The sequence below is a fragment of the Rhinatrema bivittatum genome, chromosome 17, assembly GCF_901001135.1.
Source record: "Rhinatrema bivittatum chromosome 17, aRhiBiv1.1, whole genome shotgun sequence".
Taxonomy (NCBI): domain Eukaryota; kingdom Metazoa; phylum Chordata; class Amphibia; order Gymnophiona; family Rhinatrematidae; genus Rhinatrema; species Rhinatrema bivittatum.
Window position 1 is genome coordinate 11,614,844 of NC_042631.1, and position 123,897 is coordinate 11,738,740.

At 44.0% G+C, this 123,897-nt stretch overlaps 1 protein-coding gene and 1 pseudogene across 12 annotated transcripts; both read left to right on the forward strand.

Annotated features, from left to right (window-relative positions):
• Positions 1-18,830: 18,830 nt before the first annotated feature.
• On the forward strand, positions 18,831-88,678 carry ANO5 (anoctamin 5). Of its 12 annotated transcripts, none has more exons than XM_029582492.1 (20): positions 18,831-19,088; positions 39,592-39,748; positions 42,911-42,981; positions 47,086-47,133; positions 50,122-50,163; positions 59,285-59,398; positions 68,117-68,185; positions 72,423-72,707; positions 74,562-74,675; positions 77,474-77,589; positions 78,746-78,880; positions 79,620-79,725; positions 79,818-79,878; positions 80,148-80,299; positions 81,288-81,368; positions 82,551-82,773; positions 84,854-85,023; positions 86,821-86,918; positions 87,008-88,079; positions 88,492-88,678. In XM_029582492.1, exons 2-19 carry the CDS (start codon positions 39,631-39,633, stop codon positions 87,156-87,158), a joined length of 2,154 nt encoding a protein of 717 aa, XP_029438352.1. In that variant the 5' UTR covers positions 18,831-19,088; positions 39,592-39,630; the 3' UTR covers positions 87,159-88,079; positions 88,492-88,678. The 12 variants fall into 12 exon arrangements, with proteins under 12 accessions (XP_029438352.1, XP_029438356.1, XP_029438355.1 ...); XM_029582495.1 differs by lacking the exon at positions 39,592-39,748 and adding an exon at positions 39,493-39,537 and having other exon boundaries at positions 18,832-19,088; XM_029582493.1 differs by lacking the exon at positions 81,288-81,368 and adding an exon at positions 81,787-81,861 and having other exon boundaries at positions 18,833-19,088.
• A 19,279-nt stretch (positions 88,679-107,957) lies between these two features.
• On the forward strand, positions 107,958-108,997 carry LOC115079466 (annotated as a pseudogene).
• The last annotated feature ends 14,900 nt before the right edge of the window (positions 108,998-123,897 follow it).

Sequence of the window (123,897 nt, forward strand, 5' to 3'; positions counted from 1 at the left end):
GCCACTGCTGGATGCCATTTTTGCAATTACATCACTCCAATTTTAAAAGACATTCACTGGCTACCACTGATTTGATGCAATCAATTTAAAACAGCGACATTAGTCTGCCAAGCCTTGACGTGCAATGTTTCTCATTTTATTGGGTCTGTGTTGAACAATCTGTTCTTAATCGAACACTCTGCATTGTCTGGCGATTACTTCATTCGCGACATGGGCCCAAATTTTCACTGTAGCCGGCCCTCTGCTCTGGAATGAACTCTTAATATCACTACAACTGGAAGGCATTCAGGGAAAAAAAATGGAAAACTTTTTCATTAGTTTTTGATTCAGGGTAACTCATCTATTTGATAATGATATATTCTGCTAGTTTATTTTAATTTTTGCCTATTTTTAATATTGATATACTTTTTGTTTTATAGGATAAAATATCGATATAGTTTTTGTTTTGTTTAGAAAAATAAATCAAATACTGATGAAAAGCAACCTCCCACCATGCCACAAAAAAAAGGTGGATGTAAGGAGTTGGGTTTTAAACAACCATGGGGGGAAAGGGGGAAGAGGAATTGGATTCAAACAACAACCGAGGACCCCCCCCCCCCCCCTACTTCTGCGGTCTGCACAGTTAGTGATACACACACCTAAGGGAAAAAAGCCACAGGGCGGCTTCCTCGGCCAAGTCCATAAGCAAAGCAAGTTCAAGCGACACTATGAATTTTAAAGAAGGCTCCTCGCCCAGTAAAAATGTGTATGGGTTATCATAAGGCTTGGGGATAACTGCACGGAATAGCAGTTACAGCCCTTAAGAAAACCCTGGGAGTGGCTTGTTCAGAGTGGCAGTGGTTGCCTTAAACTTGCTGGGCAGCCCGGATGGACCATTTGGTCCTTTTCTGCCATCATTCCTATGTTACGATATATATAACACATATATATATGTTATTATATCATTAGGCGTCAAAAAACTGTGCCTGAATATTATTTATTTATTTATTTATATTACCCCCTAAAAGCCTCTACCCTGGGTTACTTTCACATTTTGAAACTCACCTGCGCCAGAGGGCCTCTTCAACCATTCCCAATCTTCAACAGAAGAGGCAGAAAATGCTAATATTATATACATAACAGAGCTGCAGGAATAACTGAGCCACGGGCCTGTTGCAAGAAGGATGCTCAGCAGTGCTTATGATGTTGATCTGCCAGGCACAGTTCTGACACAAAATATGAGGGGGAAAACAGAAATAATTACCGGCAGTTTAATCCGTTATTTAAATGGAACATTCATGCATCAGCAAGAGCACAGGGACCATCATAACATTCACCAATTGCCACCCACAGAGAACAGGAGCGTATCCCATATACCAAGACTCCTGGGAGGTTCCCTCTCCATATGAAAAAAAAATATTAAAATGCTGTTTTGTTTTTTTAATAGGGCAAAAATCCATGAATTCAACTTCAGCTCAAAAGATTTCAATCAGTCCTCACTATAGGGATCAGAGGCACTGGAATAATAAATTATTGTGTCGTTCCTTGGAGCACTAAAATCTTATTGATTATTATTTCCCTTTAGTGCTTCGGTGATTACTGTTGTGCACTGGTCAACTCATTAGGACAAGCCAATTGTATTAAATAAGCTGGACATGCCAGTAATGAAAGGAAAACGCCACAGTGCCAGGAGGTCTCGTGTGTACGGGTTCAGTTTGTGGCAGAAGATTTTGCTCTTTTTTTCCATTTGTGACATCATAAAATGTTCTTTTCTCATGAAAGGCAGGCTTCAGCTGTGGGAAGCGAGGCAGTTCCTAATGCCAGTACATGGCCAAAAGGAGAACCAGTAATGCAGAGCGGAGCAGCCAGCACGGGTAGGCAGGTCAACCTGCAAAACACCCACGGAGTGAGAAAGATCATTTTCATGGCTATCTTCAGTTGAACCCAACTAGGAAGGTTTCAGGCTGAAAGTTTCCCAAGCTAGATTTAGGTCAGATATGTGCTGCTTGGCTAGCACTAAAAATCTGAGCTAAAACTGGAAATCTGCTCCAGCACCACTCCCCTTTTTTTTTTTTTTGGCCTGTCTAAATTTGGCCATGTTACAATTTTACAGGTGAATTTTAAAAGCCCGGCGTGCGCCAAAACCGGGAGATACGTGCACAGGTTGGACCGATGCACACTGGCACATCTCCCCACTACGGGCAGTAATGGAAAGTTCTGGAAAAGGGGCGGGGATGGGCGGGGTCTGGGCGGGGCGTAGGCCTTCCTGGATTTCACCTTGAAATCTGTGCGTAAATACACGCACAGGCACGTGCCTGCGTCCCCTGCCGCGTACCTTTACTTCTGCTATGAATGGCGTGGAAGCCATAAAGCTAAACACATCAGTGGGGGTTTTAAGGGTCAGGGCTACAGGAGAGAAGGGAGGCTGAGGGGGGGGGGGGGGGGGGAGGGGGGTTTGGAAGTCCTATTCCTTACCTGGGCGAACTGGGAAAACTGGTAATGGCATAGGTGCACTTGTCTTTTAAAATCCCCCCGCTTATAAAGTAGAAGCATCATTTGCATGCGTCCACTTAAAATTGTGCATACATGTCTGCGTGTTCAAGCTATTTTACAACATGCGCTTACATATGATTTTTTACTGCATTGTACAATGAAATCAGCTCCTTTTCATCACTTATAAGGTCTAAAAATTCATTAATGATGTAAATTTTACAATGGATACCTCTGTAACACCATCCCCCAACCCACCTCCCGAAAAGTCACCCCGAATCAAAGTGCCCCCTTACACACCTGCCCTGCCCTTTTCCACCCACCTCTTCAGGGTGCACATACACTGATGTGTGCGCACCCTTCCCAGCTATGTACCCCATCTATGCGCATATCCGGCTGATTTTTTACGTATGCAAGGCTTTTAAAATCTGCCTTTAAGTGCCCCTGATGTCAAAATTTAGCTGGCTAGAGGGGAAATATTTATCCAGTTAGGTTTAATTGGTTAATGTCCAAAGTTAGTGGGATTAACTTTTTGACAAATTGACCCCTTAGGAGATCTAGAGATCTGAGCATGAACATAGCATATAACAACATGGAATTAAGAACATAAGAAGAAGAAAATGCCATACTGGGTCAGACCAAGGGTCCATCAAGCCCAGCATCCTATTTCCAACAGTGGCCAATCCAGGCCATAAGAACCTGGCAAGTACCCAAAAACTAAGTCTATTCCATGTTACCATTGCTAATGGCAGTGGCTATTCTCTAAGTGAACTTAATAGCAGGTAATGGACTTATCCAATCCTTTTTTAAACACAGCTATACTAACTGCACTAACCACATCCTCTGGCAACAATTACAATCTTTTTCCTTACAACCAATAAGCAATTGGGAAAAAAAATATTTATTTTGCACAATAACTTTCTATTATATACTAAAATTGGAAGAACTGAGGGCATTTTCTGATTGGCTGAGAGCAATTCCTGGCCAGTCACCTAAATCTGTGACCACAGAGAGCTCAGCATCGTCCCTCTTCTCGTGCACCTTATTGGTCAAATCAGTTGTCAATCAAAATGATGACATTGTTCCGTCCCAGAATTCTGAGCTCTGTCTTGGAAAGGTGGTACCTGAGAAAGGAGTGACAAGGCACCTCTTATTTTATCCATAATTCTCCCTCTGCGGTTTCATATCTTTCTGGCAGTATCAGGTTACCTGAGAGGCTGCTGCAAACTCCTTGGCATTTGTGATCTCTTATCGGTATATCTCAGGAACCTGTTGCCATGCAAACCAACCATTTCTATCTTGGGAAAGTTGAAATACAGAACATTAAAAGAATCACGACGTTGATTTGTCAAACAAAAGAGCCCTCGAGAAATCATCATGTAAAAGAAATCCTGACAGGAGCGGAAATCCTGGGGTGACTGGAACAAAAGGCCCGAACTGTCGGGGCTCTTCACAGCTGCCAGGGTCCTTGTAGTTGCCTGTCAACCATGAAAGACGCTCTCGGCCTCAGCCTCAGCGACCACTGTGAGATTCAAAACCTAACTTTGTCGCTGGTTTATTGAAATAAATCAATTATTTAATTGATTATAGTGCTTTTTTTAGTACCTATTTTATTTTATTATTTTGGCTGGGTAGTTCCTTCTTTTTTTCCTCCAGTTCCTTTGGATCCGCCCCTGGCATGCTGGCACCACTATGAGCCTTCCTTCGCATCCTCCCAGGGACTTTTGACCTGCCTCCAACTCTTCTTAGTCAGGCCATTGCAGTAACTACCCCCAAGAGCTTCTTCCGTAAGCCTGTATCATTTCTTTATTTATTAATTAGAACAAATTTAGAAACCAATGCGTTGGCAATTGCTTACTGAGGGCCCTAAACACATCCACTAGGTGGCGCCGTTAGCAATGACAATGAATCTCTTCCACCCTCTCTCCCCTGCAGCAGCCCCAGTCCTGGGTATAAACCATGGGTATAAAGGTGGATGAGGGGAAGAGGAGATCCATCACAGATTGAGTGGGTGGGATGAGAGGAGAAAACCCTTCTTTCTTTGAAATTTTTTTTTTATGGACAATTATTTTCAGAATGAAATTGTGTTTGTTGTTGTTCCATTACATTTTGAAAATAAAAGAATGTCCCCTTCTATTTCAAAGGGAAGCACATCCTTACGAGCTAACCTGGGGTGCAGAAGACCCTAGGAAATGATTGAACTGGGGATCTTCTGCATGGTGGTGCATAGCACAGCCTTTTAAGCCATTAACCTTTGTGGTCTCAGTATCATCGTGCATATGCGATACATCTGTTTCTTGTCGGTTCAAGAAAAGATGTCACAGCTTCCAAATCAACCAAATGATTCCTGGGATTAACATGTTGATGAACACGTTATACATTAGCAAAGATAAAAGATGCAGCGTCTGCTCTTCTCCTTCCTTTTTTGTCAACTTTCAGCCTGGTGTTGTCATTCTGCTCCCTCTAGTGTGCTAAGTGAGAAAGAAAAGGCGTGCGAGGGACATAGCCACAGAATTAGGAACTGCTTCTTGGAAAAATCAAGCCAACAAAATTTCTGGATTCTCCGATTTCTTCCTCTAACCTGTCCTTTGGTGGCGAAAGCCATTGTGTGAAAATGCGGCCCTAGCTTCCAGTTCATGCTTGCTCAGCGAGCTGCTCAAAACCAGCCTCCTTTTGTGCACTTCTGTTCCTGCATTAAAGATATGTAATTTGGATCTTGGGTTGTGCTCTTCCTATGGCTGATTTCATCAGATAATGCGATGGTCGTTGCCTAATGCTGTCACCTAATTGTCTTGTGACATCAACTGTGGAAACAAGACCTCGGGAGCTTAATATTCCATCCTCTCTGTGACATGAATGCACAGAAAAAGTGATTCTAAGCAGTAACCCAAGCAGGTTATTTGCAGTGGCATTAATTTGTGATGTCGATCATCAGAGAGATACTCCAAGGGCATTCTCCTTTATAACCATTTTCTAGTCTAATGCAACCTAAAATATTTTATTTCATCGTTTTTGTAAAACTTATTGAGTTATTGGACTTTTGTTGAAGATGGAACGATCATGACAGCTTTCTAAAAAAGGTGGAAAATCATCTGGGTATTGGGTTGTTTTTTTTGGGGGGGGGGGGGGGGAGGAAAGGTGGTGGGCCTTGATGTTTTTTGGTTTGAGAACCATAATGGAATTTTAGCATTCCAATAAAACTGAAGTAAAAATAATGCCATGACCCCATGAGGGCATGAAAACCTGATACTAGCCAAATGCAGCTGCTGGATTTTGGGACTTGTCGCCCAGAAATCATCTCATTTCCAGATTATGCGCGCTTTATCTTTCCCGTCCTAACTTCCATCGACTCATGCGATGACGGAGAAACACTGAGGTCTTTGATTTTTGAGGGATGCGCACAGATTTACTTTGTGGAATGCTGGAGGCCACCTTGATCATCACCTGGAAAGGCAGAGAACAAATCCAAAATTATGAAATTATTCTTTTATTCGCTTGAGTGTTTGGTACATATTAATTTGCTATATGAAATAAACCAGCCACCAAAAATGTAGAGAATTTGAAAAATAACGAACATCCATAAAGGAATGGGTTAACTGTGATATAATCAAGGACTTTGTGCTATCATTGGTTGAGTTTTTGCATCTTGGCAAGTTTTTGATTTTGATTGGTTGCTGTGGCACATAAGCCTTTTACAGCTGCAATTCTGACATCAATCGATGTCAGAAACCACTGGAACAGAAAAAGAAAATGGACACCACAATATTAAAAGACCACTTTTTAGCTCCTGATGCAGATTTTGGTTGAAACATTGGTTCTCCAATGTAGTATCGTTCTTTCTTCTGCACTGGAGTTTTTAGAGGGATATTGTAACTTTATGTAAATGTTTTTCATTGTATTACACGATGATGGTAACTTTTAAACAGCCGTGCGGGTGCACATGTACGCACCTATGCCGGCTCGCACCAATGTACATGGACATGATTTTATACCATACACATATACATGTGTGTGTGTGTGCTCTAAAATTGGTATTACACACATACATGCAAAGCAATTTTATATGAATGCGTGCTTATGTACGCAAATGCCGCCTCTACTGTGTAAATGGGGGATTTTGCTAGGCACGTGCGCCGATGCAAAAACCCTTTGCCCCAGTTCATTCCCAGTCTGCCCCAGTAAAGGATAGGACTTCTTAACCCCCTTAGCTAGATAGCCTCCCTTTTGCCCTATTAGCCCCGACCCTTCAAACCCCACTGACTAGCCACGATGTTTTTTTTATTTTAAAACTTACACACCAACCATAGCAGAAGTAAAGTTGCACTGCAGGAGACCCTGGCATGCACTTGTGCACATAAATACTTATGAGCAGACTTCATGTTGCAGGCCTGGTCAGTGCAAATGTGCACATGTTATAAAATAGCCTTGCTGCGGCCACGTATGTGCCAAGTTTTGAGTGGATGGATGCATATGTGTGCAAATCCCACTTCAACCATGTAAATCAGGGGTTTTAAAAGGGGCATGCGCTGACACCATTCCCAGTTTTACCAGTTTGTCCCCAGTTCTCCCCCCGCTGGTTTGATAGCCTTCCCTCCCCTCAGTTAGGCCAGACCCTTTAAACCCCTCAGATCTGCCTAGTTTTCTTTCTTTTTTTTTTTTTAACTTACATGGCATCCCTAGCAGAAGTAAAGTTACGCAGCAGGGGACCTCGGCAAGCGCCGGGGCGCGTATTTATGCACACACCTCAGGCTCCCTTCCCGAAATGCCCCTGCCCAAACCACACCCTGCCCCTTTGTGAAAACTCTCATGATGTCCGCGCTGCAGGAGATACGCGTGTATCTCGGCGGCTTTTGAAAGCCGCTCGGTGTGAAGGAGGCTTGATTTATTCTCGCATCCCCCAACTGATGCACCCACCATAATGTGTTTCAAACTCCTATGAACTATCTGTGCATGCAGTTTAACTGAGACACTCTAGACTACACCAGACGTTATAAGCACATATATGTGGATTTTATTTTCATTAAATAAACTAAAAGATATTGCAGAGGGGTTTATGGAGAGGAATATTTGGATTGAGATATTCTGCAGTGGATACAAAAACTACAATATCTGGCACCAATGATTAAAACTGGGGATAATTTTCAAAGGGATGGTTGTGCGTAGGACATTGCTTTATGTGCAAGAAGTGGCCTTTTATACAACTGCCTGCCCGATACATAAGAAAATGTATTTATTTATTTATTTATTTAAAAAATTTTGTATACCGACATTCGTTAAGCAAACATCACATCGGTTTCCATGTAACATAAAACTGGCCAACAGGGCTTTACAATGAAACTGATAAGGGAACTGGGAGGGGAAACAAAATGGAAAAAACTGTACAAATATATAAGCGTAATAACATGGTTAGATATAAGCAATAAGAATTATATACAAGTAAATTGTTTACAATGAAAAAGTTCTGGGTTTGGGGGGAGAGGAGAGGGGCGGGGGAGGGGTTTGGAGAGGATGAGTAACAAGCAGGGGGATTCATGTGTAGGCTCGTGCGAAAAGCCGAGTCTTGAGATTTTGTCTAAGTTTTTTTGGGGCAGGTTTCATGGCGTAGATGGGTGGGGATAGAGTTCCATAGGGAGGGTCCAGCTAGGGAAAGCGCACGTTGTTTGGTGGTTGTAAGGTGGTCGAGTTTGGGAGAAGGCGTTTGAATATTTGCTGTGTAGGGTGTTCTGGTAGGGTCTGGAGGGGAAACGGATGTGTAGACTGTCTGAGAACCAGAGCATGTCAGGATTGTGGACGGCTTTATGTATGAGGGTGAGGGTTTTAAACTGGATTCTGGCAGTGATGGGAAGCCAATGTAGTTGTTTGAGGACAGGTGTGATGTGTTCTTTTCTGCAGGAGCCGGTTAATACACGTGCAGCTGCATTTTGCAGTAGTTGAAAGGGGGCAAGGCTGTTTTTCGGGAGACCTAGGAGCAAAGCGTTTGAGTAGTCTATTTTGGATAAAATAAGGGCTTGTAGGGCGGTTCTGAAGTCGTTAAAGTGCAAGAGGGGTTTAAGTTTTTTGAGGGTGTGTAGTTTGTGTAGCAGTCTTTGATGGTGGATGAGATAAATTTCTGTAGGCTGAATTGGGGGTCAAGTGTGACACCTAAGTCTCTAACACTGTCTGCATGTAAGCCACATTCTAAAATGTCTGCATGTATGCCAAATTCGCACATAGGGGTAGATTTTAAAACATGTGCGCGGGTGTACATGTGCGCACGCTACCCGACGTGCACACATGTACGCCTGATTTTATAACATGCGCGCGCAGGCCACTCCAAAATAGAAGGAAAGAGATAAAGAAGGAAGAGAAGTATTAAAGAAAGCACTGCAGAAGGAAAGAGATAAAGCAGGAAGAGAAAGTATTAAAGAAAGCACTGCAGAAGGAAAGAGATAAAGAAGGAAGAGAAAGTATTAAAGAAAGCACTGCAGAAGGAAAGAGATAAAGAAGGAAGAGAAAGTATTAAAGAAAGCACTGCAGAAGGAAAGAGATAAAGCAGGAAGAGAAAGTATTAAAGAAAGCACTGCAGAAGGAAAGAGATAAAGCAGGAAGAGAAAGTATTAAAGAAAGCACTGCAGAAGGAAAGAGATAAAGAAGGAAGAGAAAGTATTAAATAAAGCACTGCAGAAGGAAAGAGATAAAGAAGGAAGAGAAAGTATTAAAGAAAGCACTGCAGAAGGAAAGAGATAAAGCAGGAAGAGAAAGTATTAAAGAAAGCACTGCAGAAGGAAAGAGATAAAGAAGGAAGAGAAAGTATTAAAGAAAGCACTGCAGAAGGAAAGAGATAAAGCAGGAAGAGAAAGTATTAAAGAAAGCACTGCAGAAGGAAAGAGATAAAGAAGGAAGAGAAAGTATTAAATAAAGCACTGCAGAAGGAAAGAGATAAAGAAGGAAGAGAAAGTATTAAAGAAAGCACTGCAGAAGGAAAGAGATAAAGCAGGAAGAGAAAGTATTAAAGAAAGCACTGCAGAAGGAAAGAGATAAAGAAGGAAGAGAAAGTATTAAAGAAAGCACTGCAGAAGGAAAGAGATAAAGAAGGAAGAGAAAGTATTAAAGAAAGCACTGCAGAAGGAAAGAGATAAAGAAGGAAGAGAAAGTATTAAAGAAAGCACTGCAGAAGGAAAGAGATAAAGAAGGAAGAGAAAGTATTAAAGAAAGCACTGCAGAAGGAAAGAGATAAAGAAGGAAGAGAAGTATTAAAGAAAGCACTGCAGAAGGAAAGAGATAAAGAAGGAAGAGAAAGTATTAAAGAAAGCACTGCAGAAGGAAAGAGATAAAGCAGGAAGAGAAAGTATTAAAGAAAGCACTGCAGAAGGAAAGAGATAAAGAAGGAAGAGAACGTATTAATAAAGCACTGCAGAAGGAAAGAGATAAAGAAGGAAGAGAAAGTATTAAAGAAAGCACTGCAGAGGAAAGAGATAAAGAAGGAAGAGAAAGTATTAAAGAAAGCACTGCAGAAGGAAAGAGATAAAGAAGGAAGAGAAAGTATTAAAGAAAGCACTGCAGAGGAAAGAGATAAAGAAGGAAGAGAAAGTATTAAAGAAAGCACTGCAGAAGGAAAGAGATAAAGAAGGAAGCGACTGAGATGAAACAGAGAAGGAGGGAGGACCCCAGAGAGCCAGGAAAAAAAAAAGAAGAGATGAGGCAGAAGCACCAGAGGTTTGAAATTATTTTATTATAGGAATTAAGGGGAGGGAGGGAGAGGGAGAAGGAGGAGAGAAAATCTATGCACCCCTCCCCCTACCATTGAGCCACGTGCCTGTGTCGCTGGTTACTTCATTTTATTTTAAATAAATAGAGATGGTAGCACATTGTTTTAATTCGAAGCCTTTACAAACATGCGGTGTTCAGAAAGCAAGAAATATCTGTGGAATGCCTGACCCGGAGTGCAGGAAGAGAGAGGGAGTGAGAGAAAAGAGAGAGGGAGAGGGAGGGAGGGAGAGAGAGAAAAGCGAAAGAGAGGGAGAGAGAGAAAAGCGAGAGAGAAAAGAGAGAGAGAGAGAGAATGAATGAATATCTCAGCTATTTTATATATCTATATATCTCAATCTATGCACAGTCCTTTGGGATTAGCTGATCCTGGAACTCAGGGAATTTCTCTGTAAGAACCTGCACAGATGAACTAATCCTAGAAGCATACAGAGAGACAAAAGCCCTTAGCGTAGATGTGAATCTCTCTCTCCCTCACTCCCCCCCCCCCCCCCCCCCCCAGTACACACAGTAAAGGACCCTACAAAATCCAGCAGTCAGGATGCAGAGTCAGGATTAGAACTCAGGTGCAAGCTTTTTTTTTTTTTTTAAAAACAACCCCTCAGGCAGTGCAGTTTGCTCTTTAAAACTTTCTAAATAGACTGACAATCGGTCCATCCATCCTGAGCTCCCGCCAGAGGGTAGATCCATTTCTCTGTGGTGTCATTGTACAGTAACACACACACACACACACTCTCTCTCTCTCTCTCTCTCAGTATCCCACTGCTAATGCTAGTCATAGTATCCACCCCCATCCGTACGTCTGGCATCAGGGCATGGTAGGGTCATGTTTTATTGACTGTGTTACCATGGTTACATCGCCATGAAGATGCGTTACCATATGTTCTGGGATTTTTTTTTATCAGAGGAGCGTGTGAGCGTAGGGCAGTGTCATGAACAAGAACGCAGCAGCTCCCTAACGCACGTCTGGAAATCGCGGGATGAAGAGAGCCCTCGCTATAAGCTCCAGGTTTCATCAGCTCCGGTTCCCCTGCCCTCTGCTCACTGCCGCAGACCTCACCAGGTTTGCTTTCCCTCGAAAGCAGGCAGGCAGTGGAGTAAATTCATTCATTATATTAAGCATTATATTGCTGCTCCATGCAGGTTACCCCCAAGCGTTATGTTAAGGGTAGTAACTGCCGCTCCGTGCAGGTTACCCCCAAGCGTTATGTTAAGGGTAGTAACTGCCGCTCCGTGCAGGTTACCCCCAAGCAGTATGTTAAGGGTAGTAACTGCCCCTCTGTGCGGGTTACCCCCAAGCATTATGTTAAGGGTAGTAACTGCCCCTCTGTGCGGGTTACCCCCAAGCGTTATGTTAAGGGTAGTAACTGCCCCTCTGTGCGGGTTACCCCCAAGCATTATGTTAAGGGTAGTAACTGCCCCTCTGTGCGGGTTACCCCCAAGCGTTATGTTAAGGGTAGTAACTGCCCCTCTGTGCGGGTTACCCCCAAGCATTATGTTAAGGGTAGTAACTGCCGCTCCGTGCAGGTTACCCCCAAGCCTTATGTTAAGGGCAGTAACTGTCGCTCTGTGCAGGTTACCCTCAAGTGCTATGTTAAGGGTAACTGCTGCTCCATGCAGGCTACCCGCAAGCCTTATGTTATGGGTAATAACGTCAGACCCCTTGTAGTGCTATAGAAATATTTAATACTAATAGTAGAAGCAGTATTGTTGTTGCAGTATCAGCCCCCTTAGGTAGACTAGTTATTTATTTATATTCCACCTTTTGGCGCCAGAAAGAAAGAAGCAAGTTACAGGTGATACCATTTTTGTCTGCATGTAGATGTATAACTTTTGAAAACCTTTTCAACGTCCATTCACCCCGGTAAACACCCTCTGCAAACCTGCGTGAAGGGTATTCTGAGAGAACCTATAGCGGTGGAAAGCCAGGGGCTCCGCTCTCGCATCCGCGTTCACATCCTGCCCTCACGCCTCGCCCACACTTGGCAGCAGCCCGCGAACCAGCCGGTCAGGCTGACCAAACCGGCACTCCCTGGAGACCATTGTGCAGCTGTGCTGCTGATCTTCATGGCAGGCAGGTAGCACTACCTGTCCCGGCACACGCAGTGCAGGGTAAAGAAAGTGGGTCCGACCCATCTGCAACACACCCCCCCCCCCCTTCACTGGGGGTCACCTGCCGCAGCCTGCATTCCTCCACAAGAAAGCTACGTGGCCTGAGGGAAGCCACGCACGCAACAACAACAAATAAACAAAAACCCAGTCCAAGTGTTCTTCCAAAAGAAAACCGAATTTATTTAATGGTCCAAAAATCAAAATCCAGTCAGAGCAGAATAGAATGGCAGGAAACTTCAGGAGCATAAGTCCAGAATTCAAATCCAAAATTGAATAGCTTCTCGTTTCCAGTCACCAAAGCCTTATACAGATGCACTCACGCTTCTCATTACGTCAATGCTGACCACTTTTCAGGGGGCTTTCCCAGTCAAACCCCATCCAAGGCCCCTTAAGACCCCCAAATACTGCACCAGAAACTCCTCTCCCCCTGCAAAAGTCTCTCCCCCCAGCTGTGGGCTTCCCAGGACAGACCAACAATATCCCTGTCGACTGAGGGATTCCTTATCTCCTTGTAAACCTCCCTGGGCATCTTCACCACTTCCAGTCTCTCAGATCTTCTCAAAAAATAGGACCCAATCTAGCTCCCCGACCAAGGCTGCAAACCTCAGCTTCTCGACTCATGAGAACCTCAGCCCACTCTCCTTCCACTGCCCAAAAGCTCTCCCCATCACCTTCCACGCATCACCTTCTCCGCGCACTTCCTAATTCTCAGGTGCACATCAGATCAGGAGAATAAAGGAAACGTTATGGACTTCTCGTAATATTTTCAAACCAGTCTCCTCCTGTGCTGAAGGCCTAATTTCAGGACCCCTATTGTTGTCAGAGGTCGCAGAGTGGCGCAGACCTTATAATGCTGTTGGGTTCAGACCCTTGGACTTGCAGCTGGTAACATTCTCTTCGGGATATTTGGACACTCATAATCCAGGGTGGAATCCACTAGCAGGGCCCCAAAACTGAACTTGATCTTGCTGAAATCACTTTCAATAGAAATTTACATTATTTTGCAAAAAAAAATGGGTTTGGACTCTTGCAAAGCTACCTTCAAAAGCCTCAATACACAGCAAGCGAGCAATGTGTAACTTCCCCCTACAATGCATTTTACGGGTATGAGCCCTTCCAGGGCATGGACAAATGCAAAGGAAATGGTATCAGGAGCACCAGAGCAGGCAGGTGAGCAGTAAGTGATAAACGTTTTGACGGTGCATTTTGAAATCTTGCTCCCTCCAAGGTCACTTTGTAATCTGGGGTGAGATTTTATAGAGGCCACTTAATAGTGCCTGCCTATCTTGCATACACATTAGATTCCCATCGCTGATACGTTCAGAGCTGTCTTCCCTGGTTATTATTGTGCTGCTGAGGTCAGTCGGAGAGAAAGTCCCCTAACACCATTGCATCTTTCCCTTCCTCTGAACAGGCAGCTCCTGCTGGCTGAAGGATGACATTACCAGCAGCTGAGGCAGCGCTGAGAGAATCCCCTGCACCTCTCTCTTGGGAGCAGCTGAGAGGATGCTTTAACTTGGCTAGCATTAGGTCCCGGAGCTTGTGCTGTTTGCATTTCAGTCTGCAAAGACCCCAAATGAATTTCTGTTTATGCACTACTTTATTGTATTACTCTCTCTCTCTGCTACTGGCAGTTAGTTTAGCACCCTCACCGTACAGAAAGAGATCAGGAGATGCAAAAGGATAGGACTTGGAGAAAACAAGGTTAATGATCTTAGCAGTCACTGAGGAAAAACTCTAACTGAGGGAATCTGGATTTAGCCTCTTACATTGCAGACACAGCCGTGATTCACAGGGGACCATTAGTGCAGGGATATTTTGGTCCACTCATTCTGTTCAGAGTGCACATCTCAGAAGAAGTCTCTTGAGATACAAAAAAAATGTCTCTTGGAGCTGCCATGTTCCCCACTATCACACAACAATATAGGAAATGACCACCTGGCCCAACCCATCGGCCCAGCTCTTCTTGTGCACCCTGCAAGGATGTAGCCCAGCTGCCAGCCAGAGATACCTACCCTTATCCAGGAGAGGGTTTGTCAACGTCATCATCTTTACTCTAACATCTTAGACAGATGGGCCTGGAAAATCGGACTATGTGAGTACCCGCATTTCAGCTAGAAGTGCTAATTATTACTGTCCTGGCAGCCTGCCAGGCAGACCTGCTAATCACTTAGCGGGATTTAGGCACCTCGGCCTGTTGCACGGTGCTGAAAGTCAATGTCAGTGACTAAATCCCCCCCCCCCAATAATTCCGCCCCAATAACCCCAATAGGATGCTAAATTTAGGTGCTCAGTCCTACTCATCTATAAAAGGAGCAAATTTAGTTGCCTAACACTCATTTAGGCACCTAAACCTTGGAAAAAAAATGATTCCATATGTTCTTATACCTTTTATTTAAATAGCACTATTTGCCTGTTAACATCTGCTTCACATTATACAGAATATCTTCCAGGCTTTGTTTCAGATTTTCCTTAATTTCATTTTATTTCAAAATCCTGTGTATGTAAAAAAAAAATGCAAAAAATAATACCTTGGTTAAGATTTATTGCAGAAAATGCAAATGCTGTATCAGAGACAATTTCTGTCAATATCCACAGGAAAGTTGTCGGAACAGAATGCTAGACAACTGCAGAGGAATATTTACACCTCCATAACCGTTGAAAATATCCTTTATTCCCCCAGCAGATGGTGCTAAATCCTGCCCTTCATAACTGTTAGTATGGACTGGGCTGTGTTCAGGACTGTAGGCACCAGGTGGCGCTACACAACACCGAATCACCAAACTCTCACGCTGTGCCATAGGAGAAAATCCCTTTGTATACAAAATATGGCTTTCTTGGAACAAATATGTGTGCTTCAAGTCAGTGCAGAGAGGGTTCTATCATGCACATCCCACATTTCCCTTTCTAGGCACAATTTAAGGAAAATAACCCCCCCCCCAAGTGCTTTCAAACAGTCAGTAGGGTGAACCGAGAGGTTGCCAACTGGCTCCAGATTCACCCGGCAGGTTTTCAACCAGCCCCGGGTTTGCCCCATTGCATGCAGGGACTTGTAGTCTAACTTTTTTTTTTTTTTGTAAAGGAATAGGAAATCAGAATTACAAGACCCTGCATGCGATTGGGGCAATCCACAACTGGATGAAACCTGTCAGGTGAATCCAGAGCCAGCTGGCAACCCTAGTGGAGTGAGAAACTGCAGGGAGCCAGCCTGGGGAGGGTTGGGTTCACATTAGCAAGAGAAAATGTAGCCTGGTGCCTACAGTCCTGAACACAGCCCAGTCCATACTAAGAGTTATGAAGGGCAGGATTTAGCACCACCTGCTGGGGGGAATAAAGGTTATTTTCCACGGTTATGGAGGTGTAAATAATTCCTCTGCAGTTGTCTAGCATTCTGTTCTGACAACTTTCCTGTGGATATTGACAGAAATTGTCTCTGATACAGCATTTGCATTTTCTGCAATAAATCTTAACCAAGGTATTATTTTTTGCATTTTTTTTACATACACAGGATTTTGAAATAAATGATTGAAATTAATGATTTCCAACCGATTTCCTTAAGAGAATCAGAACTACAAGTCCCTGCATGCAATGGGGCAAAGCCAGGCCTGGCTTGGCCTGCCCCTGATGACCTAGAGCCATCCTTTCACAAATGCAGCACTTGTATGAAAACAGAGCACATGGAACGCTCTCACTGCACAGGGCAAGCAACTTCTATTTTTCATATCCTGACTGTGCTAAGATCGCACTAAAATCGTAACACTCTGGTTTTTTGTATTTCTGCAAAATGTATCAATAAACCACAGGCCACATGACTGAGAAGTGTTCTGAGAAATCTGCTAATTTTGGAACCACTTGCCTGGGCCCGGCGGTTTCCTTCCGCACATGCTGCTGGGTGGAGCAGGGAAGGCGCAGCTCTGATAAACCCACATGGGCTAATTCTGGCCCCTTTGGATCTGACAGTGAAAGCCGTACATCTAAATTACAGACTGCAGTGAAGGCTGGCACAGCAGGGAACACAAATAGAAGATGCTGATCCACCACTGCTTCCAGAGCAGCAGTGCCAGTTCTCCAAAATGCCCAGCAGGCTCCCTTTGTGAGTCTAATTCCCACTTCTCCTTTTGCTGGCCTGAAGAGATTTTTTTTTTAATTTTACTTCTTTTCTTGAATAGATGTGCACCTTGTATTACGACTATGTGCTCATTTTAATTTATTTAAAAATATTTATCTTCTGCTCAGCCACTTTTCCAGATGGGTTATAAAGTACATTCCACCTGAGTGTGGGTTTTAGTTGTATTCCAGCTGACTGCATTGCTTTTGTATTGCTGGAGGTGTCTTAGTGGTAGCAGGCATTTGACTTTAGATGGGGATTAGCATATTCCTGCCTCTAGTGCTACAGCATATTAAGGAGTGGCAGGATCGGAGAGGTCTTTAAACTCAAAAGTCACCATCTCCTCAGTAATAGAATTAGAACGTATATTGCCTCAGGTACAAACTTAGTGGGGGGGGGGGGGGGGGGGGTCATTTAAACTAAGTTGTGATAGGCATTTACCTCATGAAAAAGGCTGTTTATCCAGGGATAATGTCTATTGTGGCAATAATGCACAATATTCTTGGCTAAAATGACCTGTTTTGCCTGCAAAGTAGATGCATGCAAAGCAGCTCATTAATAAATAATTTTATGGAAATAAAATAACATGGCTTGATTAAAAAAAAAATGCAAGCCTTGCTATTTTGCAAAGTTAGCCACTATGTGGGTGTTGCAGCTACAAACATGCATCCTGATGCCTCCGGGATGCTTCTTAAGTCCCCTGTCCCCCACCTCCCAAGTAGTCAAAAAAGAGATTTCAAAGTCATGTGGCACTTCCCTAGCATGTACCCAAACACTTGTCCCCTTTCCAAGAAAGACCCATGCCAGTAGACGCCAGCCATCCTTCCACGCCCCAAACCCACCCAGGTCTAGGCACCGGAGTGGCACTTGGGCACAGAGCGAGGCTCCTGCTTTAGGTGTCAGCCTACTCCCTAGCTGAGGCCCTGGCTTCGGGCTTAGGCCTAGACCAGACCAGCAACTTTTCTTTTTTTTTAAATAGGTTTTCAAAACAAAATGAGATTCCACCAATTTGTCAGAATTTAACTCATTCCGTTTTAAAAACGACCCGAAACGAAATAGGAAATTTCATGCCATTTCCGATTTTGTTTTTCCCAGATGCCTATCCCTATTAATAACTATTATTATTCTCATCATATAAAATGTAAACGCTGCGTCTTGGTCCGTTTGTGACCAGCTGTTGAGAGCTCACTCCGGTTTTCTGGTCAGTACAAGGAGCTCCTCTTCCATATTTCAAGCAGTCTGAATGGTGGAGGCTGTGGAGGTCCGTGTGAGGATGAATGAATATCCTTTATTTACTAACGGGCCGATACAGTAAAATCGCGGGAGAGCGGGCGAGCGACTGGCGCACTCACAGGCCACTCTCCTGTGTGCGTGATACAGTATTTTAATTTATTTAAATTAGGCCCGGCGTAAAAAGAGGCACTAGGGACACTAACGCGTCCCAAGTGCCTCTTTTTTGATAGGAGCGGCGGCTGTCAGCGGGTTTGACAGCCAACGCTCAATTTTGCCGACATCGGTTTTCGAGCCCGCTGACAGCCACGGGTTCGGAAACCGGACACCGGCAAAATTGAGCGTCCGGTTTTCGACCCGATGGCCGCGGGCCTATTTCAAATTTTTTTTTCTATTTTTTTTACTTTTTTTAACTTTCGGGACCTCGGACTTAATATCGCCATGATATTAAGTCAGAGGGTGCACAGAAAAGCAGTTTTTACTGCTTTTCTGTGCACTTTCCCGGTGCCCGGAGAAATTAGCGCCTACCTTTGGGTAGGCGCTAATTTCTGAAAGTTAAATGTGCAGCTTGGCTGCACATTTTACTTTCTGTATCGCGCGGGAATAACTAATAGGGCCATCAACGTGCATTTGCGGGCGCTATTAGGTTCGGGGGGGGGGGGGGGTTGGATGCGCTATTACCCCTTACCGAATAAGGGGTAAAGCTAGCGCGTCCAAAACGTCCTGTAAAAGGGAAATCAGCAGCAGAGAAATTCACATTCTGCCACATTAGTGCACAGAATGATTACAAGAAAGGGTGAGAAAACAAAGCAAGAATTACAAAAGGAAGTCAAGCAAAGGCGGCGCCGTCAGGCAGCCTTGAAGAGGGAGCAGTGCTGAGCTGCCATGGTGTCTGCAGGAGGGAGGGGCCCAGCAGGGCTCCTTGCCACTCCATAGGGGAGGGGGCGGCAGGATAGGGGGGGGGGGGAGATTGCATAGGGCCGCTCACCTCCTCCAACCCTGCCTCCCGTTCCCTCCTGGGCTCGGTGCCACGGAAGAGCAGCAAGTGGGTGAGAGGCAGCCCCCTCCTCCCCACCCATCTCTCCTCCCTCCCTCCTCCTTCCCCTCCCCTTTCTCTCTCTCTGCTCCCTCCTCCTTCTCCCCATTTCTCCTTCTCCTCCTCCCTCTCTGCTCCGCCGCCCGCCCTCCCGATCTCTCCCAGTCTCTCCTCCCTTCCTCTTTCTCCCTCCCCCTCTCCCCCTCCCTTTAAGGCTCTGCCTTTCTCCTCCGACTCGAAGCGAGCGGCTGGGGCTGCGGCAGCCCCGGAGAGCCCGGTGACAGCCGAGCGGGGAGCGGCGGCCCTGGGGCCCCCCCTCCGGCACCATGATCCGCGCCGGGCGGAAGGAGAGCGAGACCCTGATCGAGATGACGGCGGCCGGGGACGGTGAGAGCCGGGGACTGGCCTGGGAGGCACCCGATTCGGATTATTGCCCCCCAGAGGGATCGGGGGGGACGGGGACCTGCCTGCCACCTTCTGCCCCCTTCGGGGGTACTTAGTGCGGGGGGGGGGGAGCAGGCTGTAGCCCTATTCTCCGGGGGACACCGGAGCCGGGTCCGAGGGGATCTCCCCCCAAAGCAGATGTTGGGGTGCCGCCTCTCCCCGCCCCCGCCACATCTGGGACGTGGTATTTCTGCTTTGGGGATCCGAGGGAGGGGAGATCCCCCCCCCCCCCCCCAGACCGCTGCCCGGCCGGCAGGAGACACGTGGGAAGCGCTAACTCCCAGCCCGGGGCTTCCCTGCTCCAGTTTGTGTTTTACTTCTTCTTATACTTCTCTGTGACTATTTTATTTTTTTTCCAAAATTGCCAGTTGAAGTTCTTGTGAGCATTGCCCGTGTAAGGAAGGAGGCATCCAGTGCTGACCAGGGGTGGGGGGTAGGATTGTCACTGTCAGCTGGAAGCACTAGATCAGGGTGGCCAGAGTACAGGGGAGGGAGCCTGAGTCTAGGCCCAAATGTGTTCAGATCTCCCGGACATAAAGCCAGGCTGCTGCCTCTGCCTCTCAAGGGCTGCATGCAGCCACATCGCCCCTTCACCCCAGAGGCTGCAAACCCAGTTTCCCTTGCCAGTCCTACCCTGATCACCTGTAAATCTCTCCCTTCTTAAAGGTCGGTAGTCCCACCTTTCCTATCTTGGAAAGACAGCGTGTCCTGTTCTGAAGCAAGCCCGAGTGACTCATTCTTTGGCAGGGTAAACCCTGCTGACCCAGTCCGTTCCATGACAAGGATGATGCATTTCCAGTAATGCTTAATATGTGCACTGCCCACATCTTTACACACATTAGTAATGCAGCAGGAGCAAAGTGAAAATATGTGCTTGGTGCCCGAGTATCCTGGGCAGTGATTCATGTTGGGTGCGATGGGGCAGATCATGGGGTGATGGACTCTGCTCTGCAGAATTCCCGAGCCTTGCCTGGATGCCTCCTTGTCTAACTCATGTCAGCAAGCTGCTTAAAATATGTGTAATGTGTGTGTGTGTGTGCGCGTATGTGTATAGAAGTGTAAGCTGCTGTAGGGTGGGTATGCGTCCATTCAAAAGACAAAATCATGGCGGTTTACAGTTAAATAAACCACCAAGCACAACAAAGCACTCTAAATATAATTCCACACCCAGGTGAGTGCTAAGAACCGGTTGTACAGTCCCAATAAGCTTAAAAACGATTGTAAGTCCAAAGGTAATATTTATTCAAAACGGCAACTCCACTGTATATACAAGATCATGCTTTTAGCAAAAGGGTCCCCCGACACGGACCCGTGTTTCGCCAGGGGCTGCATCGGGGGGGACGCACAAGGAGATTCAAAACAATCTGTAAATAAGATAAAGAATACAGGACTGTCACTAAATGATGCTGTCAGTGCCATATATACAAACAAACAGAGTGTTCACTTACCAAGTTGAAGAGTATACACACGTAACAGGGAGCGCATTTAATTGTCATTCAACATGGAGTTTTAAACACGTAAAAGGCGCCAAAACCTTCACAGACCAATCAGCTGACCAATCAACCTCTCTCAGCGTCTGATGCTTATGTTTCAGCATGCTCCTTTAATCGGTGCATTCATTGCCTTCATGGCTTTGTTTGTTTTTGTAGCGTTTAAATAAACATTTAGTGCATTATGAGATGGAAAGTGAAGGTTTGCAGCTTGGAACTCATCCCAGCCTCTGAAAAAATGGCCTCTGGTTACATTTGTGTGACTTGCAGCTCGGTCTTAGCTTACGGGTTAAATTCACTTTTTTTTTTTTTTTTTTATCCACGGTCACTTACTGCAGAGTGAGGAAGGAAGAGGAAGCGTGGATTGTGTTTGTTGCCAGACAGTTCTTTCACAGCCCTAAATAAAGATCTTCCTGCTCGGATGATACCAGAGCCTTAGGGCATGCCGTATCCTATCACCCTTGTGGGAGGAGGTACTCTAGGGAAGGGCGAGATTCAACCAGTCAACCAAGCAGCTAAGAGCAGGAATCCTCGAGAGCAACCCTGGCAGTCTAAAGTCATTTTTCTCCCTTGAGGAAGAGTGTGAACCTCCGCCTCGGTGGATATGAGGCACAGATAAGCAGGTTAGGTACACACTCGTAAAGCTAAGGCTTGCTTTATAGACTTGGATTGTAAACACAATAAGTTATTTTACAGGGTTAATGTAAAGGTTGGGTTAGCTTTGTGCAGCCGCTAGCAGATGATCCCGTCTTAAAAGAGGAGGAGAACCACCACAGACTAGAACCAGAAGTTGGTCACTGCCTTTCTGCAGTCACCCTTAATCTAGCGCTAACGTATATTACTATGGGTCTAACTTATTAATTCTCCTCGTGCTTACGATATGGTTTTGTGTGTGCGTCTCCCTAATAACTTTTGTGTTTGCTGTAGCCACCAGATTTTTAAGACACGGGGGCAGGGCCATGAGACCTGGCAGGAGGTGGTTTTTAGTTCAGATTCGTATGTGCCATAGAAGCACTGGTCGCAGAGAGTCAACTGCTTCTTGTTATTTGAGAGAATAGGAGGAATGTGCACCAGACTGAGGCATTCAGGGTGGCAGGAATAGTGACTGCAGGCTCAGGGTTGCCTCCTTTTTTTTTCTTTTGTTTGGGCTAAGCAGGTTCTGGCTGAATAAGAATTGGATCTGGGCGTGGTTCCTGTTTGCTGTCTTGCGTTGGCGATGCAGCACGCCCAGCAGTCGGAGCCGCACAGGCCCTGCCCGTGCTGGCAGTGGGGATGGCACGCCCTGGTCTGCAGTGGGGTAAACCTGCAGCAAACTCACCTTTTATCTTCCCTCCCAGCCAGTCCAGTATTTCTGTCTTTGCTGAAAGCAAACGCCACCATTCCCACTCTTCAGGCCGCTGGGCAGGCTGATGATTGTGTGTTCCCATAAAAAAGTCATGAGGCCCGGCCAGGAGGAAACAGGAGAAGCCCCCGCCCACAGCTTAACCCACCCTCCCGGGCTGAATTCATTCATTAGCCAGTGCTTGGTTTTTAACTTTTCCCTACTTTTCCTTTCTTGGTATTTATTTGATTTATATTCTGCTTTTCAGGTATTTCAGAATGGATCACCTTCAGGTTCTGTAGGTGTTTTCCTGTCACCGGAGAGCTCTCGGTCTCAGTGCCTGACTTGCTATTCTCCCATTCTGTATCTATGGGAAAAAAATGCTTTGGAAACGCGGCCCTAAGGCAGTGGAAGGTTAAGTGACTTGCCGAAGGTGGCAAGGAGCATTAGTGAGATTTCAAGCCTGGCTTCGCTGGTTCTCATCCTGCTGCTGTAACCACTAGGCTAGTCCTTCAGTGCCCAATGTATTACAGTATTGCGATTCCCGGGGTGGATGATTTTTGGAAGGTTTTTATGCTGGTAAACCACCTGTACCTGCAAAAAAATTTGTTAGACGAACTGAGGCATCTTGCTGTGGGTTAAAGTGCGCACGCGCTGTTTCACAAGCCACGGGGGAAAGTGTTGTGAGGTTGGGGGGACACTGCAGGTGCAAAGTCCCAGAGCACTTGTCGCCTGCCTGCACACTTTCAGAGGGACACTCTGCCAGGTATTTCCCTTTGAAATTAAGTTTCTGTACCCTCAGGACAGTAAACTGCTCCCTAAATACTCAAATCTCTGCAAAACAAAAAAACAAAAAAAAAAACCCCCAAATAAAACAGCTGTCAAAAACAGAAGAATAAAACCCTAGAACGGGAAGACAAGGAATGTCCCTGAATTATCCAGTTCTTAACAATGGATCAGGAAGGACAAGTTCATTTCCATTCCCGCGGTGGGCGTCTGCTTCTGAAAACCATAGCTCTGTGCAAGAGCAGAGGTCCTTACGGGAGCAGCCGCAGGAGATCGAAAGTATCCATTTCTGATCGACAAAGACTTCTAGATCCTTTCTGAGACATTGGAGGCTGATTCACCTGATGGGTGAGAAGGTGGCAGCAACTCTGTCCTCATCTGAGCAAGAGCTGGGAGTGGAGGACGAGCTTAGTGGTTTAGAGCAGCGGGCGGTGAACAAGGGAAGCAAGGATTCAAGTCCCACTGCCACTCCTTGTGACCGTGGGCAAGTCACATTATCTCAGGTACAAGCAGGGAAATATCTACAGTTCCTGAATGTAATCCACTTTGAGGTGGCTGACAGGCAGAATGTAGATCAAATAAAATATAAACAACAGGCACACAAGACCTAATTAAAATAATCAAAGACCTACACAGGAAACTCCATGCTGGTTTATTTTAGTAATTCATTTGTCACAAAGTCAAGTACCACAATTCCCCTGCCCCAGTGCAGAGAGGTGAGCTGGCTTAACTCACGTTTTCTTAGTGCCAGAAACTTAACCTGCCAGGTGGAGTGATGTTGATGTACAGGCGGAAACCGATGGGACCTGTAGTCAGGATTTTCTGGGCACAAGTCATGTTTGTATGCATGCTAAGCGTTTTCTTTGCCCACATTATTGGATTTGGGTGTCTTTTTTTAAACTTCCAGCCCATTAGCTTATTGCGTTGGAAGTTAATATTTTTTAGCGTGTGCATTAAGAAACTATCCGCTGAATTGCAGCGCACGGATCCAGTGCTCAGCTTATTACATTGGCCCCAGAATGTGGTATTGGACCATCAAACAGGAAGCAGAATTTTGGAGCAATAGACTGCAGATCATAAAAAGACTAGGGATGGGATGAGATTCAGGGTGTACAAATTAAGCTCTGCAAATGTTTTGTGCGATTCAGTGGAGAGAGAGCGGTGCAAGCAACATGTGGGAGGGTGAGGTGTGGTCCGAGAGAAGCAACGCTGGCTAGATTGCTGAGAAAAATGCCCTCTGTTCCATTCTCAACCTTGTTTTGCTTAGATTAGTTGCCACTGGATTTTTCCCAAACTCCTTTGCTGATTGCTCACTGCCAGGACTTGGGTTATTCCTTATTGCAGAAAGACGGAGAGGCAGGCAGGGATCAGGACTCCTGGGATCAGTTCTCCCAAATGGCTGCGTTTTTATAAACCGATGCAGTGATTCGCTTTCTCTTCATCAACCCAAAGTGATTTATAACCATAGTCCTTGTAACAAAAAACATAAAATAGTAAACAGTTGCAACAAAATATCATAGTCTTATCTTCATAATATTACATCCACACTATAACAGTTTATATATGAAATAAAATCCCAGTCAAAACCCCATATCTTCAATAACCTGTTAACTGGAGTTCATGCACTTAAACTAGGGAGCAGGGGTGGCAGGAGGTGGCCAGTGAATTTGGCAGGTCGCCAACAAGCTAAACAGGAAGAGTAAAGGGGAAGTAAAATCAATCAGTTCAAAACAGCAGAAAAGGTGAATGTGAAAAGCAGCTGGAAAGCTAGGACTACAAGTGCTTGAAGTCTGGGCAACGAAATCCCAGACCTGCAGACCCTAATACTGGAGGCGGACTTGGACATTGTTGCTGTTACAGTAACTTGGTTCACTGATTCTCATGATTGGGATATGGACATTCCAGGCTATAACTTGCTAAGAGAGGACAGAAAAGGGGGAGGAATAGCTCTTTATGTCAAAAACAATATCCAAGCAACTGAATTGCAAGAGAAGAAGCATTGTGGGCTGACCTAAAAAAAAGAAGATGGTGCTTCCAATTTTTCTGGTGTGTGAGTTACAGGCCACCAACTCAAATAGAAGAACTAGATAGTGAACTCGTTGAAGATATCCAAAAGGTGGGAAAGAGAAGTGGAGTGTTGCTCATTGGCAATAGTGGATGCCCTTCAAGGGACTCTGCTCAAACAAATGGTAATGGAACCCATGAGAGAGGGTGAAATACTTGATCTGGTGCTCACTAATGGCGGTAAGCTCTCTAAAATTTGGATAGGGGTTCACCTGAGCACCAGTGATCATCAGATGGTGTGGATCAATTTTGCGAATAGGACACAGAGAAGTCACACAAAGACCCAAGTTTCAAAAATACTGAGGTTGTCAAAATGGGGACATACCTGGAGGATGAACTGGAAGACTGGGAGAAAATGGGTGAGGTGGAACAGTGGGCCAAACTGAAAGGAACTATTGCAAAAGCAACAAATCTATATATTAGAAAAGTAAACAAAAGTAAGAGGAAAAAGAAACCAATCTCTAAGGAGGTGACTGAAAAAATAAAGTAAAAAAGAACAGCATTAAAGAAGTATAAAGGATCCCAAAAAAAGATACAGGGAAGAATATCTGTCAAAACTGATGGAGATGAAGAAATAAATAAGGAAAGCAAAAGTTCAAGTTGAAAAAAGGATTGCCAAAGAAGTAAAGCGAGGAGAGAAAACATTTTTCAGATATATCAAAGAAGGAAGGTCCGTAGTGGTAAGGTGAAATTGAAAGGTGACAAGAAACAATGTGTGGATAGAGATGAAGAAATGGCAGAAATATTAAACAAATACTTCAGTTCAATGTTACCTAAAGAAAATCCTAGAGAAGGATTGTTGCTAGTTAATAAGACTGTAGATGGGCATTGAGTATATGATACTCCGTTTACAGAAGATAATGTATGGGAGAAGCTAGACAAACTGAAAATGGACAAGGCCATGGGGCCGGATGAGGTACATCCTCAGGATACTGAGGGAGCTCAGAGATGTGCTGGCGGGTACATTGAAGGACCTTTTCAATAGGTCCCTGGAAACAGGAGTGGTGCCGAGTGGCTGGAGAAGAGTGGTGGTGGCCCGCTTCACAAGAGTGGTAGCAGAGAGGAGCTGTAAACTATATGCCAGTTAGCTTCACATAGGTGGTGGGAAAATTCATGGAGACGCTGCTGAAGGAAAGGATAGTGAACTATCTACAAACTGATGGATTGCTGAACCCAAGGCAGCATGGATTCACCAGGGGAAGATCCTGTCAGACAAATCTGATTGATTTTTTTTGATTGGGTGACTAGAGAGTTGGATCGAGGAAGAGCATTTGATGTGATCTAGTTGGATTTCAGCAAAGCTTTTGATATGGTCCCACACAGGAGGCTCGTGAATAAAATGAGAAGCTTGGGAGTGAACGCCGAAGTGGTGGCATAGATTACAAACTGGTTGACTGATAGGAGACAGATTATAATGGTAAATGGAACCTACTCTGAAGAGAAAACTGTGTTAAATGGAGTGCCACAGGGTTTGGTTTTGGGACCGGTTCTGTTCAATATGTTTGTGAGCGATATTGCAGAAGGGATAGTAGGTAAATGTCTATTTGTGGATGATACTAAGATCTGCAATAGAGTGGACATGCCTGAAGGAATAGAGAGAATGAAAAGGGATTTAAGAAAGTTGGAAGAGTGGTTGAAGATTTGGTAGCTGGGATTCAGGTCCAGGAAGTGCAGATTCATGCATCTGGGTAGTGATAATCCAAAACAGCTGTATGTGATAGGGGGTGAAAATCTGATGTGCAGGGACCAAGAGAGAAATCTTGGGGTACTAGTGTTTGAAGATGTGAAGATGGCGAAGCAATGTACCAAAGTGATAACTAAAGCCAGAAGAATGCTTTGCTGCATAGAAAGAGGAATAACCAGTAAGAAAAGGGAGGTGATAATGCCCTTGTTCAGGTCCTTGGAGAGGTCTCACTTGGAGTATTGTGTTCAATTCTGGAATCCATATCTCAAGAGGGCAAAGTAAGGATGGAGGTGGTGCAGAGAAGAGTGACTAAAATGGTGTGGAGGCTGTATGAAAACACCTATGAGGAGAGGCTGAAAGATCTGAATATGTGTACCCTGGAAGACAGGAGGTGCAGGGGAGATATGATACAGACCTTCAGATACCTGAAAGGTTTTAGTGATGCACAATCAACAAACCTTTTCTGTTGGAAAGAAATCAGTAGAACTAGGGGGTCATAAAATGAAACTCCGGGGAGGAAGACTCAGAACCAGCATCAGGAAATATTTCTTCACGGAGAGGGTGGTGGATGCCTGGAATGCCCTTCTGGAGGACGTGGTGAAGATGAAAACAGTGAAAGAATTCAAAGGGGCATGGGATAAACACTGTGGATCCCTAAAGGCTAGAGAACGGAAATGAAGAAAAGAGTGCATGGGGGTAGCTTGTTGGTGTGGCGCCGGTTACTACCCTTAACCAATAAGCATGGGAAACTGATAAGCATGGGGCAACCTACACGGCACAGCACAAACTACCATAAACTTGCTGGGCAGACTGGATGGACTATTTGGTCCTTTTTCTGATGTCATTTCTATGTTTCTATGCACACAAGATAAAACAATTTGAAAACTGCCGTATAGCTGTCAAATCTCATAACTACTCCCTCAACAACAAATCAGGACCAAACCACCTAAAACCAAGTTAAAACTTAATAACCATAAAGAGATGGAAAAACTAGTCAGTGCGTCACCCCTAACTCATGTGCCTCGCCCATGAGCACCCTGGACCTCTTCTTCGATTGAGCCCAGTGGGGGACTGAGGGTTTAGTAAAATGGGATGATGGGGGCTTAATGGCAGTACAGATTCATCGCTAAAACTAACAAAATAGATATGAGCTAAAAGATTCCAGTGCAGCAGATGTTTTCCAGTGGCTGTGATGTATCAGGTTGCGACAGTGTGATCCAGAACATGCTCAGTTCATGTCATGTACGGAAATCTTGGGAATGGAGAATAAGCCCGTCCTTGTGCAGTGCGGTGGACAGCGTGTCCCTCTCGCGGGGGCTTCTCCTCGTGGGATCTTCCTCTTTTGATTGGAAATCTGTGACAGAAGATTTCACTTGAAAAATAATCTGCACAGATTGTGAGAAAAGAAAACAGAGCCGGAAAGTACCAAATGCAATGCACCCCTCTCTTAAGAGGGGGCCCTCCTTGCAAAGGACATGCTGGATGAGGGGGAGAGAGGCGGGGTCTGTGAAGAAGGGAAGCATGTGGAAAGAGGAGGGATGCGTTTCCTGAATGTCATTCTTGTTGCATTGTAACATCTGTTACACAATGGAGAAGCTCAGCTGTCAGCCACGGATACTGCAGCAGCGCTGTCACCATGTCGCAGGAGCAGGCACATTTGTCTGTGAGCTGGAGGTGACCGCCTGCAGTCAGATGGTTGACTTCCCTAGAGTTGGGAGAAGCGCTCTTTCTTGCTAAGAAACATGGCCATGTAGTGAGCTTCCTGCAGGGCTTATTGACACGCCGGGAGCTTTATTAAACTGCAGATGTAGTTCATGATGTTAGCCCATCACAATGTTATCTCTGCCATGCAGAAGCTCCCTCTCTCTCTCTCTCTCTGCATTAGGTTGGTTCTGTTGGGGATGTGGGCGTGTACATTGTCATGCCACTAGAAGGTTTTGTATTTTAAGCCTTAAACAAGCATCTCAAAGCCTGCCTAGCTATTCCAATTTGTATTCACTTAAGGAAAAATGTTGCTAATTAAATTCTTTTTAAAACTTCAGCTAGTAATTAATAACAACAAACATGGCAAATACTCAAGCCAGAATTAATGCCTGAGAGCGGAGAGGGGTGACCTCATGGGATAACAGTTGTGTGGCCATAATATTCACTAAGAATGGGAAGGTGAGCTCCATGGAGAATGGAACATTTCCAAAGGTATTCTTTGTCATTAACATTTTGTGTGGGTGTGTATGTTGGGGAGGGGGAGTGTGTATAGGGAGGCATGAGAGTGTATAGGGTGTGTATAGGGAGGCATGAGAGTGTATAGGGAGGCATGAGTGTGCATTACCTTGATCCACCATTGGGTGTGCTTGTACTCTGGTCACTGGGAGATGTATATGACTATTGGGAGGGGTAGGTGGGGTTTTATGTGCATGCCCATGTTTCCGGCTTGTCCGTTTTGTTTTGTTTTTTTCCCAGACAATGGAATTTACGTGCGTGCTTTCTCTCAGTTAGAAGTTTACGTGCATAACATGCCCACGCATAAGGGGATGAAAAATGATACGGGCATAATTTCTAGGCATCCTGTATAGGACGTGCTGGAGGACGCCTATTGACTGCAGTTTTCCATCCATGTCCTTTTCAGCTTAAGTGTGTAGCTTTCAAAATTGTGTGTGGCATTGGAAGAATAGATTTGTATATCAACCATAATGGATACAAGAAGATGGTATCCAAGTCCACTTAAAGAGTATTTTTCCTGTGCTGCAAAACTTACCAGCATAAATAGACCAGCGATGGAAAGTTATGTGTGTAAGTTGAAAAACGGATAGAAACAGAAGTCAACAAGGACATACACATGCACGCACACACACACACTCACCCAATCGATTTATGTACTGCCTCCCATCACATGTAAACACACTTCTTTCTGAGCCTCACATTGACACATACACATTCTCTATTTCACACACACATATCAATACAAATTTTGTTTTCAAATGCACAAAGCCTCTGTTTCTCTACACAGACATATACACACACAAAGCTTCCCTCTTCTACCATGAGCCCGTTCAACTCTTCCTTTATCGCCTTCTCTCCTTTATAGTTTTATATATACATTCACACACACATTTGACTTTTCTCAAACACAAGAAAAATCCCACTCTCGCTCAGACACACAAGTGCACAAGCACGTTTTGAAATGTGCACGCTCAATAAAGAATGCTCTCGGAGTTTCATGAGACAGGAATGCAGTGCATACAGTATGAAGGAGTGTTATGAGGCTTATAATGAACGCTCTCGGAGTTTGATGTGACGTGGATTGATTGTACAGGAATGCAGTGCATACTCGGTTTGATGGAGGAATGTTTGCAGTGCATACTCTTGAGTTTGATGAAAGAATGTTTGCAGTGCATACTTGGAGGAATGTTTGCAGTGCATACTCGGAGTTTGATGGAGGAATGTTTGCAGTGCATACTCGGAGTCTGATGCAGGAATGTTTGCAGTGCATACTCGGAGTCTGATGCAGGAATGTTTGCAGTGCATACAGTATGAAGGAGTCTTATGGAGTCTTCCTTTTTTTTGCTGGATGGTTGGGGGAGTGCCCATCCATCTACTGAAGCATGCGTAAAGAAGCAGAACCTCCCCCCTTTTCCCAGCAGTGCAGAAGGTTATAATAGTTGCTTGATAAGTCAAAGGGTTTTGCCCATTTTGCGTCTCTGTCTATGGAAAAGTGTTTGGTGCATCTGGAAGGCCCATGATGCAAGCACATATTAAGGAACCAAGCATGGTTTGTGCTCTTCTTGTCTCTCTGAGCTGCAGCAGCTTGTTTTTTTTTTTTTTAATTTTCCAGTGTGGCTCTGCCAGTGGGCGGTGATAATTCCTTGCTGTAGGCTAAGATGAAACCTTTCCTAGTAAAATCGGCTTTGCTATTCCACGTTGGCTCTGATGCAGTGTTCTTTCTTTTCCTGACCTTGTGTCCCTAGCAGCGTCTGTTCTCTTGTCTGCTCTTTGTTGGACGGCGGTGTGATGCCAGGGTCTGAAGATGTTCCCTCCCTTTACGTTGTGGTGGAGTTTTTCCAGCTGAAATTCCCAAGGCTGCGAAACGTCTGTATTATCGGGCCGGGGGGGGGGGGGGGGGTGTCAGCAGAAAAAAAAGATCAAGAGCTCTCGTTCAGTAGCTAGGGTGTTCCTTCGATCCAGATATAACACACACAGGCCTTTAATTTTTTCAGCAGCCTGCCTACAAATTACCAGTGGTTTGTGGTTTGTTGCTCCAAAGAGGCTTCTCCTAGCTATGAATTAGGGAAGCTGGAATGCAGCGCTCTGTTGGAGGTCCACACTGCCGAATCCTCCGTGGTGGTGCAGGCACCGGGAGGACGGTAACAGTAAACCCCCCCCCGTCCCAGCTGCTTCCTAATGCAGGGACCCTTTTGCTCCGGTGTTAGGTAGTGGAGCTGGAAGTGGGCGATGGGCGTATCGTAAGGGCTTGCTTTGGGCCGTAATGCTAGAAAGGTGGCCCAGGTTGCCTCTAGGTGTACGGCTGAGTCCTTTATTTCAAACACAAGTGCAATGAAATTATTTTACATCACCTTTTCAGTCTCTGTATGCCGCCCTCCTCCACAAAGAAGCCAGAGGAGCTTGCATCGCAGAAATAGCAATGTGATTTCCACTATTAAGAGAGAAAAATGGGAGGAATGCAACCTCCGATTTTCACCCACGGGTATCTTTTGGTTTTGATCTGCGGCCCGCCTCTCTCTTTTTATATGCCTAGGTACGCCCTCAGCCCTAGTGATTTAAAACTGTGGTTCGCCTCACTCCCAGATGGCAGCGTTTAGAGTTTCTCCACTGTACTTTTTAAAATGTCATCGTGGCACCATGCGGCAAGCTGGGGGAGCTGGCATGGGGGACTCGGAGCCTTTCGCCACTGCCTTGGGGCAGCGATGCATACTCAGGCAAGGCTGTCAGTCCGTAGTCATGAACCGGGACACCGTGGAATCGGGGAAAGGTTTCACGAGATTTCTCTGCCGGGGCCATGGTCCTTCCACAATGCTTCTACTTTAGGGTCTGGCCCAGATTTAGACACAGTCAGAGGTAGCCAGCACCGGCTTTCAAGAGCTGCAGTCAGGCCTGGTTTTCAGGATAGCCACAATGAATTATGCAAGAGCTTTGCATGCACTGCCTGCCTTATATGCAGATCCATCTCATGCATATTCATTCTGGCTGTCCTGAAAACCAAATCCGTTTGCGGCCCTCGAGGATCAGAGTTGGCTACCGCTGGCTTATGGTATGGGGGGGGGGTGGAGAATGCAGGCAGCTGGAGTGCAGATCCATCGTAATATTCTTTCATGGGTGGTTAATATTCTGTGGAAACGCAGAGGGAAAACCAGAAACCTGCAAAAAAAAAAAAAAAAGGCGGCAAAACAAAACAAAACAAAACCAGAAATTCCTTAAGAAATGAGGAACCTCAGAAAAAAATCTTCGAAGAATTTCTTTTGAAAGCAGCTTGTCAGACATTAGTGCAGGATTTGTGCTGGTTTCTGATGCTGTATGTGGGCTGTATTTTTGTGTGTTTATTCCTGCTGGTGATTGCCACAGACGGCAGTAAGTGCATTTATACAAATCTTTACCTAGGGTGACTAAGGACTTGCCTAGGCCAAGAGGCCAGCGCCGACATCTGCTTTGCTATTAACGTAACCCTGTGGGCTACAGATCTTAGCACTGCTGACTCAGCATGTCGTCTTGTTGCGTGGTCGAGGACTGGGAATCCTTGTACAGTTATAAGCAGGCTGCTGTTTTTGTTACAGTGGCCAAGGCATTCACTAAAGGTTTTAGGCCTGGATTCATCATTCTTTCGCAGAATGATGAATCCTGCGAAAACGGGGGGGGGGGGGGGCGGGCCTGCAAAAGCCCGCAGCCTTCGCATGCGATACGGTGGTATCACGTGCGATAAGCCTTTAGAAAATAACCCCGTTAGTTTGGTGTTTATGCAATTTGTTATCCTTATCATCATCTTAATTACCCAATGCTGTAGCAGTGCACATGTAAACTGCATGTGTATTGCTAGGATGAGGCCACATTTATTGCAGTTAACGTTCGTTCGTGCTGGTATTGTAACAGATCGGCCTTTAAACTGGGGAAGAGCGTGATAAGCTGTATCTGGATGACACTGGCACATTATGGCTTAACATTTGGAAAGCTTCACGCTAGCGACTTGCTTGCATAAAATGGATTGCACTGGATTTCTCTGTTTTTCTGCAGCTCCTTGTTTCCATTTTGACGCTTTGTGTAAAGTGCGTTGTGCCGTGTGGCTGTATTTTTATGACTTATAGATTATCGCCAGGCATAGGGGTAGATTTTAAAAGAAGCGCGATCAGCCTACTTTTGCTTGCGCATCAGACTGAAGCAAAAGTACGCTGGATTTTAGTGGATACGCGCGGAGCCGCGCGTATCCACTAAAATCCTGGATCGGCGCGCGCAAGGCTGTCGATTTTGTATAGCCTGCGCGCGCCGAGCCGCGCTGCCTCCCCCCGTTCCCTCCAAGGCCGCTCCGAAATCGGAGCGGCCTCGGAGGGAACTTTCCTTTGCCCTCCCCTCACCTTACCCTCCCTTCCCCTACCTAACCCACCCACCCGGCCCTGTCTACACCCCCCCCTTACCTTTGTCGGGGGATTTACGCCTCCTGGAGGGAGACGTAAATCCCCGCGCGCCAGCGGGCCTGCTGCGCGCTGGGCCGCAACCTGGGGGCGGGTACGGAGGCGCGGCCACGCCCCCGTACCCGCCCCCCAAAACGCTGCCGACACGCCCCCGGAACGCCGCGACGACCGGGCCCGCCCCCGACACGCCCCCGTCCGAGAACCCCGGGACTTACGTGAGTCCCGGGGCTCTGCGCGCGCCGGGAGGCCTATGTAAATAGGCTTCCCGGCGCGCAGGGCCCTGCTCGCGTAAATCCGCCCGGTTTGGGCGGATTTACGCGAGCAGGGCTCTGAAAATCCGCCCCATAATATCTGTGATATCCATATTCAGACACTGCCTGGATAGAAATGCTAGCTGGATAAACGTATCTGTCTAACCTTGGAGCCGTATTCAGTAGTGCAGCCACACTATTAAAGATAGTCAGCTAACTTTAGGAAGCTCTTTCGTCCGACCAGACTTAGCCACCTAACTCATCTGGCTAGCTCTGAATATCAGAGTTAGCTGGCTAATTCAGCTCCTCTTAGTAACAGAACGTTCCTAACTTAGCTGGCTAAATTCTAGCCACCTAACTTATTAGCCAGCTAGAATTTAGCTGGATATGTACCCACGTATTCATGTAACTGGCTAACTTCCGAGTTAGGCAGCTCAATGCTTTTGAATATGGACCTCTGTATTGCTGTATATGCAGATATGAGCTGTGTGCTCTTAAAACCACATAGTATACACTACACGCTTTTTATGCTGGTGCAAACGGCTTACTAAGATCCCCAAGTTGAAACTGGTTTCTTCCTTATATGGGTTTGGTGCGTGTTGTTTATAAATCCCTTCTCAGTGGGATCCATTTCTTGGTGCTATGGGTTTGGCTTGCCTTGCCTGCATATGCTGGGCCTGCTGGTTCCGAACGCAGTGGCTGTTAGCTGCTTTCCGACTGTGCAGGACTGCGTGTAACGATGGCCGGTTCACCGAATCACATTGCAAGCCCTGCCTGACCGGCAAAGGAAGCCATCCAAGCTTTGGCAGTTAAGTGGGAGCCTTTGTGTTTCTGGCAGAGGGATTTTTAAGCATTCAATTTTTGTCAGAATCCAGATCTTTTTGTTCTCTTTCTTGCTTTTGAAGGCCTGCCAGCTCTTCCTGTCCCGTTGCATCGTGAGGCATGAACCTATGACAGGGCAGATGTGTTACTAGTGCATGACGAGCACGCACATACATATTGTTTGGTCTGACATGAACTGAAAGTTTGTGTACCTGTAAAAGCTGAATGGTTTTATTGTCTCTCAGCAGAGTTATGCGTTATGTGACCTTGTTTGCAAGCTAAGTGGTGGGCGGCTACGCTCCAGGGATTAGGTGACGTTAAGTCTGAGGGTTCCCGTTTATGCTTTTCACTCTGTACTTAACACATTTCTAATGCTTTACACCACCTTATCACCAATTTGCACCCTTTATTCTCCCCAATAACCTTCCACAAAGTGACTCTGAGGCAATCCAGTACGTTGGATTTGAGGGCCTGGCTGGGAGTGGTCCAGGGTTTGGCAGGAACGTAATCCAATACTCTGCCTGGCTTCTTTGGTCTTTTGGCTAAGATCAGCTTGGCCTTTTGGTAGTCGGTCATGGGGTGCGAGCTATGAGCCTTTCAATTGAGATAAAAAACCTGTTCTGTATTGGGGGAGGGTGGCTCTCAGCCCACTGGCTTCACTGGGAACATGAAGACGTGGCGACGATCGCTGAAAAAAAAGTAAAAGTCCCCATCAGCCCTCTCTCTGGAGCACAGCCTGGTCTCTGGCGTTGAAGGTGGTAAAAGCACCGTGCACAACAGATTGACCGGGAGCGTGCGGAAGCAATTCAGATTGCTCCCTCCGTTCCTAGGCTGCGTGACACTCCAAGCCTTTGGAAAAATCATTAAAGTTTTAATGGAAACCTGGGAAGCTTTGCGTGGACTTAATGGAGGGATCATCCATGCCGAGAAGTCTGATAGTTTACAGCAAGGCTTCTACTGCTTCGTGCCTTATCCCCCAAGAACAGAGAACCCAAGACTGAGACCCAGGCTCTGGAGAAGAAAAAGAGCTGTACTCAGACAGTGGGAGGTGTTTGGCCACAAAGGGATCCGTGGCACTGAAGTTAAAACTTGGGAAGCAATCCTTCAGCTCAGTCTCGCCTGCTCTAGTAACGTAATGTGGCGCATGGCATGAGCAAGGCTCTTGTGCATTTCAGCACTGCTGGTTGTAAAGTTAATTCTCTTCCCAAAATAGTTTTTGGACAGCTTCCGGGTACGTGCTGGAGAAGACCAGCAGCTGCTGGAGTGCAAGCGGGCCTTGAAGACCGTTCTAAGCTAAAATGCAGTGACATAAATAACTTAGGAGAAAGTACATCTCACTGGGATTATTTCTATCCCGCAGCCTGATAAAATAATATGAGCAGGGGAGCTAAGATCTCTACATGTGATGGAAAAGAGGTCAGAGGGTTTCAGGTGCAGAACCTTGCATATTATCGCTTATTCCGTAGCTCAAAGTGGCCTTTTCTGGTTTCTTTTTTTTATGTCCTCCATTCTTCTGTGTCTCTTCAGCAATGAGGAAATTTCACTGAGTCTTGCATGCACTGTGGAATTGATACTTCGAGCCAAGTTTCTGGTCTTTGCTTCACTGTTTAAGACAAGAGGTTAAGGCAGAGCTTCCTAAATGTGTCCTGGTGAGCCCCTCAAGCAGTTTGGCTTTCAGAATATCCACAAGGAATAAGCATGAGGTGCCAAGGTCTGCTATGTAAGCCACTATGTAGGGAATTCTCATTAATCTGCATCTAATGTGGCGGCAGTCACCCCGCTGTAGAAAATGCCACACATCTCTGCCTGCGGCTTTGTCAGTACATGCACACTTTTTTAATACAGGGATCCATAAACGTTCTATGTCTATTTTGTAAAAGTATTCACACGTTTTTATGCAGGAAATAATTGCACCTTCTGCATGTAATAGTTTATGCATTATTTATTTAGTTATTTATTACGCAATCTTATATTCCGCGTGCTTCCAAAAATATGTTTTATCCAGGATGGTATAAAAAAAATACATACACAGCCAACAACTTCACATAAAAAAAAGTTAAAATTACATAAAATAAAATCATTCATTCATATAACAATAAAAATGAACACATTAAATAATATTGCCTTCAGCTGTCACCTGAATTCCATAACTTCTTTCCTCAAGTGTTTTAGAAGCATATTCCATAATATGTACAGGGGGACAGGCATTTTATAACGTATGCATATACTCCCCTTATGAAAATGCTTTCCTCAGTGCAGACTTTAATCACCAGGTCACCCAGACCTTCCACCCAAAAGCTGCAGGTGCACTTTCCTTCTGCACCTCGAGTAGCAGCTGCAAAAGCATTGTGTAAGTTGCATGCACACCACTTCTAAAATACTTACTTGGGTGTGCACTTCTGAACCCACCTGGGAACGCCCTTTTCTTACTCACATAGAAGTGCGAGTGAGGTGGTAAATACCCGTGTAAGTCACACCTTCAGAAAATTCACTTACCATGCACAAGGGCTATGTATGCGCATGTATCTTGATTTTATATGCACAAAGCCCGCAAAACTCTTTTAAAATTGACTCCCTATATGTGCAGATTTTCTCTTGTGTGTATTTATTGTGGGTATCATGAAAACCCAGCTCACAGGTTCGAGAAGGAATCTCTGGGTTAAGGATTCACAAGTGTCCAGTGTCACAGCGTGGGATTTAATATTTATCTCCCCAAAATGGTAGAGAAATGGTAAAGAAAACTGATTACATGTGGAGAGAAATCCTGCATGCCGTCAACCTTCTACAGCTGGGATATATCCTTAGCAGTGTGGACAGAATAGCTGAGTAGACTGGCAGGACCAATTGTCTTTTTCTGCCATCAACTACTCTGTGCAGCACTCAAAATGTCTCATTCTCGTCTTGAAGAGAATTTAATCTTGCACTGTCATCCATTTTATTTGGTTAAGTGCCCAGTGGATGGGCATTGATCGGGAATTGATTGATGAACGCTCACCCTTCAGATACGCATTTTGCTTTAAATTCGAAGAGGATTTGAAACTCCCTGCCCCCTCGAATCTCTGACTTGTTTCAGCGTGTACAAGTACCAGAGTTATTTTGGTAGAAGCGTATTTTGCGCCGTTTCACGTCGGCCCAGCGAGCGCTTCTTCTGCAGCGTCCTTCTGTCCATGTCAAGCTTTCAGGAGTGGCCTGGTGAGATGTGCTTGAAGTGATAATGTGTTCCTGGGTCAGGTCACAACACCTGAGCCCAGAGAGAGCATTTTTTTTATTATTTTTTTTTAGCACACAAGTTTAATGGTCAAAGGTTTCTAATGCCTTATCTTGGTTTATTTCTATCTGGCTGAGCTCTTATTACATGCCCCAGAGTCCCATGCTAGGCTCTTCTCTTTAATGCTTGTCTGCTCTCTGCTCCAGCTGGGTGTGTCTTACTTTACCTGGTTCTGATCTCTGCCCAGACATTTGCCACCCCCCCTGGTTCCAGGCTCCCCTCTGATGCAAAGTGTTTGTTTTAGTCTTTTCTGTTCAGGCGGCCCAGTTTCCTTACGTCCTGGATTTAGATGCTGTGGGTTCTGGAAGGACCTCCATTACCGCACTGCTCTCAGCTCCTCAGCTTTAATTTAACCTTGCCGAGAGCGTGAAATGCAGCTGAGTGCTGAGGCCTGCTGCTCTGGTAACTGTCCTGAGAGAGGCAGGCCTTCGGTTCTGCCTGTGTGCATGTCGACAGTCGTCCTGCCACCCGCCCAATGCACGAAGGCGGTGGCTGGGATTTTTTATCTTTCCTATAGTAATCAATCAAGTTAGCACTGGCAGGGCTGCTGTACATTGTCACGGTGTCTAGACCGGGTCTGATTTTGCATTGGACGGGGCAGGCCAGAGACTAGCGCGCAGCTTGGAAAGGTGGACGCTGTGTGCAATGCTTTTAACCAATGCTCTTTTAACCAAGTCTGATTTAGATTTTCTTTATTAATTATTTTATTTTCTTTATTTATATTCCGCTTTTCGCACTTTTTTCAACGCTTCAAAGTCGATTACATTCAGGTACTGTAGGTATTTCCCTATCCCCAGAGGGCTCACAATCTTAAGTTTGTACCTGAGGCAATGGAGAGTAAAGTGGCTTACACAAGGTCACAAGGAGCGACAGCAGGACTCGATTGTAAACTCTATTGAGCAGGGACTGTCTTTCTGTGTGCTTGCACAGCATTGCGTACGTCATGTAGCGCTATAGAAATGTTAAGTGCTGTAGTAGTACAAGGCTGCAGACACCCAAGCATGGATGTGTCTAAGGATGCGTTGAAATGATGCAGGTCACCTTCTCCCCAGACCTGGAGAAAGTCTGCCTCTATCCATTGTCCAGGCTGGCTACCTACACCACTGGCATTTTGCTGGGAAGGAACTAGCAGTGTTATGGTTAGGGATCTTCGTTTTCAAATCTTTTATTTTTCTCTGGAATTTATCAGTGTTTAACGAACAAAAAATGGAAGCCCTTCAGTGGAAAGAAATGGTTTACTTCGTTATAATAAAACACTAAAATTCCTGGGGAAAAATAAAATAAAAAACTGAAAAAGAATGCCCCTAATTCTGGTGTAAGAGATAATAGAAGCATCAGCATTAGAAGCTGGCTGCAGTATAACAGCAGGGCTGCGGTTTCCAGTTAGCAGGTCACTTCAGGTCTTCCTGGACAGGGGATTTTGCACCTACAGAGCCAATGGGGCAGAAGCGGGACTAAGCTTGACCCTGATAACCTGGAACCCTCCTGGAAACTGTTGTCTGCCTTGATTGCTTTCGTTCCAGAGCATTTGAAATCCACATATTTTAGATGCTTAGTAATTAGGGGGGTGTGTGTGTCTTTGTAGCCTGTCTGTGCTTTACATGCAGTACCATGTCACTTCTTCCATGGTTAGGATGCCAGGCAGTGTGCCGAGATGGAGACACCAAAAACCTAAAATAGTCTGAATTCTGTAGCAAATCATCTTTTATCTAGAAGTGTACATGTGTAGGCGCCTGATATGCAAACCTTTGTCTCTTTTTATACCTATGGCAAAAATGATTTGAAAACACCCTTTTGATTTTTCTTGGTATTTTATATCTCACTGAAAAAAATAAGAAAATGTTACTGTTCCTTCTAGAAGGACCCTTTTAAGACTAATATCTTAGCGATGTTTTCCTGTGTGTAACTTCTTGGCTCTTATTTGCCATCACAGACACTAACACAGGGGGAGGAGAGGCCTAGGATAAAAATTGCAAACGCCAGGTACCGTTTTCTGGCTCTTAATTTCCTGTCTTTTCCCCTAAAGATGATCTCGCAGTCCTCACCGACTTCAAGCGTTCCAGGTCTGCAGGTACCTTGCTAACCCCTCCTCCTCTCTTCCATGTCCCGTGTCTGTGTGTCACAGGGTGTGCGGTGCTGTCTCGTCTCCGATCCAGTCTTGACGATGATCGGGCCACGTGCTCATGCTAGAGATGCTGCACTTTTAACGTGGACCGCTCGATGTGGTCTTGGAAAAGCAACAGGGCCTGTTACCCATGGGGGAAAATGTGCACTTCCTGCGGGTGAGAGCTGGCTTGGGATGCAGTCTGTTTACATGCCATGGCCCTGCGGTAGAAAGCAACGTTGCTTCCGGCGGGTCTCTCCTTATCGCTGCTTTTCACCATTACCCGGACCACCCATTGGGGCTCCTGAACTGGTCCCAGACGATGGTCCAGGACATGAAGAACAAGAAGGAGATCGTGGACTTCACCTAGCATGTTCTCCGCTCCTGGTTGGCTTGATATTTTTTATTTTTTATTCCCCCCTCCCCCCGAAGTAGGGCTGTTTTGGAAAGAAATTTCCCCGGGGTTCTGCCTCCTTACTCTACTCAAGCTGTTCTTCTGTTCAGGCAGATTTGAAGTTTGCACTGAACGGGGACTTTCCGTTGGGTAGGGCCTCTGGTGCATTTTCCCCCGTTTCCTGCCATCTGTCATTGGTTAAAGTGGCTCTCCAGTGAGAGAGAACAATGGTGAGAAGCAGCGCTCGGGAGTGGACACGTTCGGAGGAATCTCGTAGTGATGTCAGCTCCTTAAAGACTCATTCTGGATTCTGTTGCATTTTTCCCTGTACTTAAAAATGTAGAAAAACCAGATTTCCTGCCATAAATTGAGGAGATCCGAGCTATGAGTCATGCTGCAGCCGTGAGCATTTCAGGCTTGCGCAGTGGCTTTAGCACTGGAGGTCCTCTTCGAGGATGTTTTCAGAGGCGTGATGAGTAATTCTGACCCTCTGTGCCCAAGTATATACACAGGATCCAGACGTATCGCAGAAAGCTGAAAGTAATAACACCCTTCCTTCTAGACTGCAGATGTGGAGACAGAAGCTGCTCTGTACCTGCTTCTGAACACAAATAGCAATATTTTTTCCCATTGACTTTCCATGGAAAGATCCAAAAATACGACAGCAACCATTTTGCACTCTGAGCAGTTACTTGTCCAATGTATTTTTTTTTTTCGCTGTTACAAGATGACGTTTCACTGTCCACTGCAAATCTTTTACTACTCCTGTGGGAGTTAAGAATGTTGTTCATGCATTGAATAAGGTAAATAAACACAATATAAGCTCAAAGACTGCTAAACCAAGAGACTGGGCTGCAGGAGTGAGAGAGTGCATGCATCCTAATGACTTGATCTCCTGAGGAGCCATCAAGTGAGTCAGCACCAAGACTGCAGCATCTCTAGCATGGGGGGTGCAGCCTGTTTTCTGTTGGTTATTAATCTTGGGACAAAATAAATGCTTAATCATTGCAGTAGTTTTTCTGCTCTTTTACTTTGCAAATCAAGTGTGCAAACTCCAGGACTGCCGTATCTTGGGTTTTACGAGCTGTTACGAGATTGTGGTGGAGCTAGCATTGTGCCTCTTCCAACGTGAGACCTGACTGATGGAAGGAAATGTTCCTTTAGCTTCCTGTTTCTTTCATATAAATTATTATTATTATTCTCATTAATTTCTGTGGGTACACAGGAAATCCCACATCCCCAGGTTTGGTAATGAAACAGGAGGGGATTGCACTAGAGAGGGAAGGATTTGGCCTTGGTTCTCTGCTGGAGAGAAGGGGAATAGTTTTCTAGTCCCAGATATTGTCCAGTATATTAGGTTTTGGTACTTACGAGCTGTCACTAAAAGACAAAAAAAAAATAAAATTCAACAATCACCACACTGGATTTGTAATGGCTTGAGGGCAGAAGGAAGAGTCTGTGACCTGTTCGGTTTGTGTTGTCTTTGTGTTAGGAAGAGTCTGTGACCTGTTCGGTTTGTGTTGTTCTTATGTAGTTACATGTCTCTCTCTCTCTGTAAGCACACTGTTTAATCTGCTATAATTTGTGGTGTGTGCCAGTTCTGAACCAGTTCCTGTGGGCGGATCGAGTGATCCTCTGGTTTCCCAGGGCAACACATTTTCTTTTTACAGATGCTTAAAAAGCCTTTTTTTTTTTTTTTTTTAATGACGTTATCTGACCGCTTGACTCTTGCAGAAAGAATGCTGTGAGTTAGCATAAGTTCATCCCACGAAAGATAGCTTTTTTTTTTTCCCTGCCCTTGCGTTTCTGACTCTGCATGCCTTTACAGAAGAATACTCTGCTGTTATCCAAGCCCCAACAATGCAGTTCTTCTTCAGTACTGAAGGAAGGGCTCTGTAAACTGTGCTGTTCCAGTGCATACTCGGGGCAAAGGTTTCTCCTGTCTGATCAGCTGCTAATTCAGCTTTCCTCCATCTGCTGTGCAAACTGGTGGCTGCTGGTCAAACAAAGCCGGTCCTATCAAAACCATCCGGGGCCGTGATGGGGCCTGGTGAAAGGAGCCAGCAGGAGGCCCAGATTCTAGCAGAGATGCAGCATAACAGGGTGTTGTGTTTGTGAAACGTGCAGTCTCCTGTTTATGTCTGGGAATGCAAGGCGACTTAGACGGTACAGGAGGAATTGTGTCCTGTCTCGAAAGAGCAACTCCACTAATGGACCAAAGAAGTCCGAGCAGTGGAAAACATCTGCAGATCGTCCCCCTCAGTGCTACCTGGAGTTCTTCACAGGTGCTTGCTGGCAAAATAATTCTGTCCGTGTGCATTTCATGGATACTGGGCAAACATCTTCTCCACAGCCAGTCCCTTGCTATCTGACTTAACAGCACCCTGTACTGCTGATTTAGGATGTGTTTGTGAGTGTGATCCTGGATTCATGACCTGTGTATTCATTTTGAGGCCAATATTCCTAAAACGGATAACTTATCCAGCTAAAGTTAGCAGGATAAATTCTCCCACTGACTGTACATAAATAGTTTTCTAGTTTATATTTCCCAAATAACTTTAAATCTAACTGGCTATATTCGAATACAGCTGGTTAGGTTAGAAAGTTATCTGGATAGTGTTCCCGGATAACTTTTCCTTAACCGGCTTTCTTCAAATGCTATAGTTTGTTAAATGCTGAAAAAAAAAATAGAAATAATAAAAAATCGTTTACGGACCTGCAGGCCCAATCCCACTGCTTCCACTACAACAAAATATTTTGTAGGTTGGTGCCTGATTTTTATTCTCCCCACCATCACCACCATGCACCTCAACCAACCCACCAGATTTTTAAAAAGAGCAACTATACTGCCCTGATGCTGGCCCCTCCTTTTCCAGACGGATTATTCCTTTTTGGAGTCAGGTGCCTGCGTTTCAATATCTGACTCTGAGTATTTTGTTGTTCTAGGGGACGACAGCAATGGACCCCTGTTCGAAAACAATTCAAATGCTGATTCAGAGCTTCCAGGGAACTCGGAGGTAAGGCGCGATCTGCAAGGTGTGAAACGAGCTTGCCGCGTAATGTTAACCGGTAGTCTCTGTGATCCGCGCGTCGCGCCCAGCGTGCCTGACATGGAGGAGAGCTGATTGTTCGTGTGCCCTGTGAGGCTGGACGTGACGACTTCAGACCTATGCCGTCCGATCCAGTCCACGTTCAGTCCGTTTCTCCATCGAATAACACAAACTGGCTTTCTTGTTGGTGCAGCTGCTGGCCTGCCCTGTAGCTGTGCCATCTGGTTCAGGCAGACGGCTTTTCTGTACGCCCTGCATGCATGAGAGCCACCCATATTAGTGGGTGGAGCGGTTGTGTTTCCCTACTGTAGAGAGGCACTAAAATATCTGTTTAGATTTAGAGCCACATCCTCGCCGCTGGTGTTCCTGAGCATTATCTAGTAATAAGTATAGCTGAGCATGGCCTAGACTTTAGAAGGATATTTCACTGCACTTATTCAGGATTTGTCTATATACCGACCTAGCACTGGGAGGTTCTGTGTGATTTGCGTACATTTGTGTAACTGAAGCCCCCTAATCTAGATCTGATCTTTGAGCCATCTGTCCTGGTTACACAATCTGTTTACAGTTTTCACCAGACACCACATCCTCTGGTCGGCACAGCACTGTATACAGAGAACAAGGGATATTTAGTGTGTGTTAAAGGCTTAAACTAAACAAAAAAGTGAGAACAAGGAATTTTTAAAAATTGTATATATGCAACCTGTTTCTTTCTTGGTCAGCCGAACAGAGCATTAACAGCAGAAATATCCACTGTTATCAACCTTCTCTGGAGTTATAATTAAAATGGTAAATGTGCTCGTGAAACCAAAAATATGCGAGTACTTTTCATATTTATAAAACAGTATGTACAAGAGTACAATCTACTTTGCCTGTATATGAAAATTTACTCAATGGTTTTGGGATTTGGATTTTAGGTATAATTACTCACGTTTAGAAATCCAAGCTCAAGGTGAGATAAAAATTCAGGAACATTTGGTAGGTCCCTGCCCCAGAGGGCTTATAGTCTGTGCCTGGGAGGGAAGCAATGAAAGGTCACGAGGCGCATCAGTGAGAGAAGCAGGACTTGACCCCTGACATCCCCGTTTCTCGGCCTGGAGCTCTAAACACTAGGCCGCTCCTTTTAAAAATATAACACATGTGCTTAACTTCCAACTTCGGGCCCCTCCCCCGGAACATCTATCCCCCATGCTCGTAAATGTGCATGCAGAGTCGGGTTAGGTGCATGTTCTTACGCACACCGAGGCCCAGGCTATTCTTCATGACCGCTCTTTGCATGCATAAAACAGGGTATTATGTGCGTACATGGCCCCCGAACAAGCCTGGCGAGCAGCTCTTTACTTCAGGAAACCTGGAACAAAAACTACCCAGGGCCTTGCAGAGACAGTGGGAGCCCCGTAGCTGGAACACTGTCCCTTCAGCACCAGGATCCGATGTTCTCTCAGCACTTTCGGGCCGATACTGTACAGTGCGCTTCGACGGACAAGAAGAAAACAGAAGTGAACCTGCTATTGTTTAGCAGGCTTCATTGCTTGCAAAGGGGTTTTTTTTGTTGTTTTTCTTTTTCCAATTTATTTTTAAGTTCATTGCAAAGAATGTCCTATCCCTTGCTAGAGAGATTAAGAGACAGAAATCTATAGCACAAGGCGCAGATTACATTCCGCCTGCCCTTTCTGTGTATTTGCTTAAAATTCCTGGATGAGGAAATAAGAACAGGTGGTCAAACAACGCTGTGAGCTGTGACTCGTTGGGGATCACGTTCTATGCAAATAAGCTCGTTCATCAGGTTTGTTAAACAAAAAAAAATGGAAAGGCAAATATTAATTTATGGATTTCTGATTCCAGCTCATTCAAATAAAGTTGCCTCGATTTTTTTTTTTTTTTGTCTCTCCTGTAACCCAGCACACCGCGCCTTCGATGGCGGCTTTTTCTCTCCCCTCACCTGGGAGGTTTCCATGCACGTGGCATCGCCTCCCACGCCCTGGCACTTCCAGCTGCCTCCTGGCGGCTGAGAGGATAAAGCTGCCGCGCACCCTTCACGGCTGTCGCTCCGCTACTGCCCTTTGACCAGCCGGTATTGTAAGAACAGCGCCCGCCTTCCCGTCCCCCCCCCCCCTCCCCCCCGCTTCCGGAGGCTGTGAGTGCTGCTTCAGCAGCGCGCTCCACTTCAGCCAGCTCGGGGTGCAGGAGCCTCGGCCATAAAGGGAACTCAGGTCCTGACCTCGTCCACGCACCAGTGCCGGCTCTCGTGGCTTAGGTGATCATTTCAAGAGAGCAATTCCCTGTGCTACTACATGGTGCATGTACACAGTGTTAGATACCTCTGCAGTCCCTCAGTATCCTAAGAATACTTTTGTCTTTTATTTATTAGTAGCCTCAGCTGGCTGCAGACAAAGTCTCCCTTTTTTTTTAGTTGTTTGTCGTAAGCCCCCGATGACGGAGGGACTGCTCAGGATCTGTGTCTGACTATTATTCCCCAGGTTGAGGGGGAGCCCGGAGGCTACTGCAGCTTGTAGGACTGGATTCCTTTGCCCGTGTCCTGCGGGCTTAGGATAACCGAGATGCGTTCTCGTCTTACCTCTTTTTTTCTATTGTAGTTGTGTGGTTGGGGGAGGGTTTGCTCTGCGTTTCAGCTTCCCTGGCTCGTTAAGCACACAGGAGAGTAAAGCCAGGACTGAGGGAAGGGCCTCTGGGCTTCGAGGCACTTGTAGGTGTTTACAGCTGAAAGCTTGCCCCGCGAAGGGGCAGATGCTCAGAGTGGCCCCCTTTTGATACCGTTTGCCTGATTTTTAAAGTGAAGGTAGACAGGGGCTTGCACCTTCAGACCTGCCGTGGGTACAAAGCACGCCCGGTCACCGGTGGGTAGGTTTCCACTGGGAAAGCGGACACAAAGAGTTGAAAACACCTCTCTGCGTACCATCCCCTCCTGCCCTAAACACCGCGCCCTCCCTGCCACTAAAAGTGCGCCCCCCCCCCCCGTGGGAAAATGCTCCGGCTCGGCCTCGTCCAGGGAGGGGAAGCCTCAGGCGGATGATTAACAGGGGTAAAGCGCATTTATCCACATAAATTGCTTTCACAATTGCCTCATCAAACTGCCGGTGCTGGTGCGCGTTGCACGGGTAATTTTGCTTTCGTTTATTGTCCCAGGAAAAGGGAAGCTGCGGAGATTTTGTGCCGGCTTTCTCTGCGGATACCTTTTCTGGCCCAAAACAGCACTCTTGGAGGTCCGAGTTCAAAAGCCATTTAGACGGACAGCTGAAAAGTTATCCGTCCAAATGGCAAACCTGGCTTAGTCAGCCACTTATCCGTCTAAGTTATAGCTGGACAAGCAGTTATGTGTCTAGAATTAGAGAGATAAAAAAAGGGGCGTATGAGGGCACTCCAGGGAGGGGTTGAGTTATCTGCTTCACAGCAGCCTAGAGTTATCCAGCCCCGTGTGGCCAGAAAACTCGCTGCTTACCTGGGTGTCTTCAGAAATATCCGGGTAAGTACCGCATCTTAGAAAAAAGACAAAACCCCCCCCCCCCCCCCAAAACTTAAGTCATGGGCCTCGCAGCCTGATACTTATCTACTCATGCGCCCGGGTAACTTCTCCTCGGAACGGCCTCTACTTAGCATTGCCCTCCTGGTGTTCGAAAATGCTAAACTGTGGGTTGGTGTTGCTTGCCCGACCTAACCCCGCCGGCGGGAACTCCCTCCGGGCAACGAGCGGGGAGGGTGGCTGGGGAGCTGGCCCTTTCCCCTGGTTAAGGGGACGTCGCCTTTCACCGAGAGCGCGGATTTACAGTCGGGATTAAACCCGTCAGCCGCGTTGCTCCGAGCCAGTGCCTCCCGACCTTTCCGTTTCGCCCGCCCCCCCCCCCCCCCCCCCCCCCCCCCCCCCGTCGGATGCTTCGTAAGGGCTCCAGCCATCGCTTCCCATTTCCATTTGCTGAAGTAACATATTTCATTAATTTCAGTTTTGTTCGCTGCCATACTAATGTTTTTTATTTTTTAAATTAAATGTCTGAACCTCCTGCTCCCCAGCACTAACCGCATTGTGTATCTTTCCCACCACCCCCCCGCTGGCAGGGCTTAAGCACCACCGAGAGCACCTTCCTCATTTCCAACGTCCAAAGGGTAAGCACTGAGAGCGTGAGAGGTATCCGGAGACCCGACCTGCATGAGTCCTGGTGTGGTCCTTGCATGCTGGCCGTTTCCAGCGAAGCCTGCCTTCTGACCCAGCACCTGTGGACGGCACAAATGATCTGCAAACACGTTTCGCCTGGGTTAAGTTTTTTTTTTTTTTCCTGTGAAACCTGCCTTGAATTAAACAAAATGGAATTAAACTCCACAGGGACTTGAAAATTACAGGAAACGCAATCCCTTCTGCCTAAATGGGGGGAAAAGGGAGGGGCCGCCTGTCACCGGAGATCCTCTGCTGCTAATCCACAAAACCTGACCCTCGCTTTTGAACGGTGCAGTGTAATATTACATTTTATTTTTCTAAATGCAGTGTTTGCAGATCGGCATTGCCCTTCCTGGGTGCTGGCTTCAGAGCCAAATTCATCATCTAGCTGCAAAAAAACCCCCCCAAAACTGTGTTGTTTTTTTAAATTTGCAGTTCCCCGGGTTCAGACTGGTAAGAATACATTTGGATGGCAAGGCAGAACTGGAAAGATGTTTTTGGTTCAGTGTGGTGCTTAACCTGTGATTGCTGTGGTACTTTGTGTCACTAACATGGGTATCGATGCCTATAGTTCTTGGGATGGAAAGCTGGCGTGGCGCTGAGGAAGGTTATCGGAACCGTCCACGCACGTGTGGGCAGGCAGCTGAATTGCTTTCTGTCCATTAATAAGCCCCAGACATGCCATACTCTGGGAGTATTCGGCAGGGGGGGGTGGGGGGTGGGGGGGATAACGCTTCCCATCTAGTCCATGGAAATTAAAGGCCTGATTCACGGAGCTTCGCCCTCTCCCCACAGACGCGGGACGGCAAACGTAGCTTCCTGAATCAGGCCTCAGGACCGCCCCTACAAACGAATATAGAATTAGTGCTGCATTATCCCAGCGTCTCTCTTTCCGCAGTGAGCCGTCGCAGGGGGTTGAAACTGCTTAATTTCCGTGTATATTTAGATGTCTGCTTGCGAATGTTTATACATTTTAACCTCCTGTACCTGAATATAAAATTCCGCCTTGCTAACAAGCTCAAGGAGGCTCCGTAGCAGAGTCTTGGAGAAGACGCCCGGCGTCCCCGTGTCTCGTACGCCTTTGACCAGGGCTACTAACAACTTTGCAGCTGCTACTGCGCACATGACCTGCGGCCCTCCTGACGCACTTTAGCCCTGTGCCGTGGCAGAGTATCGTTTCATAAATTTGCTAAAATAGTAATTTAAAACAAATAATTGAAAAGTAAATCTAAGATGGCAGTGACTTGAATTGAGCAGGGAATTGGATTTCTCCTACTCCTCTGCCACGTGGCTCGTGCAAGCTTGGCCCGTGCATTAACGCAGCCATTGCTGTCTACGGGAGGTCAATCCTGATGGTAAACGGCGGGAGAGCCCCGGAGCTCATGATTACAGTTTAAATAAGTGGGGGACTGGGAACATAACCAGCTGCCCTTCTCTGGCTTCCAGTCCACGAGCAGCCCGTCTCGGGGCGTTAAGGATAGGTGCCCCCACCTGTTCTGGAAGGGTCAATTTTTAACAAAGCAGGCCTTGCCCATTACCTCCCTCGCTGCGTAAGGGATGGTCCCTCCAGCTTTCGGCAGGCTCTGTGCGCGGCAGGCGTAGCTGCTGGAAGGGTGAGCTGAGGCGCCGGGTGAAATAATTAGAATTAACCATTTATATGCCGGAAAAATGGTGTAATATTTGCTGGCCATAAGGATGGTCAGCAGGCATTGTATAATTCAGTGGCAAGTAGCACATGTCGACTGTTTGCCTGGTGTATGGGTCAATAATTTATTAATTTTACTTGTGCTGTCACCAGTAAGACTAAGATGAAGTGGAATAAACTGTGTGTGTGTGTGTTCATTTCATGTTAACCCCGCTGGTGACTGCACAAGTGCACAATTTATAGATTATTTAATATTTATAGATAGATAGATAGATAGATATCGATATAGATAGATAGACGGTCGAAAAGTAAATCATTTTAGCCCATCTATCCCAGGTGCACCTCCGGAAACTGGATTAATGAGATGAGCTGCTCCTTGATTGCGTGCATGCAATGTGTGTGTGTGTGTGTCTGTATCTATCTGTAACGTGTATTTCTATGCATTATGGTACAAGTGCGTTTTAGTTTGGAGAAGGCAATTCTTGTGCACAGTAAAAGAGTCATGTTTAAACTGGTTTAATGAGATGAGCTGCTCCTTGATTGCATGCATGCAATGGTAGTGTGTGTCTGTATCTATCTGTAACGTGTATTTCTATGCATTATGGTTCAAGTGTGTTTTAGTTTGGATAAGGCAATTCCTGTGCTTTGTGTACAGTAACAGAGTCCTGTTTAGAGCTTTAGTTTAGTTTCTTTGGCCTACGGTAAAATAAGTGGAAGCTGCATCTATCAGCACAGACCCAGGCAGGACGGGCCCTTCTGCTGATTCGCCCCATTGCATGGCCTTCTGCAGCAGCCAAACACTTGTGCTTTTTATATTGCAGATAATGATATTATTATTGGCCTTTTGGAGGAGGGGCACTGATTATAAGAGAGAGCAAAGCTAACCACTGCTACCATCCTGCACCTCAGGTTAATATAGTAATTACTTGGACTGCAGCTTCCTCCCACATGAACGCTGCAAAGGCCATATCTGATCCGGTTGACGAGACCCTTCTCATTTTTCCCATTGCCGTGTCTCGCCACGTCCCCCTGTTTCAGTAGGAGAGTAGGACACGTCCTTCTGTTACGAGCTGTCGCGTGCAGACAGCTGTGGAGGCCTGGACTGGTATGGGCCTGCTTCCATGTGTTGTGTGTGCAAAGCATGGCGCCAGAGCAGCGTAGGCCCTAAAACACATCTGGCCTTGGCATGGGTCTCTCTTGGGGCGGGTCGCTTTTCACTCCGCGTTTGCGCATGGCGTGTTATGCTTCGGGATGGATGATACTGAGTTTTAATTCTTTCTCGGTTGCTTCACAGCCAGGGCGGAAATACGAACTGTTCCTGCAGCATCGCCTCAGGGTAAAGCGGAGCTGAGAGCCCTTACTAATGATTCTGAGTGGCTGAATTAACTCTCTGCTGCTCTTTCTGCTGCCTTCTGCTAATTAAAGGGCATGCCGCTTTTTTCAGATGAGAGCGTGCTGCATGCACATTCTTCATGTTTTCAGTGACTACAATCCTGCTGCCCTGAGGAATTACTGCAGCTCCTGTAATTTAGCATCGGTGTTCCCTCAACAAACATGGCTGCCTCGGCTTCAACAGAGGACTCAAAATGTTCTTTGCCTTCAAGTTTTTGGGTTTTTTTATCACACATCAGCAAAATAGTTCACCCTCATGACACCAGGGCTTGCTGTTAACAGCCAAGGGCACAGTTCCTTTCTGCCTCAAAAATAACTTTGAATCTGGCCCTGCAACTGTAACAAGAATTGTAAATGCATGCACCCACATGGCAATGGGGGAGAAAGAACAGTTCCCCTGCCCTTCAGCACCCCACCCAAATTCTTCCCTCTCTGTGTGTCTCTCCCCACCCCGCACCCCCACTGCTAAGTCGTGTCCAGGCTTCAGAGAGCAGCAGCAGCAACTGCAGATTAAAAAAAAAATTCAGCGTGAGGCCTCCTGCAGCCATCACATGCTGACCCTACCCCCTCCTTCAGCAGAGCTTCCTTGGACATGTGTGCAAGGAAAGGGGGCACCGCAGTACCCATCAGCCCATGAGGGCTATTGGAGGCCCCGCCACTGACCAAGCGTCTGGAGATCTGAAGGTGTCAAGGCAATGTGACAAGGTGGTGGCTAAAGCCAGAGGGAACAGTTCATAGAGACAGAGGATTAACCAACAGAGAAAAAGGAGGTGGTGATGCCCTTGTACAGGTCTTTGGTGAGGCCTCACCTGGAGTACTGTGTTTAGTTCTGGAGCTCGTATCTCATAAAGGATAGAGACAGGATGGAGGCGGTCCAGAGAAGGGTGACCAAAATGGTGTGGGGTCTGTATCAGAAGACTTATGAGGAGGGGCTGAAAGATCTGAATATGTATACCTGGGAAGAGAGGAGGTGCAGGGGAGGTGCAATACAGACCTTCAGACACCTGAAAGGTTTCAATGATGCACAAACTTCAAACCTTTTCCATTGGAAAGAAAACTGTAAACTAGTGGTCATGATATGAAACTCCAAGGGGGACAACCAAGAATATTTCTTCACAGAGATGCCTAGAATGGTGGATGCCTAGAATGACCTCCCAGAAGAGGTGGTGAAGAGGAGAACAATAATGGAATTCAAAAGGGCATGGGATAAGCACTGCAGATCCCTAAAGGCTAGAGAATGGCAATGAAGGAATAGGGTAACCTATATTAACTTTAGGTGCAACATTTAAGATTGGGGGTGAGCACCAGTGACTACCCTTAACATAAGGCTTGGGGTCACCAGCCCTCACAATTGAAGCCACAAATTCAGGGCTAGGTTATTGCATCGAGCAATTATTTATGAGACGCCTTTGAATTTGCAGCCCAATTGGCCTTCATGCTTTTGACGCAACTGCAAGATCACTCTCCGCTTTGACGGTTGGAGAATTGGATTCAGATGACAGCCAATGCTGGAATCTGACTTCTATGGTTTGAAGGCACTGTTACACAGATATTTGGGAAAAAGCATTATGTAGCACAGGACTGCATCTACAGCCATGTCCAACGAAAAGCACGTTCAAGCAGCATTGCTTGAATTATCAGGAAGGCAGATCACCCTGTAAAAATGTTGCTAACATTAACTTTGTTATAGGTTTGGCAGTTGCTTGGTTTTGATTGTAAAAATTACTACACTTAACATAAGCCTTGCGGGTAACCTGCATGCAGCGGCAGTTACTACCCTTAGCAGAAACATGGGGGTAATCTGCATGGAGCAGCAGTTACTACCCTTAACAAAAGTCTTGGGGATGATAGGCACAGTGCAGTAGTTGCTACCCTAACAGAATGGAGGCAACTTACATGAACTGGCACTTGCCACTATTTGGTTATCTTCTGCCAAGTGTTACTATGTTGCTTTCTGGAGTAGATTTGGTTATCTTCTGCCGAGTGTTACTATGTTGCTGTCTGGAGTTGCTTTGGTTATCTTCTGCCGAGTGTTACTATGTTGCTTTCTGGAGTAGATTTGGTTATCTTCTGCCGAGTGTTACTATGTTGCTTTCTGGAGTAGATTTGGTTATCTTCTGCCGAGTGTTACTATGTTGCTGTCTGGAGTTGCTTTGGTTATCTTCTGCCGAGTGTTACTATGTTGCTTTCTGGAGTAGATTTGGTTATCTTCTGCCAAGTGTTACTATGTTGCTGTCTGGAGATGCTTTGGTTATCTTCTGCCGAGTGTTACTATGTTGCTTTCTGGAGTAGATTTGGTTATCTTCTGCCGAGTGTTACTATGTTGCTGTCTGGAGATGCTTTGGTTATCTTCTGCCGAGTGTTACTATGTTGCTGTCTGGAGTTGCTTTGGTTATCTTCTGCCGAGTGTTACTATGTTGCTGTCTGGAGTTGCTGCTGTTGTTGCTGCCTGGAGCCTATGCCATGGGCGAAGAGAAGCAGGCTTAGATGAAGGCAAGATAGTGACTGCATTGCTTCATCTGTGCCCATATCTGGGCCTGTAAAATTGTTAATTGAGATGCCTTTACATTTTTAAAAAGGGACTTCAATTTTGCTGACTGGTTAAAAAAAAAATATCAAGGCAGTTGAGTTGCTCCACAAAGGACTGTAGCACTAGTAAGCAGTGCTATACAGCCTCAAATGGAGTAAATGCAAATTTAATTGCAAATTTCTTTCCTTCCATAATTTAGGGGCTTGCTTTTGAGTGACAGGCACCTTCTGTGGAGCTTACCGGGGACCTTTGTGAGAGGAGAGGGCTCTCTTATTAGTGCTAGTGGGACACTGAGCCGCAGTAAGGAGACATCAAACCTTCCCTTGCTGGGCCTGATCATTTCTCCAGGATCCAGGGCATAACTTTGAGCATAGGGGTCTCCCCCTCACCCCTCTGTTCATGGAAGCATGCATTTGCATTTTATTGCTATGCATATCAGGGGACAGTTCAGAGTGGCCAGCTTTGGGAATTGTGAAGGAGCAGCCACTCAGTGCTGTACTTACAAGGAAGCCAGCAATGATGTTTATCTTGGCATCAAAAGACTCGCAGTTTCTCCACAGTGTACACTCCAGTAAGTTTCTGCTCCTCCAGTACTTATACAATTACTAGAGAAATCTTGAAATCCATGCTTTCGGCTGTGTAGTTTGGAGGGAATTTCTTTTCAGAATTTGCAGTAAAGAAAGTAATTGCCCTTGACATCTTGAACTAATTTCAATAGTATTTCCAAGGTTAATCTTGTGAAGCAGTAGTGAATTCTTTGATGGCGAGGTCTAGCATTCGGGGAGTGATAGTGAGAGTAGGGAATGCTTTGCCATTTGCTCCCTAGAAAAGTGACTAGTGCCATAGTGCAGTGCTGTGACCCCTGGAGTGGGCATATTGTGTAGCATACAACTTGCTATGGTTTGTGTTAACTGAGTTTATAAATAGCTTTTGTGTTAAGAAGTTGATGTATCCCCTCGGGCCGCTTGGTTGCACTTAGAGGTCCCTTTTGTAGGGCAGCAGAGGGACCAACCTGTGGGGTGGCTTTTCCAGAAAGTGTGATTCCTCTGCTAATGCCGTCTGGCAGTAAACTAACTTGGCACGCATCCCAGATGTCAATGGCATCCAGCTTCACCGCATACCTAGCACCTCGAGAGGGAGGAGCACGTCAGCCCAGCAATTCTCCTGTTTTAATATTTAGCACCACTTATAACCTGCTCTGCATCCTTCCACAGCTGCCCAGTTTGTGGTTTAATGCAACACGTTATTCCTGCCAGCTTAGCAGTTCACAGCATATTGCTAGATAGTTAATAAAGTGTATTTTCCCTTAATGTCCTGACAAATAAAAGAAAAAGTAATAATCTTAGAGAGAAAAAAGGGATTGTAAGGTGGATGATTCCAGTTTTTATAGCGGGGGAGGTAAAAGTCATTGATGCCACCAGTCCAGCAGGCACACTGCACCCCTGGGCTCCAAGCCAAGAGACCCTGCTGCACCCCTAGCACCCATTATAATTCTGCTGAATTCAGAGGTGCATAAAAACTATGGATGGGAGAGAATGGGATACAGTCTGCGCATCAGTGTCTCCTGATAACCAGTCAGGAATGCAGCAGCATGGCGGCCAGTGCACGTTGGCTTGGTGGGTGCCTGTGTGGCTGCTGGCATACACAGTACGCGGGCTTACCTCTGCCCCCATGGCTCCTGCCAGTGACCATTCTGAGTTTGGTGACTGCTGCTTTTTTTTTTTTCCCCCTCCTTTTGCATCTAAAATCCCCTCTCCTCCCCTTTGCCGAATGTAGGTATCAGCACCACGGCCTTTTCCTCTGTGGAAATGCTGCCGTTACCAGCCCGGTTGTGTGAGAGGCTGCCTGCTTTAGGACACCGCTGGCCACCCTGCTCTGACTCGGCTCTTTCTCTGCGAGCTTGCTTCTGTCACATCCCTGCACTGCGAGCATCCTCTGCTGAATTATTCTGGTGTAAGGTGCCACGGCTCTGCCTCCTGCCTACCGACTTTGAAATAGTCATCGCATTACTTCCCGGATTCTGTTTCTAATGAAGATTGTCCAGGAATGAGCATGTGTTGTTGTTGGGGTATTTTGGGTTTGTACCTACCAGACTTGGATCCTGGGAGTTGGTTTCACAGCTTAGAAAGATAAGGTGCCTTATTGTCTCAGAACTACCATTTCTAGGCCGGTTCTGGATATCCTGATGTATTCTGGCACCCTGCAGTGCGGATTTTAAATGGTAGAGGCAGGGATTAAAAATGCCAGAAATCAGGACTGGTCTAAAACTCTCCCTGCTGGTAGGAGGAGACGTGGCAGCTCTGCAGTGGAGTAGCAGTGCAGTTCCTGGTTGTGGTGCTCCAGCTGTTGTCTGGAAGACGTTTCTGCAGCATTAATAGGCAGTCTTTAAGGGCTGTGTGTTTTTGGAAAGATCTCTATCTGCCAACGTTTGGGAAAGGAGGGCCCTTACAGAAGTGACATGAGTGCTCCATCAGCATCAGAGTGGCTCCGTTCATAAGCTAAATGGGTCTGGTCTGGAGAGAAGAACCACAGGGCTATGGGAGGAGGATTAAAAGCCAGGAGTGTGCCAGCGTCTTATGGTAATGTGCAGCTGTTGGATGTCATTCAGACTGGCTTTACCTGGAGGGTAGGGGGTATTCATTTGTAAACATTTGTTTCAATGTTGACTTTCACAGTCCAAGGTGATCTGAAACTTTTGTCATCTTATCTTTCAGAACGCAGATGTAAAGGTATAAATAAATAAATAAATAAATAAAAAGAACAAGAAAGTGAGACACTGAGAAACCAGGTTAGATAAAATCTCTTCCTGGTCAGACACCGGCTGTAAATGAGTCCAAGACGGGCTTGGTCTTTGATTTAAGAAGCAATAGGACGGTGGTTTTGCAGTCTCCAGGATAAACGTCTGCCCACTGGGTGATGCTCTTTGCCTGGATGGGATCAGATGATTATTATCCGTGCCCCTGTTTGCACCTGGGTGGGTTTGGAAAGGAAGTCCGGGTGCCCGCCAGCTTCCTGAATTGATGTTGGTTTCAATCTGAAACCACAGGTTTATGCAAGCCTGATCCCTACTGACTTTTGGAGAGAGATTGAGGTCAGCAAACGCGGCAGCATTTGTTAATGTAAATAATAATACATTTGCATGGGTAGAGGTCTTTTATTTCTAAATAAGACTATTACCCAAGCAATGCACATGCAGCCACCTCTGGGGTGCACAACTTGGCAGCATGTTTCCAGCAATGATGGAAGGGACATCCAAACCTCAAAGGAATATTGTCAGGGTTTGCAGAATGGGAATGGCCAATTTTGTTTATTTACAGTCATTCTATAGCTGGAAGCAGTAGTACAACTTTAATTTATGTGCCTATATGTAAACTGTTGTGATGGTATATAACTTAACAACGGTATAGAAAAGATTTTAAATAAATAAATACATAGCAAGACCCTATTTCTGAGAATGAGCTCACATTTTAATTAAATTAACAATTCAAATCTTTTACATTGGTGGGTTTTATGCTTTTTTATATGTTATTATTGTCCTTTTGTGCTGCAGCAGGATAGATATGCAAATTAAAACAAGAGGCTTGGCCCATCCTTCTGTGTTCCAGTAATGCTCTAAAATTGTCACCAGATGTCAGCCTTTGTTATAAAATAATATTATGCTGTAATTGTGTGGCAGTGTGTAATTGCATTCGAGGTTGCTAAACCACACGTGTGTAAGATCATACAAAATCCTTTTCCAGTGGTTTAGTAGCAACCCACCTTAAAGAAATATTAAATAGAGAATGAGCCTGGGGAACTAAATCCTTCTACTAAATTAATAGTCAGGAGATGTGTGATTTGCAGAGGTGGGATAAATAAAGTAGAATTTTACACTGTATGTGGGATGCAGGACACCACCCTTTGCTTCTCATCTCTTCTCTCTTAGGACACAGACAGTGTTGTGTGCTGTTACCTTTAAGGCCGCATGTAGGATCATAGAACATGAACAAAGCTGTGGCTTGCAAATGGTCACTAAGTGCAATATCCCAACGGGTGAGGTTTTCAAGGCAACCAAATTATATAACTTGCCTTGGTTCTTAGGACAGTTATAAGCCAATCTCTCATGATTGAAGAATATCCTGAAAATCAGATGCTTTGAAGGTTCTTGAAAAACAAATTTGGTAGCAGCTGACCTGTGTAAGTTTGGACCATCATTATGTTTCTTTAGTATCAGTCATTCCATAGGATGACATATGCTTTAAGAGGTCACTACAAGTAAAGACAATATTTCATATAGGGCTCCATAAGAAGTTGGTAGACATTCCAGATATCTCAGATGACTACATACAGCATGTCACCTTAAAGAGAACACTAGAACCTGGGTTGAAGAAGCCACAGTTGGCTTGGTGGCTGAGAAGGGTTTCTGCAACATCTGTTAGCTTCTGGAAAGCAGGCCAGAAAATGTCTCATCATTCCGGTGAACTCATGGGATCAATGATCCTTCTTCCATCCGTGGCCGGGCAGGTGGATCTTCATCTCACCAAGGTGCATCATAACTAGGGTTGAGACCTTCTGCATGTTGTATGGAGCAGTCAAGGGAAGGTAAACAGTCTCTTGTGTGCTTGCAAGCTGAACATCTGGGGATGGTCTGAAAGAAGACTTCATTTACAAAAGGAAAGTCATGTTTTCTGAATGGATTTAAGCTTAGGATTTGTTTAGGAAGAAGATACTTATCCGATTCCTTGTTTAGTAATGACATAAAAAAATGCCAGCTAAGAAATCATTGTATGACAAAGCTGCTTTTCAATCATTTCTCAAATCTATGACCTTTAAAGTTCACCTGTGACAGAATTTGTGACTACTTGGGAAGCAGGTATCTCAAATGCAACGTTTCTATTGTTTGAGTTGGTTTGTTTGCCAGGCGGCTGGGCTGTGGATGGGCGTGGTGACATTACCACTTCCTGAACGGAACCTTTTACTGACTGCAGAGGGGAACCTGCTACCTTCAGAAGCTTGCAGTAGATATTCACAGTGAAGGAGTTTCTTAAAAGGGTGCAGCTGGCTAACGGTGAGAGCTAGCAGGCTAGATGTGAGGCTTTGTAAATTTTAGCGCTGCTGGGAGGCTGATTGTAACTACTCTGTTCACTAACGGGTGCTCTCATTGGCATGACTGGGTCAGGGTGGGAGGTAAGGGGAGAAGGAACTCGGCCCGCTGTCGTGAATTTTCTGCACAAATGGGAGTCGTTTCACAGCTGCCTGTATTGGTACCAAGTCAGCAAGTACTTTCTACCCACAGAGTTTACACTAACTTTCAAAGGGAAAGTGGGTGCGTGATTTCCTTTTTGAAAATTATCTTAAAGAAATCTAGTCACACATATTTGCACCTGCTAATCTGTGTGGGTTGCTTTTTCTGGAAAAAAATGTGCTTATACTTTTGAAAACCCTGCCCTGGGAACACCTCCTCCTGCTAATAAAAGTGCACAGATTGAGGCTTTTACCATTGTTTTACCTGCAGCAACAGCTTTGAAAATGACCCTTAGCCTGGCTAATTTAGGCGGTTGTTCCTTTGCACGGGAATACTTGGCTGTGTTTGCCAGTGACAGCCTCTCTGGTTAGGTTGTGGCTGAAATTTAACCTAATGAAAGCTCACTATAACATAGCCGGCTATTGTGCCACTGAGCACTGCTCCAAAAATCTATCCCACTGATACTAAAAGGTCATAGTCAACTATAAAATACAAAATATAATGATTAAAACAAAATGCATGTTGAATCTGAGCTCCCCACTTTCCTACTGGTCATGAAGGAACATTTATTGTGTCAAAGTAGTGATTGCTGACTTGCGTGGGTTGGAATTACAATCTATTACATCTTGTCAGATGTTGTTTGTTAGGTATCCAGCCTATGCATGTAAGTACAGCCTGTGTAATTTTAACTTGGATCTAACTTGAAATTGCTCCATAAGCCATTCCGCTGCATCAAGCCCTAACATGTGAGCTGGCCTCACAAGTGTATTCTGGGCTTCTGCTTGGACAACCAAGCTGTAGAATCTATCACTGGGTTAAGTTCGTGGTTTTTTTAGGATTTCAGATGGACTCTGGTATTTGCTGAGCGTGCACTGCATGTGTCAGGTGTTTGTAAAGGTAGATCAGATGGTTACTGAACACCTAAAATTTACACTTTGCCAAAGAAAGCAAGACCCTGAATGACTTTCTCGAGGACACCAGGAAATACTAGCTGTAGGATTTAAGCGTAGATCTATCGGTTCCACAGCTATATACTGTAAGAATCAATTGTAAACCACTTAATTGATGTATATTTACTTACAACACCTTTCCTTATTTTGTTAACTTCCTCATTGTCTGAATAGTGAACTATATGAAGGTACCATTGTTGGGAGGTGGGGGAGAAGGGAGACTGAAGAGATACGTGTAAGGGGCCAGTGGTTGCTTGTCCTACTTTCCTTTCCCAAACCACAAGCCAGGGCTCTTGTTTCCTTCACCACAAAGAGCAGCCATCTTGGAATTGAAGTGTTATAATCCATGTTTTGTCTTTAGATCGACAAACACTACCAGAGCAAGGATTCCGTTTTCTTCAGAGATGGCACCCGACGGATTGACTTTGTTCTTTCTTATATTGATGATCCAAACAAAGAAATGGAGCGGAAGGTGGTAAGTGCTCTATGCAAGCACTCGCAGATTACCCATATGGAGCCAGAAATTTCTATAGTCGCTCCATCGCATTGACATGTATCAGAAACTGTAAATACTTCCACACTGGGGCCTGTTTATTTGCACATCTAGTTTTTTCATACCGGTGTTACATAACATAAGAACATAAGATATGCCAGTCTGGGTCAGTCCAAGGGTCCATCAAGCCTAGTATCCTGTTTCTAACAGTGGGCAATCCAAGTCACAAGTACCCAAACATGCTACTAATGCTGGCAACAAGCAGTGGCTATTCCCTATTGATTAATAGCAGTTTATGGACCTCTCCTCCAGGAACTTATCCAAACATTTTAAAACCCAGTACACTAACTTCATTAACCACATCCTCTGGCAATCAATTCCAGAGCTTAATTGTGTATTTGATTTGTTTAAAAAATAGTTACTAACTTCATGGAGTGCCCCTTACTGCTTGTATTATCCAAAAGAATAAATAACAGATTCACAACTTCCCGTTCAAGTCCTTTCATGATTTTATAGACCTCGATCATATCCCCTTAGCCGTGTCTTCTCCAAGCTGAACAGCCCTAACCTAATAACAAGTTTAGCTTCTAAGTTGTGTGATGCAGGAATGTGAGTTTCTGAAGTGGACAACAAGGATTCCAGTGTTGTAATTATTTTCAGTTTGCAGTTAAAAAAACAAAACAAAACTGTAGTGTGCACAGATGTGTCCATGGCCAGCAGCCTTCAGTCCAAATAAAGCCCTTCTAATGGACAATCAATAGATGCTCAGGTCACAGTTCTTATAATGGGAGAAGGGAGAGATAACTCATTACATAACATGTCCATGGAGTCTTTCTTGAGTTGATCATTTCACAGGAGATGGTGACAGCTCCTTTTATATTTTTGTTGCTGACCTTGTGCACTTTCAACTGTTGACATAAAAACAAGAGATCATTAATACAAGAATCAAACACAGTAGGTGATGGCAGAAAAAGACCAATGGATCCATCTAGTCTGCCCAGTTCATTTGGTCCACAGTGCTAAAGGAATATCCCAGCTGCTAGTCATAGAAGCTTAGCCACTTGTGCGATTTTGCTACAAATGTTCTTAATATTGACTACAACTGTTGTGGTGATTATAAAAAGCCATCATATAAAACTTTGGCTCACTGCTGCCATCTGCCTGGTTCAGAGTGTGATCACTGACCTGAATTTTTTCTGAAAAACGGGGTATCAAATAAGCAATATATAAGAAAAAACCCTTGACAGTTGTATTTTTGGCACAGATGTTGCTGCCTCAAGGGGATCATAATGTAGATGGAGCAACCATCTTGTCTGAATCGCAGGTTATCACTCTGGAGGCAGCATTATTAAAGGTCCCCAGGTTGAGGGAGATCCAATCATCGTGCAGTAGTGAACAGCTAATGGCCAAATGCCAGGTTCATGCTGCAGGCTTCCTGAAGGAGTCCTGGTGCATGGCTGATGCTCTGATGAAGGGACTATAATAAAACAGGAAGAAAATCCCTGACTAATTGTAAATGAAGATTTGTGGCACTGTATCCCGCTTGATGTGGCCAGTTCCACTTGAGCTGGAAGCCCGCAGGAGAAAACTGCCAGGCCCAACCCCCCTCCCCCCCCAAAATGAAAAGCAGATTCTGTCCACATTCTTTTGTTCTGTACTGAAACAGCTATGCCTGGGTTTCATCTTTGTTGCTAATGCCTCAGGGGCTTCTTAGGGACTTGCAACAATATTGTTAACTGCAGGCTGATGAGGTTCGGCAGTACAAGCTGTGACCCTTGTTACTGGAGTGCTCCTTCCTCTTGTCAAATTGAAATTGAAACGAGCAGGAAAATACCAAGTTAATCTAACTGCTAGACAATGAGGATCATCATAAATTGCTTTATACAACATATAAAGTTTAAATGGAGATCGTTGAGCAATGGACAGCCACTGCAATTCTCTCATAACTGGTTTAACATACTCTCCCCAGTGTAAGCCATGCTCTTCCCTCACCACTACGTTTTGTACTTTTTACAATACATGCAGTAAATAACTTGGTAATCCTAGATACTGTACGATGAATTACAACAATCCACTGTACTTAACACCATTGCTTGGACCATGAGTTGAAAATCTAAAGGAGATAGAGAATCCCGCAAAGGGCGCACTAACCGCAGCTTGTAAAACGCATTTTTATCACGTTTCCAGCGTGATTCTTTAAAGTTAACTTGGAATCAAACACAATGCCACAATTGTAGGCCTCATCCTACAATTGTGGATGCCTGGAATGGTGGATGCCTGGAATGCCCTTCCGGAGGAAGTGGTGAAGACCAGAACTGTGAAAGACTTCAAAGGGGCGTGGGATAAACACTGCGGATCCATAAAGTCAAGAGGCCGCCAATGAAGAGTGGGTGACTCGCCAGAATGATGGCTATTGACACAATACCCTTATTAAATAAACATACACATGCTTACTGTGACTCCTACATCGCTCTAAGCTTCAACAGCAAGAGGTAATGGAAAAAAGGATTTGCACTCACAAAGAGGGGAGTAGCTGGCTTGTTACGGCGGTTACTACCCCAAACCAAATATGCCTGATACTTCACTTTCAATGCATATACAGCATAGCTCTCTGCTTCAATGACAGGGGAGAAGAATAACTGATACTTCACACATCCAGCAGAGCTCTCTGCTACAACAGCAAGGGAGAAGAAAAAGGGTTCGCACTCAAAACGCGGGGAGTAGCTGGCTTGTTACGGCGGTTACTACCCCAAACCAAATGTGCCTGATACTTCACTTTCCATGCATATCCAGCATGGTTCTCTGCTGCATCGGCATGGGAGAAAGACTGATACATCACGCATTTCCAGCATAGCTCTCTGCTTCAACGGCAGGGGAAAAAAAATTAACAAACAAACAAACAACAAACAACGGCAGGGGGAAAAATAAAACAAAAACAAAAAAACTGATGCTTCACGCATATCCTGCATAGCTTCAACAACAGGGGTGAAGAAAAAAAGGATTCGCAATCACAAAGCGAGGAGTAGCTGGCTTGTTACGGCGGTTACTACCCCAAACCAAATGTGCCTGATACTTCACTTTCAATGCATATCCAGCATGGCTCTCTGCTTCTACAGCAGGGGAGAAGTAAAAAAAAAAAAAAAACCAACAAGAGCTGTACAACATAGTCTAGGTAAAACAAATAAGCATGGGTGTAGCTTGCTTATCGCGGCAGTTACTGCCCCTACTACCCCTAACTAATCAAGCTAGATATTTCACTTGCATGCAGCTCCATCACTGCTCTCTACATTAATGGTGGGGGTGGAAGGGGAATAGAACAAGGAGCTAAGAGTAACAGATAAGAATGAGAGAAAAAATGTGTGAGGCTTGCTGGGCAGACTGGATGGGCCATTCGGTCTTCTTCTGCCGTCATTTCTATGTTTCTATGTTTCATCCTTTAAACAAAATTGCATCAAACAGAAGCAATATCTTTGGCTGATCATCTCTTATGGGAATATATATTTTAACGGCTATTAATCAAATTTACTTAGGGAATAGCCACTGCTATTAATTGCATCAGTAGCATGGGATCTTCTTAGTGTTTGGGTACTTGCCAGGTTCTTGTGGCCTGGTTTGGCCTCTGTTGGAAACAGGATGCCGGGCTTGATGGACCCTTGGTCTGACCCAGCATGGCAATTTCTTATATTCTTAATCTCTGATTTCAGATAGCCTGGAGGTGTGGGAGGTGCGAAAGAAAACAAAACTTTAAGGCCACAATCACATCCTATTATTTATCTGCGATGATGATAGAACCGGCCAGCAGCAGTATCTGTCTGGCAGGTTGCAGGAACAGTAATAACTAGAAGTCCAGGCAGAAACGCAGGCACTCGCAAAGCCGGGTCTGTCTGCCAGGCTGCACCAGCCTCGTGTTGGTTAGGTTGGTGTTGCAGGTTGTTGGTGGCATGGTACTGTCCGGAAAGGCCACAGAGGCTAACAAACCAGTTGGCTAAACGCTGCTATCCGCCTTCATATGCCACAGCAAAGCCTAAGATCTGTAAATAAATGCTTATTAACCATCCCCTTGGTACAATCAGCACATTTGAGTCAGGTCAGGGCGAGAGCCATATCACTAGCAGGTCCAAAAATATGGAATTCTTTACCAATAGAATTACGCTTACAGCAAACCAAAAAATATTTAAGAGCTAAAGACATGGCTGTTCAGGCAAGCCTATCAGGTCCAAGAATAGCTTAAGACATAGCATTCCACTCTTATCTGTTTACTCCATTTTATCTGATTTACTTTTAAGTTTTATTATGTTGTCTTAGTTTATTTGCTGTATTTTATTAGTCATAATTTGTTTTTATGACTATTTTATATCTAACTCTTATTTGCATTACATTTGTATTTTATTGTATTTTGTTATTTCTGTAAACCTTTGTGATGGTTCCTCCAAATGACGGTATATAAAATCTATAAAGAAAGGAGGCTGGACGTACAAGTATTGAGAATATTGCAATCTTTGTGGTTAGACATGAGAAGGGAGGAGTGTTGGGTGTGAAATAAATAGAAGGATCTTGCAGGCTTCTCTACCCAAGAAAGTGGAATAGAAAGGAGGAAGCTGGCAAAATCTGTCTTAGATAAGGAGCAGTATCCTACAAAAGGCCACATGCTACGGCTAGCAGCTAGAACATATCCTTAGTAGTGTAGACAGCACTAACTGGGCAGGCAGTGAGTGGGCCAGTTGACTTTCTGCCATCATCTTCTAAATTTCTATTAGCCTGATTTCCAAAAGATCTAGACCCCCCTCACTTTAAGGGTTGGCTACCTAGATTTGGCCAACAGAAAACTTTCCCTTGTTAAGCACCTAACTGCAGGAGCCTTGAAAGTGGGCGGAGCCAAGGGAACAGGCAGGTAGGGGGAGTGAAATAAGGAAAATCAATGATTCTAAATTTAAGCTAATTACGTCATTTAGACATTGATATTCAGTCCAAATGTAAGGTGCCTAAAGTTGGCTGAATATAGACCCCTAAGGGATCTAAATTTTGGTGCTAAGTGTCTCTGACTCTTGGCCTCTAAATTGCCCTGTGTGTGATGGTGAAGAGATCGCAATCACTTAGAGCTGCCTTTTGGGCTCCGCCCGAGGCTCTGTTTACTGGGACAGTGAAAAAACACATTCTGAAGCAGACAATCCAATGCCCGCACTTGTTTTTGCTTTGACTATTGCTCTGTTAAAAGTACCTGCACCCACATTTCACCTGCTTTCTGTGTAGCTACTTTTGTAAGACAATCGTACTTGTCTCTCCCGCCTGCCACGGGAATATCTCTGAAGATGTGCGGGTAGAGGGGATTGATAAGAGAAAGTCCATTTATGTGGCTAAAGCAGCGTTTTACTTGGGAAAAAAATGACTTGTCTGCGTGCATGTTCCATGTTGCTGGATTTGGCAGCTGAAATATTTTATTTTGGTCCAGTGTTGCAACTTGGGGAGATTGGCAGGTACCATTAGTTTGTAGAAACATAAAAAAAAACCAAACAAACCCCCCCTCCTTATGGGATTAATATGAAAGTTGCTCCTTTGACCTACTGATTTTGGTAAGGTCGTGGCACTTTGTCAGTGGTGGCCCGCTTGTCTTTACCAGGTGACGTGTCTTGTCTGTTTCTTTCCTTTCCTCTTCTGCTCGTAGGCGGACTGAAGTGACGGATCCTGTTGACAAATGATTGTATTGTTGCCCCGTTGCTTACTGAGGGACACAGGGAGAGGCCACACTACAGACATTGGGGGCGCTCTGCTAGATGGCCCCCGGCTGCCAGTTGGTGTCTTTTTTCCAGTCTTGCTTTAACAGAAAAAGACAGTGAACCGTGCACCTACTGTCTGCCTGCAGGCGGGAGTGATTCGGCGCATGATTCTGAGACCCCAGCGTTACATAAACCAGCACGGACGAAAGCACAAATATTGAAGTCCAATGCAAAATTCTTGATTTTTAGAGCCACTTGCAAAATTAGCTGCAGATCGAGCCTTTGGATTTTCTGACTGCATTTCTGTGGCTTGGTGGAGCCGCTGGGACTATAAATAGAAAAAGGCGGTAGTTAGAGCTGGAAGCATCTGCGCTCCTGGGAGGGGGGAACGAGGGCTGGCAGAGCTCCGACTAGGACAAATAAGTCTAGAGATGGCCTGCATGGCAGCCAGATTGGGAGGGGGTGGAGGGACGGAGAGATAGAGGATGGAAGGAGGTATTTTTAAAGGATTTTTTTTTTAACTTCCTCTGGATGGTCCTGAAGCTACAATTTTGTTTCCTCCTTTCTGACAGCTTTACATGTTTTCCAGGCCTGATCGCAGGCAGCGGACTGCTAGTTCGGGTCGAGGGGTGGGGGGTGGGATCTACCACTGCTCGGAAGTGTGGCGAGGTCGCATGCGTGTTGGATTTTCCCAGCGTGCGCGCGCATGTGGCTTCTCCCGCAGATATAAGGACAGACGGACGCTTTGTGCCCTCCTGCCTTTAGGCGGGCGCTTTCTGCTTGAAAACCCAAAGAAAGTTAGCAGGGCACCTGCAATTTTTAAAATCGCTCCCCTACTTTATAGTAAATGTTCACAAATGTTCGTTCTCTCAGCAGGTTAGGATTCTTTAAAAAAATTTGTGCACACTGATTTTTAAGTAAATATTAATTTTCTTCAAAGTGGCTGATGCCATAAAATCTTTCTTTTATAGCATTTTTTTATAGCCCTTTCTTATCTTGCAACTTAGGGCTTTAAGCAAACAATGCAAAAAGCACAACGCACAATTTAACCCTCAGTGGTGCTCAGACTTTACTGCCAATGCAGCAAGGAGTTTAGCGCACCAAAAAAATATGCATCCCTCATTGTGCATTGAAGTTCATGCCCTCACATTGAAATCCTAGGCTAATGATGGCATGAGGTAGGATTCCCCAGTGCAGAGAGGTGTGCTGGATTACCTCCTGTTCCCTTAGCACTGGAAACTTCACTCCAAGTCCAAAGTGGAGTAAAGTTTCCAGACCTAATGTTAGTCTCTGGCAGAAGCTGGAGTTTCGTTGCTAGGACCTCTGGATGGGATTTTATGCATAAAAAATGAACTTTGCACACACATAAATATGTTTTCCATGTGATTTATGTGCACAAAAATGCTTTCTGCACTGAAACCATTTTTTGTGTACATAAATCATGTTTTATGCATGGAAAATGTGAATTGTGCATATAAACTGTGTTTTATGCCTACAAACTTGTTTTTCTGCACACTGAGCCACCTCTGTGCACACGTTTTTTAGTTGGGCACATTTTTAAGCTCTTGGGGCCAGATTTTCTAACCTACACGCGGGCGTAGATTTGTGCGCGCAACCCGGCGCGCACAAATGTACGCCCGATTTTATAACATGCGTGCGCAGCCGTGCGCATGTTATAAAATCCGGGGTCGGCGCGTGCAAGGGGGTGCACACTTGTGCACCTTGCGCACCCCGAGCCCTAGGGGATCCCCGATGGCTTTCCCCGTTCCCTTCGAGGCCGCTCCGAAATCGAAGCGGCCTCAGAGTGAACTTTCCTTTCACCCCCCACACCTTCCCCTCCCTACCTTTATTATTTAAGTTGCGTCTGCCTCTGGACAGGCGTAGGTCCCGCCCCTTTTTTCAAGCCCCAGGACATGCGCGCGTCACAGAGCCTATGCAAAATAGGCTCCGCGCGCGCAGGAGCGGGTTTTCAGGGTTACGCGCATAATATACGCGCGTAACTCTTTGAAAATCCACCCCTTGATGCATTAGCATATTAGCTTACTGCATCAGAAGTAAAACAAACAAAAAAAAAAAGCTTGTGCATTAGGAAAATGCGCTGAATTTCTGAGCACAGTTTTTAATTCTCTGCTTTGGGCATCAGCTTCACTGGATAGAGATTTTATATGTTTTATTTGAGAGACTGCTTGATCTACGTGGCATCTGCCATTTCTGTTTTTCAGTGTGGCTGTGACTGGGGCAATGTTTCTTGTAGTTGCTGCATGCCACCTGCTGGTCATTTTGAGCCCTTTAATAATAAAGATTGAAGGAAAGGGAAAATAGCTTGGATTGATTTTATATCTGTGCTTAATACAAGCCGTGAGAAATGATAATAGTGAATGGCTTGTAGGTAAATCAAGGTGGAGTGTGGCTACAAGTTTAATATTTCAGTATGTGTTTGTGTTCATTCCTAACAAGTTATAATCAACAAATAAATAAACAAATCAAACAAATAAATAAATAAATGAAGATTTTGTGTTGAAATGAGACGTGCTTGTGTGTGCACTGTTCTAGCGCATAGATTCCAGGTATCCACTGATAAAGAAATAAAGGGTCATCTTGATCTTTGCAATGCCCAAGTAAATGCCTGAATCTTACAATACTTTTCAATAAATGTATATTATTCTAGAACGGCAGTGTTCTTAGCACTGTACAATATACAAATTACATGGTCTTCTAAGGGCTTCCAGTCTGCATTTCAACACAGTGGAGGTTGAGTGATCTGAAGGTCACCCAGTGAATGGTGAGTGAGGGGGTTGCAGATTTGTGTTTCCACAACGTCTCCCAACTTCAAAGCCCGAACCAAATGGAAGCCAGGTGACAATGGATCAGAGCCAGTAGGGAGGGTGTCGTAGCAGATGTAAAATGCACACCTTAAGATTTGCTAATCTGAACAAGATCAGTTGAGAATGGTGTATTTAGCCCTGTTTGCATTGTTTCCCTTCAGGAAAGAAGAAGAGAATTTGAAAAAAATCTAGAATTGGCTGGCCTTGAACTGGAAACTGAAGACAAAAAGGTAAAAAGGAGTCATTAGTATTGTAGCTCACTTACCGCACTCTTGTCTTGAGAGCCAGGAAGGCTTTTGCTGTGTCTGATCTTCATGGGAAGCTTAAAATATCCATCTCGGAGAGGACTGCTGGGAGCTTTTGGTGCATCCTCCTGCCTCATGATGTCTCTCCTTTTCGCTTGCAGTTGAGTAACTTAAAGGACATTGCAGGGACTCTGCTCTGCCTTCTCTGACTTGTTATGGTGAAGGACTGCCTTTATTACATTTAATCCTTTAACATCCAGAGCAATCATGTATGCGAGCTGTTCCGTGGTGACCATTCAGAATGGGACTTGTAGCCATTGGTGAACATCCTTGTATGAGTTTTTCCATTCCTGCAGACAAGAGGGAACAGCTGAGAATGATGACATCAGGAAGGGACACCGGAGGCACCGTGCGCCAAGGTGCTTGCACGCATGAAATAGCATGACTCAGGGGCATGCTCCTTTGTGCACGGATGGGTACATAGTAATCCTTTGAGAGTGTTGCTATGATGCATTTGTTCTGGTTTATTGGGTTTTAGTTTTATTACGTCTTTTCATGCGGTTGATTGTGCTTTGTTCTTGCTGCTTTTTATTTTGTTGTAGGATGTATTTTATGCCACTTAAGTTTGGCTGCTATTTTTTGGAGTTATTTTTATCACTGTCCTGAAGCTGTCATCGTAGAGTCAGTGACATTCTTGTCGGGGGACGTTAGAGTACATATAAGAGGTGGGCCATGCAGGCAAGCATCCACTTGGAGAACCTAGCTTTAAGGTCCACCAATGGGGTCTTCCTTGTTGAACCCCCTAGTGAGACCTTGGATTTAATTTGTTCTTTGTTGGGACATTTTACCTGTGTTGTGAATATCTTGAATGAATAATGATATAATTAAAATGTGTATTTTTCCATGTATTAATCTTAAAGTAGCAATGGTGGTTTGGTTTCGATAAGTTTTCTTTTTTTTGTATTTGGTTTATATAATGTCCAACATTTTAACTATTGAGGGAAGGGGGAGGAATGCACATTTTAAATATCATTATATACACTTTGATGATCCAGTATGTCCTCATGAGAAAGAGTTTTTGAATGTGCCTGTTACCATGTCGTGTAAGCAATTAACTATGATGCTCTCCCATAGCGTGATCATAATTTATATTTAATAATTTGTCAGCAGCAATGGGCAGAGTTTGTTATAGATCTCATAGTGAAGGAGATCTTATGGTCTGACCATTAGCTTATGACCTTTAGGGTTTTATCTTCTAATATCTCAGGAAATGGCATAATTAGGAAGCAAATTGTTCATCCTAAAGTGGACCATAAGCAATATTTGGAATGTTGGTGTGAAACTATGGGACCCCAGAACTGGGAAATTTCCTCCACTGATGTTTTAGTGGAAAAGTGGAATTCTAGTGTGTCGCATGTTTATAATACCTTGGCACCTATATCTGAGAAATGGGTTAGTATTAGATCCAGGGCAGCAGCCTGGTTTTCAGATGCTATAAGGGTGGCACAAAAGGAGCAGCATAAGATGGAGAGGAATTGAAGGAAATCTCATTCTCATAACTCGAAGCAAGAATATTTAAATTTTATTATCAAAAGATAGAAAAACCTACTGTTTGGCCGAGTGAATTTATTTTACTCAATCACTAGCAAATTAATTGAATCGTCCCTTAGAATTGTTTTCGATTGTGAAGAGCTTAACTAAAAACCAAAAACACTGGAACAAGAAACTCCAGCTTGTGAGCAAATGACAGGTTATTTTAAGGAAAAGATAGCTAGCCTGCAGAAGCAGGTGCGAGCATCTACCTTAAGTAATTTAGATATTAATACAGGTGTGACCATCGTAAAATGGTCTTCCTTCTCTTTGTCATTGAAGGAAGTTACTTCTATAACAGTTATTGTAAAGAGTACATCACCATTCGATCCATGAACTTTTTATTTAATAAAAAAAACTTGCAAGATGCCTCTTTCAAAATAATACAAAAAACTAACTATTCATTGGAAGAGGGTGTTGTTCCAAGTGTCTTAAAACTTGCAACTGTTAATTGCCTCTACAGTCGGCCTACTTTGAATCTGCCCTCATTGCTGAAAATCCTTGGAAAAAGTGTTCTGTTAGAACTGAATGAATTTTTGGAGGTGCACAGATTTCTTAATGAGAACCAATTTGGATTTCGAGGAAGTTGTAATACAGAGATTTTAATGATTTCTCTTTTTGACTCCTTTTTGAATAGCTTAGAATAAGGACAGAAAGGAGTTTTGGTGCAATTGGACATCTCTGTATCTTATTAGCCCAGTTGCAGGCACGGTTTAAAGTGATTTGTGTCATATCTTGATAATAGGAAGCAGTGTGTTCAGGTTAAGAGTCGTAACCCTGCCTGGCGCAATTTGTCATTAGGGCAGAACCTTGTGAAACCCCAATCCATGGCTCTTTTTAATATGATTCTCGCCCCTTTATGTTCACATCTGCAATCGTTGGCAGTGTTATACTTCTTATGTGTGGTTGATATACAGCTATATATTCCCAGTGAAGTTCCTGTTATCCTTGAAGAAATGAAGTTAGGAAATGCTTATGTTTCAATGGACTGGTTCCAAATTCCTGCAAACGAGACTTCTTTGGTAGACAGACATCTCTGTGCAAATAGTCTAGCCTCTATAAAATCTGAAGGAGTCGACATTAATACTGTGCGGCTCAGCTAGTTAGCTGGATAAACATATCTGGCTAGTTAGCAGGGTATATTCAGTGGTGCAGTCACACTGCTGAACATACCCATCTATCTTAAAGTTAGACGGTTACGTCTAACTGGCTAACTTAAGGACAGCCCTATTGCCCGACCAGAGTTAGCCACATAAGTTAACTCTGGTCCTCCCGGAAACAGCTGCTGTCTGCCCCAGAACGCCCCCAACTCATGTGGCTAAATTCTAGTTTCATGCAGCTTGAATTTAGCCGCATACAGCTTTCAATATCACCAGGCTTTTGAATATCATCCTCAAAACGTTTAGGGGTGATTACAGATTCATTACTTAATATGAAACCTCATTTACGATATTTTGCAGAAATGGCATTTTATAAGTTAAAAATGCTTAGACCCATGAAGTACTTGCTACTAGGCAATATGTTTTGGCGTCTCCTTCAGTATCTCGTCCTCAGCCATCTTGACTATTCTAGCACACTTTATAATATTCTGCAGCACATCTAGTATGGGGTTTAAAGAAGTTTGACCATATTACTCAGCGATTTATTGCATTACATTGGTGGCCTGTAAAATACAGGGCGAGATTCCGATTACTTGTGATTATTTTCAGATTGTTGCATAAGAAATTCCTTGTGTTCTTCAAGGAAAATTAAATAGGTATGTGCCAGCACATACCTTGCGTTCTGTTGAACAGCATTTACTACATGTTCCCTCATATAGACTCCAACCAACAAAACTCCGAGCATTTTCATGTGTAGTCCCTGCTTGTTAGAACACATTGCCTTAAAGCTGGGTACAGAGACAGATATTCAAAGTTGCAGAAGGGTGTAAAGGCACTGGGGTAGATTTTCAAAGGGTTATGCGCTTAATCCCGAAAACCTACCCCTGCATGCGCCGAACCTATTTTGCTTAGGCTCGGTGATGCGTGCAAGGCCCGGGACGCACGTATGTCCTGGGGCTTTGAAAAAGGGATGGGAAGGGGGCGGGGCTGGGGCCAGGGCGGTGGTCCGGGGGCGCATGCAAGATACGCCTGCAAGAGGCAGGCATAAAAAATAAAATAAGGTGGGGGGATTTAGGTAGGACTGGGGGGGTGGGTTAGATAGGGGAAGGGAGGGGAAGGTGGGGGGGAAATGAAAGAGCGGTCTTGGAGGGAATGGGGCAAGCCATCGGGGCTCCCCTAGGGTTCAGCGCGTGCAAGTTGCATAAATGTGCACCCTCTTGCGTGTGCCGACCCCTAGATTTTATAACATGCACACGGGGTACATGGCCGGGTAGCGCGCACAAATATACCCCGCGCACGTAGGATTAAAAATCTGCCCCACTGTGTTTTAGGGAGGTCTTTGGATGAAGCATTATAAAACATTTTTTGTTTTGTTTTATTTTTTGTTATGATATTTGTATTATTATGGATGTATATTTGCTGAACTCAAATTTTGTTGGAAGTTTGCAGTATACAACGTTTAAAATAAATAAATACTTTGTAAGGGAAGATTGTTTAAAAGTATAATTTGTGAGCTTGTCACTTCTACACAGGAATCTGAAGATGGCAAAACCTATTTTGTGAAAATCCATGCAACCTGGGAAGTGCTGTCCACTTATGCGGAGGTGCTGAACATTAAAGTGCCCATCAAGGAGAACGATATTCCTCCTGCCATGGAGAATCCACTGGACTGTATGCTTGGGCCATTCAGGCTACCAGAGAAGGTGATGAATCCGGAGCCCGACTACTTCACGGCCCCCTTCAGCAAGCAGAAACAGGAGCTCTACCTCATTCACGACGAGAGCAGCTTCTTTCCTCCGTCAACACGAAATCGGATTGTACGTATCGAGCCATGCTTTGCTTCTCAGAGCATGCCCAAGCAGAGATGTGACAAGCCAACCATGAACTTTGCTCACGAGGTTTCTGTTGCACTCTGTTTGGGCAGAGCAGAAGCCCTGTAATGTATATTATTTTGTGCATTTATGGAACAATTGTATTTGATTCTCCAGCTTTCTATCATATGGCACAAAGCACATTACAAAAATCATAAATACAATATAAAATAAATAGAATAAAATTAATTCAAATACAAATCATACTGTGAACAGATGTAATGAGAATAATTTTCAAAGCAATGTGGGTGCTTATGGGTAATTTTCCCTTTGGACTTTTCACCAGTTCCCACATAAGCCTTTACTTGTCCTTTGAGACCTACCTAGTGAAAAAGTATTTATTTTTTATTGTGTATCTAGCTCAGGCCTTTTTCATTGGTAGGTCAAGATGAGTTACATTCAGGTACAGTATTTTTTCTGTCCCCAGAGGACTTACTGATTGAGGGCCTGATTTTCTAAGGCTTTTCTTCCATTCTATGTCTATGGAAAAATACTTAGTAAATAAAGGCCTAAGTTTGTGCCTGAGGAAATGGAGGGTGAAGTGACTTGCCCAAGATTACAAAGAGAATCAGTGGGATTTGAATCTTGGCTTCCTTTATTCTCAGCCCATTGCTCTAACCTCTATGTTACTTCTGCAGAGACTTGCATCTGCTTTTTCCCTGGATATTTTCACCTTCAGAACAATGCACATTGGGCTGAAAATGCAAAAACGACATGCGTGTATAGCATTCTCGCCCTTAACCGTGCTCACTCAATGCCTGTAAGTGTGTGCATTGTGGAATAATGTGCGTACTTTTACCCTGGGTAGACTGGAAATTTTTCAGTCGTAAATGGCTTTTGCCTTCCCTGAGTAAATAAATACACGATAATAAGACAGATAATTAATCCCGCCAAGCAAAACAGGTTAATCCCACCTAAAAAAAGAGTTTGATTATAAAGACACGTCTTGATTTTTTTTTTTTTTTTCTAAAATAGGATTAAAGGTCTCGGTACAGACCTCAAACAGGATTTCATTCCACACATTTGGGGCATATAATAAACTGAAGGTTCTCCATGTAGTCCTTAACTTGACAACCACATGTGACAGAGCATACTAGGCAGTGAAGGCTTCAGATCCGTGAAGTGTTTTGAGGCCCATCTGGCTCAAGCATTTAAAAACTACAGATAAGACTGGAAAATTCTTCTTCCTGCAGCTAGCCAGCACAGCTCCTTCAGAATGGGTGCAATGGGATCAGTACTTTTGACTAATAATGCTGCTGCTGTTTTCTGAAGGAGTTGCAAATGCCTTAGACTGTTCGGCAAAAGGCCTCAATATAAAGATTAAGAATAATGGATGCAATCTGTAATAAGAGAGTGAAGTTAAGTCTTTCTTCTGAAGATTCTAGCTCAGTAAATTAAAGGAGATTGAAGCATGTGCTGGATTCTTTGCTGTTGCTGTAGAGTTTGACCATTGTCCCTAAAAGAGAAGACCCTAAAGCAATGGCCACGATGACCTTCCAGCCCAAGGTACTTGGGCTGGAAGGTCAGGTTCTTATGGCCAGGTTCTTGTGGCCTGGATTGGCCACTGTTGGAAACAGGATGCTGGGCTTGATGGACCCTTGGTCTGACCCAGTATGGCATGTTCTTATGTTCTTAAGGCGTCCTGGAGGAAACTACCAACTACCGTTGCTGCCTTAGCAAGCCGCAGCCCCTGAGCTGGTCCTTCGAATGGGTTCCCTGCTCCATCCATTCTGGAAACACACCAGATCCTCTGTGGAACAGATGTATGTATATATATATATTTTTTTTCTTTTCTTCCAGGTTTACTACATCCTTACCCGTAGCCATTATGGAACCGAAGAAGGGAAGAAAAAGTTTGGAATCAAAAGGCTTCTCAACAACGGAACGTACACTGCCGCCTTCCCACTCCACGACGTACGTGTTTCCTAGGAGACAGTTAGTGCAGCGCATAGTGCTGAAGAGTTGAGGATGCTTGTGCACCTCTGTGCTCGTGCTGCTATGAACCAACAGTATGAACGTCTTGTGCATCTAAACAAAATATTCTTCAGTCTCCCTGGTCCTGCTTGTAGTTGCCAGAGCTTCTTTTCATGAAAAATAAGTATTTCAGTGGGCAGCAACAGCCTGACAGGTACAGGTGAATTCCTGTCAGTGTAACGTATCCTCTGTATTGAGCTTTCACTTTCATCCTAGTTTATCGGGGACACTATAATGCTTTGTGGGGTGTGGTTTAGATCAGAACTAAAAGTTCAAGCCTGTGAAAAACAGTTTGTATTGCTTATCCCAGATTCTGCTGATTGAATGCATTTTTTGGGTCTATACCAAGGAGGTTTTGCTGTGCACGTCCTGGATGGTGGTGTACTTTTAAGGAGAAACCAGTCCTGCCACCTGTTTGTAGGGCAAGATGAGGCCCAGTTCATGGTCAGCGTGGAATTTCTTGCTTGAGAACTGCAGCAGTCTCTGGATAGAATAGGCAAATATGAAGGATAATAATGGCGCTCCGTCTGTTCCCCAGTGCACATCCAGAGCTGTAGAGCTGATGATCCTGGAGGAGTATTTTTTCAGAGGGTCTAACTAACTGCCTGACTTTGGGAGTTTGGCGGTTAGACATAACATTTTGAAAATCTACCCCATTCCCCCCCCCCCCCCCCCACACACACACACACACATCAGGACAGCTATTTTAACTTCTCAAAATTTGGGCATTCTGGGAGGTGGGGAGGTAGGGGTGGGTGCAGTTGTTCAGCTGACCAGTGCTAGGTTATAGCTGAAAATACACTTTATCTCACCCAGCTATAGGTTGTCGTTGCTCGATTGTTTCTTGAACATGAAGCTCTTACTGTAGAAATATTTCCCTGTTGTATATTTGAGATGATGCAGCACACTTTTTTTTTTGTGATCTCCCCCCCCCCCCCCCCATCAATATTTCGGCTTTATCAAAGTCTCATGGCTCAAAGGAACAAGCAGTTTATTGAGCAAATTGCATTTAATGTAAACTTCTCCACAATGCCATGCGGCTTTTTAAAGTTGCAGAATGCTTATATCCTATAATCAGATGCCAAAGCTGAATCTGTAATGAAGCCCATTAACCACTGACCATGAAACACGGGAAGGAATGTACCTGTGGCTGAATATGTAAAAATAAGGGATAGCAAACAAGTTGGAGATGAGACCTGTTCATTGGACAGACTTAATGTTTGTTTATTTATTTTAAAATATTTATATGCCACCTATCTGTAGTCCTAAGCGTTTTCCATAAAAATATATACAATCAAATAAGAATAAGCAAACATAAAATACAATATGAAAACTAACATAAGCCAAACGCTGAACATCACTGGGGGGGGGGAGATGCCTGCTCAAACGGGTCCCCTTCTAACCTAGTTCATCTGTGATGAGCTTTCAAGAGCTCTGCACCCTTCATCAGGTCAGTGAGGGAAGAGCGCAGTTACAGTGGAATTAAATGGAACAGAGTCATCCAGGCATGAGGTGGTTGTCTAGGTGTATTTTAGGGCGCCCAGTTTCCCGCAATTCTGTGGGCACCAGTTATCATCCTTTTGCCGGTGATGGCTGCAAACCCCACTGGCTTGTCATTTCGATTGCACCACTGTGTGGTTTTTCTAACATTAAACTGTGCTAGATGGAAGTGAGGCAGCCAGGGAGGGGGGTTTTGAAGGGCACTTGCTGCCATCTTAAAATTTTGCTGCTTGAGGTATTTGCCTTACCCTGCCTGATGTAGAATTGCTCCTGTAGCTGGTGGGGATTTGAGTAGAGGGATTAGCGTGTGTGTGGTGTGTGTGTGTGTGTATGTGTGGTGTGTGTGTGTGGTGTGTGTATGTGGCGGGGTGGGTTGAATAGAAGTGCTGGTGAGGGATTTGAAGAAGGAGTTAAGCAGAGGGAATGGGGTATGTGAGAGGGTGGATGGGATGGGTTTGTGAGGGCAACTGAGATGGGGGACAAGAAGGGGAATGGTTAAGGACCAGGTGTCTGGAGGGGAGGGGGAGAAAGGGTGGGGAAGTGAGCAGGGGCAGGGCTGGAGCCAGTGGAAGAACATTGCTCTCTCCTGATCCAAGAACCTCCTTCTCCGTGCTCTGTATACCCCACCCAAGATCCCCAAACTTTCTTCTCTGATCCCCCCACCAAGATCCCAGAACCTTCCCTTCTCTCCTCCTCCCTTTCCATCATCCCTCTTTCTCCTCACCCTATTCCACTGATCTTCCCTGTTTCCCCATCCCCTTTTCTTCCCACCTCCCCATTACTGATCCATTATCAGATATAGAACCTCTGAACCCTAAAGTTGTCTTTTCTTCCTCACCTCTATCAGGTTCCCTTACACTTCATCTCAGCCTTTACTGAGCTTGATAGTATATCCAGATAGCCTCACGTCAAACGGACCTTGTACTGGTTATACCCAGTGTAACAGCTCTGCTTCTTCACAGGCCTGAAGGGAGCTTTGCTCTCGGATGCTCATCACAGATGTACAAGCTATTCCAGTAAAAAGGTCTCGCCCACAACTTGTTGTCTGATTATTTCTGCAAAACACTGTGCATTTAGCAGGGGTTGCCAGCATTGTGCATTCTGCTTCTTTAGGCTCCCATCTTGTACAGAAATTGCATCCATCATGCACGTGGATCCTTCCCCTTCCCATGCTTAGTTCCGGGAATGCTTCAGTAGGATTGATCTTGCGTTTCTTTGTCTTCTGCATGTGCCCACAGTGTCAGTACTGGAAGGCGGCCAAGGACGTGAACTGTGAGAGTGAGAGGTACACCCTGTACATGGAATGGGCCCGGTTTCTACGCTTCTACAAGGAGCAACCATTGGACCTGATCAGGTTAGATTCTTACTGGGAACTGTTTATCCCCTCAATTGTTGCCGTTCATTCGCCCTTGGAATGCTGCGGTACATTGACAGGTCTATGGGATGTATAGTTCCAGAGTTTGCATTACTTAAATCAAAATTGGAGCACCAGGGAGCATTAAGAGATCTTGTTCAGCAGCTCCCTGGGGTTCTGCTCTGCTTCTGATGTGATAGTTCCCCTCCCCGGGTACCAAAGCATGGGTTTATGACTGATAGAGACGAGAGTACAGGGACATGGACGTCAAGAGGGGTAGGGAAGAGCTGGTTTTCTTTGATCGTTTTGCAAGACGTGTTGACTTTTGAAGCCAGCTCATTTTTTTTTTCTAGCTATAATGTGTTTTTGCTTGACTGACACTTATTTTGTTTCCACTAATAGTTTTGATCCAGTCTTGCAGCTGTTCTTGTTCTGAACATGAATAGCTTGGTGAGACTTTTTATTCATCATAGTGTAGTGTAGCATAGCATTTAATTTGTGAGAATTAAAAACCAATCCGAACCACCAGAAACTTTTGATTCCTAGCATTCCAAGGCTTTGCCCTTTGTAATCTGACAGAGCATGGTTCTTATCTGTCGAGCTGAGCAGTTTGCTGCTGGAGGGGAGCTCAAGTGCTAAGGATAATATTTAATCAAGAGAGGAAATCCATGCAGTCCTGGGACTATGTGGCTGCAGGCAGAAATAGGAAAGGCACAATAGCTCAGAGGAAACCGAGCACCAATAATGTTCATTGTGCTGCTCAATTGAACAGCAGCAGGTCTGTGAGATGGCAGAAAAAAAGCAGATTTTTTTTCAGTCCAATAAGGAGAAGGTGATTGTCAGTAGGATCAAAGTTGAAAACCACTAGGATGATCATGGTTTTCAATTCCTTCATTCCTTGTTCTTGTCACACCTGTGCAAATAGACCTTGTGGTTAGTGCAGAAGGCTGAGAACCAGGTGAGGCAGGGTTCAAATCTTCCAGTGATGCTCCTTGTACCTTGGGCAAGGCACTTCATCCTCCGTTGCCTTGGATGCAAACTCAGCTTGAGCCCTGATCTGGAAAAGGCAAGTAATTAAATCCCCCCCCCCCCCCCCCCCACACAGTGCAATTTTTGAAAAAGTAAAAACGTGTCGTTTTCTGCTGTCTGTGTGCAGGAAGTACTACGGAGAGAAGATCGGGATATATTTTGCATGGCTGGGTTTCTACACAGAAATGCTGTTCTTCGCGGCTCTTGTTGGGTTAATTTGTTTCCTCTACGGTTTGATCACAATGAATGAAAACATGAGTAGGTGAGTGCTTGTCCAGAGAAAAATTACTAAATTTCATTATATCAACTGGGGCATAACAGTGATTGTTTGAAAGGGACGACGTTAACAGGATTATGCAAAGTTAAATAGAATGTCGTACGGAGTTGTGATTATTAACAAACATCTAGTGATTTTGTGGTTCGACTTGTATCGAATAGGTTGGCACTCACTTATTTACTTAGTGGCCAATATTGAAAGGAAGGTGAGCATCTGACTTAGAAGCCTTAGATGTAGACGCCTAACACTGGGTGAAATTTCAGCTGAACAGGTGCCTGTTTTGGACTGAAAATTCCTAACTTTAGGGACCTAAAATGGAGGCATTTACATTTTAGACCTGCTAGTTATTCACCAACGTTTTAGGCACATAGGGCTGAAAATCAGTTCCTTGCTCCTGGGCCTACCCATAGTCAGTTTTCAGAGGGGAAAATCATAAATTTGGTTCCCAAAGTAAAGGAGTAAAATCGCAGAAGAATATGAGTGTGGTACTCATGTGATTGCTTCTGAGATGATTCTCATCTGAGCCTCCTCTGAGGTGACCCATGTTATAATGTACAGACAAGTAAGCTCTGCGTGTATACCCAAATGCAGGTCTAAATAGGGTACAGTGGTGGCTTTTCAGCATGTGATGCATGCAATGCACTTATGAACTAGAATACCACCTTCTCCACCCCTTCCACACAAAAAAAGGAGAAATGAAGTGAGCTTATTTTTCACTCCCTAGCAAAGAAATCTGTGACCCTGCTATCGGAGGGCAGATCATCATGTGTCCCTTGTGCGACAGGAACTGCGAGTACTGGAAACTGAATACCACGTGTGAATCATCAGAGGTGCCTTCGTTTATCTATCCTCTTCCTGCTTTTTTCCATTTTTAGAAAGCAATTCTTATACTAATATTTTTTTTCTTTCCCTCCACTTGCAGTATTCCCATTTATTTGACAATGTGGCAACGCTGTTCTTTGCGATCTTCATGGGCATCTGGGGTGAGTGCACCGTGCCTTGCTTTGGAGAAGTTCCATCCTGAGCTGTTTTCATGCTGTGGTCAATGTTGTCTTACTATCTCTTTGGTTAACTCGGGGTTCACTAAAGTCAAGTAACGGTGTGGGGAACTGGGTGGACCATTGGGCTTAGGATCAGAGACCAGAACTTTCTCAAACCTGCACCCTCCCACCCTCTCCTCTTGCATGCAGGTGGACTTGGAGGGTGAAATGTAGCTTGAGTGCTAGTGTTTCTCATGGCTTCTCGCCCACAGTCACCCTGTTCTTGGAGTTCTGGAAGCGAAGGCAGGCCAGGCTGGAATATGAATGGGATTTAGTTGATTTTGAGGAAGAACAGCAGCAACTCCAGTTGAGGCCAGAATATGAAGCCAAGTGTACGGAAAAAAGAAAGAACCCAGTCACGCAGGTAAATGGAGGGGAGAATATTTTGCTGCTTCTGTAATAAATTTCTAATGTACGCGTTTTCTTTTTTAAACATTCTGTTCAGCTGATGGTGTCAAGAGTTGGCAGAACAGGGCAGGATTTACATTTGCTTCTTTCTCAAACTTGGATTGACGCAGAACTTCCAGGCATTAGCAACACGCCCTAGAGATGGATTCACAGATTGACCTCTTCATGGCTCACTGATATTTAGACAGGATGCCAGCCCTTCAAACAGAGGCAAATGTAATCCTGCCCTGTTCTACCAACTCTGGACACCATCAGCTAAACAGAAGAAACCGGCAGTCTGTAGGATATTGGATCTTTTGAAAAGAGCGACTGAGCTAGGTGCTGGATTCCATGAGCTCTCCAGACCTCACAGGCGTCTTCAGGTGATTGGTGCACAGAAGGAAGAAGAAATGACCTTAGAAGAAGTCTTGCCTTTGTTATTATTATTATTATTATCATCACATTCCCTTGAAGAATGCACTACAGACTTACCAACCTCTGTGAAAAATACTCCATAATCACCCTTAATCATAATTCTTCATCCCTTCGATTATAGTTCAAGTTGCTCCTGAGAGGCCCCTGGGGATGATAGACTGTGATTATACCCATCTTCCAGCTACGTAGCTCTAGTGTGAACATATTGAGCAGTCTAGGGCCAGATTTACTAAGCTTTATCTCCATAGAAACAGAATGGAAAAGAATTAGTAAATCCGGCCCCTAGTCTTTTTTTTTTTTGGGGGGGGGGGGAGGGAGTTTTATGATGTACCTCTTATCAGTTTGTATAGTATTGCACAACATTTTAATCGTGTCTACCTCTTTCCTGTACAGCCCAGATGAGCACCGGACACACAGTGCTAGCTAGATGGGGAGATGATGGCTCCCCTCTTAATCTCGTCCATTGCTTTTATAAGTTTGATATCTTGAACCATCTCTTACACATGAGACTATCTGATCTCACATTGTAGGAAGTAGAACTGGTTGCAAAAAGAAGAACTTTCTGTATCTTTGGGAAACTCTTCCTGTGTTGGATGTCAATAATGTTTTGGGTAAGAGCTGGCCCCAGTGACCCACAGCTGCCTTCAGATTAGCAACTAATCTGATTAACCTTTTGCGCTGGTGGAAGCTCAGGTTGCTTGGTGGAGTGCATTTTGAGGTAGCCAGGTGTGAGAGGGAAGCTCCAGTGCTGTGTGGAATAATTGAATGCACCCAGTTGAGCCTGTACTTAAGAACCTCATCACTACGAGCCTAGTGCCACTGTGATTCCCATTCTGCGATCATCTAAAGCTTCTGCCCCATGAAACTCTTCTTTCCAATTTTCACTTGGGAAAGCTTTTCAGAAGATGTGATAAGACTTGGGTGCATTCGTTTTCACACCGCAGAGAGCAGCCTTCTCTGGTTTTGTGCGCACCTTGGCTGGTGAAGGATGTGTCTTTGAACCTTGCTGTGCCTGCTTGACTGTTTCAGGACATGGAGCCTTTCTTGCCTGTAACTAGCAAGGCTGTGCGGTTCTGCTTCTCGGGATCAACGGTATTATTCTGGGTGAGCATCTTCTTTGGTCTAATACTTGCCTTAACATTTAGTTGGAATGGAGCTGGTCTAGATATAAATGCTGGGGTGTGTAGGGCTCAGTAGCTATCCAGAGAAAACCCATCTACACTAATCAGATTGGACAGGGGACTCCATGCACAGCCCCATTTTGGTATCTGGACCAAGTCCAACATACTAAATGTTTTGCTTTCTTTCTCTTTTGGTTTGTGTTGCATGTCCAGTATTTTATTTAAGTCTAAGGCACCAGTATAATGTGGAGTTCAAGCTAATTCCAGAGATAATGTCAGTGTTTCTAACTTAATTTGTGGAGTTGGAGGGTTTCTGATTGGATTGGTTTCTGAAGAAGCTTTAATGAAAAACTTGGTTTGTCTTGTGGGGTGCCTTATAAAAACTGCAATAGTGCTAATGGTAATGTTTGTGTAATTAATTATAATAATGAACTGAACTGTACTGTAATAAGATTTCCCTTTATGTTTTCACTCTTTAAATGCATGATCACAGAACATTTACTACCTTTTAACTGAGGCTCTGAGACTTGGAGCCTAACGAGGGCTTGCGGGCTTTATATATGCTGTATTCCCTGCCGACGGCAGGTTTACATTCATCTTTCAGTGAGGGAACTGCCAGCATGCCCTTATCTTTCTCCTGGGTTGTAAAAGTTCCTTCTTCTGCCTCACTAGATCTTGCTCATCATAGCCAGCATGGTAGCGGTGATAGTGTACCGTCTCTCTGTCTATGCCGCTTTCGCCAGCCTCATGGAGAACAACCAAAGCCTGGAACCCATCAGTGGCCTGCTGACCCCACAACTGGCAACATCTGTCACGGCCTCGTGCCTGAACTTCATTCTCATCATGATTCTCAACTTCCTTTATGAGAGAGTGGCCATCTGGATCACGGATATGGGTAAGCTTTCCTGAGAATCAGGTGTGATTCTGCCTTCTTCCCCATGACCCTGTTTGCTCCTGTGGTGCTCCAGGAGCTGCCTGCACAAAGTGTCTTTATGGAGAACCTCAACAGGGGTCGGGACTTTCTAATCCATCTGGATATTAATTTTCTCAAATATTTAATGCTACGATGAGGCCACTGAGGAACATGGGTCAAATTTGCTTCTTGGCTATAGGAAAGCAATTTTGAAGGCAGTTTACCCAGGTAAATCAGCTGTAGAGGACTGCTGACCCTCAACGCAACTAAAAGTGTGTGCAGTGTCCCACAACACATGTTGTACTTTCAGCCACAGTGAGAAGAGTTCTGGGGGCACGTTTAGATTGGGAGGAGGGAGGAAAATATATAAGCATATCTCTTATGATGGTAAATGATGGCAGATAAATAGAAAAAAAGGCCCATCCAGTTTTCCCAGTTAAGACTTGTCATCTTTTGGTGATGCGCATATGACGTTTACAGATGCAACCCAACACCAATTTCCTCCCCTTCCCCAAGTCTTCCTCCTGACCTCTCAGCCCTCCTCTCAATCTGTCCCGAGCATACCCAGAATTTGTCACAGTGATGGTCTACCTTGTGCTTTCCTGGAGCCCCAATGCTGCTAAGGGTTGTAACTGCCGTTCTATGCGTAAATTGCATTTTCAAACGTATGTACATCTCTCTAAAAAAAAAAGCACCTGCACAAAAAACAGATATAAGAGTTTCAAAGGGAACGCATAGCTTACCTTGCCTTTTTAGAATTGGTGCAAAGCCCAACACAGTCAGTTCTAAAATTGCTCCCTAATACTCAGTGATGTAGAACGAGGTGATCCAGTGCTCAGCAAAGTCCATCTATGTCATGTGTGGTAGTGTTTCTCCTTTTCTCCCTATGCAGATCTGCATTCTACTTCCCTGCAGCGTCGCATGTTCCCTTATTATAGTAACATGGTAGATGATGGTAGATAAAGGTCAATTGGCCCAGTTATTCCTGTTCACAGGCTGGTCTGAGCTTCATTGCCAAGTTGGCTCCCTGAAGGTGTACAATTGAAATCAAAATTTAAACTGCAATTATTTTCTCCAGAAATTCAAAGTTTACACTGAAACAATTTGCAATTGTCCTTGTAAATACCACAGAGTTTTCGTTACAAGAACTGGATGAAAAATCAATTAGGCTGCTGCTTCAAGAGAGGATAATAAATGTATTTTATTAAAAAAAAAAACCCAAAAAACCCCCACCAGGAATGTAGGTAAATGTATTTAATAGCAAGTTCCTTTTCTCATATAGTAATAAACGAATTAAGTTCAGCAACAAATCACTGTTATTCATTAACCTAATCAGGACTCAAGGCCTGGAGTGATTTTGACTTCCTGGCTTGTGGTGTAGGGAGTCACTTGTTTGCATCTAGTGCCCTCTGGTGGTCAAAATGTAGTCTGCAGTTTCTTGTGTCTTGGAAATCTCAAGGATCTGATTTATGAAGATCGTTTCCCATAGATACAGAATAGAAGGAAAGCCTTGGTGAATCCAGCCTTAGTCTAGGCATGCACTGAATGCAGCATGGAATATTTCCTTTTCAGAATAATTCAGAGATATAATATTATTGCATAAGACGTGAGACTCTCCATTGACTTTTCTAACAGCGCTGTTAATTAGGGCTTTTAAGTGGTATATTAAAAAGCCAAGTTACTTTAGTGCTAAAGTTAATGTAGGTAAAACACACTTTTTATTTAGTGAATCAGCCCCATTGAAAATAATGGGGTCCGCAGCAATCAACGTGAACATGAACCCAAATTAACGTTGGTGTGGTTTGCCACACTAGATTGAATCAGCCTGTTAGTGATGTGGACCCTGCTTTGGGACATGCACAGAAATCTCAGACTTCTTTCACATAGCAGTGGTCTGCCTGTTGAAGTGGCCAGGGAAGGAGCATTGATTTCATTAAATTTTATTACATTTTGCAAAATAAATCAGTCAAAGCATCACTCACTACACATTAGGCTACATATTCACATTTTTTAAATAACGATGAAAAGCATGCCCTTTAAAATGCGGCTTCTTGGTTTGCAGAAATTCCACGAACACACCTGGAGTATGAGAACAGGCTCACCATGAAGATGTTCCTTTTCCAGTTTGTCAATTACTACTCCTCCTGCTTCTACGTGGCTTTCTTTAAAGGGAAGTTTGTTGGGTACCCAGCGGAATACACCTATATGTTCGGTAGCTGGAGGAATGAAGAGGTAACCTGCATGCATCTCGTGTTCATGTCCTCGGCCTAGGAAGCCTCTTAAATTTGCAGTATCATTCAAACAGTGCAGTAAGGCTGTAGGACGGTGACTGACTGCATCACCTGTACCGTATCTGGACAGTTGCACAGAGAGCTGGTGTGGGAAAGATGACACGCGAGAAGCAGCAGAATTTGGAATGTAGGGGAATCAGCGTCCTAATTCTTAGATGCCTGTGTCACACCTACTTACATATTTATTTTACTTTTCCATCCTACAAAAAATGCTTGCATGATGGAAAGTAAAATAAATATGTAAGTAGGTGTGACACAGGCATCTAAGAATTAGGACGCCGATGGGGGTGAAAACCCCCATCAAGTATGCAAACTGCACCCTGCCCTTCCCCATTGTTTCAGCTGAATTTTAGTCCTCGGACAAGAGGGTTTCCAATATCATGATCTGTAGCAACATCAGAAGCCAGATTATAATCTGGGGCCAAATTTCATAGAGTTTTGGTACCTGACTTTCAGGCCGATACAGTAAAAGTCACGGGAGAGTGGGCGAGTGCCACTCTCCTGGCGCGCGCACAGGCCACTCTCCTCTGCAACAATTCACTAAAACAAAATATTCAAATTAGGGCCCGTGGTAAAAAGAGGCGCTAGGGACACTAGCGCGTCCCTAGCTCCTTTTTTTTGACAGGAGGCGGCGGCAGTCAGCGAGATTGGGCAAAATTGAACGTCCAGTTTTCAACCCGCGGGCCGATTTAAAATTTTTTTTTTAATTTTTAATAATTTTTAACTTTTGGGACCTCCGACTTAATATCGCCATAATATTAAGTCAGAGGGTGTACAGAAAAGCAGTTTTTACTGCCTTTCTGTGCACTTTCCTGGTGCCGGCAGAAATTAACGCCTACCTTTGGGCAGGCGCTAATTTCTGGAAGTAAAATGTGCGGCTTGGCTGCACATCTTACTTACTGAATCGCGCGGGAATAGCCAATAGGGCCATCAACATGCATTTGCATGTTGCGGGCACTATTAGTTTCGGGGGGGGGGGGGGGGGGGGGGGGGGGGGGGGGGGGGGTTGGACGTGCATTTTCGACGCGCTATTACCCCTTACTGAATAAGGGGTAAAGCTAGCACGTCCAAACGTGCGGCCAAACGCCAGAGCGCACTGTACTGGATCGGTCTGTTTGAGAGCTAAGCACCTGAATTGGCCTCCTTTAAAATGGATTTGAACTGAACACCTAAATTTAGGATACAGGGATGGATTTAGGATCAGGATAGGCCATTAGTACTAATTGTCAGTACTAGGCACCTGACTACTTACCAAAATGAGTGAATGCACGTTATCGTGTGTTACTAATTGAGATCAGCGGGGCCTAGTTACTAACACCTGCTACCATATTTTGTTAAATAGGCTCCTAAGATGCCCAAATCTAGGAAAAAGAGTTACCAGTCTAAATGTAGGTCCCTAGGTTTAGGTGAATTTTCAAGTTAGAAATTTAGGCCCCTATTTATGGGTGGAAATCTTCCTTATTTAGGATTCCAATTTAAAGTATAAGCATTTTTTGAAAATTGAGACTCCATTGGAAATAAAGCTGTTTCAACCTTATATCATAAACATAGTGAGTGCACAAACTGAACATAGCAATTACCTCTACCCAAGGTATTTTCTCAGCCTCTGGTCATACAGGGTCTGCTTGGACATATGCAAAATGTAGAGCGAGTTTGCTTGAGTGGGACTCCCCCTTGTTAAATGGTGTGGGATGTTGGTTAAGTGAAAGCATTTAATTGATCTCTTGTTTTCCATTAGTGTGACCCTGCTGGCTGTCTCATAGAACTGACCACACAGCTCACCATAATCATGGCTGGCAAACAAATCTGGGGAAATATCCAGGAGGCCATTGTGCCGTAAGTGAACCTTCGAAGACTTGAGCTATGCTCAGTTGGTTCTTGAGCAGCTAAACTTTCTCTTACTCTCATTCTCTCTCATTTTATAGTTGGATTTGGAACTGGTGGAGAAGACGGAAGGCCAGGGGGAACCCAGAGAATCTATACAGTCGCTGGGAGCAGGATCATGACTTGCAGTGTTTTGGCGGTTTGGGGCTGTTCTACGAGTACCTGGAGATGGGTAAGCTAATTGCAGGATGAATTTTTATCATTAAGGCCCCAGTACCTCTAGTTGGCGTGACTGCTGCTATTCCAGTGTTGTGTGACTAATTAAACATTTTCATGTCTTTCTGGAGGCAACACAGCCAGGTCTATAGAGAAAATGGAGGCAGTCATTTTCTGGGATGTGATATCTCAAGTGGAGGACTTAAACTTGGCAAAGCAGTCATTTGCTCTAGCTACAGTAATTCATAAGGAGCAGGTTCCCCTTGCAGATGGAGCTGACTTCATAGTATATCAAAGGTTGATCCATACAGCCAGAGTTCAGATGGTGGCTCTAGTGTATCTAAAGTAAGATGAGCTTTGTCTACAAAGCATCTCCATTACATGCTCCGCTAAGTTTGTAGTTTACTGAGATCCAAGGAGCAGACTGAGAAAGGTGAGGAAGGGCAAGTATCAGATCCTCAAACTAAATTACTGCTTTATAGCACTCCTATACAATAAAACAAAACTATTTATAATTTGGGGCCCTCAGGCCAAGGTGGAGGAAGGAAGATTGTCCAGGGAGTCATCTTCAGGGTGTGAAGAACTGGAAATGGGTAAAGAAACTGAGCTTTGTTTCATGTTATCGTTCTTCTGAGGACATGAACACTAAACATTATTTCGGGTCTGCTACTCAGAACGTTAATTCCCTCAAGATGGAAATAGTTTCTCATGTGTCGGGATAACCATTGCCATGTCCTCCTTCCCATGTAGTCATTCAGTTGGATTTATCACCCCTATTTGTGGCCTCGTTTCCTCTGGCTCCTCTTCTGGCTCTCATGACAACATCTTGGAGATTCGAGTGGATTCCTGGAAGCTCACCACGCAGTACCGGAGGCCTGTGGCTGCCAAGAGCCCATAGCATAGGCGTGTGGCAGGAAATTCTGAATGGGATGGCTATCTTATCTGTTGTAAACCAATGTAAGTCCCCCAGGAGATCCAAGACAAGCTGCTTCATAGCTTTTTAGTGTACAAGCATGTTTTTAAAATATGTTCTTACTGGTAGAAAGTAGAGAGGAGGTGAGAAAGGAGTGAATTCAGGAGTAATCTAAGGAAATATTTTTTCATGCATGAAACATGGATGAAGCAAGAGCTTTCAGAAAATAATAAGCACGAGAGGATCCTTAATGTGGGGAGTGGAGGTAAAGCCTGTGCTAAGCACAGAAGATTAATTATAGCCATTGAGGAGTAACACTGGAGAACAGGTCAGGTTTCAAGTATGCAGTAGGAAGGGATATGAGCAGATGGGCCCAGCAGTCTAACTGTTTTTTAATGTCTCTGTTTTCTATATTTGCATAAGTGTGAGGTGTTCTTCTCATTTTATTTTCTGCAGGCCTTCATTGTAGCCTTCACCTCTGACATGATTCCACGATTAGTTTTTTACTATGCATATTCTGAAAATGAAGCATCGCCAATGGCCGGATACATCAACAGCAGCCCTGTCTGTATTTAATACCCAAGAATTTAAGAATGGCACAGAGCCAGTGGAGACCCAATGATCTACAGTACCTGCAGTTTGTGCGTTTGTCCTCCTGGGTGTCTTATGGACCTGATAACTGCATACTGGCTCACCACATTCCCCAAGGCAGATAACAGAATGTTTATAAACCTGGGATAAGCACAGAGGATCCTTAGTGGTGAAAAGTGAAGGGAGAGCTCCAGGTCCCTGGGGTTCATCAGAAGGTTGGACCAAGTTCCTGAAGGAAAAGTCTTCCAGTTATCAGCCGCACAGACTTGGGAAAAGATACAAGAAATAGATCAAGTATTGAGGATCTGCCGGGTACTTGGGGACCCAGACTGGCCACTGTCAGAGACAGGATGCAGGGGCTCGATAGACTTTAGTCTGACTAAGCAGGACACTTCTTATGTTCTTAACTTGTGCCCACGGTATTGGAACAGGAAAGAAATTTGATGGACTTCAAGGCCTTTATTTGGCTTTAAATTCTATGTTCATATAATCTCTTACTCATGAAAAGACTTTGCTACAGCCTAAAGACCAAATGACATAGTAACATAGTAAATGTTAGAGAAAGACCCAAGCGGTCCATCCAGTCGGCCCAGTAAACTTGTTTTGTATTTTTTGTATTATTATTCTTAAGGTAATGGTTGCTCTATGCAGGTTACTCCAGTCAACACGGTTTACCCTTTTCATTGTCTCCAGATTTATCCACTAGGAATCCTCTGTGCTTATCCCATGCCCTTTTGAATTCTATTACTGTTCCTGTCCTCGCTACCTCCACTGGGGGAGGAGGGGAGGGCTTTTCATGTGTCCACCACCCTTTCCATGAAGAAAATACTTCCTGATATTGGTCCTTAGATCCCGTTGGAGCTTCATATTGTGATCCTTTGTTCTAAAGTTTTCTTTCCATTGAAAAAAGGTTTGATTCCTGTACATTATTAATACCTTTCAGGTGTTTAAAAAAGTCTGTATCATATCCATCTGCATTAAGAATTCCACCACAGAGGGTAACGCTAACCACTTGTAGTTTCCAAGCTCCTCCTTACTACCATTTTTGTAAAGCGGGTCCCCAATCGCCCTTCTCCAGTCCTGCGGTACCACTCTTGTTTCCAAGGATCTATTGAACAGGTCTTTCAGCAGACCTACCAGCATCTTTCTGAGTTCCCTTCAGTATCCTGGATGTATCTCATCTTGTCCTGTGGCTTTGTTGCTAGTTCCACCCAAACACTCTCTTCTGTAAAAGGAGTATTATCTACCCACTCGCATCTGTGCTCTTACCAACCAGCATTTGTCCTTCCCCAAGATCTTCTTTAGTGAACACCAAAATGGGGCAATTCTTTGTATATGTGACCGTAGAACTGCCCACATTTAGGTGGCCTATCCTCAGATCCATATTCCTGGAGCTCTCACTTTGATAAGGTAAAAACCACAGTTCTGTCTCTTCAAGGGGAAAGTTTAATGCTGCTCACATTGCTGCAAACGTCTGTGACTCCTTTTGAGTAACCAAATTTCCAAGGCAAAATGGCACATTTATTTTATTTTATTTATTTGTGTTTTTCTATACCGGCATTCACGGAAGTTCGTATCATGTCGGTTTACATAAAACAAGGGGTGAGCAATACATTATAACGTACATAGCTAAAACATAAGAGTATACATTACAAAAGTATAACAAGTGCATAGAAGAAAAAGTTACAATAGAACAGGGGTTATTCTAACTGGGATTAGAGTTAGAGGAGAGATAAAAAGTTTAACAAGAAGTAAAACATTGTAGTGATTGGTTGGTATTGTCTGTTTCAGTTTAATAGAAGATGTTCAGTGTTGCTGCATTTGATGGAAGTGAATCATTAAGGGTCCGGAAATGCTTTCAATGAACAGCCATGTTTTAAGTCTCTTCCTGAAGGTTGGAAGACATGGTTCCTGTCGTAATTCTAAGGGGATTGAGTTCCATAGTGGGGGACCTGCTGTGGAGAAGGCCCGATCTCTCAATGTTATATGTTGGGAGTATTGTTGTGAGGTACCTGTAGATATTCTCTATATGCTTCTCTGATGAGTCTGTTGGAGGAGTGTTTTTTGAGAGCTATTTGTAGATGGAGTGGAGCCAGTCCATGGATATTTTTGTAGATTGTGGTGAGGGACTTATGAAATTATTCTGTAGTGGATTGGTAACCAGTGAAGGTCTTTGAGGACTGGTGTAATGTGATCTCTTCTCCTTTTGTTTGTTAGAATTCTTGCTGCCGTGTTCTGTATCATTTGGAGAGGTTTAGTGTGGGATGATGGAGGCCTAGTAGGATAGAGTTGCAGTAATCAATTTTCGCAAATATTATTGCTTGGAGCACTGTTCTATAATCATGGAAATGAAATAGTGGTTTTATTCTTTTTAATACGTGCAGTTTGTGGAAGCAGTCTTTGGTTGTTTGGTTGATAAAACGATTTAAATTTAGCCGGTTGTCTATAGAAACTCCTAAATCTCTTACTTTTGAGATTTGCAAGTTGGCTGGCGGGTTGTAGTGATTTTGCAATTATCTGGAGAGATTAGCATGAATTCGCTTTTTGATTGGTTTAGAATAAGATTTAAGCTGATAGAGATCGTTAATTTCTTGAAAACAGTTTTCCCAAAGTTCTAGAGCTTTAGTGATGGATTCTTTGATGGGGATCACAATCTGGACATCGTCGGCGAATATGAAGTGTTTTATGGTTCAATTTGTTTAGCAGTTGGCAAAGCGGGAGAAGGTATAAGTTGAAAAAGTGTTGGTGAGAGAGAGGAACCCTGAGGAACTCCTTGTGAAGATGGGTATCTGGGGGATTCTTTGTTGTGGATTTTAACTTTGAAACCTCTGTTTCTAAGAATGTCTTGAACCATGTTAGTGCTGATCCTGCAATACCGATGTTCGCCAGTTGGTTTAGTAATATGGCGTGGTTAACAGTATCGAAAGCTGCCGATAGATCCATAAAATCAGTAGGAAGGCCTGTCCTTTGTCGAGGCCCAATATAATGTAGTCAGTCAGTGAGATTAGAAGGGATCTATTGCCACAGGTATAAAGAACCTACGGATGTTTGTACTTGCTGTATCTGTGGTAGATTTTTTTTTCTTTTTTTTCCATGGAAAATACATGTGAATATTTGAAAATGTAATCTTCATGCATTACTTTCCTTCCTAATTTTCTACTACTACTACTTAACATTTCCCTAGCGCTACACAACATACACGGAGCTGTACAGACATACAAAAGACAGACCCTGCTCAATGGTGCTTACAGTCTAATAAGACAGAACATATAGGAGAAAACACTTGTGTCATTTCATAAAGTAAGACAAATGGTTAAAAAGAAAAAAAGAGTTTAATGATAAAAGGAGACATCAGGCCTAAGATCCAAACTCCTCCTAATGTGGCTAAAAGGATGAGCTTGTAGCCTCATTGAGGGAGGGCCATGTTTAGACAGTTGACTAATATGAATAAAATATTCGGGAGGTTTATGCCTGCATAAATCAGTTTGAAATGGTGTCCCTAAAGCTCCCCATGTCGTGGAGAAATGCCAGACCCAAGGCATGTAATCTGACAGAGAGGGCAAAAACTTTCTTCTGCCTGTCTCCAGTCCTTTCCTGATCAGTAGTGTGCCATGTTGCCTTGAATCTACAAGTGGCCTCTGAGTGATAGCTAATCTCCCCTTTTTCCTCCCACTTCACAGGTACCCTGGACTTACCGATACCCTGCCTGACCATGAGAGAGATATTCCCACACCATGCAATTCTGGCACATTCTACGCTGCCAAAATGGCCTTTATTATTATCATGGAGGTAAGTGGGAACCTTCATAAGTGAACCTACTGCGATCCATCTATCCTTCTGTTTGCAACAAAATTGATACGAGCAGGTACCTATGATCTATTTCATAGCCAGGACGTCTTGTGGTCCCAGAGCTTTCATTTTCAGACATGGGTGGGCAAGGGGCGTGGGGGGGGGGAGAACACAGTGCCATCCTATTTGTTGTGACCTACCCCCCCCCCCAGATTAAAAATATACATAAAAAATAAGTATTAGGGCAAAATTGAAAGAGGAGCTAGGAATAAGAGCAAACAGGATGGAATTTGGCTTGTCTTGCTGCTTTAAAGATAGCAGACCGAGACTGCTCAGTATGTCCGTAAGCATTAGGATGCATCTTCTTTGTGTGATACTCCAGCAAGGGCTGTGTCTCTTTCCTGCAGCATGTTTGTGTTTCTGGTGAAATTCCTTTGTGGCTTGGCTAATCCCTGATGTGCCTTCGGAAGTGAAAGCCAGAATCAAACGGGAGAAGTACCTGACGCAGAGAATCCTCCATGAATATTAACTGAATAAGCTGAGGAGAAACTCTGTGGCAAAGAGGATACGTTGATGTGGAAAGGGAAGTTAAGGCTACGGCAGGAAGGTGCAACTCCTCGGAGGCCATGTAGTGACCATAGTGGCTTCTGGGAGCTGTTTTATATTCGTTTGGCCTGCTAAACCTTAGTCCCGACTTAACCTGCAGCATCCCAAATCCATAATCACTGTTTTAACCCTTTGCCTTCCATCCAGCTATGAACACCTTTTATGAAAGACATTTCCTTCTAAGCCACCTGGGCTTGGAAAAAGTGATTTTGTTACTTTGCGCTTCAACTCTCCTCTTGGGCCGTGTACCCCAGCAATGGTTCCTTCCTGGGGCAGCTTGGAAGGGGAGAAACTTCTCTGAGCGAGAAGAGTTGGATTTAACATCCCGTAACGAGGCAGATGCTGCTCTGTGCTGTCAGGCTTGAGGCTGGGTAAGAGAGGGGCGTAGGCCAGAAAACACGGTTTAATTTTTAAGGGGCGGAGAATGAAAAAACAGTGAAAGGTGGACTATATATTTCAGTGAGTTTTGCTTTGTATCCTTCCCCCCCCCCCCCCCTCCACACACACACCACACGCTCTTGGAATCTCTCAAAATACTGGATTTGAATGTAAACATAGTAAGTAATAGAGTGCATGACCGCAGAGAAGACGGTTGACTCATTCAGTCTGCCCATGTTGTCATGCGGTTGTCATGCAGGTTCCAGGCCCCTCCCATGTCTTACCTCCAAACTTTGTAATAATCCAAACCAATGAGACTCTAGCCAAAAACATCCAGCCACCTCATGCTCTGTGGCTGGGTTGTAAACAGGGTCACTCCCGTGCAGCTTTACCCCAACCTTCTTGGAAACCTGACGCAGCCATACCCCATAGCTCTGGTGTTGGGTTCAAACTGTGGCTACTCTGTATGAGTTACCTGAGCTTTCTGGGAAAGCAAGAATAGAGTCTCTGGATAAAGATGAGAACCCCCTCAGGTTACCTGCTCTGTGGACTTTTCAACCTCTCACGGATTCCAAGCGCTTTTCCCATGGTGAGTTAATGCACAGAAAAGTCTAAGATGGATTGTTTCTGGAGCTGATCTCCCTCGGATCTAATAGCCTAATTACTAGGATGTGCATTCGTTTCATATGTTTCCTATACAAGCATGTACAAGCATGTAATATGAAACATATGAAACGAATGCACATCTAATTGACATGTAATGGAAACGTATGAAACCGAATGCACATCCCTACTAATTACAATCATGTAAACCAACAACTTCAAATACTTTGTCAAACAACCTGCAAAACCTCCAAAAAAATATCAGTTTTCTTTGAATTATTCAGGGAATTTTTTTTTTAAGGAAAATCTGAAGGAACCAAATTTATTCTGCCAGACCTGGTTTTTGGATTTTTTTGTTTTTCCTTTGCATTTCCTAACGATTTTAACCCAGATCCACCAGTGCAAAATCAGCGGGTTTTCCTCAAGCTAATACTTCTCCGTGAACTTCACTTGAGTCAACATTGATTGCAGAGTTCTCGCATGTCTTCACTGGTTGCATCAGTTAGAAGAGAACATATCCCGGACTCATTCTTCCCATCACGGGTGCAATATCTGAATTGTGTATGAAAGATTCCCTCCCCCCCCCCCCCGCCCATCAGTGGAGCAGAGATGAGAGCAAAGTCACAGAGTGTCACCCAGAGGGTCCAGGTGTATCATCTTGAGCTTCTGTTGGTCGCAAATATGTTTTATCAGTTGGAAAATCACCCAAGAGCTTAAAAACCTTGCGCAGAACCTGCAACATTCGCCCTCCAGTCTTCGCACCCTTTTCACTATCCTTTAAACAGTTTATATATGCAAAATCACTTCTCCAGTTTCAATAGATGTTTCCATTAAATTATAGCAACAACCTGTCTTTTTTTTTTTTTAGTAAGAGGATGAGCATAAAGGGTTAAAACAGTTGCTATTCCTAAAACTGTCTTGGTAACATGATAGGCAGAAGATCTGCTTTGGCTGCTGGATATATGTACTGCATGTATTGACAAGCAGTACTGTTCCTACATGTATGAATATAAGATATAGACACGCATGAGTAGGCGTGTCCAGTCATGGCCTTTGAATTATTTAAGATACTGTATATAGTTGCTGCTGTTCTCTATACTGCTATTCCCTTCAATTATTATATATAGGGTTTGTTTATTTTTAAATTCTCACCTTTTGAAAACTTTTTTTTTATCATGTCATGAAGAACTGTACTGTTTCCCAAGGAATTGTGAAGGTAATAACAGTGTTAAATAGTTATGCAAATGGCTATAGTACAGGCTTTGTATGACCAGTGCCCTTGTTTTATAATTAAATTATTGATGTTTTTTTTTTAAATGATTTTAATACATTTGTACACATATTACCTGTCAGTGCTTAGTGCCTTCTTTGTATGCGTTCAGTCCCACAAGGAGTGGAAAATCTTTCCTGGTTCCGTGGGCGTTGGTTTTCAGTCAGTGCTGCAGCCTCTCCTACCTGCTCTGGTTTTAAAGGTATCCATTCCAAGCATGCATAAGAGATTTTTGCATGTATGTGTGTGTATATATATATATATATATATATATATATCATGCATAGTCCTTGTGGATATCCTGAAATCGAAGTCTATTGGGATCACTGGGCTGAAGTGCAGTATTTATTTTGGATTGGTTTCTAACTGGTAGGCCAGGAAGCAGTTGACTCGTTGATGACAGTGCCGTAGAGCAGAATATGACTGCTGCGGCATCGCTCATTTGAAAGGAGAAGATTCACTCATCTCCACAAGCCTGCATGCAGCTGCTTGGCAGGTCCAGACAGCTCAGCTGACTTCAATGGAGCCAGCCCTGGAAATCCACAGATTATATAAATGGACACCATAGTATAAGATCGAAGAACTTTTGGTGGGTGAAGATGAAGTTTCTTACAGTAGATTTTCAGAGCTGGTGAACAAAGTTGGACAGAGCATGGAGGATGCATCTGCAGGGCAGTGGGAAGGAGAGTGAGAGCTGCATAAGGTAGGGGAAAGAGTGGAAGGGGGATGCAGGGGAGGGTAAGAGATGGCTGTGGGTGGGGGGGGAGGGTAGAAGAAGAGAGTAGAGGACTGTGGGAGGAGGAGAGTGGAGGAACAGGATGAGTAGCCAAAGAGAATAAGAGGTGTGGAAGGGAGAGGAGGAGAATATTTTTTGAGGTGGGGATGAGATTGGTAATGCACAGCGTAATCATTTCTTCCCTGGGCAGTAAGATCTGGAGGAATTTGAGTCCCTGAGTCCATGTACGGTTTGCTATAAAGAATGACCACTGCATTCTCACACTGTGAACTTACATTCAGCTTAGCTTTGTGAAACACAGCCTTAAGTAATCCAGTATTATGCAGACCAGTAAGGAGTACACAGCCGCAACTGTTAACTATAAGTCAAGTGCATCGGATTTCTACTTCTCAGATTACTCCGTGTACTGGATGTAAATGTTTTCTAAAATTTTAACTTCCGAATCTCTATTTGCACTTTGAATGTTAAACTTGACTTCAAGAGCTGAAACAAAATCAGATTCATTTTGTTAAATGCTGAGAAAATGCAGTTTCAAAGCCAATGATTATTTTTTGTTTTTGCTTTGTTGTTATAGGAGCAAATCTGTGAATCGAACCCAATACAGCAAATATTTCTCTGTCTGTAATTCCAAGAATGTTAGAGTGAACAAGCAAAAAGAAATCCATGAAAACCTGCCCCTGATCATGAGGGCAGGGTCTTAGTAGCACAGGAAATGTGCAACTTTAAACATCCATTTGCCTTACATAGAGAAAAAAAAACCCAGCTACTGTGCTCTTTTTCTTTAAATGCTCGCTGTACAGTCTCTCTCCTTTCAGACGTGAGGAAGACAGGCCGTATTAGCTTGCAGTCTTGTGGTGCCCTGAGGATAAAACAGCCATAGCAACATAGCAGGTGATGGCAGAAACAGAGCCAGCAGCCCCTTTGATCCAGCCCATAAATCGGACACTGGATAAGCACCAGCCACGTGGGCAGCACCGTGGGCCTTGGGTGGCAGGTTCTTCGCTGGGGCAGGCTGCAGCCTTTGTCGTTTTATTTTTGTTTGCTGAACGATTGATTTATCCGTCATTTCACAGACTGGTCAATGACATTTTCAGTATTAAGATGTCCGATAGCAGTAAGCCAGTCATTTGCCTTGATAAGGGCTCTATTAATTTTGTTGCTGGACAGCCTATTACTGTGCTATAGAAGCACATTTAAAATGGTTTCCCCCTCCCAATGTGCAGATTATACCTCAGAGCTTCATGCAACGGTTCTTCTTTCCACACCGAAATCTTTGTAGATGACACCTGGCTTGCCTAAAGCACGGGCAGAGAGCACTGTGTGATGTGAGCTGTCACTTTATTGTAATACAGGATCTAACTTTCACTTTTCACAGTGACTTGTTGCATCTTTTCTAGTATTGCAGAAGCAACGTGAAACACTCCCCCCGATTTACTAAGACTTTTCTCTCATTCTGTGTCTGTGGGGGAAAATGCTTAGTAAATGAGGCCCTATATTTGTAGGTTGCTTCGGATTGTAACCTCTTACCACGACTCATTGGCACATAGGTGTCCTGGGGGTATTTGTAACACCGTGTCACTTGCTTCCAGTCATAAGGGGAGTCCGGTGTGGCATGGCCATGGGTTTCATCAACGTAGATACCAATTTATTCGTAACACCATGTTTGTCCCATATGGATCTCAAGTCAATTGGATTTGCTGACTGGGCGATATCACAGACCCATGCTCTTTCCAGCATGGGTCTGCGATATCGCCCATGCTCTTGTGCCTTTTGTATTTCCACCTCAGTCAGCACTCTCCTCTGCACAGACCTTCCCCGTCTTCCCTCTATTTATTTGTTGTTCTTTTTAAAGCCCTTTTCATCTAGCCCGGTCATTAGCCAAGGACCACAGACCTCGATCCCCTCCAGAATCCTGCCGGTATGCCTTCCTTTTGAGCCTAGCCAGTAGGTGTCGCTGTGGCGTAACAGATGGGGCTCACAACCCATTTCTAAGCTTTGGTTGCTGCCTCCGCAGCTTCCCTGGTCAGCCAGAAGAGCAGAAACTGGGCTCATGAATCGAACCCCTGTCCTCCCATGGGGCAGCACTGCCACTGAGCTGTCAGGTCAGACTCCTTGGATCCATCTCAGCGGTGTGACTCCGTACATTGAAGGGGATTGACAGAAGAAATGGAGGAGAGGGAACCGAAAATGTATTTGACGCTATAACATTTGCTTCCCATTGGGTTCGCTTTCTTTTGCTGTTGAGAAACACCAGTGACTGTAACTGCTGTATTTTACGAACAGCCCAGAGTGTCCCTTCTCCACAGGAAGGCACTGCTGCAGCCACCGAACAAGGCGTTGCTGTGCAGAAGCAACACTCCAGGCAAAATGAATGGGCAAGATTGATTGGTTTTTAGTTTTAAGACTGTTCTGGGGGGGTCTCTTGCTTGATTAATATTAAAAAATAAAATTGTAAAAAGTGAGAGAACATGCCAGAGAAAAGTCCAGGAACTATGCAGGGAGATATTCAATGAAACACAATGTTATTTTATACTGAATTTTATTACTGTTCTATTAGGTTTTTATGTAATTATCCAATATTGCTTATTCTGTCCGGTCAATAAAATTTAAAAGTGAAAAAAAGCAAAGACTTGATCTGTCATTTCTCATCTGATTATACCCCCAAAAGAGTCTTTTCAGGGCATCAGTTACTTATGTGATGAGAACTCTGAATGATAGGCAGGTCGTGAAACCTTTTATTGATCCAGCACACCAATTCTTCACAGGTGATGTTGTCTGCGCTTTGCTTTTGAAAGCTCACCTGCACCATCTTCAGGTAATGCTCACATTGTCCCTGAACAGGATTCCCAAACGGTGGCTTAGTTCAGCTTTCTTCCTGGTTCAGTAAGGCTACAGAAACTCTGCGATGGGAAAAACCCAGAAGGAAGGACTCAGAGGAGCAGCCCCATGCAAAGTGAGTCAAATATCGGCATACACATTATGTCCCAGTGTCTGAGAGATTGCTGTTAAAACATGACCTGAAAACCATTAATTAAATGTTGTATAAATACTGTCAGGGAAAATAATGCAGTGCTGGCAGTGGCCAGAAATAAATTGACATGGAGACAAAATAGACAAATAAGCAAGAAATGTTTCTTTGAACAATAAACAAAGATCTACCACTTACATTCAATTATGAATTCCCCAGTGACGAACTGTATGTGGTTGTAAAATCCAATGTGCACGTAATGAATTTGTTAATCCCCATTATGCATCACCTATGGACAAGTTTTAAAAAGTGGGTTTTTTTTCAGTTAGTGCCTAATTTATGGATTTTGTTGGTAGAGAATGTGGTTAAGATTAATAATATAGCTACATTTAAAGAAAGATTTGGACAAGTTTCTGGAGGACAAATTCATAAGAAAATTATTAGCCAGATAGACTTCAGTGTCTCCACCACTTACTTCTAAGAGTGAGCAATGTTTATTTATTAAAATGTATTCTATATCACCTTCCCAGCCCCATAGGGTTATCCAAAGTGGTGTACAAAAAAAATCACTCATAGAACAATCCAAACTTCCACCCCCCATTCCCTTCCAAATTCCCTCCACCCAAGTCATTTTCCTATTGGGATCTGCCGGGTACTTCCAAGCAACCCATACTAGCCACTGTTGAAGACAGGATGCTGGATTCAATTGACCACTGGTCTGACCCAGCAAGGCACTTCTTATGTTCTTAAGGTCCCTGGTGCTTTTGTCACCTTATGAACAAATATATGAGGTGCATCTCATGGCCCATCTTTCACACAGACTGGTAAGACATGGCAAAAATATCTCAAGACATTACACAAGGTTGGATACTTTTCAGACTCTTGGGAATTTGATGCATAGAACATTTAATCTCATCAAGTTGCCATCACATGGTGCATTGGGCATTTCCCACAATGCTAGAAATAGGATTTGGTACTGTGACATAAGAATTGGTGCTATGGCACCTTCTTAAATTTTAAATCAGCTGTAAGATAATTCCCATTGAATCGCTTGACACTGCCCTGAAACTTAAGCAGAGGATGTTGAAGCCTACTTCCTGGTAGTGATACACAAGCCATGAAAGTGATCCACTGGCAAGCAGAGTATTGTAAAACTTGTAGTCTCATCAGAGAGAATACCAAGACATTCTCTCTCCTGGTAAGATGATAATGATCCAGGTTCACTCTAACCTTCTGCATATTTTAATATTAGATAATTAAGCTTACTACGAGATGTGATCAAAAAGATAAAATAAATATCCAGCATTGTCCATCCCTTATACTTGTTAGGCATGAGCAAATCGCCTCTAATTTAATTGTAATTCAAGTTTAGCTCTAAAAATTGGGCTTGTACTTCAACAAAGATGAAAAAGAATTTTTGCCTTGTTGAAATCTGACTTTTTTTTTTTTTTTAAATCCTGAATTTCTGCATTGCTCTGCATTTATAGGGTTACATAGATTGAAATTATAGTATCTGAAGGTAGCTACTGTATACATGTGTTCTGCCCCCAAAACTAGGTCAGAAAGACCAAGCAAGGAATATCGAGACTTTTTAGTCAAGCTGTGAATAGACCAGATTCCATGAAAATAGATTGATGATCTCTCTTTGTTTGATGCAGACTTGAGCCCTCTGTTTGGATGAGGTTATCCATCTCTAGTCTCCACAATGTCACTAGAATTCACCTACTTATACAGTGGTCTTTTTTTAGGGATATCATTGTTATGTGCTTTAATATACTAATATGTCAGATAACTGTTTGATGCATTATTACTGCTTGATTTTGAACTGTCAATTTGTATCCAGATATTTACATTTGTTTCACGGGTGCAGTTCTTGCAGACTGAACATCTTGAAAACTCAATCCTCTAAATCCATACTCCACCTAACTTGACCAGTGAGAATGTCCAAAAGGGCAGCTTACGGTTGGAAAAAATGTAGCCTCATTATTAAAAACATGGCTATTAATGGCTTTGAGTATTTACAAGAATACTGCAGTGAGTTGTATAAATATAACCTAAAGACAAATCCCTATTTGCAGAAGTACAATGCTCATAAATCTAGTCCCTGTTACAAGGATTTACTCATCTGCTTCATCCTAGTGCCATCCTTATGAAAAGTGAGCCCAATGGCTGTGCCCTAAGCTCCTCTCCCCTCATTGGAGTCTGACTCCATTGAAAGAGAACTGAGATTCGCCTTCCTCGTGCAACCTCTGCATTTTAGGTTTCCCAGCTGAGAACAGCAGCACAGGAAGCAATGGACTGTTCCTTCCGGCTGTCATCACAAACTATTTTTATTAATTGAATCAATAAGCTGCATGTTTACTAGGGTGACTAAACTCCTTAGTGCTGCTCATAATAATTAGAGACAGCAAACAGAGTGGATTAACAATTAATTAAATATCTGGTTCCTTTTGTAAATGGCTCCTGTTTTCTTTCCTAGGCTGTCAGTGGTTTGTGTGCATAAATAATAGTTAAGTCATGTGCAGAGCAACTAACCCTCCTGAAAGAAATGTATTGCTACTGCTTTCTTTTTCTCTGCCATTCTGCACTACATCTCTTGGCCATAGTTGACGCCTCCCAGCTGTCCTTGTGCACTCAAGGCAGCAGGGAGTAGCTGACAAGACTTTGGCTTGTTTCGGAGCATTGTCTTCTCCTCTTTCGTTGCTCTTAATCCTAAATATCTTTTCTTAACATTTTATTCCTTACTTTTTCACAATTTTAATATTTAAAATGATGAGTCTACAGTATGGCCCCCTAGCATAGTACAGAGCAGTGAGCCTGATAGCAGTACCGGGCACAATGGTGGGAATGATGAGACAGTGAGGCAAATAGGTACCGGGCACAATGGTGGGAATGATAGCATTAAGAAGAATTCCTTGGTATAAGGCTAGGCCCAGCTGAAAGGGAAAAAGCCAACATGGTTTAGCAAAGGGGGAAGTCACATTTCAACCAATCTTAGAATGTTTTAAAGGTTAAAGTAACATCTGGATAAGTGCACCTGAAGTCCCACTTAGAAGACTCATTAGGAAATTGCAAAAAGCCATCGCAGGCATGTCCTACTGTGGATTGGTAACTAGCTTAAAGACAGGAAAACAGAGTAGTACTAAATGGTCATTCTTTCATATACCACCTCAGTCTTTCCAGTGGAGACAAGCAAATAGTGGAGTCTCCTAGAGTAGTGCTTCTCAGTCTACTTTATTTCGTGGCACCCTTTCAGGTTTGTTCAATCCTCCTGGCACACCAAACCAAATTGTGCACAATTCTCACCCTCCTCCCCTCCGCAGGAGGAGAGTTAGCATTTTTTCCTGTGTGCACCTCGTTCTGTACTCAAGTCCCTGCAGCACAGACATAAATCTAGTCCCTGTTACAAGGACCTGGGCCCCTGACTGATGAAGCGAAGAGAGCACAGCAGAGAAGAGCCCTGCACTCCAAGCAGCAGCTCACGGGTGGGGAGAGGCTGGGACAGGGACCGGAGAATCTTCTCTGCCATTCGCTGCTGCAGGGTTGGCTCCCTGCTCCTGCCCCTCCCTTCCAGTTCTCCTCAGTGCTGTCTGGTTGCCATGGGGATAGGAGGGTGGGGCAGGAAGTACAGGCAGGAGATCTGAGGTATTGTCCAACAGAACGGGAGTGACCAACTCTGATCCTCAACAGCCACAAATAGGCCAGGTTTTCAGGATATCCACAATGAATATGCACGAGATAGATTTGCATCTATCGCCTCCACTGTATGCAAATCTATCTCATGCATAGTCCTTGTGGATATCCTGAAAACCTGGCCTATGTGAGGCTCTTGAGGACTGGAGTTGGCCACCCCTGCAATAGAGCATGAGCCCAGGGTGATCTGACTGAGGCTGCCACAGTGCGGCACAGGAAGAGCTTTCCCGAGACACACGACTTCAGAAGCACTGTCCTAGGGCTCTGGTCTGGCACAGGTGTTTAACATATTTATTTAATTTAATTTAATTTAATTTAAATCTTTTCTATACCGTCGTTAAGCGGGTGCCATCACAACGGTTCACAATAAGGCACAAAAACTATGTTGCATAAAGTGTCTGGAATTCTAACTCTTACACAGGTGCCATCAAAAATACTGTAACATTATATCATAAGTACTAGTTGGTGAGTGTTATAAGTTATGTCTCGATTTTCTAACTCTGCTAAAAGTTTGGTGTTACTTAACTTTAGTTCTTTGAAGTTTAAGATAAAGGTGGAGATTAGAATATAGGAGAGGAGACACACTTTAAGAAGGAAGGAGTGTGTTTGTGTGGGTGTTTGCTTGACCGCAACTAACAGTTCCCTGGGTTCTACTCTTGATTCTCTTTGTGGTATGCTTGCTTAAATAGCCATGTTTTTACATTTTTCTGAATGTTTTGATGTCTCTTTCCAATCTGATTTCTACCGGCATGGTGTTCCATATCATCGGTCCTGCTAGTGATAGGGCCCTGTCCCTTACTTGTGTTAATCTGGCTGTTTTGACTGATGCTATAGTTAGCAGTGCTTTGTTTGCTGATCTCAGGTTCCTGTGAGGGGGTATGTAAGAGGAGGGCTGTGTTCAGCCACTCTGCTTTTTCGTCGTGTATCAGTTTATGAATGGTGCATAAAGTTTTGTATTGTATTCTTTGTTCAATGGGTAGCCAGTGTAATTCTATTAAGGTTTCAGTGATATGTTCTCTTTTGCTTTTCCCAGTTACAATTCTAGCCGCTGAGTTTTGTAAAATCTGTAATGGTCTTATTGTGGTATATGGCAGTCCCAGTAGGAGGGCATTGCAATAGTCGGTACTAGAAAAGATTAGGGCTTGTAAGACTGATCGGAAGTTGGTGGGCGTTAGTAGTGGTTTTAATTTCTGAGAGTCATAAGTTTGGCGTATCCTTCTTTTACTTTTGAGATAATGTTGTTTCATACTTAGTTCTGGGTCAATTATCACTCCCAGGTTTCTTACTTTCTCAGCTAGATGTTTTTTGGTTGTTGTTGTTGAGTGTGATTGGGTTCTGGATGATAGTTATGTTTTTTCGTTCTAGGTGTAAGAAATCTGTTTTATCTATATTGATTACTAGATAAAGGAGCAAAGTGTGAGGTAAGCAAAATTATTCAAAGCAGTTAGAACATAACCTGATGTCAAGAATTGCAGAAGGAACTTGTGCGACTGGGAAACTGAGCAGTTGACAGATGAGTTAATACGGACAAGTGCTATGTGATGCACATAGGGCAAAAACAATCCTAACTGTGTTATATATACAATGCTGGGGTCCATAATTAGAAAAGCATAAGAATTGCCATATTGGGTCAGACCAAGGGTCCATCAAGCTCAATATCCTGTTTCCAACAGTGGCCAATCCAGGTCACAAGTACCTCAAAAGTACTCAAACAATAAATACATCTCAAGCTATTATTGCGTATTAATTAATATGACATTTTCCATTTTTTTCTATTCCCTTCCTAATAATTCCTAACATTCTGTTGAGCCGATGATTTCAGTGCATTATCCACTATGATGCCTAGATCTCTTTCCTGGGTGGTAGCTCCTAATATGGAACCTAACATTGTGTAACTACAACAAGGGTTATGTTTCCCTATTTGCATCACTTTGCACTTGTCCACGTTAAATTTCATCTGCCATTTGGAAGCCCAGTCTTCCAGTCTCATAAGGTCCTCCTGCAATTCATCACAATCCGCTTGAGATTTAACTACTCTGCATAATTTTTTGTCATCTACAAATTTGATCACCTCACTCACCATACCGCTTTCAGATCATTTATAAATACATTAAAAATCACTGGTCCAAGTACAGATCCCTGAGGCACCTAGAGAAAGGACCTTGAGGAAAACATGTGACTCTTCAGGTCAGCGTGTGGGCAGCAGATAAAATAGGGACTAGAACATTAGAAATTATTCAGAATGGCATTATGATTTTCCCAAAATAAAACTGGGAAAATAATAATGCCTCCGTATTGGTATGTGGTGTCGTTGCACTTTGACTATTGTGTGCAACTCTGGTCATTGCACTTAAAAAAAGATTCAGCAGAACTAGAAAAAGCACAGAGAAATGATTATGTGGTTGGATCAGCTCACTTAAGAAGAAAGGTTAGGGCTTGTGAGGTTGGAGCAGAGACAAGGTAGGGGGGATATGACAGAGGTTTATAAAATTATTATGTGTACCATGGGAATGGTTATTTATGCTATCAGAAGGTACTAGGAGTACAGGACACAGTTCTTAATCTGCTACCTATTAGTTTCAAATTAATTTACTTTTTTTTTCAGACAAGACACAAGCTATGGACTTTGTTGCCAGAAACTGAGGTCAAGATTGATAGTATAACTGAATTTTAGAAAGGTTTGGACACATTTCTGGAAGACAGTTTCACAAATAATATTAAGCCATGTAGGCTTTGGTTTCTCCGCCTCTTGATTCGTGAGGAGAGCCATGTGAAACGGAGTTTCATATTTGGATTTCCAGTGAATTTACGGAGACCGGGATTGGCCATGATTGGAAACCGCATGCTGGGCTCAATGTCCATTGGTCTGGCCCGGTATGGCTTGTTTTTTTTTTTGTTCTTAAAAACATTGCTTACTATTGATTATCGTATATGCTATTAGTCATTAAATATAGTAACTAAGGAGTCAGTCTTCAAATGGTTTAGATGCCTAATTTCACCCCTTCGTAAGCTTACTAGGCAGAGTTCCTAAATCCAAGCATCTATTCTCTTTGGATGTCTACATTTAGGATACAAGTGGGCCCAGGGTATATTGGAAAGCAAGTTAGGAGCTTAGCAAGGATTTCCAGTGATAGGCACCTATAGTTAGATGAGTAAACAGCCCTAAATTTAGGTAGCTCAATTTCAAGGCCCTAAATTTGATGAAATTTCATCCTAAAACTTAGGTGACTAAGTATGGCTGAAATGTCAGCCATATTTAGTCACCTAACAGGTCAGGCACTCTGCATCGTTTGAAGATGAGCCTCTGTTAATATATGATTGACTTAAAAGCTTATTTCATGTGTTACTTGTCATATTCTTAACAAGCGAGTCTTTCATGTTATTGCCTTTAAGCTTGTGTGGCTCTGCAGTTTTATTATTGTTCTATGCTCTATTATCTCATTAATACTGTTACAGTTCCGCCCTTCAACGCAGAGCTTCACAATACCCAGGAGTACTTGATTTAGGAATATTCCTGCTTTTTAAATGTCTCATCTGAAGGCAAAGAAAGCATATGAAATGCTGTGCGTGTGTTGTGTTTGGGATCCAAATGTTCAGGACATGTTGGGGGATGGGGGAGTAGTAATGATGATTCTTTATATTTTCAAACCACACCCTGGGAGCACACATGCACCCGAGAGAGTAGGTGCCATTAGTTCTGGCGGAAACTTTTTTATATTATTCTGAAGAATGGAAGATGCAGAGTGGGGAAAACCTTTTTAAATAGGAACCAAAGTGGCCTGATATAATGGTTGCATTAAAAAAGAAATCCGCCCTGGATGATCTCGCCATGGTGTTTTCAGTGGAACTAAAAAGTCTGAAGCATTTTCCAATAATCGCTTTTGGAAGTAAGTCATTCATTTTCTTCCCCACTGCTTTCCTTCCATGTGGTCAATTTTATCTGATCCTGAAAGCAGCTGTTTATGCTGTGGTTCTTGGTTGTATTTTGTGTTAATCTGCTTCCAGGAGCAGCCCTGAAAAGCAAGGGAGGAAAAATAAAACCCCCAATGTACTGAAATAATTACTAAGAAAAAAGGCTGGGTCCAGAATTTGTGTATCAAGAAAAAAAAAAAAAAGCTTTATGGGATCCGAGTACTCCCAGTCCATCAATCTACAACCGAAAGGCAGTGATCCCAGTCCATGAATCTACAACCGAAAGGCAGTGAGTGTGTGGGGGAGGCGCCGGCCAGCCTGGTCCCAGACTCCATTTATCAATCTTGCTGTCACCAGCTAATCGGCTTCAAGACCCAAGCTGTGGCCACCCTGTCTCCGTTTCCAAGAACAGGACGGGGAGAAGACCATTGTGGTGGGCACAGAGTATTGAGACTGCTCTTAAAATGAGGGCTGCAGAGAAAAGGGACCGAACTGGCCGCGGGCAGGGAGGTGAAAGAGCCTGGAAGGTGAAGGCAATGAAGCTGCTTAGAGCAACTGAAAAGAAAAGTATTGCAGCTGTCTGAACATGGCTTTCTGCTTATAGACTTCTTCACCTTAAAGATATTATTATTCCGCCGTATGATTACAAGTAATGGCCGTCTGACATTTCTTCCAGCCTGCTGGTTACCTTGGTAGAGAAGCTGTAAGAGCAAATAGCTTTAAAAGCGTTTCAGAGCAGGAAGACTGCATCCCCTACCTGTCAAGGTGAGCTTCTTTTGACCACTATGTGATTCTAGTATGCAAATGAAAATTGCAACATTTTTTGTTACTATGGTTTGCATTACCATCCAAAGGCTATTAAGATTTTTTTTTCACTTTAATGAGATTTTTTTTTTTTTGCATATAGCACTCTCCAATATCACTGAGCCTTTATCTTGATATTTTAGTAGACATTTTTGCAGGATGTAAATAATGAGTGGAGAGAATGAATATTTCTTGGGCAGAAGCTAGGTAGGGTGGGTATTTGCCGGCAGTATTAGGGCAGAAGAGATCTGGTGATAGGATATATAGGACAGCGTTATAAGTTGCGAGGGCGGGTGTGTAGTTTGTAAAGCTCAAGAGCTGGAATTCATACTGCCGACTCAAGGAGTTTTCATTGATACAAGCGGCTGCGCTGAGTAACAAAAAGGTGCATGAGCCAGATGCCATCAAGTCAGGATTGCTTTCTGCAAAATAATAATTGCTGCATGGAATGGGTAGATACAGTATCTTGAATCTAGACAATCTATAGTTGACACGTGTTGGTTACTAACCTCTCCGGCGCTTCTTCTCTTCAAGCTCTCTTACCCTGTTCTGTTTCTGTATTTGGGCAGAGTATGGAGGAGGACTTCTGCGAGATGGGTGGTACAGTCCTAGGCATCATCCAGAGGACTCTCATTCCCGCAACCTTCATCTTTATCCTACTGGTAGGACTCCCCTTAAACCTCTCAGTGCTCTGGATCCTCACGGCCCGAGTGAAACGCGGGAACCGAAGCACCGTTTTCCTCTTCAACTTGGTCTTGGCGGACGTCACTTGGATCTTGACTCTTCCCGTCTTGATCATGTACCATTTAAACCAACTGCACTGGGTCTTTGGAGATGCGGTCTGCAAGGCTACCAGGACTGTTTACCACTCCTGCTACTACTGCAGCATCTACTTTGTAACCTGCATCAGTGTGGATCGCTATCTGGCTATCGTCCATCCTTTGAAGTCCCTGTCCCTGCTCAGCAAGCAGCGGTCACTACTTATTTGCCTCTCCGTCTGGGCATTGACCCTCATTTTCAGTGTGCCCGTGAGCTACATGTCGGACACCCAGCTCTGTGAAAGTAACAGACCATCTTGCTCCCCTCTATGTCTTCTCCAGTGCAACCTACATCACTTTGCCCTTCTCCATCACCTCCACCATCATCGGCTGCCTCGTGCCTTTCGCCTCCATTTGCTACTGTTATTGCAGTAGCGTTGGCCAACTCCGGAGGAGTAACTTCCAACGTGCCCCCAAATGGGGCACCCTTACCAGACTCATGTACTCGGCTTTGATTATCTTTGCCCTGCTGTATTTGCCCTATCACGCCGCCAGAACGCCGCATTGTCTTAAGAGCTGTTGGGGTCACTGCCACACCGCCTATCCATGAAGCCGATATCTTCTTCTTCGCCGAGATGTCGCTTTGCAGCCTGAATTCTTGCATCAATCCCCTCTTCTGTTTTCTCACGGATGGGGATTTTCGAGAGCAGGTTTGCAAATTGTTCTTCTCTTGTCGACAGAAAATGCCCTGGAAAAGAGGACCTGGGTTGGCAGCTGTTTTGCCCTGTAGACTAAGACTGGAGTTGGGTAGTCAGGGACACTTGGTCAGTATTTTCTTTCAAGCCGCTAGATAAGATGAAAAAAAAAAAAAAGATCCCTGCTTGCTCCTCCAGGAAAATCGTTTTTAGGACTAATCTCTGGTTTATCCAAACTCTCTTCAAGAACTAAGAATGCTCTTTAACGATTATTGACATGAAAGCATTAAGCAAAACTGCCCTAGTTAACGTGAAGAATTCTTGAACTGAGGTGCTGATTTGTCTAGCCAGACAAGCTAGTTTCTTCACCTTTTTTTATTAGATTTTATTTCTCGTTGTTGTTCTCATTTGTTTCTGGATGTAATGATAAATCCTTCACATTTTTTTTTTTGGGGGGGAGGGGGGTATGTTTTCCGTTTATTTTCAGTTTCCGTGTTTTAGATTAGCTTCCATTCTTTTTCCTTTTTTTTTGTTAGAATGTCAGTAGCCTACTGGGCTTTCATGATCCCCCAGGACTGAACGAGGGGGGGCTGTTAGCCCAGATCTTACAGTAGGGTGAGGTTCGTATGAGCCCAATCTTTGCCCCTCACATCAAGCACAGAACATTCACCTTACAGCTGTTCACCTTTTATTGGGGCCTCCATTCATTGAATTCCATCCTTTTCAAAGCACTTCCATTTGTGCAAAATATTTGTGCTGAACCAGAGGAAAGCAGAAACCCTGCATGGCATCAATTCGTAAGATTACTGTCGCCCCTCCCCCTCACTGGAATCAGCAGCATGTGAATATTCAGAAAAGCAATGAACATAGAGGTGCTGGCCTAACCTAATTTTAAATAGGTAGGAAACATTTACCTGTAGGCAACATATTTTTTGACCGTGCTTAGCCTAAAAGGGCATTTTCACACATGAACTTAGTCCTCTCCCAAGAGGGGGCTAAGTCAAGCATATGGAATTCCAAAAATGCATGTGGAGCAAGCATGGAGGAAGGGCCCTTAGAGGTGACTGGTGGGGATGTCAGAGCCCCAGTAGGGCAGTGGAATCCTTTGGCCATGTTTGAAGACCGGACTGCAGTCTCCAGCATCTCAGGTTTTTTTTCCTGCATGGTACCAAATGTACTATTTCATGTTTGTACCAGCTGAATGATGGATGTCAGTTTTGATTATCTTTTTTGTATTACATAAGGATGAAAACTGCAAGACCTTTTGCATTCATTTTTACAGTTATGCTAAGTGCAGGTTTTCAGCTGTCTTCTGCTCCCTCCCCCCTTTCTTTTTAAATAAATCCTTAAATCTAGCCTTTTTTCGGCCATCCTTTTCTCTGTTACTTTCCAGTCTTAATGGGTGTCCTTGTTTTCCTGTTTTTTAATCTGTATTTCTAGTCCTTTGTAAAGCCCCGGATCTATTTATAAGGGCTTGATCATCAAGTCTCCCCTACAGATTCCAAGCAAAACATACAATAATGGAGGAAACCTTTCCACAGCAAAGTTCCCTAATCCTTGTATTGTATTCGATGCCCTTTCTTTGAACTGTTTCTAATATTCTGATGTATGTCCGTTTATCTACCTACATCTCTTGTTTTTTTTTTATTTATATATTTATTTTTTGCATTTTGTGATTTCCGAAATTGTTCAACGCGGAGAACAATCGACGTGCTGGTCGCAAATCTAATTCCAAGTGGTGGGGCCAGTGTACTCCTCCTGCGGAAATGGGATACAGCTGTTAGAAAACATTATACAGGAAATACAGGCCTAGTATAGCAGTTTGGGCTCAACATCTGTTCTAACAAAGGCCTGGATAAGTGGAACTCATTCTTCCCACTCCCCCCATCCCCCTCGTTTTTGGTTTTTTTTGCACACAATCCCTCATTTAGAGCTGAAGGCATTAAAGCATTTTCCCCCAATCCCCATGTGTTTTTTTTTTTTCCCATGGAGGAAAAAATGCTTAGTAGGTCTGGCTCTTAATAGATGCTGTGGCATGCTTGGCCTTGGAGCAGCCGACTGGGATTAAGCTCTCATTAAAATTTGCTCAGCTACAGCAGCCGATCCTCTGCCTGACTTGAAAAGAACTGACCACTTTTGCAGTGCATCCTAAGAGGAAAGCAGCGAGGACCCGTGAAGCCATGACCCCCCCGACTTCAGATCTCCGCCTTTATCAGTGGGAGCAGAGAGGACTTTGCAGGTTTCAACAGGGCTGGAAGCTCAGGAGTAAGGAGAGGCAAAAACCAGTTGGCATTGAACACATGGTCGCTAAGTCTTTGTAATGTGTACAGTCAGCCTGCATTTCCTATTCAGTGAAGCAGGCAGCGGTCTAAAGGTGCCAGACCTCAAGGGGTACCTCCTCCTCCTCCCCCTCCCCCTCTCTCAGGATGGCCCTGCAACACTTACCCTGAGCACCGCGCACCATCAGGCCCTTCCCCTTCAGAGCACTATAAACTCGAATCACTGCTAGCCCTCCCTTGAAGCTTTAAATGGATATAGGTGTGAGGAGGGGGAGGTGGGGAAGCTGCTTCTCAGGCTGTCTGGACGCATATGAGGAAAATATTCGCAGGACAGAGGGACCACTTTAAGTATGGCGCATGTTTAAAGAAAGAATCCCCCCCAGAGCTGTTACTCCCTCCCACTCCTGCACTTATAAGCTGAATCCAGCTCCGGTGCTCATTAGTTATCTCTCTCTTCTTTCTTTTTTTTTTTTTTTAATTAGTTTCCATGAAACCACACATTTGCCAAAAATAACAAACATGAAATCTGCTCATATCCTATTCACAAGTTACTTTTATCTTCAGGCATGTATCACATGGCCAGGTGGTACCGCAAGGAACCAGACGAAGGAAGGTGTTGAAAACTCATGTTAACTTATTTCATTTTTACTGCGTTAACAGATAGGCACTGATGCCTTTGTGTACATGAAAAAAGTACAATACGATTAAACCAAATCAGGCTCTCAGCAAATTCTGGTCTCAGCTGGTCACTGGTCAACCTCCTTACTTGGACCAGGAGTAGCCAGAAATGGGATCACTGCCGCTGGCTGTTCTTGCACTCACTGCACTAGTACAGTCTTGGTTTTCTACATTTTGTCATGATGAGGCCCACAGGTGCTCAACAACCCCAGGATGTTGCGTTGCTGTCCAAGATGGCGGCAGAGGGAATTGTTCATTCAGACAGGTTCATTTATAGGGCAAGCATGCAGATCTGGTCTTCAGTGATCCAGGCTTTCTCCTGCACGTTCTTCTAAAGCACAGAGTAATTATGCTAACCAATCAATGTATTTAAAATAATTATCTGAAAAGACCTACTCAATAAATTTAGCAATGAAAAAAAAACAAACCAAAAACAACATACAATAAAATTGCTGAAACTGATCATATCACTGGGTAGCTTGCTCAGATGTACAGGGGCATTCCTTTGGAGAAAAACTGGAAAGAAATACCATCATTTCCAGCTCCATCAATGTAATAGCATCACCATGTTTGCTTTCTGGTTGCTTTCATAGTATTGAAATTTATTTACTTATTTGGATTTATATTCTATTTGACCTTTTAAATTGCCGATATGTTCTATTTAGATTGGGCATAGAGGTTCTGAGGTCTTTTCCTCCTTGATATAACATTCGTACAAAGCCACAAAGAAAACCTTTTTTGGAAACGATATATAATATGTGTAGTTTTTTTTGCTTGGTGATCTGTGATAGGCATGCTTGTGATCTTCAACGTTAACATTACAAATCATCAGCATCTGGGACAGGGTCTGCCTTGGTTGTATGAGAAAAAAGTTATCCACAGCTTTAATGCACATGAAAAAGTCTATCAAATTATTTTCATTAAAATTAAAGAGCCACGTAAACCAGGTTTATTTCTTTTGCGGCCATTTCATGAAGGCTTATTTTGCTTGCATTAGAACAAGAAGAATATTTTCTTTTTCTGCATAGAACTGTGGCTCATAAAGATGCAAAATGCATCACGGAATCTCCAGCAGCCAGGGATGCGGGTGGCATCACAACATATGGTTTCCTTGAATAGCCACTCCCCTTCCCACCTCTCCACCCCTCCAAGCCTACCCATCTCACTCCACTGCATCCTTCTCTGAATACTTGTTCCTCTAATAACTGCAGTCTCTCTGCCTCTTGCTGTACACTTTTTATTTTCTTAGAAGTTGGATGACCATTCTGCTTGCTAACCCTGCAGCATGTTCCCTCTGTGTGTCTACATCGATTTCTTATTACTATGGAGCCACAATATTTCCTTTTAAATGAAAAGATGCAACATTTTCCTGTTGCTATGAGTGCAGAATGGTTTTCTTTTCAAATGGGTGCATGGCATTGTGCCATTATTATGTAAACCCATTTGCCATTATTATAAATGCATAATGCTAATTTTAAATTTCATGCTGCTTTCCATCAATATTTCCTCCAATGTAGAAGATTCATTTCAGTTTATATTTAAACAAGCAGCACTGGCTGCTCAAAATGGCAGCCCTAAATCTATCCGGACAAACCAGCCAGTTAGTTTTCGCTGAATATCTGGCTAAAGATAGCCAGGTATCTTGCCCACCCAGTTGGTTATTGCAAATTGCCTGCCTCCTCACCCCCATATATGTATACTGCATCTTTTAATGCACTATGGGGCCTTTGTAGTAAGCATTTTCCTCATAAGCACAAACCTGGAACATCTTTATCTGGCCTTAAATATTACAAATGCAACAACCACTGGTCATGAGGTTTACTTTTTTAGGGAAAGGAATAGCAGCAGGTCTCTGGTGATGACATCTTTGAAATCTCAGAGCAAGAGAAATGTCCAATTACCAATTTATTTCTTCTTCAACAAAAATGGAAAGGGTTGTAAGTGGATGGAATAGAAAAGTCTCTCCAAATATTGATAAGAAGAAGGCACCTCTGTGGCTGTTGCATTTCCGGCTGCTGCGTGGCCTTCCCTCTACCAGAGGACCCCGGTGAGCCCAGCTCTAAAATATTCTCTCCAGCAGGTCTCTGGTTCCTGCCTCAGCCTGTCCTACAGCCTCAGTGCCAGCAGGGGGCCTCCATGAGCTCTCTGACTAGTGAAGACCCTCTCATTTTCTTGCACCACATCCAGATGCAAGTCCTATTTAGCCCTCCCATCCCTCTATGCTTCGGCATCAAGTACTATTCCGCTCCTTGCTCTGCAGCCTTTCCAGGCCTCTTTATTTTTTGCTTTTCTTGTGGCCCCTGGGCCTTCTGACTCCTTTCTTCCAATGCCTTTAGCTTGGCCCCCTGGGCCTTCTGTTTCTAGCTCCCTTGCCTGTCTTGTGACCTTCTGGCTTTCAGTTTTGTCAGCCCTAACCTGAGTCCTCCCTAGATCTCTTCTGATTCTAGGTCTCTCTGTTTCCTGGCCTCTGGCCTAGCCTGAGACTTCCTAGGTCTCTTCCCTGTCACTAGGCCTCTCTCTCTCTGCCTAGCCCCTTGGGGCTTTCCTGTATTGAGCCTTCTGGGTCTGTGTTTGTCCTGTCCAGTCCTGACCTGTCTGAGTCTGTCCCTCAGTTCTTGATTTCACCCTTACTCCCACGCACTTCCAGTGTGTTTCAGTTCAATCTTATCTCCATTCAGCTCCAGTTCACTCTTACCTCCCTGCAGCTCCAGCCCAGTCTATGCTCTTTTCTTGAGCTTCAGCCCTACATTCACATCATCCCCTGCTCCAGCCTCACCGGACCATCTACACCTAGTTCCTGCCTTGCTGTCCTGCATCACTCTGGAGGTGGTGTCCACAGCACCTTCTTTGCAGCAGCCTCCACAACAGCGGTTAGGCCTGGAAAAGGTGGGTGCTGCTAGGACCCAAGTGGGGAACTTGCATGCTCCACAAGATGGTGGAGTTAGAAATGAAGAAGACAAAAAAGATTGTCCTGGATAAGAGGAAATTTTGCAAGGGATCACACTATGGCCTGCAACTGGGATGTGTCCTAACTGGGCAGTTTGGATAGGTCGGATGGTCTTTTATATGATAATATAAATAGTAACAAAGTAAATGATAGCAGTGAAACACATTGATTTGTTTTAATTACTTTAGCAATAAATATTGCATGACAGAACTTAAGGATAAAATACAGATTATCCATGATGGGTTTTTGAGAGCCATGAAGCAGGAAGTTGACTACCTTCAGTAGATAAAACTAGATACATCTAACCAAGTAACCAGGAGGTCTATTCTATTTGTAAGAAATTTTATGATTAGTATGCAACAATTTTATCTGGGGGGAGGAGAGGAATGTAATAATTTGGGTATTTGCAGATTCACTTGGCCTTTTATTTATTTATCTATTTACTTATTTATTTATTTATTTAGACATTTTATATACCATCATTCCATGTATAGATCACAATGTTTACAAAGTGACATTCACAATTATAACTCAACCAACAAACAAAGATTGGTTACTGAAGAGATATTCCACAGTCAGGCATTGATATCTATCAAGAGAAATTTACTAGTACATATTAAAAGTGATCTAGTACATGAGGCAGAGAGTAAGGATAATTACAAATGAAATGTTAGTTTTCACATCTTAGTCAGTGAATTGTTTTGAGAATCTTCCATTCTCTCATTTGATTTATTCTTCATTATTTGATTATTTTTGTCCTTCTTGTCTTTGTGGTTCTGTATATTCTTGTGCTTTTAAGTTAAATTATATGCATTTTTGAATAGCAATGTTTTTAGTTCATGTTTAAATCTCTTTCTTTCTTTCTGGTAAAATATGTAACGTCTCAGGGATATAGAATTCCAGAGCTTTGGACCTGCTATTAAAAACACTTGATCTCTTATTGGTGTTTAAATGTTGTGCTCCATATTGTGGGGCAGATTTTTTAAAATACGCGGAGCGCAAACAAAAGTACGCTGGATTTTATAAGATACGCGTTGTTGTAGCCGCGCGTATCTTATAAAATCCGGGGTCGGCGTGCGCAAGGGGGTGCACATTTGTGCAACCTGCGCGCGCCGAGCCCAGCGCGAGCTGCATGTTCCCTCCGAGGCCGCTCCGATTTCGGAGCGGCCTCGGAGGGAACTTTTCTTTGCCCTCCCCCCACCTTCCCGTCCCTTCCCCTACCTAACCCAACCCCCGGCCCTATCTAAACCCCCCCTTAACTTTGCGCGCGTCGCCGGCAGCTCCCACTCCGTCCTCCAGTCCCGGGGGCTGGTCCGGAGGCCTCGACCACGCCCACGGGCCGGCACCATGCCCCCGGGCCCACCCCCGAAATGCTGCGGCACGCCCCCGAAATGCGTGTCATTTCGGGAACGCCCCTGGACACGCCCCCCTCCCTCCCCTTTTCGAAAGCCCCGGGGCTTACGCGCATCCCGGGGCTTTACGTGCGCCGGCGGCCTATGCAAAATAGGCTAGCTGGCGCGCGAGGGCCCTGCGTGTGTAAATCTGGAAGGATTTATGCGCGCAGGCCTTTTAAAATCCGCCCCTGTGGGAATAGACAATAGTCCTTAATTTTGAGATCTTAGTGTTCATTGAGTGTTGTAAGGTTGTAGTGTCACTCCTAATAAGCTGGCCTTCAATTTAGGGATTCGATCGCTGACCAACAGCAACCGTAATCTTTCTGGAATAAATTTGATTATTTGCAGGGAGAGTCCTTTCATTTGATCAACATAACAATTACTTAAAGGTATTTTTAAATATTTTATGTCATAACTATTCATGATCACATCTGTCCCTTCTTCAGTTGCAAAAATGAAGCAAAAGATTTTTCTCAAAGAATCTTCAGATAGAATAAAAGATTTATATTTAAGAAAGGGAGCATATTATTAGAAGAAGCATGAGCAGTACCGAGTTGCATACATCATGTAACATTATACAATTGTGAAGTAACAGATGAGAAAGTTGGTTCACTTTACACTTGAATCCATCTTGTATCTATGTACCTATGTGATGCTGCAGAAAACTGCATCCCTAGCGTGGTTCCAATTGAATTTGAAATAGTAAGACTACATGGTCCATTTGCACATCAAACAAAACTTGATTCTAAGTTTCAATTCTGATCCAGCTCTGAGGGTGGCTCTTTGCCTGCTATTCCCTTATCATCCAACTACCATAAAATTGTTATCAAAAGTCCTAAACTAGCTGAGAAAACAACTCAAATCATAAAAAATCTCCTGGATCAACCCCTACCTGGTGAACCACACAGATCTGCGTCAGTTCAATTATGGGCTTGATGTACAAATCATTTTTCCTATAGGCACAAAACAAACAACAACTCTTTAGTACATCTGGCTATTAAGACTAGAGATGTGCATTCGTTTTTGCCGAATTGGAAAATTGCAACGAAATTGTCCAATTCGGCATGTTTCAGGGAGCCCGAAAAAAAATCAGGATTTTTCCATTTTTTCGCAAAAATTTGTTTTTCCGATTAGTGCGCACTAACGGGAGTCAGTGCGCGCTAACTCCCCGTTAGTGCGCGCTAACTCCCGTTAGTGCGCATTGACAAAAACTAACAAAAAGTAACAAAAAATAACAAAATCTAACGTTTTTTTGTTAGTGCGCGCTAACGGGAGTTAGCGCGCACTAACGGGGAGTTAGTGCGCACTAACTAAAAATCGATTTTTTCGTGAAAAAAGACCCGAACCGAAAAAAAACGACATTTTCCCATGGCAGCCGAAAAACGAAGAACGACACGAACACAAAAAACGATGCACATCTCTATTAAAGACCAGAATTACTCACATGAAAATAAGTCAATTTTGGTGCCAGACCAGTGGCTCAGTGTCAATGCTGTGTGCTGCCATGTGGACCATCTCTGATTCCATTTCTAGATGACACCTTCTGCACCCTGAGTTGGCTGGGGCTGGGATTGCTGTGGTCATAACATTCACAGTTCTGTGGGGGAAAGATGGAATCATAGTCACCATTACAGACAACAGCTGTTGACTCTATTTAGAACCCATGATACATGGTTCTGGAAGGAGCCCTGTTGCACGGTTGCTAGCTGCAAGACTGTTGCTGCAATAACCAGACTAGGAATGGTGGAGGGAGAGAGAGGAAGATTAGGGGAAAAATCCCCACATAGTTGGAAATGAACACTTATGGTGCCAAGATCCCAGCCCTGCTTTTGACTGAGCTGGAAGAAGGAAGACAAGGAATTTTCAATAAGATAACTTGCTTGGTATTAATTCTGAAACGACTTGAATTATATTGAGATTCAGTATGTGTTGTTTTCTAACATGATTAAAACTGAGTTGACAAGCATTACATTGAGAGCTTGCTGAAAAGGTGAGAGTTAAATCAAGTCAGATTAATCTAAGCCAAAAAAATTGCTGATTATTTCATTGTGACCCAGTAAACCAATGTCTTAAAATCTGGGAGAAAAGTCTGCAAGGTAGACAAGTCCATGTGCACTGAAATTAGTACCACATAGCAGCTAGTTCACCCATCCCTAGCTACTCATTTGCAAAGTTGTACAATTGCATTTCAGAAATATTCTTTCACAAATTAAAGTCCAGCTTGGAGGATTTCCTGCTTAACATCTTTGAGAAAGGAAATATCCCATAACTTATGGCACTTGGAATACATCAGACATTTATTTGTGACATCCTGGGATTGCAACTTGTAAACACATTAGCAGAAAGAAGGACACATGACCTCTTTGAGTTTCCAACTATAGTTCCAGTAATGATGACCTGTGTTACTGCCCATGTTTTCCAGAGGGGAGCATAAGGCAGACTGATAATAACACCTTCCTCCCTACTTCACTAAAATATACATCCAAACTGACATACATGATGAGAAGTCCAAACTATTCATGTCATTTGGGTATGCACCTGTGAGCTGAGTTTAATAACTGCTGACCATAGATAGCAATAATAAATAAAGCCAAAGACTTGGATATGATCACTCCTTAGAGATCTTTTAAGAATCTTAAAGTCAAAATATTCAATAACCTGAAATTGCAAATAAAAGAAACCCAGATCAGTGCTTGTTCAAATTCAAACAATGATGATGTCCATAGTAGAATTCTAAATTGGGTTGGCAGGTTTCATAGCTTCCATAATCATGGTCATGTCAAAGATCCAAAGACACAGAAATTGGTGAAGACTATGAAAAAATATCAGAAGCATGCAGAATACCTTGGGGAAATTACATTCCCATCAAGCAGATACCAGGCCCCCAAAACCCTACACTGACCGAAAATCTACCCTCAAACTCTACACAGGTCACAATTCAGCCAAAAAAAAAAAATGGTGTGGGAGGGGAGCAAAAATCCTGAAAATCAGTTTACATTTCTTGGCTGATACTTTTTCCTGCTACCTGAAGCAGCAGGAAATGAAGGGAAGGCCTTATGCAAATGATGTGCCATTCCAAACAATTGGAGGTGCAGGCTTCTTGTCAGGGCTTTTCTTTGCCTTACTTTTCCCTGAAACTTAACTTTGGCCCTTTCATATCTTGTGCAGGTTGACATTCAGTGCACAGTTTACTGGCAAGAAAATTTTCATTAAAACTATCAGCTGGGCAACACTGCCGTCTGTAGGGGTGCAATAGGAATTGCCATGATAACAATGAAAACATTATAAAGTTCTTTTTATTTTAGTGATTACCAATTTTGACCGAGAAAATAAAGGGATACCACCCTATCAAAAAGCTACCAACGGATCACCCCAACCCTCAGCAGTCTGGAAAGCTTTTAGTTATGTGAGGTTTTTTTTTAATGTATAGCCCTAACAATACCTATCACTTGACATTGATGGTGTTCTAATCTTCTTAGCTGAATGTTCCCTAATTTTGGAAAGAAGATGTTGTGCTGGCTGCACCCGAGGCAGGTGCCAACGTGATGTCACTTCAGCATAGGACTCAGTGCATCCAGTGCCATTGTTAAATCTACTGCCGGCCAGAGCACAGGTGAGTGGGGATCGCTTCTGCCCCTTTGGACTACAGGGAGCCCCCATGAAGGGGAAAGTGGAGGGAGGGGACTTCCCCAGCCCCAGGAATATTTCCAGGGAGAGGGCAGAGGATCAGAGCAGCATGGGGGTCCCAGCTAGGCTTGGCTGGACCCAATGTCTTCTTTTGTGGGAAGGAAGAGAGGACAGGAGGGGATCCGAGAGGGATATGGAGGCCACAGTTAATTTTTGGAGAATGAGAGGATACCAGAAAGCTTTGTTCTTTTTTTTTGTGTGGGGAATAAACTTTTTTTTTTTTGTTTGGTAAGTAAACCAGAGTGAAAACAATTAAACAAATTAAAAAAAAAAATGAACCCCCTCCCCCACCCTGAAATGAAAAAAAAAAATTAACTGAAACAAAAGAGTTGGATCTGCACATCCCTACTGTCCACCTGTGCAGTACAGAGGGATGAATGTGGCTGTGAACAGAGATAGTGCAACAGCAGAAGGAATCCAGTCCGGGTGGTGGCAGCAGTGGAGGGGGCAGCATTTCTGCTGGTATCATCATGACACCCCTCCCATCCGGGGGGGGGGGGGGGGAGATGCTGGCCATGGGCTCAAGGCAGTGGCCTGGCAGTGTACAGCTGTGAGCAAGGGGCATGGCGATGCTCGGCAGGTCCCGCAGTTGCCTTCTCACATCTGGCACTGTCACCTCATGCCTCACCACTGGAACCCACCTCATTTGTCCTATGTGGCAATGTATTTTTTTTTTCTGAAATAGAAGCCAGAACGTTTTTCAAATGCACAACTGCTCGGTTCCTTTGCTTGGATGTTGTGGTGTACGCAAACAAGCTTGCTGTATTCAGAATCATTACTTCACCGAAGAACTGTTTCCACTTAAAAATCAATAAACACAAGAGGGGGGGAAGCAGAAATTTGTAATGATAATCGTTTCCGTATTTTCCTGCACTAACAAAATGGTTCAGGGCCCAGAGGAAAGAGACAGAGGTGCGCTTCTTTGTAAAAACTTCAGCAATATCCACGGCAGTGCCCAGTGATGCACTGGAGCAGATCTGACCCCTGGAACCGTTTTAAATCCGGAGCTAAAATCAGGTATTACAATTCGGAGTCGATGTTGCTGCGCTGCAAACACCGCACCAGAACTTTGCCCATTCACTGGTTATATTGATAAATGTGGCGCGATTTTCGCATCTGAGTGAAACTGAGGCAACCCTTTAAGGAGGGTTGAAAAGAGCTGGGTCCCGTGATGCCAGCGCTGGAATCGGCCCCGCAACTGCCTCAATACTGCAGGCTGGGACTGGATGGGGAAAAGAACTGTTTTCCCAAAGGAAAGCGACAGGAAGCCCATAAAATTGCCCCAATGTGGAGAGAAGGTTTGACATCGTTTTTTATGTTTTCAGAGTTCTGGAACTTCTCTTTAACAATGGAAGGAATTCGAGTCTGCATTTTAACAGCGACAAATCTGGAGCAGAAGACCCAACTCCGACACCTTTTTAATGTTCCTTCTAAATCTGGTTAAAATGGTGTGGGGGGGTACTTGCTTCTCCGCTAACAACTCATTTTTATACTATCAAGACCAACGGGTCTTTTATTGGAGCTTCGTGTCAATATGCACCCTAAAATCTAAATCCATTTGGAAGTGCCGGGATGCGCAACTTTTTGTACCAGAGCAAAACTGGCGTGAATGAGCCTTTTTATTTGTTCATGGAAAGGAAGGCAGGGATTTGCCTTCCCTTCAAACCACAGCGCTGTTTTTGTACCCCGCATCAAGGCTGGGTAAGCCCCTAACATCAGCTTTACCCTTCACTAAGAGCTTCACTTTGGTCTTCCTTGTTCCTTTGACTTTTCTCCTTGCAACAAGCACAATATTGATGACGGTTCCAAACCAGCGGCAAATATTTCGCGGCTGAAAATCCTACAAGCAACAATTAATGAAGGACTTCGGTAAACCATTTGAGGGCGCAATCAGTTGGCAAGAGAGGGAGGGCTGATAAATATTAAAACCGCACCCCAGTTTCACTTGCTCTGTTCTTGAGGTCTATTGTAGATTTATAGCTTAACCGCAGCAATATTTTTTTTTTAACTATATAACAATAATTTAAAGGAGAATCATTTTGTTTATTAGTAAGACAATTATTGTTGTTTTAATTAGGGTAGTTTGTTTTACATAAACATCTCTGAACGCATTTAATCTGCATGGGAAGCATAAGCAGGCCTTCATAAGTATAACTGTGATGTGATATGTTTCATATACAACTGCATTTTTTTTTCTACATCCCTCTCTCTCAACTGATTTCTGAAATGGGAGTTAAAAAAAAAATAAGTGACTAGTAAACAGAGTGACTCATTCCCTCCAGAATAACTATGACGCCAGCAGGGTGTGTCTACTGCTGTCAGGTAGAAATTTATTTTTCCCCTATGAATTCCCAAGATGGGGTAAAATAATACTGGATATAGTTTTTCCTTAGTTTTAGCACCTTTTATGAAAAAATTTGTTCACGATATCCAATATCATAAATATAAGCTTGGTTTTAACTGATACTTATTTGTGTTTTGGGGAAGTGTGGGAGCAGGTGCAGATTATCCACAAATAGCACAAAATTCCAGAAGGTGTTGGAAATGTTATTGAAATACACCGCCGCAGTGTGTAAAATATAACCATATATTTGTCCAGGATATATGTGAACACATGTCATATGGTTTTATTACGGATATGCTATATTTTATTAAATAGCAAATATGCCAACAAGAAATTATGAATGCAATAGCTGAAGTACAGGCCATTCTAGTCTTTTTCTGCCGTCATTTATTTACTATGCTAATATGTGCATACATATATAGCTATGTGAAGCTGTTCTATCGAAAACAAAATCTCTGCATTGCTGTATATATTCTGTCTTTGCACTAGAGGGCAACCTTAACAAGTTGCTCATAGTGTGAAGCCCACTGTTTCGCTGATGTAGCATTGCAGTCAGGGATGTATGAGTGTACCAGGTTGGCCAGAGGATTTTCTGATGAATTTAAAATCCTTTGTTAGAGGAGATGTTTGCAAGGAAGTAGAGAATCTTGTATTTATTTATTAATTTATTTGTTTATTTTTAACCTAGGCATAGAATAATACCATAAAGCACTATACGATAATAATGCACTATACTACCCTTCCAATTTATAAGTATGTGTGTGGTTTATGTGATAACTGTTAATTAGAAAACCTAGGAGTTTCTAAATATAGATTGCAAATTAGTCCGAAAATTATGATAAAAAGAACGAGTATTTTGAAAGTGGCCAAAAAAAAATTTTTTTTGGGGGGGGGGGGGAGGATGAACCTTAAATCAGCTAATATAATTGAACTAATGTCATTTTGAAACTGTCAAATAATGTAATAAAGCCACTAGTTAGACACAAGAACAAATAAATCATGTGCTACTTTTGTAAATATAGTAAAATAAGCGCCCAATGATTTGGTTACATGCAGGAAAGGTGAGTGTCATTTATTCTTTTCTCTGATGTAGGGAACAGGGTCAGGCTTTACGACAACCCTTAGGGCTAGACGTGTGAATTGAAAAGTAACTTGTCAATTTTTAATAAACTCCTCTCCCCGAGAATACTGCCATTCTCTAGAAACCCGGGAGATGATGACATCCTTCATTTGGTTTCCATAGCATCCACCGCTGAAGAGCCCGAGAATGAATTCAGTGCTGGGCGAACCGCCCAATTCCCCTAGAAAGTTGTCTGCGGGAAAGCGCCGAGGAAGCTTTGCAAGTGCCTGGGCGGTCCGCGCGGCTGAAAGGCAGCGGCTCGAGGTGCAGGGAGCCGTGCGGCAGCGCGTGAGCTGTCCGCGGTGCTGAAACGCGTCGGACCGAGACAAAGCCCCCCCCCCCCCCCCCCCCCCGGAGGAAGCGCTGCTGCGCCTGGGCTGTCCATGGTGCTGAAACACATCGCTGAGGCGACGCACGGGCAACTCCAGGATCTTCCGAGCTTTCCATAAGAACCAATAACCAGCCGCTCTCTCCCCCCCCCCCTCCCCCAGCAACTTCACATCTCAATTCGATCTTAATCCGATCTCAATGAATGCATCGATCACTCGTACACCGCCTACGCCTTGGCTCAGTGAAATGATCGCTCTCACGTTATCCGAGTGCGGAGCAG

What these genes read in the sequence shown, in the direction of transcription:
- ANO5 (XM_029582492.1), top strand. Translation starts at nt 39,631, where the DNA reads ATGATCGGGCCACGTGCTCATGCTAGAGATGCTGCACTTTTAACGTGG. An exon ending in TCATTTCCAACGTCCAAAGG is followed by an intron (nt 47,134 to 50,121) that starts GTAAGCACTGAG and finishes GTTGCTTCACAG; the next exon opens with CCAGGGCGGAAATACGAACT. An exon ending in TCCTGCAGCATCGCCTCAGG is followed by an intron (nt 50,164 to 59,284) that starts GTAAAGCGGAGC and finishes TTTTGTCTTTAG; the next exon opens with ATCGACAAACACTACCAGAG.